The following is a 127,420-nucleotide window of genomic DNA, read 5'->3' on the forward strand; positions in this document are numbered from 1 at the left end:
TTTCCTCGAACTGTTTTAAACGCAAACACTTTAACACAACTACAGAAAAAAACATTTGGATGCAGTTTTTCTTGGTAAACCATCCATTTTTTTTTCTTCTGAGCGTTTAAACTTGAAAGAACGACTAGAAAAAAAAAGATAAACCCAGACCTGTGTAAAAGCAAGCTTTTCTAGAGACTCTTCCAAACAGCATAAATTCTAGCACACTCCGCTTGTTTGGTTGACAACAAGTGACCACGTGTGTTGCCCAACAAGCTACAGGATCCTCGAGTCCCCCCGATCTCCCCACATCGGGGAGGCGTAACGGAGTGGTTAAAGAGGAGGAGGCGACGTTGTCTGAGAAACAAGATAAAGACGTCATCTGCATCCGCTGTTACATCCTTGCCTTCGATAGGACCCCCCCCCCATCCATTCTTTTTCACTTGACTGAGGAGAACGCAGCGTTTATCATGTGAAATGGACTCAGAATCACCCTCCCACCTCCCCGCCATCCTCTTGTCTGCCCCCCCGTGCCAAACGGCGTGGTTCATTCCTCATGTTCACTGTGTGTGTGTGTAGTCAAGCCACAGTGAGCCACCAGCTCCCCCCCCCCCTGCTCCCCAGGCGACGAGAAGGATGCATGCAAACCACGCACGGAGCACCTTCTGCCGCACTACAACTTGACGCTGGATCGCTAACCGGGGTGAGTACCACCTTTCCGTATTTTTATTCATCCCCCTCCTCTCAGGCTTCTAACGAGTTAAATATGTTGTGTAACAAGTGTCTTGTGATGCCGGAGTGTTGAGGAATCCTTGCGGGACGTGGCGACAGGATTATTTACAAAGTTGTTGCATGACAAGTTTTTGCTTGATTTTTTTTTTCTTTAAAGAAAAAAAATAGAGGGAGGGGTGAAGGACATCACGACACAACTTCAGTGATAACTGCACAATATAACAAGCTGTAATGCACACAAAAAAATGCACAAATTGTTTGCAATAGTGCAGAAGTGAAAAGATTTGTTTTTTTCCTTTTGCACTTGCTTTCTCAAGTTATTAATTTCAGGGTCTCAGTTGGCAGTGATTTTCCTCCCATGCTCCAAAAACATGCATTCATTGTGTTAATTGAAAACCACAAAATTGTCCTTAGGTGTGATTGCAAGTGCTGCCTTGTCCGGTAATTGGCTGACGACCAGTACAGGGTGTACCCTGCTCACCAGTGACCCAAATGAGGACAAGTGCTATAAAAATTGCTGAACAGTTTGTGGTGCTGAAGAACTGCAGTGCACTCTGCTTTGGAACGTTTCGGTTCCCTCTAAGCTAAAAGAAAGGTCAAAATGCAGCAGTACTTAATTTTACATTTGAACACAAAGGGTACAGCAGCACATGTCGACAGACAATGACAATACTCCCAGCATCTATTCTTTATCTTCTGTAAAGACTGACTATTACTGCACATTCCTGACTTTTTTTTTTATTAAAAGTACTTGGGATATATTTCTTGACTCACACTTAAGCATCCTACCAGGATCTTAATCATATAATGCTCAGTAAAAGTAGCATAAACATGTTAGCCACGTTAGCCGCGGTAATTAGCCGCAGTACCTAACTGACAGTGTTACTGAAGCCCACAAACCAGGAAGTGAACGCGATTGGCTGCGGCAGCCAAAGAGTACGAGTCGCAGCGAGAGGAGCCTCCCGCTGCAGGTTGCAAATTGCCCATTAAGGACAAAAAATACTTACCGGTTTTGTCAGATTTGGAGTTTTAAATTACCGTGACTTTCAAAATTGCAACGTATTGCCATTACGCTTATCGGCCCATGCCTAATCACAAGTGGATCGAGGAGGAAAAGAATCGCTCTTTAACACGCTCGGGATAATCTTTCTGATGCATCTGAGAATCTTGCCTGACCCGAGTAATTGGACGTGGGAAATTTGCCATGTTTTGGTCCGATTAATGATACGAATGCACACTCGACAACCAAATTACATCCACACTCACGTTCACTACGGGGGTTTCTGTATTCAGGTCAATTCATACCTGACTATTGTTATTTTTTATGTAACAATCCTCATGTTCAAATGTCGGACACGTTTAAAATGTATCATTGTCAAACCAGGGAGTTTTCAGGACATCTGAGACATCCAATAATGGGACCTTTGATCACATGCTTATCGGTATGAGTCTAATTTATTATGGAAGATGAACATGAGAAACCTGAGCCACGTTCATGCTAATTCAGTCTGGCTGTCGTTTCGTTCATGAGACAACCACAAAGTCCACGGGTAGTCCAATTTGCTGTCATAATTTCTTATCGTATTGCGCAGTCCTTACATTTCCGATCCGAACACACCCCACCAACAGGATCATCACTCGGGATAATCTTTTAGAGTCATCTGAAAATCGGCCTTCCGCTGACTCTGTGATCGAAAGAAACGTTCAAATTTCATTCGGCGTCTCCAACCCAGAGCTGAGCCGACACTTTCCCCCCGTCGCGCGTTTGAAATTCTCATGACGTCGGTGGCCGAGGGGTCTCCTCGGTCCACATGCAAACAAGCTGACGTCAAGCGGACGCGATTATGAGATAGGGATTGCTTTTCGGTGGGTTTCGGCCCTCGCGACAGCTTTCCAATTTCATGGCTGTTAGGTGCGCTAATAGGAGCCGGAACGACGGTGGGCAGAGGGCCTTTGATTGGAGTGCGATGCCGAGAGACGCTGTCATATGTCACAGCCGGCTGCTATTGTTATTACCCGGTGGACCTTATGGATGAGGCCCGGTGAGTGATAGCTAACAGGATCAATACGGCAGCCGGCGTCTGGCGGCTTTGAAAGACGCATGAAGCCTCGCCTCAGGGAACGAGTGAGAGGGAGACGTTTGATATTTTTTCGGAGGGTATTTTTTTGTTGTTTTTCAACAACCTGCCAAGGAATATTCCGCTGATTTGGTATTCGGCAACGGAGCCAACAATTATACCGTAACAAGCAAAGCAATGAGAGCTTATTGATTCAAAGCTCCGAGTTAGATCAAAACCTGATGAGAATACCCGGTGGAGATAATCGTCAACAAAAGGGTTTGTCGTTTTACAGTTTTTTGCATTTCAAATGCTAATTCTGGGGATTCGGTTTCCGAGCAGCGATTCGCGAAATGATCAAACTTTAACGACGTGTTCAAAATGGCTGACTTCCTGCTTAATTCAAGTCCTGAAGGATTTTCGTGTGCCTTGTTAGACAAGGTCCCAGGATTTCATGTTGATGGTTGAAAATGCTGTTGGGGTAGCTATTTTTTTTCGAATGAGACTCCACCCTAAAACAAATAAACGCGATGCCCTGACTAAAATGGTCAACCATGAAGTGGACTTCATGAATTTGTTTTGTTTTTGTTTTTTGTTTGTAGTACATGTTCTTGCGACAACTGTATCTTTTCTTGTAATACTTATACATTTTTTATGCATAATAATCTTATTTATAGTGGGGGGGGGGCGCAAAAAATTTAGCTAGAAAACGTGATTTTTATCATGAGAATTTTGATAAAAATTTCTTACAAGTGTATTTTTGTAAATTGTATTCTTTCAAACTGACCATTTCCTTGTAAGATTACATCATTACAGTTTCATTTTTTTCAAATGGTATTATTTTAAGACGTTACCTCGACTTGCCAATGATGTTGCGGGCAGTGCCATTTTTTCTTCCATTTCCTAACTTATTCAATTACTTCAAAGAAGGCAAACAAGACTATCTGGGGGGAAAAAAAGAAAAGCTCGTCTGCCAACGCGCCCTTTGGCTGTGTCACAATGTAAAATGAATGACTGCATCAATATTACAGGCAAGCAGTTCCATTTAACGGGCCAGGTCAAGGTTACAAGAGGATATTTGAGGACGGATCGCTTATAGATAGCTGGATGCTTAGATGTATGGAAGCTGTCGGCTTGAATATAAAAAGCATCGGGAGTCATGTGACGCGAATTTATAGGCGTGAAGATATGACCTGTGGTGAAAGTGAATGTTAAATGAGGCGTGTCGGAGCACTTGGCGTGAAGTATGGAAATCCCTGCACATTAGCATCATGAAAGGGAAGATGCTCATTTGCTGGTTTAATATGCTAACGCAAGTTATCTAAAATGTTAGGTGGGGGAGGGGGGGGGTGATGCCGGTTGGGGGGACGGATGGCTTTTTTTGTCATGTCAAGTGTAATTGCAATAAAATAAGAGTTTCATCATCATTCATCCTTTTTTTTTCAGGCACTTGGTTGTTTTTTTCCTGTTTTAGACTAAGCTGGAACCCATATAAACACTGTAAAAAATTAACAGTTGTTGAAAGATGATTTATATTGCTTTGTTCTTTTGTTAATGTTAAAAGGATACAGGTTTATGTATATTTCCACAATTTTTATTTATAGTCAGTGTTTAAGTGGAAAGGGGAGGGGCACGAAAAGTTTTCTCTTTCCTAGGGGTGGCTTGGCAAAATATATTTGAGAAGCACTGGCTTAGAGGGAAAAAATAGAAAAGAACTGGCTTCAGCATTCCAATACTTTCATAGTAGCAAGGACATTGCCTTTTGTTCCACAAAACGTTTGAAACTGATTCATTCAAATTATTCAATGTTTCTGTTCAGTGTGGCCTTAATATGCCCCCCTCAAAAAAAACAAAAACAAAAAACTACTCATAGCGTAACAGAATATCGTCATTGATGCAAGTTGAAGGCAGGTGGCGGAACGGGGAGGGATAATAAATATGAATGTTTTTGTTCCCATGGCAAAAGAAGTCCCCAAGTAGTGCTGCAAGGCCTTTTAGCGGTATCTGAAACTGCACTTGAAAGGTTGTCGGCAGCCTGCCTGACATCTCTGGATGAGGCGCTCGAGTGGCTTTTTTGCCATCATGAGAAAAATCGCTAAACGGCCTCTTAAGTGAACGTGCGTACTCAAAAATAAAAAAAAAAATAAAAAAACTGACATTGTCGTCAGGCTCACTGTAAGTCATCAATTTTAGTATGGTGCAACTGGGGCAGGTCAATAATATGTACGGTTTGTGATGTGTTTTCACTAAACCAGACTTGAGATATTGATATATTCACATTCAACACTTCATTCCTTTTAACCCTTGCATTGCTATTTTTCCCCTAATTTTGTCAATGCTTTTAAAGGCCTAATAAAGTAATTTATGATTTTTTTCCCTTTAACCACTCAAATTGTTCAGTTGCATCAGTATGTAGGTTAAATTTATCAACACACACAAAAAAAAAAAAAATTGAAAAATGCTACGGTCTGTCTTTGTAGCCTATGAAGTGACGATGACGCTTTAACACATAGCCATTAATTGGTCTCTACCGCCATCTACCGTTTTGAGGTGAAACACAAGTCAACAAAGAATTTTCTGTTTGCTGACATAGTTTGACCGCCGCTCGAAGGATTGCTGCAAAAATTGCTAGAAAATCAATGCAATAAATCATATTAAAATGCATCTCAAAGTTGTAGTTATAATCGTTTGATATGATCCAAAATTTGAACAATGGTTATTTTTGCGCACAAAATTTCGCACGTCCAGCTGCAATCACTTAAAATGTCGGAATTGTTGCATTTTGAAATTTTACATTTTAATCACCTGTTCCCTAAATAATGTTTCCATTGATTCTTTCATGACATGAAAAAAAAAAAATCTTTCAAATGTCAATGGCAACCCTTACAAATAACTTAAATGTACTTTCACGGGTCAGTTTGACTGTTAGCTTCACTCAGCTTCACATGCTATGACGCACATGATATGATGAAACTACAATTTGACCTTTTTGTCTGCTGGGATATTAAAGTCGAGACCTTAAGGATGTACACTAGTTTATATAAATGTGCGAGAATATATCGTACTCGCATGATTTTTTATCAATATTGTGCGGCGCTACAGTAATAGGGGGTCGACCTTTTTCAATCCGATGCATTTGTCGTACTCCCATTCCTCTTCTTCCAGATGCAGAATGACTCGACATCCACTTTGGAATCGTCTAACATGACGTATCCCAACGGCAGCATAGCAAATGCCAGCGGATCCGCTTCGGAGGCTGAGGCGTACCGCCCGTTTTCGCTCTTCAGCGTGCTAACGCTGACGCTGCTGGCCATGCTGGCCGTGGCCACCTTTGTGTGGAACCTGTTGGTGCTGGTGACCATCCTGCGGGTACGCACATTCCACCGGGTGCCGCACAACCTGGTGGCGTCCATGGCCATCTCTGACGTGATGGTGGCGGCACTGGTGATGCCGTTGAGTCTGGTGCATGAGCTGAACGGACGGCTGTGGAAGCTTGGCCGAGTGCTGTGCCAGGTACGGATTACATTCAGCAAGCTTGCTTTATTTAAAGAAATACGGCAGTAAGTACCATTTACTTGAAAAAACTGGCGTATAATCATGACTTTTTCATAATACCATAATTCCCCAAATAAAACACACCTGTGTTCAAGATGCACCCTTAATTTTAGGGTCAAATTCTGGCATTTTCTGCATAGAGGACACACTAACAGTTTTGGCAACAATGTAAAAACTAAAGCATAACAGAAATTCTAAATTCTATTAAATTCTTTTTATTTTCTTGTTTCCATATCTCTAAGTTAATGTTGCGGGTCAAGTGTGGTTCAAATTTGTGTGTGGTCAGTGAACGCGGCGCCAGTGTGATGTTGAACGCACTCAAAGCACTTGTTTTTCCTTGAGTTCATTTTGGCATAAATACCTGAAGTTGGGCACCATGCATGTTCCATTAAGTTTATGATTGTGTGTATATGCCAAAAGACCACAATTAATAAAAGGAGTCAAATGGAATACCTTTCGGTGTTCACTAACCGGTGCACACATCTTACCTCTCAACTGGATCAGCTGAAGCCATGATGACGTTGACGTGATCCTCTCCGTTTAGTAATATTTCTGTGTGTGAAAAAGGATGATCAGACGTTGGTTCAGCCTGCTTGCTTCTTTCATTGAAAATAAGGCCGCAAGAGCCTCAGCTAACACGAGCTGCTGTTCGCTGCAACAGGCAATGGCTACATCCTCTAGTTACAGGAATTATTGAAAGTGAGATACAGCCGATATAAAAATGCTTATCTGTATATCAAAACCCGGTTTATGTGGCTGACGGATCAATATTCCTCCAATGGTGTCGCGTACGAAATTTTTTTTAATCTTTACCGTTTATAAGAGGCACCCACACTTTTGGCTTTTACTTTGGGAGGGGGGGGGGGGCGTATATTGCGGGGAATTATAATATATACTAATACTCTTTATGCCCATATGTTTTTTTTAATAACAAATTTGTGATTTTTTTTTTTTTTGTGCCATGCCAGGTATGGATCTCCTTTGACGTGCTGTGCTGCACGGCCAGCATCTGGAACGTGACGGCCATCGCCCTGGACCGCTATTGGTCCATCACGCGCCACCTGGAGTACACACTCAAGACCCGCAAGAAGATCTCCAATGTGATGATCGCCCTGACGTGGCTGCTGTCATCCATCATCTCGCTTTCACCGCTCTTCGGCTGGGGCGAGACATACACCGAGGGCATGAAGTGCCAGGTGAGCCAGGAGCTGTCTTACACCATCTTCTCTACCTTCGGCGCTTTCTACCTGCCGCTCTGCGTGGTGCTCTTCGTCTATTGGAAGATCTACAAGGCAGCCAAGTTCCGGATCGGCTCGCGCAAGAGCAACACCATCACGCCGATGGCAGAGGTGAATATTAGCAACACTTGAGCTAATAAAGTTACTATCAGTTAGCAAACTACACCTGAAAGAAAACACACTGTGTGCATGTTAAGGGGGTGTCAAGTTATTTTTTTACGGTAGAATTGACTTTTTTTTTTTCTTCTTCTTCAAATGCATTTCAATGGCCGTCTCCTGCATTTGAATTTTGGCTATTCACGAGTGGTTAACCGCATGATAAATACTATTTTAAACCCTAGAGGAAATTGTATCCCAACTCCAACTTTTTGATGTTTTTGATGTGTGATATTCAAGGAAACGCATACAAAAAAATAACACTAGGAGGCTAAAATATTGCATGGATGTCAAAACATGACAATTTTCAATATGCCACGCTGCTGTGCCTTCTAAATGCTTGCAAAGACGAGGTTGAGAGGTACACACGATAGGTGTTAAATATAGCCCATGTCGGGCTCATTTACTGCCATTCAAAATTGGAACTATAACTTAAATTATACTATGATGCTAATATTTTATTCATTTTGTGATTATTTCACCGCAGAAAATGATTTGAATATCACCCACAAAGGTGTTCGGTCCTTAATCAGGTTCATTTCCCACATGTTGTTTAGGTGTGTAGGCGGAATAGGGTATAAATATCAGCGACTCGGCCTTTGTGCACGTCGCTACTCGCTTATCAGCGCGCTCAAAAGGTTGGACGCTCATCTATCCGTCAAGCACCGGCAAAGCTGAAATGATGAAAATGAAGTCTTTTCACCAAAGGCATCCTAAGTATGTGACTCATCGTTTCTGGGGAAAAGCATATCCTGGAAAATCCAAATTACGATTGAGAAATTTCTATCAAATGATTGATATTGTTCAAGGCTAAATTAGAGGAGACTTTTAGCACTTCCAAGAGAAATTTGACAAATTCGTTTTTTCATAGTTATTCTTTTTTTTTGTCCTCTTGACAAACTGTCAACAAGTAAAAGACGACAAATTCTGAGAAAAAAAAATGATCTTGCTGGATTATAAATTTACACTTACGCGTAAATGTGGTGCAAAATTTACCGCTCATGTCCTCAGCTATCAGACAAAATCTGTGAGTTTGACACAGGGTTGGAAATTTTTAGGCATCCTTTATTTAACAAGTATTAAAAAGTATGTGAATGTAGCGCAATTTACGGCTAACAAACAAGTTAATCGAGAAGCAATAGCCGATCGTCCTCGGTGGCGAGACAAACTGCAGGACCGACACAAGCTCCATGTAATAGTTTTTTCTTTGCCTTACATAAAGCAGATTAAAGTGATATGGATGAATTTTATTTGCATATTTCAAAACTGATCCGCGGACTGGAGTAGCAGCTCAAATACCATATATATTATGTATAATATGTATGTATATTGCTGACTGGTCTAGCAGGGATTCAGCAGAACATCCAGATTACTCATTCGGGGCCCGGTTTGAACTAAGGTTATGTTTTTTTTTGAGAATGTTGTTGCTAAATTGAATTATTAATGAACTGGGACGTTCGTGACCAGAGGTTCGCTATATCAGTTTTCAAATACGGGATGTAAAAGAAAACGGTGTTCCGAAAAAAAATGAAAACATGCGCAAGCCTAAGAATATGCTTATTAATCCAGGTCATTTCATTCTTAGGGCACTGAACCAATTGTAATTGGACCGTTCCGCGTGTCTTAGAAGACTCTCATCCGAGCTGGCTCCATCAGTTCATGCACATCGGTTAGAGAGAAAACTCTAGTGTCAGTGTACTCAAGTAGAAACACTTCAAAAAAAAAGTTCATTTGTGAAGTGATAGAAGTTTAGTACGTGACACTAAACAGCACTAATATTCCCCACTTCTCTCATTCTGATTGGATCGATTTGATATCTTGATGTGGCCGCAGGTAAAAGAGGAGGCACGGCAGCCCCAGATGGTGTTCACGGTGCGCCATGCCACCGTCACGTTCCAGACAGATGGTGACACGTGGCGCGAGCAAAAGGAGAAGAAGGCGGCGCTCATGGTGGGCATCCTGATCGGAGTCTTCGTGCTCTGCTGGATCCCGTTCTTCATCACCGAGTTGATTGAGCCGCTGTGCTCGTGCGACATCCCGCCCATCTGGAAGAGCATCTTCCTCTGGCTCGGCTACTCCAACTCCTTCTTTAACCCGCTCATCTACACCGCCTTCAACAAGAACTACAACAACGCCCTGAGGAACCTCTTCTCCAGGCAGCGTTGACGCAGAGACTGCTTAGCAGACACTGTTCCCCTTGTGTCGATTTTGTGTAACTTCCCAGCCAGACTCCTCAAAAAATGACTAAACATCCTTGTTATAGGACAAAGTGCTTTGGAAACATGCTGGTAAACACTTCAATGCAGCCGGGAATCGGTTCAAAGGAGAGCCAGAAGACATGCAAACGGACAATTTGACTCCTTAGAAAGTCATCTGTGAATGACAAAGGCGCTCATTAGATGTACAAAATCAGTTTGACTGGAGCATACGAGGCAATTATCATGGCTGGGAGCTGACAAATGAAGGAAACCAGACGCGCTCAACTTAATGAAGCCACAGCTGGAGGTACACCTGCACTATCCAATAGCATCAGTATAACTATTTGAAGTCATGTTTCTCCATTAGTTTCACGCAACATGAAATTTGGCAAGTGTTTCTATCTCGAGTAGACTAGCAAATAGACGTAGAAAGAGACCGTATCAAAGGGAAACCAATAAATTAAGACACTAGGGAGCTGAAATTTCACCCAGATAGTGACAGCATGTCCAAGGTCAACATGGCCCATTATCACACTACCAGGAGTGTGCAATCCCTTGGCTAAAATACGAGAATAATGGAGAAGAAAATGAGCCAAAAAATGTCAAAATACTGCACAAGGGTCAAAGAGAGCCTGTTCCTTTTTCTAAAGTCATGTAAATTTGGATGGCATGCTCATGATTAGACCGTAGAACCGAAACCTGAGAAATGCACCAAAGAGATCATATTTGGCAATTTCCTGGAGTCCTTGCCAACAACTATTGTACAATGTTTACATAATTCTGATGACAAAAATGTTCATTTTCCATTTCAGCCAATATCATGGTGGGTTTTTTGTTTTTGTTTTTTTTTTTTACGGACTTTATGATGCTCCACATCCTTTGTACCAATCCTTCCTGCTTCCTTCACACTCTCGCCCTCCCACCATTAAAGCGGCAGTTGGGTGGTCGCCACGGTATAAATTAAAAATGTTAAAAATGATATCTCTTCCGGAGGGTTTGCATCTCTGATAACTGAGAAATTGTGCTCAAGGATGGTCCACTTTAAATGTAATGATTCTATTTGATTTGGTTAACTCCAAACCAAATTTCTAAGACAAATTGCTATGTCACGCTCCTCCTCATTGTCATATGGCTGAATTCAGTCTAAATGTTATCTTTGTAAAAGCAGACTCCTGATGCTGTGCAGGTGTACCTAATGTTGTGAAGTGGGACTGTTCCAAGTGAACACTTCCAAGGAAGGGACATTATTGGATTTGAGATCAAAGACATCTTTGCCATTAGCCAAGGTGTATTTAAATGGTGTCCCACATATTGTGTTTATCCACTTCACTTTGTTTCCCCGTCAGTATTCCCGAGACGCTTTCTCTCACACAACTCATTTGCAACTTCAATCGTTGCGGGAAGCGTCGCGGGAATTTCCATTTGTGCAAGATGGGGGGGAAAAATGACGTACTTCTTAGGTTGACGCGTATTAAAATAAACTTTTGCATGGTATTTCAAACGATTCCTCCTTGTTCTCGTTATTTTACCGCGCACGGCAATTGACCCTAAAGGATGCAGGATGTAATTTGTTTCCTGTCTGCTCGCCAGCTCTATAACTGCATAGATGGCAACCATAAAAAAAAATATTCAGAGTTGGTCTTCTAGTTCAATGCCACATAGCTTGAGGTAAGTAGAAATTAATAAGGGCTGCACGAAGATGCACACAAAATTGGGTTTGTAAAGATGGTATGTGTTATTTATGCCAAAAAAAAAAAGAATCCCTGTGGCAAAACTCAAAAATGATGTTTTTCCAATTATTTTGTCAATTAAATAAGCAAGGCTGAGAGTTACTATAGATGCTAGCATGTTAACGTGAGTTAAGTGGGGTTGAAAACTTTCTATGGGACTACAGAGGTAACTTCAAAATTAAAATGACCCTTGATGAAAATTTACAATTTGGCTCACAATGTCTCAAGTCAAATCAAGAAGTCAGTCGAAAATGATTTGGTGAGCATGAGTTGACACACAAAACAGAAAAAAAAAAAAAAAATCCCCAAAACCCAGAAAGTCTTTTTGATGTGATGCTGCCATTTTAGGGGTGTCACAGTCATTTGCAGATTAAAAAAATAAATAAAAAGTACAACCCACATGCTTTCCTATATCTGCCAAAATTTGAACCACATAAACGAGCGACACAAGGCGAAATTTGACAAATTTTGAAAATTAGTCCATTTCCAAAAGGTTCTTAAAATAATACATTGAACCACGCACAGTCGACAAGATTTTCCATAAGATGTTTCAATATTTCACCATCATTTTCATTTCAGACCAATGGGTGGACATCTCCAAAGTTTGAACAGCCTGAGTTTACTTTGGTTTCATCATAGAGTCATTAAATATTGACTCGTTTAACTATAACCTGATTTTGCAGCATAATAATTGTTAACTCCCCTCCAAATTTTAGTCCACTATAATTACAGGGCATTTTTACACAAATTCTACTAAATTCTCATGAGAACAGTCTGCCTGATGCTTTGCAGGAGAATTAAAATTATTAAGGAGAATCTTACCGTGTTCAGTAGCTCATGTTAAATATGAGAGAAACAAAACCGTGATGGTTTCATTGTGTGTGGACTCTAAAGTCAGATTTGCACATTTTTAAAATTCTGATTCTAACTCAACATGGAGTGTAAAGCTTTAGAAACAAGAGACTTTTTGATGGATACGTTCAAGACGAGAGGCCTCTTACTTCAGGTAGGAGTTCATCTAAATGCCCGGCGTTTTTCCATTACTACGGGGAGATTTAATAAAGCGCCACTAGCACGTGCTATCTCGCTGCTGCAGCCCTGCCAGTCGGCGTCCGCGTTTTTTGTACCAATGGAAATGTGGCACGACTAAACAGATTTAGAAGGAGGGTCGCCGGAGGGCGATGCGAGCTTAAACAGATGAATTTTCAACAGCGGTTTAACCACAGTGTCGGCGCAGTATACACGCAGGCCCCAAATGACCTTAGCGATCTTTGTTAGCTTGGTATTGCGCAAGTTAGCATTTTGGTTCATAAGGCAACAAAACAGCGTAGTGTTACTAACAACATCCATTCAAAGAGGGAGATTTTTTTTCCTGACCTCTCCGCAGTATCTGAAAATACGCAAAACAGTGGACCCCCGCCATACGAAATTAATCCATTCCGAGATTGGAATCGTAAGGCGAAATAGCCGTATGGGGGCAATAGAAACCTATGGTGATTAGCTAAAGCGTGTAAAACCACAGGTAAAAACATAGAAATTGTATATACATATTAAAAATTGGGAACAAAATAGTAAACTAAATGCTACTTATATATATCTAGACAGTTAAATATATAAATAAAAATAGTAAACTAAGTGCTACTTATATATAGCTAGACAGTTAAATAACATTGTAAATAAAAAAGATATAAAGGATTTATTTACCTTTCAGTGATGTGACAAGCTTGTCATGGCCATAGTTCATAATGAGGTTAGCCTATCCTAGCCTAGCCTTCTTCGTATTTCTTGATTATCTCCAGCTTGGTTTCCATACTAATCATCTTACTTCTCTCTTTAACAACATTAGCAATCTTGAGACCTATGGCTTATATAAATACGATATTGCTAGCACTCACATGAGAACAAATCTTTAGCATAACATGTTGCCATCTTGAAACAGTGACACTGAACAATAGCAGACCAGCATCTTAGGGAGTCGTGACGCCGACCAATAGCAGACCAGTATTGTAGTGACGTATGTGCGGGGAGCGACTCATGAGTCACGCAAGCACACTGACCGGCATTTTTGAGAAGAGAAGATGTTTTTGACATTGTAAGATGAAAAAAAAAGTCATAAAAGAGAGACAAAAAAAAAATGTCGTCGTCCATGTCGTGTGGTGAAAAAAAATGTAAGGCAGGGACGTCGTAAACCAGGGGTCCACTGCACTAATATCATATGGAGCACTCTTCATTTATCTTAACTAGAACTTCATCCTTTATGACAAAATGACATCATTATCTTCTGTCATTTTTGGACACTTTAATAATGTCTTTTCAAATCAAACCATGTAAAAGAAACGCCATCATCAAAATGTCAGTACCTCTCAGCGAAATCAGTCTTCTTTCACAATTTTCTTTTGGTTGTGTTTTTTTTTTATTTTGCGACTCGTGTCTCATCGAAGCCACTGTTTATTTGCATGCATATTGTCTCTCTCCTGACCTCTTTACAGCGCTCCAGCAGGTCATGAATACTTGATAAGATTCCAAGTGGGAAGTATGGCCAGTAGCTGAAGCAGATGTTCTTGTGCTGACTTAACATGATCAATGAGGATGCATTTAATTAGCCTATTAATAACTAATAAGATGAAAATGTATTTTAAAAAAAATAAAAGCAGTGTGCAGCAATTACAGCAGGTGATTATACAAACTTAAAAACCCTCATGTAATCTATTTTGAAATTAATGGAAAATGAATCAGACTACAGTACAGACATAAAATTGGTAATAATTGTGCTGTTGAATTCATCCTAGCAAACGCGCCTCCGTATATATGTGTACCTTATTTTGCTTCAAGTCAAAAATCACATCCCTCGTATTCAACCGAGCTAATTGTTGACCAGATAAAGGATTCACAATCGTAATTATTGAACCGAAAGACCTTTAAGAGTCCGACAAATGGCAATTGCGCGGGCAAACGGCAGCCCGATAAAGCTTTGTAACGTGGAGATTGGGGCGGATCACAAAGAGAGTTCATTTAAGGGGGGATTTAATAGTTAGAAAACAGCAGGGCCTCACGGCTTGTTTGTCAATGACATCTCCGACACAATAATAAGAGAAGGGAAGGCAACTCGCTGGAGGAAAGCCACGGCACAGGCAGGTGATTGAAGATGAGCTACGTTGCCATGGCGGCAGGGCAATAGAAGAACATTCTGTCACACAGTAGAGTAAATATACACACACACACACATGTATATGTATATATATATTATATATATATTATATATATATATATATATATATATATATATATATATATATATATATATGTCACGTCACCTATTTGACAAATTCGTCTGGGACGTAGAAATTTGTACTTTTATGTTCGCTTTTTTGGGATGAAATGTAAACCACATATGAGGAATGACATGATAAACCTGAAGATGAAAAGAGGATCACATGTTTCATTGCAAATCCACGCTCCTTGGGCATTAATGCAAAGCAGCATGTTTGGAGGGACTGCAATGTGTTACTGAGAACAAAAAAAATCTAAACAAAACTGAGATGAACCATTAAAATGTCATCAAAATGCATTTAAGGCATAATATCCAAGGCATGGCATGTTTTAATTGGCACAAAAATCTTTCCCATGGCAATAATTTCACATTAAAAGCCACACACACATAGCAACAATAAAACATGCAAAGTTTGGCAGATGATAGCACAGGAATTCATTGTAAGCCTAATGAAAAAGTTGAGGCCAAAGAACCGTTTTCGCCCAATATTAAACTTCCTCAGATTTTAAAGAGTTCAAAACTCAGATGTTTGAGCACAATTGCTTTTTCCAAAGATACTGGTTACTATGGCCACTTGTGCCAAATTTTTTAAACATGTTTTTCCTCAAAACTAGGGGTATTCAAGTGTTATATATCCTGTTAAAGAGAATTTTATGTTTGATTATATTATTCTATAATATCTCCATAGTGGCCGATATAAGCCTGGGTTTGTGAAAAGGCATCACATATCAGGCAAAACGTAAATCAATTTAAATCGTTGAATACATTTTCAAAATATAGTTTTATACGTACATATATGCATATGCAGTATACTGAACACACATTTCTCGCTCATAAGCATCGTCAAGCATTACATCGAGACTTAAAGTAATTGTCAAGTCTCCATCAGCTAAAGCTCTCCTGCCGAGACGTTCACAGACTGGCTCGTAAATCACAGCCTCATTTAGATGGTTAGTCAAGCCCCTCCTGTTGTGTAATGGTGGGTGTCCGGCCTCCGAAACAGGTGGCGCCATTTAGTTTGCCTAACCAAAAGCTCCCTGAACGGCTTGCGGAACTGAAAGTCGTTTTCCTATTTGGAACTTTGGTGGGCGTTTAGATAAACACTCAGGAGATGTTTTTCTGGGGAGAGTGGCTGGGGGGTTTTATTTAGAGAACTGCAGATTACTTGTATGTTATGGAACAATTCTAAGATAGCTGGAAGCCAGGTAAAAGTTTCTTTTTCTGTTGTTGCAGTCAAAACAAAGTAAATGCGGAAAGGCTAGCTAATTGTAAACATATTTCTGTACCTTCAAAATGCGAGTAGTTTTACTATATTTTAGGTTGTTTTTTTTCAAAACAACTCTTTGTGTGAGCGTGGAAGAAATTCATTTACATGTCATTTAAAATTTGCAACGAATTCAGAAACTGCGAGGCAGATGTGCTAACCACGAGTCCACCATTCTGCTAAGTATTAATCAGATAATCATTTGGCACACATATTCCTTTCTGTGGTCTTAATTACACAGATGCTCACCTGCATACTTTGATGCATTTGATGTTGCGCGTTTTTATCGTCCCTCTTAGCCAGTTCAATTCCCCTGAAGAAATACGACCGTGTGAATAACAACAAAAGTGTCATAATCCATCACGGGAGCAGAAAAAGCGGCGTCACAATTCACACGGAAATTTTTTTCCAATGACACAATAGATTTCAAAACAAAGTTTAGTGGCGTTTGCGGGTAACTGATGTGATTTAGTGGCGTTGGCGGTTAGCTGATGTGGTTTTATTCCCTGTCTCACGCACTGCAACCTTACGAGGGAAGAAGAGTGGCAGATTGTTGCTATGGTAGTATGTGGAAGGAACACAGCATGGGAGGCTTAACTGTATGTCTTTTTTTTTTTTCTAATTGAAGATATTTTTATCCATTTACTTTGGCAAGCAGCATCTCTGCAAGCCGTACCATCAGCAACATCTTTTTGGAATACCTGCAGTGATGAACTTGCATTAGCCAGCTGATTGCTTTCCACTTCTTTTTACAGCTCGGTGTGGGAATTATTGAATTAGCATAACGATAGTGGCTCCGCTTTAATGAAACCCACTAATGCGGATACTTGGGCAAAATACGGCATATGACGAGAGGGCGATAGGAAGTAAGCGTTTATAAAGGGGACTCTTATGTATTTGCATTTTACATGCGGATTTTGTTATTTTACACCAGCCAAGGGGCTTTTGTTTTCATTGACCTTATAAAAATAACTACAAACCATTTACATTAAGCTTTGTAATGTGGCCAAGTGCACAAACAGATAAAAGGTTTGCTGTTGTTGTCACTTTTTTTAAACTCATCTTTAATTTCTTAGTGAATGATGTCTAAATGTTTGCGGCCAACAGTCAAATCTAAAGATGTCTTTAATATACAAGTTATTGTCACGCACTGATTTAGAGAACAAATCTTCAAAAAGATGCTTCGATATGTTTAAACAAGAAAAACTCACCTGAGTATTTAAAAGAATCACAAAGTGTGCCTTCACCAAGTCGGTTTAGCTTAATGCTAAAAACAATTTTAAATGCCACAGACAGGCAAGCAAATAGTGTTGTGGCATTTTAATACTTTAAGCAAACGATAACTGAGGACTAATAGTGGAGCAACACATGTAGACAAGCAAAACTATGCACATACTCTATATTCTTTACACTTTGTCAACAATGACTAATATTACTGCAGCTTCAAGGAAAAAGCTAGCTGAGTGAGAGAACTGACAAGTTTTTGTCACGTTCCTGTTGACGCCTGTTCCTGCCATTGGGGCTCAAAGTATTAAAAATGCACTGCTGTGACGTAAAAGTCAATCTAGTTTTTAAAACATCATCCACATCATAAAGTGGACTTAAAAAAATACGGAGATGTGCAAAGTTGTCATCAGGGCAAAAGATGCCTTCTTTGAGGAATCTAAATAAAAAAAACATGTTTTTTTTTATTAACTGTTTAAACCAAAAAAAATTGCATCTATATTTTCCTTTAATGGCTTTAGTATTCTCCAATTCATTTTTTTAACTGAAACAAATCAATAACCTGGTACCACATAGTTCATATTATTATTATTGTTCATCAAAAATAAATTGTGAAAATATTGAATTCATTCACTAGCACTCGACTTTAAAAGGACTTTTGATTTAACTTGTTCACTGACAGTGCAGTCAAAAAAAATTATCTTTGAAGACTAAAACCGTCATTGGTAGACAATGAGTTTCTGTAAGAGTTCAAATGGGCTCAATTTGTCTACCAAAGCGTCTATGGAGGGAGATCTTTTTTTTCTCTCTCTTGGGGGCGAGGACAGAGCACAAAATCTCAAAGGCTAACTTTACTAGCTTCTCCATTATTGTATTAAAACAAGCAATGCGCCCGACTTCATGAAAAGGACCAATCAACGTAAAAAATAGGAAATCCACCCATTTCTCTCTGGGTTATTGATATTGTCATCTGAGCTGTGCTTAGCGTCCTCTGCCAGGCTAATTCACTTATTGATCATTGTGTTAGGCGGCGACGAGGAAGTGCTGAGTGGGCACACGCGGGAGGCCATTAACTCAAGTGAGCGCCGCGTGCGGGCGTTCGCGCTAGATAACTTTGTACATAATGTCATCGCAGGGCATAAAAATAAAATCAAGCTCGGCGAATGCGCTTGCGCTTGTTGAGTGACGCTGTCGGCCAACAAGGTGAAAGTCATCAAAATGTTCCTTTTTCATTAGGTTAAAACATGGCCGCCTCACTTTAATGGCTTCTGGGTTTTTGGCGGCGCTCCAGGAAGCTTTTGTTGCGTACTTTGCCACATTGGATAGAACGTTAGCTACGCCCGCGTCGGGAAAGTTGCGTTTCCTGCGAAACAGACTGGGTGAAATGAATTCAAAGCGTTCGTTACGATGTATAATTTATCCCGTTCGCACATCTGCTCGGAGCTGAATCCAAATGAAGTCATTAATGAAAACATGTGGCACTTGATATCAATAAATGGATGTTGGGGTGTGTGTTTGCCAGCATTCAAGCCTTTCCTTCAAACTCCCGCCGCGTACGCTCACTGCTGGGATTCACTTCCTACTGTCAGCTTTCATGATAATGACAAGAGGTCGTGTGGAGCGTGTTAGAACATCGGGAAGGAATTCCCAGAGATGTCTTCGCTGCTCGGCGAATTATAATCGTCGTGGGAGCCTTGAGAATGTCTTCGAACGTCACGTTAGCGATAAGAACCTGTCAAAAATTGTTTTGTTGACAAGCGCTTGAAGAGAGGGAAAATTGCTGGGATACAAGCGAGCACACCTCCGTTTTGGCCCGAATCTGAGTTTGGGGTGCTCTAGTTCTACCAATATTACTGATCATTCAATAGATAGATAGATGGGAGTATTCGCAAGGTGAAAACAATCGGCCCTTCGCTGACACCATTTGCCTAATGAGCAGTTCCATCTCACTTACGGCTGTTAACGGTCTGACATAATTGGTCCAGTGGTAATGTCAGGGCGCTCCATGTCCGGCCCAATGAATCCCACTTAGCTCCGGGAAGCCCTGTCCCATCTGATATAGTTTCCAGAATCTCGCCATTTAGTGTCAAAGGCACCGGCCTGTGTCCTTGGACCATGTTGGACAGAACAAAATTAGCATCCAATTTGAAAGCAACAAAAATGTGTTGCCAGGTTCTGTGACTAAAATAATCGGTGAAACTTTCAGCATTATAATCTAGTATGATCAGGGGTTGCCAAGTCCGGTCCTCCAGAGCGACAATCCAGCCTGTTTTCTGGGATTCCTTTCAACCAACACATCGGATTCAAGTTATTAGCTCATCGGCATGCTTTGTAGATTCCTGAGGACGACCCTGATCATTTGAATAAGGTGTCTTAGTTGAAGGGAAACATCAAAAACAGACCAGATTGTGGCTCTCGAGGACTGGGCTTGGCCAAACTTTTTGTAGGAAAAAAATAATTGAATCTCTTCAGGTCCAAATAATTGAATCTCTTCAGGTCCATTTTAATTAATCCGACGTGGGCAATATTCAACCGAGATAGTGCCACAACCAATTCATTTTATCCCTACTAGTTAGCATTTCAGACAAGGTTGATGTTATGACAGTCTGAAAAAAATATTTTAAAACAAACTTATGAAAAGATATGAAATAATAAAGTGTTTAAAAATATTCAGATTCAATTTAAGACATTTATTTTGACATGGGAACACATGTTTTCCTCGACTCTTCTCCAAGCTAGCTAGTGCTTTTGACAATAAATCTAAGGCAACGACAAATGCTGTAAAATGGTTCAATTAAAACCAAAAACAGAGAGAAAAAATAATTTTAGGTTAATTTTACGACAAAAAGAATCCAATAAAAACAATTAAAAGATAGAAATTCAACATTCAGCTTGTGATGCTAATGCTACAACAAACAGCTCAAACGCCAATCCAATAAAAGCACAACAGTTGGTAATTCATGCTAATGTTCCGTGTGTGTAAAAGGCCAGCTGTCTGCTCTGCTCTTTCATAATAATCAAATATTTTTAGTGTGTCCATGTTTGACAGGCGTGTTTCTTTTTTTTTTTTTTTTTTTTACCTGGGTGGGCTATTTGTCAAACATCTGTGACAAAAGATGCAATTTGCACAAAGATGCAACTCATGAGGCGCCTAAGACACAATAGCTTCTCATAGTGTTTGTTTTGCTCTCAGCTAGACAATATTGGTGTCGCCACTTAATAACTGCTTATGTCACATCCTATTGTATGTTTTTAGAGTAAGAAAAATAAACTAATGAAATAAAATAAGAAAAAAATGGGAATGTTATTACAATTAACTAAATACTTATATACACATATTTGAATGCACGAAAAATAACTGATAAAATATTCAAAGTAATAAGACAAAATAAAACAATGCCTATAAAGCAGAAAAATAAACATATTTTGAGCTGTTACTAAAATAAAAACCTCAATTCTGTAAAAATTTTAGGCATGTTAAAAAGATACAAACATAAACCGCAACATTGTAGCGTAAGTAACGTTAATTTAGCACACGCCATCCAATTGCCTTGAGTGTCTTCACACCTTTCAGGCTCAGTGCCGACATTTTACGAGTGCCAAAAGTGGGAAAGTGACCAAGACTGGTGCTGATGCTGCCAGATATGCAAAACAGACTGATATTGGGCCAGGCCATTTGCATAAATACCCGCCGGCCACAGCAGGTACACTCAGGTCCAAGACAATCTGTTCCATGACTTCTGAAGCTATTCATATGGAAAATACTGTCACATGAAGATGACGAATAAAATCAAAACAAGTAAAAAAAAATCCGAGGTATTTAGAGGTATTTAGTGATCCTCAAAGGGCTCCCTCTTGTGGTAAGCAAAAGAACCACTGCCGAAGGACAGTTCAGTTGTATTGAACTTTTAAGCTCAATTACATTTGCGTTACATAAATTTAGGTACAAGCGATTAACTGCAACGTCTTCGCTTGAACTGCAAATTTGAGTTTGCATCTTTCTTATGCAGATCACATCACCATTCCACTGCAAACGAATTTCTTGAGATGGCTGAAAGGCGATCTCCCACACAGATGACAGCCCCTCGTAATCAGACGTATTTGTTCGGGAGGTGCCCTCGAAAAAGACGGGCACAAATCATCGCATCGATCTTTGCCAGCCCCGCTGGATGAATTCCTGCAATGTCTCTCTTTGAATGGAAGAGTGTGAATGTAGTAGCTGTGAGCGTGATATGCTTTTGAATACGTGACGTAAATAAAAGGAGGTACGCCGGGTGATAGATGGCCACGAAAAGAGACGATAGGTCGGCGGCGAATGAATCAAAGGCGGGCGAGCTTGAGATCATCACAGGAAGGCACTCTGCATGGAGATCAAAAGTAGAACCTTTGTGCACCTGTTGCATCACGTGAGGCATGCTGGGAAACGTATCCTACGTCAAAGTGAGCGTGGAGCTCCACAAGGGAGTTTTTCTTCCCAAGGACCCCCCTCAGCGAACCCTTATATTTCAAAGAATTAAAAAACTAAATCTGATTTCAAGAAAGTCGGAATATTAAAAAGGTAGAGTGAGTCCACTTACCCAATGTAATATTTTCTCTATAATTATCTGATAACCAAATATTTTCTTCATGTACAATGAACTCATTCAATGCCAATGACGGCTATAGATGTCAAAGATCCATTTTTTTTACTGGGCTGACGGTTAATGACTTAATCGCTGCAAAAAATAATAATTCTGCTTGCTGTCAACTGCAACTTACATCACTTGGGTATGACCAATCACAGCTCACCTGTTGGTCATGTGACATTCACAAACTGATCTATGATTGGTTATTACCTGAGCTTTCAGCACGTGTCATTTTTAGGGGAGAGTATGTGGCAGAATGAGTTTTTATAAGTATTATTTGGACATAGAAATAGCTAAGTCACTTAGTCAAATTGATTAGAGAGAAAATAATTATTTATTGCTAAAGTATAGTATTAAAGTCAGTTTGAATTATGGCTGCAACTAAAGAGATTCTTTTAATACTCTGCCATTTTATCAGTCAATTAACAGGATTAAAAAAAAAAAAAGGATAGTTTCAAATTGCAACGTTTTATTTTGATTTAACACTAATTTAATAAGTCCACTTATATGGAGGTCTACAGAAGAAAAGTATTTCCTGGCAAGAACGTATGGCTTATTTTCAATTAAACTAGGTCTCACAATGATTAATTCACAAACACAAATGAGCATTGATTATTTTGACATTCAACTACGTGTCCACTAATCGATTAATCGCAGATTTGCTTTAGTCGAGTCGAATAAAAACGAAGGATTTTCAAAACATAATTTGGCTGGGCAATACAGCAGCCGTGTATCAACCAGCAAAATTTTGCACAAGCAACACAAATAATCCAAAGGACATAAATGTCAGCCCTCTCACTTGATCTTCTCACTTCCTTTTCAGCAAGCACAAATGTCAAATCCATGACACTGATTAGTTTTGAATGGGTAAATATTGTCAACATTGATTTGCTGTTCTCATTTCACAAGATTTTGTTTTTCTTTTATCCTGTTCGGGCAAAACACAAAGACATAACTGGGCCTTATAGGCAAGATTTCTGAAATGAGGGCACAAAACGGGTTGTAGATTTTTTTCAAGCCAAAGTAGATTGAGTAATAATTGTTGATTTGTGATTATTGTATGCTTATTTTTCCCCTTGCTGTGGGTGCGGACAAAAAGGATGGCCAGAAAGTGGTGGTATTTCATGATAAACTGTAAATTGATTGGCCTTTTATCACAAAAAAGTGCGCGTTTTAGCCAGAACTTGGATTATGAAAATATTTGCTCATAAAGGGATAAAATTTGGCATTGAACTCATTTACTGCACACTCAGCAAAAATGGATTTTTGACGTCAATCAATGGCAGTGAATGAGGTTGATGTTTTTCTGCGAAATGGCAGATGAAGTCAGTTTTTTGCTGCAAGCAATGCTTTATATATATATATATATATATATATATATATATATATATATGATGCCAATGATGTATAACAAGAAGAAGAATAAAGTCATCACTGCTAGCCCAGTAAAAATGGATATTTGATGCCGATAGCCGTCACTCACTTTGTAAGGAAATTGCCCAATGCCAAGACAAATGATGCTAAGACCAAATTAAAATCAGAATATTAAAAACACCAAAACAAGACATTTCCATAACCCGAGTTTATGACACAAGCTGGTTTAAATCGAATTTTGTCAGCGTTTCACTTTTTTGTAAGATCATTTATTTATTAACCTTGACACAAAGTAGCACAAGTAGTGTTGATAAAGTCATGTTGAACCAATAGTATAAACAGTCAATTTTCAGACTCTCTTGTTGTTTTTGTTTGGAGCATCAATGCTGAAATTTGACTTCATAAAAAGAGAGAGACCACAGCAATGTGCTGAGACGCTCAAGTGATAACTTGCCTCAAACGCCCGACCGGCAAGCTCGCCGAAGATGAAAACACGCTGCCAGTGAAGGCAATCCAAGAAAGACGTGTGCTCTTTTTTTTGTCCTTGCTTGAACTTTTGAATTAATTATATTCTATAGATTGTCTTATTGGGACTGCAAGGAGCACCTCATTATTAATACATGCAGAAGCTTCCATTCCTGAAAGACAATTTGAAATGTTCCAGTCGAAAGAAGGCAAGTTTGGGTGACGGACATGAACTTTAAACAGCCATGTGCGCTTCTACATTATTATTTCGTCCGAGCTGGTTTTTGAACGCAGCATTCGAAGGGATAACTAAAATGTGACAATTTGCGAAACACAAATAAATCACTAGGTGTCATTGACTTAGTAAGAAACATAAAATAAAAGAGGACTTGAGATGGTGCCCTGCGGTACAACAAATAAATTTAACAAACGAGAATGCAGATTTGTTATATGCAGTTTTTTTTTCTTTCTCCGTGAGAAACGGGATGCATGTAAGTGAGCGCCTAACTTTAACTTCGTTAGCTCGATTCAAATACCATTTATACCTTTTGGGATTTGATCCCATGAATATTTTGAGTGGGATGGTGTCACTTACTCGTGGTACCCCCCACCAACGGTAGAGATTGGTCCATAGCTTTGTGATAAAGCAAATGGAGCATCTAAATTAATTAGAGCGCTAAAGTTATTAGTTGCGCCTGCACCATTTCTCAAGCCGCTTCCCGGGTATGGACTAAATAATCCATTTTATTAAATATTTTAGTTTTTAAGTGAAAGGAAAATCTGACTGCAGATTAGCATTTGACCCTTTTCCTTGTATTTCGACTGCAAATTTCTTTTAATTTAAATAAATATGTGCCAACGCTTTGCTGAGAATTTCTCCAATTGACCTTGTTGGCTTTCATGAATACAATAGTGCCGTTTTTGCACCAACCCCCCCCCGGTCTTCATTTTCAATTATCCAAGTGTGCCACTGAATCTGTCTTATCCTGCCATTTGAATTATTTTAAAAGAGTCCCTGTTCATTTACGTCTATCTCAAGGACGGATCAGACAAGGGCTCCGATATGTAGCACTGCTGACATTTTTCTTCTATTTTATTTTTCAGCCTCCATCCTCACTCAAGGTTTGCTGACAATGATAAATTAAGTGCATCCTAGCGTTCAAAGAAAAAAAAATAAAAACATGCCCTTCCTTGTCGCTCGTGGCATTCAACAAAGCATCTAAACTACTGGAACGCTTCACCAATGAAATCAAAGCCACATTGCAGATCAGCAGAATTTCTTGGTACTTGCTACGACTTATTTTGTTGCTAGGCAGATTTGCTTCAGTCAATGGTAACCATTTTTTTACTATACAATTCATCAAAATTCACAAGTATAAGCTGTAATTCTAATCATATTTTAAGCGATAGACTTTTTTCTTCCGCAGAGCCGATACCAATAATGAGTGATCAAAATAACAGATTTTTGAAACCAATATTAATTATCACAAAAACTACAAATATTGGCATTAAAATGAAATAACAATAATAATAAAATACTGTAACACAAACTGCAGCTCTTAATTTAGTTGAAAGTTCATTTGCCAAATTTTCATATTTGCACATTTATTTTTCTTGTACAGCATTCACCACTGTTGGACAATTTTAACAAAATATTCAAATTGATCCTTAGGTCAACAAAAGGTCTTAGAAAAGTAAACTCAAAGTTTGAATAAATAGCTTCCCAAAATTAACGCAGTTTTATTTGACTTTAATATTGGCCATTAATTTTTTTTTTTTTAAAGACTGACATGAACATTCAACAAAATTCCAAATATTGCCGCCAATTAATTGGTCTATTCCTACTATTTTACAAAGTCAGCTGGAGGTACTTGAAGGCACTTAAGAGGATACGTCAGACTTCAATTGGATTTCTCCACCAGCAAACCCAATTTCATACCATAAAGGGCAACAGTACTTTTTTTTAATTAAGAGCAAATTAATTGGAACATGAAGCAACTTATTGCTTGTTTTTTTTTTTCCCAAAAATGCTGCCAAAAATGGTTAGGCAGCTGTGTGGCATGCTAAATGAGAATGTAGGCTTATTTACCAAACTCAGTTGAGAAAATGAACAGATGGAAACATATGACCACAAACATCTCATATGACTCAATCAAAAGTGTGGCAGTATAAGGATAAGTTCGTGTTTCAGTGGTACATAGTCATTAATAACGGTTGAAAGATTTATCACTCTTTCACTGGAGCTGAAATGTATATCTTGCTCAATATGGGCCAACTGTGTTTTTTATGTACATGTTTTAAAAAAAAAAAAAAAAAAAAAAGCTGAGCTTTTTGCTCTTGTTACTGGAGGATCTTCCCCACCTCCAATCAAGACCGCTGACGTCAGCAGCCGCACTTCACGCTGACATCCAGCATTTTGATATGTATATTACTGTCAATTATCATCCTGGTTTCACTCTCCCATTATCCGCAATTAGACCACAAGAGAACTATTGTAATAATTGCCGCCGCGCTGGGTAGATGAATTTGCATTTTCGCCTGTGGTCCCCCTGCAAAGCGGAAACTCTATTAGGCCGATAAGGGACAATTGGCTTTATAAGGATGCCGCTGATGACCAAGTGCTTGGACTATTGCTTTCAGCGTAGGTGGAAATACGGGTATAATTTGTCATGGCAATAACATAAACATAGCGCACTGTTGTCAAACCCAAGGCCCGGGGGCCAGATGTGGCCCGACACATTTTATATGAGCTAATTTGTCTTCAGGTTTTTCGGCTAAAATACCAAACTTGCAAGTTGTCTACAACATTTAAAAATTTTGAGTGGGGAACAACACCCATATTTTGTCTCCAATTTCTCTTTTGAACAGTTATAATGAGCCTCAGACATTAAAATTGCATAAGTGTGTGACGAAATTTAAAATGTTGTTTGACTTCACAGTCATTATGGCTCTCTGACAGAAATTACTGTCGTCGCAGACATAAGTTGAGTTACTTGACTTCTACGCCAACAAAACAACTTGCTCACATAGTTTTGCTCATGTTTAGCACTGGCTAACAAAAGCATGCTAAATTAGCTCATAGTAACTAAAATGCTTGTTGAAGGGAAAAAATTGTGCCGCCAATATCACTGTAAAGCTGCTGTGCTGCTATGGGTGGTAAGGTGTACCTAATGAAGCGCACCGCAAGCGTACATGCTGTACTGAGTATGTCGCATAAGCGTCGGTGGGTAATATAGTGTACACTCCAGCAGTCACCGATTGCACACACACACGCACCCTCTTCACTGACCTTTCCGGCATGTTATTGTCAACAACCACATGCTGAAATCTTTCCTGGTAGCAATCTACTTATAACGCACACACACGCACACAGAGAAAAATGAATATCTCTGTCAATTATACATAATGACTTAATGGATGTCAACATTTGTATGTGTGGAACACTTATAAGCTTCCTCCGTTCGATTTCATGGGCTATAACCTCCTGTGGTTGAGCCTATTCAATTATGTCCACTGTAGAGGACATCCTGGCCTCTCTAATGATGTTGCATGTGTTTGGGTGAGATGCAATTAACTTTGCTGTCTTGCTGAGACAAAATGGACACAACAGTGGACACATGAATAATCTGGGTCTCGCGGGATACAACACAAAGCTATTTGGATATTGTTTTCATTAGTTGTGTTTTTTTTGCTAGTATTTACTTTTTTAAAAAGTGCTTCTAAGTGATTGAACAAGTTAACCTACTTTTTTGCTTGATTTCATAATGTTATAGTTAGCCAAAACAGAGTACTGCACCATGCTTGTTTATTTATGGCCAGGTTTATTTAATGTTTTCAATAGGTTCGTGTCCTTATTATTTACTTAGCTTGCTGGTTATTTTATTTACTGTAATGTGTGTGCCATCTGCTGGTGGCTTGTATAAAGAAGGTCACTACATTATTGATTCACACTGCACTTTGTGAACTGACTCATGAACTGAAATTACCCATATAAGCTGCATGATTGCTAAACTCACCATGAAAAGCCCTTCTTCCATGTCAGCTACTTTTTTTTATGACATTGTTATTTGCGACACTACCTCGATACTCTCAGTAGATAACCCTAATCCTATAGCTTAATAAATATGCAGCTAGCTACATATAAGTGAAGGTAACAAGCTATAAATATAGATAGCTTGATAGCTAACTTGCTATCCACCTAGACAAATAATTTCCCAAAAACTAGTATAGGCACTCTTTTCACATTTTTTTTTCATGATGTTAAACATTAAACCAGACGACACCCATAGGTTACAGGTGATTATGATAAAGTGATTTATTAATAATTACCAGCGTTCCTGAAGCCTGAAAAAAAGAAATATGATCACTTTTTACTCCTTTAAAAAGCTATTATTGTACTGATTACTTAATCGTAAAATACAGTACATAACTATAACTCCTTAAAAACACAGCTTCTACCTTTAATTCATTTTAAAACTCATCATGTCCTAACGTTGTTTCAAATCATTATTCACGACATAGGAAGTAGCAGATGAAACTATAGAATATGAAATATGACAAAATGGCAGATTATTTGTCTTCAGTGTGATTGGTTGAGAAGGTAACCTGAGAGGTCAGCTGGTGATGAGCAAGAATGCTGATTGGCCATTTGGGAGGTGTTCCTCCCTAGTATTTGATATCTGGAGACTGGAATAGAATGGCGCTTTTGTGTACACAGGCTACATAAACACACAGGTTACTGATGATGTCATATCACCTGTGCTGATTCAGTGCATCTTATGCAAGAGTTCACTCACACTACAACTCATTTCAACTTTGAACGTGTAAGTTTTGCACTTTTAAAGTGAGTGAAGGGTGAAATTGAAAGGCATAAAAAGGTTGGTCTTCACAAAACTGCACCAGTTTTTCTTTTTTTTTTAATTAAGCATTCATAAAACTCTCTCAAGGTATCAGATGCTGTGCAATGAGCAGCTTGAATTTTCCCACTGAAATTTTGACGAGAACATTCGAGTTCACAGTGCACACGATAAGATAAACAGCTGCTGACGACAAACTTCACGCAGTATAAATACTGCAATTAATCGATATGCTCAACGCTTCCAAAATAATTCCAAATTATTTACGGTATTACAGGTTGCGGTCATCTGTATCTGTGAATTTACAACTTTTATTTTGATAAAAAATAACAAGCTAAAGAGGAATGAATTTAAAATGTGATTAAATAACTTGATACTTTGTCTAAAACAATTAATTTAACAAGCTAACTGCTAACTAGCATGAACACCAAGTACAAATAAGACTCCAGTGATACAATGACGCTTTTTTATTATTAGTTAATTATCTTGGTTGGAAAAAAAAAAAACAAGCTAACTGGCAAGCGAAATGATGGATCATCTTGACACCTGAGCTAACTAAGACGTTTGCACAAGTAATCCACTACGCTTCAAGACGGATTAGGATGTTTGCCTTCCCAGTTTACTCGCAGCAGCGAGGATGAGGAGAAAAATGACTTTGATAGATCAATTTAGCAAAGCTTCTCCAGCGGGCCTTCCTGTGTTAGCGACGTCTCAATCCCCCGCTAATCTTCTGGAGCCCCGACGCGCTGCTCATTTAAAGCGTGCCTGCTTCCTGCCTTTTCTTCTTTTACCCTTCTTTTCGACTTCTTGCTCATGACTAAAAACGTGTCATAGTTTCACGCTAATTACAAACGCTGTACTAACCAAATTATAGCTGAGGGTTACAGCCATCATCTTTTTAGAAGGGATACACTGTTTATATTTTAGGACGTTAATGCAGAAATAAAACTGCCAAGGTGACTTTGCAGGATGACCTCTGAGTGCGCCTTATTATCTGGGGCATTTTATTCAGCGAATGAACGGTGAGTTTTCATTTTTGGAGGGAAAAAAAATTACTTAATCGCAATGTAAATTCTCCATTTTTTACCCCTGCATTTCAGTTATAAATGTACTTTTTACAATTACAATTTTTATAACACCCTGAGATTTTGATATGCTATATATGCTCCAATTTTTAAGCAATTTAGATGGCAACAGGGCATAAAAAACATGTGTTTTTGTAAAAAGTAAATAAATAAATAAATCCAGAAAATGTTTTTAATTTAAACAACATATTTTAAGGTTTTTGGCTGCAATTTGATTTTTAAAAACTATTTTGAGATTTGATTGAATCATAATTAGATTATTTTATACTCTTGATGCATCTTGGCATTGATCTAAAGAGTCTTTTAATGTAATCAAAAGGTATGATTGTCCATTCTTCAGATAGTACTTTCCATAAATCATCTTTATTCTTCATTTCTGATTATTCATTAATGAAGTTTGACTGATTTATCTGCTTGTTTTGTTGACATTCCCTTTAGCGCAGTGCTATGTAGTGCATGCATAACGCAACCTCGGGCACTACTGTAGTTTCTATTCTATGCGCCTTATAATGCGGTGCACGTTATAAATGAAAAGTTTTAAAATATGCCATTCGTTGAAGGTGCGCCTTATAATCCAGTGTGCCTGATAGCGTGGAAAATATGTTACTTTTAAAATTAGATAAACAAAAATAGAGACACCTCAGACTTTAGACCTGTGGCTTTAGACAAGAGCAAAAAATCATTAACTCACTTTGGAGGAAAAACAACAAAAAAATGTTAGCATCACAAAGGTCAGGTGGTTTTCTAACATCAATTTTGATGTGGATTTTTGTTAAAATGTTTTCAAATGATATTCCACAAGAAGAAGTTGCATGAGTAAACCCTGTGGCAACTGACATTAGTTTAGAGTAAAATGGGAAATTCGCACAATAGTTTGGTTTTGAGGTCATAACAGTACATTGACATACTTCACACATACTATACATGCTCAAGCCAAGAATGAGAGCGAGAGAAACATATTCATTGGGGGAACACTTACCCTTTTTGTCCTGAGGCGGAAAAACATATTAAGGTTGGATTTCTGCCATGGTCGACTCTAGTAGTAGTAGTCATATGAAGCTTTTCTTTCGTTATGCTCCACTTTTTTTTCCCAACTTTTGTCAAGTGCAGAGGCTCGGTGAATTATCACACTGAGCACACAGACAACTGGAATGAGAAAATTATTAAATATTACTGAAATGGAAGACTTGCAAGAAAAGTGAATAGAGGACAGAGTGTTTGAGAAAAGGTCAGGAAAGAGTCCAAGTTTTTGGAGCTGGAAATAAACCTGTTTATTTGGTCAAAAGATGTGCTCAGGGTATTTCAACCATACAATTCTAAGAATGGAAGGCAAAATGTGACCTTGGCTATGCTTATCATGCATCACGAAACTGTGACATTTATATTCCACCTCTTTCTTACTTTTCTAAGAAAAGCCATTCCGCTTGGCCTGGAACAAATCTAAAGCGCAGGAATGAAATGACACTCTGAGCTCGTAGGGTATGCAGCGCAAACATCAAAAATCCCATTCGGGAAGCGCACCACGAGGAATAAAACGGCGGATTTATCGCTAAATTGGAGCGATGACACGGTTTACAACTCCAACTACAAAAGTCGGTGGAATGAAACAAGCTCTCTCGCTTGTGCAACAAAATCCTTTGAGACCAGATAAAGCGCTATCATCGAATCCTAATAGGCGAAAGGCTAAAAATACTCACACTCTTATGCTTACAGAAACATTTTGACTTTGGAATGGGAGTTCTATTAAATCTTACCTCATATTTACCAAGACGAAAAATGTTTGTCAGAGATAATGCAAAGAAAAACATCAGTTTACCAGCCTAACCCAGGCTGAGGGTTTGAGTTTCAAGAGATAAATTGAGGTTATAATGATCCCTGCAAAACACAAAATGTATTGACGTGATGTTCCGACCTGTCTGCATTGTTTGGGTTGAGAGAGATGGGCAGAGTGTCTCCTTATCGTATAGAAGTGGGCCATGTTTTTGCAAAAACATGTGTTCCTGTTATTGCTGAAAAAGGGCATGTCCTGGGCATTGAACTTGTGTCTTACGTGTATTTACACTATATGAGGACACTGGTGTGCAGCCTGACACGCACGCCACACCTCCCACGAAGTCAAGTTGAACAACACAAGCAGCTTGACATCACGTCGTACCACTGACCCTATTTACAAAAGGTGGTTAGACTATAAAAGGCATGTGTGTGCGTTTCTTTGTGTAGAACACTCGGTAGTTTGTCTGTGGAGGAATAGAGCCATTTTTACACTGGTATGTTCGCCGTTTATGTTTGCAATGCAGTTTTGTTTTTATCTATATCTGTATTTGTGGATTTTGGGGGGGAAATGTTAATTTTATATCTTTCGCAAATGTTAACAAAAGTAACCGGAAAAAAATTATAGTTTTGTATATTAGATCAGATCCGTCACTTATAAAGGATGTCTATCCCCGCAATAAAATACTATTCGTTACATTTTTTGATACAGAAGGTGCTATACGATTCAAAATTGGTTTCTTGTATTTGCATCGAACTATTTCATTCGAATTCCATTTTTTCCCACATAGACTGCTGGAACCGTCAGTCTCAACTTGTTATTTATGCCACAGAGACAGACCATAATGTGGAAACGCCGTAGAACATCAATGTAATTCAAGTTGGGGGAGCGTAATGTGTGGCAACGTAAGATGGCCGCCGGATACTTCGTTTCTCGCAGTGGCAGCCTAGATTACACGTCCGTGGTTTATGGAGATATGAGAATTCGTAAGAATCACTGTACTGCATTATTGCCATTCATAATCAAAACAACCAAAAAATATATTTTTTCGGACCGTGTTTGCGTTTTCGTTGAGTTGGAGGCGTGTCGCGACTTCCGCCCCATCTGTTGTTGTGGCGCTTGAGGAGGTGGGGTGAAGTGACGTCATATCACTCACTGTCCTGATTGGCTACAGAGTCTCACCAGACACAGCTCGATTGTGTTGTTTAACGAGACGAAAGCTGTTTTTCTGTTTAGCATCACGACGTGTATTAAGCTCCCGCTTCTCTCCGTGCTAGCGTGCTGACAACAATGTGAATTCTCTACCCCGCTGAGATTGGGAAAAAAGCCCAGGGAGAGGTTAAACCGACGGGCGAGTGAGATTGGAACGAGAGCTCAAGGTAAACCGCTCAAACAAGAGTGCGGGTCGTGACGTCACGACCGTTTCGAACCTTTTCTTGTTCTTGTGTAGTGCCAAATGTCCAGCTTGGAGGAGCACTATTGGAGCTGCTCCGGTGCACCGCAGTCGAAACGCGAACACTCGCCGTCGAGCTCGTCTTCGACCAACTGGTTGGCATCCAAAGGCGAGGAAATGATGTCCATCATCACATCGGTGCTGAGCAGCGCATACAGCTCCTTGCACCGTCACCGGACGTTCAACTTGATCCGCCGCGGTCTGGTGCTCTTCGCCGTTGGGGTGATCCTCGCCCTGGTGCTCAACTTGCTGCAAATTCAGCGCAACGTCACGCTTTTCCCCGAGGAAGTGATGAGCACATTATTCTCGTCCGCCTGGTGGATCCCGCCGTGCTGCGGTACCGGGGCAGGTGAGCTTGATTGGAAATCAACAACGTTCGAATCACCTGTGTTGGCTGCTTTAAATTTGTTGACGTTAAAGTGAAAGTAAGTCCGCCATTATTCAACATTCGTGGCTCTGACAACGCCTTTGAGGCGATAATAATCTTCGGGGTCACTTGAGGAGAATGCACGTTAATGAGTCACCCACTGGCAATGTTTTTTGCAAGCTGTTATATAACTTTCTCGCGGGCATTTTATTTTAATGGTGGGCTACTATCACGTTCATTCGGTGGACAAGCAATGGTTAAGGTTGCTGAGTTTCTGATTCTTTAGATATCCTCGCGCTTTCATTGGCTGCCGCGAGCAGGACACGAGTGCAGCCGCGCGCTCATTGGTTGGAGTCATAACGGGTGACTGGAGGGGCGGGGTTTTGGGGGGAAAGGCTTTGTTTGAAGATGTAGACGGGAAGTGAGACGGGACAAATCTGATAAGGCGTTTTCTTTTAATACGTGGAAAAATATAAATTAATTAATTTTTTTTTTTTTTAATCCGTTCAACTCCTCCGCACTTTGTGTATAAAAAAAAGACTAATTCCAAACGTATTATGCTTGCTTTTGCCAGAAAATGGGCAATTCTTGAACTAATGTTTCCTTGCATTTGCTTTAACAAATAATAGAACAGGGTGTTTTTGCTATGCAAATAATAATAAAATGAACTGCTCACCAATAGGTGAAGTGTCCCTTTTGTCTAAACATGTCTTTTACAATGTCAATTGAGCTACTCTACTTCATATTAGACGTCTAGTTATGGTCTGTGTACTTGTTCCGCTCTGTGTATGTGTATGCACAGCAAAAAAAACCATTCACAAAATTTGCATGCTAAGCAAAAAACACTTTCGTGATCGCAATATTTTTTGCTTATCTTATGAGTTGTTGTTCCTCTTTTGTTTATTTTTTTTCAAACCTGCAGCGGTAGTGGGCCTGCTGTACCCGTGCCTGGACAGCCATCTTGGCGAACCGCACAAGTTCAAACGGGAATGGGCGAGCGTCATGAGATGCATCGCCGTCTTCGTGGGCATCAACCACGCCAGCGTTGTATCCTTCCACCCATGAAAGTCCTAACGTAACCTTAAGAGAGCGTTTTTTAGGTTGTACAAATATTTGATGGTCAATTTGACCCTAACTTGGCACTAAAACAGAAACTGGACATTGATAACAGTGTGCAGCTGTCCCTCACCCTGGCCGCCCTGTCACTAGGCCTCTGGTGGACTTTTGACCGTTCACGTAGCGGTTTCGGCTTGGGCGTCACCACGGCCTTCCTCGCCACAGTTTTTACTCAGCTGCTGGTCTACAACGGCGTCTATCAGTAAGTAAACACACCGGGAAGTCAGCATTTATAAGGAGACAACGTGTGTGGTTTTCCCTGAAAACTGTCATTTGCATTCACAATTTAAAGAGGTTTGTAATTATGTGTTGCAGGTACACATCTCCCGACTTCTTGTACGTGCGCTCCTGGTTGCCGTGTATTTTCTTCTCAGGCGGCGTCACCGTGGGAAACATCGGACGCCAACTGGCCATGGTACGTCCGAGCATCTATTGTCCCACTTGTTTTAAAACTGAAGTTTATTGGGTCGTTTATTATTACTTTTTTGCGACATACAAGAGGTTGCTAAGGTAACCGCTACAGTGTAAAAAGCAGCTTGTTCACAGGTTATTGCATGAAGATAATTTTACTTGAACGTAAATGTCCTTTTGATGTGAACATTTGTCAATTTAAATGTATAATGTCACTAATATGAAATAAACACCTTTTTTTCTTGCTATTAATACGTACATGAAAACTGATTTTAATCATTGCAAAATTGTAGCCCAAACTAGTCATCAAAGCTAGGTGTGTCAAGCGAACATTTTTGCACAGCATTGGAACAGAATTTGTGTCCCAATTTGAATGTGCAGAACAAAAAGGACGATACAAATCTGATCTTGTTGTTTGACCTGTTTGTAGTGTCTTGTCCCAGATTCTAAATGACGAGAATTATCGGGAACGTCGGACCTGCCTGACAATTTAATTGTCATCATATTCGACTCGCTATCAAAGTTTGCCCATGGGTGTTAACACAATTTGACGTTTCCTCCCGCAGGCTGGTGTTGACAAGCCACACAGTGACTAAAGGCAGCATCACAAAAAAAAAAAAAAAAACAAGTGAGGACAATTGAAGAAAAAAAACACTTGTTTGGCACTAGGAGAAAAAAATCTTTTGGTCCAATGTGCCATGTGACCTCCTGGAGGCACCACCCACCACAGCTACAAAAGGACAGTGTTTGCTTTTTTTTTTTTTTTTTTTTTTTAACTTAGCTGGTTTGACATTGACTTGACAACATTGTTTTAAAGGGAAACTTTTCTGGATTTTTTTTTTTTTTTCTGGCATGCAATGCAATGAATTTTACACTTTTTTTGGAAGGTGGTAGTTTCTTCACTTTTTGCCTGCCTTTTCAGAGAAAAAAAGTGACTATTACACGCGTCACGAAGGAATGAGGAGCGACAGGAATTGTACACAGGAGTGCCAATTCAGCTAGTTAGTACAGTAACTAGCATCACGTCTGCAACATACTTGTTTATTTCCTTGTGTGCTTGAAGCTAATTAAGCGCCATGATGAGAGACAAATGTCGAGAAGAATCCCCGAGTTTACCTGGTTACAAACAGGATGGTTTAGAACGTGAGAGGAAATATTGGCCCTAAAATTTCCTGCTACATTCAGATTAAATTGGCTGATGTCGGAGAAATAATCAGTCAGTCAGTCAGACGCAAGCTCTTAGCCAGTATTAGAGGAATGGCCTCCAGAGTCTATTCAGTATCACCAAAAAGATGAGTCCGAAAAAAAAGCATAGACTTAAGCCCAGCAATTAGCCAGTCGAACATACCCGTTATAATTAATTAACAAGTATCTGGGAAATAAAACCCAGAAATGAGTCATTGTCCAAGGGCATGGAAGTTAAGATATATGCTAATTCGGGAGAAACATAAACCAAAAATTACCATCAATGGGCAATTAAAATTAGATAGTGGCTAATATAAGCAAAACAGCGTCCAGATATTAATCAAGTTGTGAGATTCTGGAGTAGCCGGTTTCAGGGACCAGAAATGAGCAGGTAAATATAACTTCAGTAAAACAATCCTAGAAGTAGCCGGTTTTTCAGGAACAATGGTTGGAAAACTACTGGTGACCGTAAAATAGAACACAGGAATTACACGGATGGTAACAAAACAAACAAAAAAAAAAACAGTTGCCTGTGTCGGGTTGTATGATTTGAATCACAGGAATAGGTTAAAAAGCTTATTAGTGAGACCAGCAATTGGCCACTTGTAAATGGGTTACTAAGTGCAGTGCAACCATCAAGAGAAGTCAGAAATGAGTTAGTTCTGGAGGAAAAGAATCCAAAAAATGAGTCCTGTTGGTGGGCCAGACTCCGGGAACTAGCCAGTATCCAAAGAATCAATTACTTGGGAAAAGATGGCGTTCGTCTCTCAAGTGTTTCGGGAAGATGCAGAAGATGAGTTTTGCAATCTGTGATTGCCCATGTATTATTCTAATATTGTATTAAGGACAGGGAGATGCTTATGTCACAATTAAGCGTTGTGTGTGTCGGGGGGAATATGGAATTAACCGCATAGCAAATGACAGCAGTCTTGTTAGCACACACACACACACACACTTTCAGGTGTTATTTTGACAGTATACTTACTTGGTGAGAGATGAAGTGCAATCGGATTACATGCACAGGCCAATTCGTTTTTATTTATTTTGATTTCTGACACGATAGAAGTCAGGATGATGAATTGATCCGGTGTCATCGTGAAATCAGTCACATTTCGGAAGGATGTTTTTGTTTGTTTCCTATGGAATGACATGAGTGAGGTGGTGGAAGAAGCTTTACTTTGGTTTGGAGGTAATGAAGCACCTCGTTCATACTTATGTCTTATTACCCTTTTTTTGTATGTTACCTCAAATAAAATACTTGTGGAAACAAGTGGTGTCTTTATTATGGGATGTAAAACGTGGAATTGGAGTGATGGTAAAGGCAGCTGCATGTCAGGATCGTCTTTGGTGAAGCTGAAAATGAATACAAGGGATTATTAAACCACGAACTAATTTGGGGCATTAATAATCACATGTTGCTCTGTCGTCTTACCACTAGATGACAGCATTTCTCCTAAACTCGATTTGGACGCTTATCACAGTCGTGGTTGACCCCTAGTGGAGAGAAGAAGAACAGCACGTACTGTAATGCATTAAAGTGATAATAGTACGTTCTGCAATACGTAAAAAATATAACGTGTATGACGTCACTCGATTGTAAAGACTTGACACTTGTTGTATAAAGTAAGAAAAAGTAGGGGGGTCATGCTTCAAAACCAATCTGAAAATTTTAGACATGGGGGGTAAAAGCGTTGACATTTGCCACTCCGGGAGGGGGGTCAACACTACCTTTATAAGTGTATGACGTCACGCATTGGGAAGCCCTTAAAGCCTTGTCACCTGTTGTCTTGACCTGTCGAATTAAAAAAAAGATTTTAATATTCAATTTGTGTTCATGACGTTCTTTAATACAGATAAAGCTGTTGAGTTCTTTTTAGCATGAGTAGCTAAAGCCCATCGTATGAATAAAACATTTACTTTTAGTTTAATCTAGTTACCTTTAGTGAATATGTAGCTACTTATTCGCCTATTTTCTGCTCCATAAATCCTTAGTTTATGTCCCCAATCACTTAATTTACTTCTCCCATATGCTGTACAGTACTTGATAATTTACATTTCAGTTAGTGAAAAAAAATAAAAAAAGATTGTGTCACATTTGATCGAGCTGAAAAACATTTATAAAAGCTATTCATCCCCGTCCATAAACCGCGTGTTTTTTTTTTCCCCATGACTTCGATACGCATGCGCGCTGAATCCAAAAGGGCAATATTGAACTCGTACCAGCACCATATGCGGCTGCTGGGTGTGGGGTCAAAAAATTCAGGTGCACCCAAGGTGAAAGGGGGCTCCGATCTCTATTTTTGCCTGGAACGAGCGATGCCACACAGGGAGAGAGCAGCTCGGGTGACCGCTTTAGTGGGCCCGACCTCCGGGAGAGGTTCGGGCGACTTTGCACACGCAGATGACATTACACGCATTGTTGGCATCCCTCACGCCAAATTCGCACAAGGTCACATCATTAGGGACACCGAGGACCGTCAACGCACCAATTTGAAAAAAAAGTGTGAACAAATTGCAGAATTGCATTCCGGACACTTTTTTTTGCACACGCGCAGTTATTTAAAACTTGGTCCAAATTGATAATGTTAAACACGTTTTTATTTTTATCAAAATGGCGTCTTTTGTCGACTAATTTCCAGCCACTTCATTGAGTAGGCCTTACACTTGCTTTTTTAGGCCGTCCAATTGGAGAAAACCAGAAAACTGTACAAAAATGCAGTCTAATTATTTTCGTATGTTATCTTTTAAAATATGGCCCAGGAGTAGCAACGAAAAATAAGCAAATGTCGAATTTTATTTTATTTCACTTTTGTTACGATTTATCCATTTTATGACATCTTTACATAGATATTTTCCGCGATAAACACTTGCGACACTCACTAGGCACTTTGTGGGGCACATTTTGTAAATGGAACTAAAACGAACTACAGGAGAAAAGTAAAAATACAAATCATCAAACTAAATTAAGATCCCCCTCCTGCGTGTAAAGTTTACGTGGAACAAGTGCTTATCCACCTGCCCTTTCCTCCGCCGAAAACGGGACGCAGGAAATGGGGGACAGGTGCACCAGGCATGTAAACCATCCCAAACCCGAAAAGCATGCCACCCTCACACACACACACACACACACACACACACACACACACACACACACACACACACACACACACCCCACAACCACCCACGGGCGAGGACCCTCAAGAGCGCTGCAGGTGAACTTTGACATAAAAATAGCTCATTTAAAAAGCCTCCATTTATTTTTCTCACAAATAAAATCAAAGTTAAATGCAAAGAAAATAATACCACTTTTTGAGAACGTTATGAATAAAATAATTTTAAACATTTTTGCATGGTCTTTAATTACACTTAATTGCACTCAAAAATGTTATCGAACATTGATTATTGTCAACAATTGTATAACTGTATTTAGTGAACGCTTCGTTGGTCACGTGGGGGTTTCAAACAAGGCTGGTCATATACGGTGTTTGCACACCCTAATACAATAAAAGTTTATAAAGGTTAATGTTAATTCAAAATGTATCTGGAAAGAGAGGGTCAAAAAATGTAATATAGAAATTTGAAGTATTTAATAAAAGCTGGAGTGTCCAAACACCCCACGAGGCAACGCAGGTTTAAAATGGCGTTTCCTTCATATGTAATTTTTCTTAGTTTTAAAGTTTATTTTAAAAAAGTAACAATTTTCCCCTTTATATGAAAAATGAATTCAATATGCTAACCACAAATTGTTTTTTAATTTGTCGGAATAGTAAAGGAATACAATAAACGTCAAATGTTTGCATAACTTTTTCGTATAATGTATTAATAAAAACACATTTATCTCAAGTTCGCAATACATAGAGGACCATTTATTATTTCTTATTTATCATTTATCATTTAGCACTAGGATTAATAAATACTTCGTGCGACGGTCCGTCTGTTCATTCTCTTCGCTGATTGGCCGAAAGCACTCATGTGATTCTATTGCTTTCTAATCTTGACCATTTAGCCTTCTTTGCACAACAAAGACTTAAAAAAACGCAGGGGTTTTTTTTCTTTGCCTAGCCGCAGCGACGTCGCGACGCAGTCTGATGTCTAAATAAGTGAGCGTGTTTATAGAAAAAGATGAAAGAAAAGAAATGACAATCCCTCTCGGCCCTTTGCAGCTCCTAATAACTTTTTAATCCGTTTGATCGCTGTGCCGTGCAGTCAGAATCTGCTTTCAATCCGGATTGTTCTTAAATCACTTAAGTGCATGAGCACAAACAACAAACGCCTGCACCACCCTGCGGAGCAATTAAGGCCTGAGGCATCATTGGATGAGGCCTCTAATTGAATGGCTCGCCTACAGCGTCACTAATGACAACCAAAACCACCATTAACATTTTTATTGTGATTTACTTTTTATAGTGAATTGTATATCCTGTCTCGTAATAATACATTTTGGTCAAAATTAGGTGATTTTTTTTCATTTATTTCTATTACATACAGTACATAGAGGTACACATATATATGTACAGTATACATATACACACACAAACATATATTTAGGTGTATGCACATTTACATATAAACCTACAAATACATAATACTGCATATACTTAGATATAAAACAAACATACTGTACACAATTACACTGTAATTATGTACATATACAGACATATACATACGCAATGACATATATATATATACATATATATATATATATATATATATATATATATATATATATATATATATATACACACAGTAGACAGAGAGATAGAGAGTACATATATACACACATGTATTCGTACGCAGCAGTTAAAGTATGTACCTTATTATCGCTCCCCAAATGGTTCAATACGGTGTCCAATATGTGGAGTGTGAAACGATATATGAACGAGGAACGATTTGATACAGTACAACTCAGTAAGATTTTATGATTGGATTGGATACAGCTGCATTCCAGAGGATATGATGCAATGACATTTTTTGTTGTTGTATATATATTGGATGAACTGTATTGTAAATGTGCCATTTTCTTCTGAGATATCTCATTAAAATCATATAATATTGATATATCATATTAATAGACAATTTAATTTCTACGCCTACACATGTCTACATTATTTAGTAACTGAACTTTAAAGTAATAACTCTTTATAATCCAAAATTAACGACACTTTGTAAACAATGCAAACGTATGTATAAATATCGATAAATTGCAAGCCTGTCTTTTATTTTTTACCGTTCCAAGAGACGATGTCTTTTTTTTCTTCTTCCAAATAATTGGACAATGATAGCGGGTCTGACCCCAGATGTCAGAACACTTCCGGTTCAGACAGGCACACAAAACCAAATCATAGACCAGGGTCATCCATAGAGGGGGCGAGGGGTGGGTGTGGTGGCGTCTTTCACATTGTGTGAAAGGCACAGGAAGCAGCAGGATTTGGGGAGGGGGGACCCTGCAATGGGGATATCTTACAGAACCCCCTCCTAATGCTTCAGCAAAGGGGTGGGGGGGGGGCCCTATGTGTGTGTGTGTGTGTGTGTGGGGGGGGGGGGGGTCACCCTGTGATCTGTGAGCTGGCACATGACGGCGTCCATTCACAAATCCTCCATGTGCGCGAGTCACCTTTTGTAGTGTATTACTACTCTACACACTTTCCCTCTCTCTCTCGCTCTCTCTCTCTCTCTCTCTCTCTCACACACACACACACACACACACAAGCACGTGCGCGCGCGCTCACACACACACACACACACACACACACGCACACGCACACACACCCCTGCTTCTGAAAGTGGGTTATGGGAGCTCAAGGACACCGCACATGCGCACAAGATGTGTATAGTATAGCAACGAGTGGGGCTGCATGCCAATTGGCTGCACCCAAAAATATTTGACTGGGCTCGCGGAGGAGCTAACACACACACACGCGCACGCATGCACACACAAAACAGAAATCATGTCACTTTGTATTATTTTTAACAATCAATTACAAACGCTGCAGATTTAACTAAAGCTCATAATAATTCAACCATGCGTGAAAAGCAGCAGTCTCAACACTCACAATGCTTCATTAAAGGCTACGTGCTTATTACCGAAAAAAAAAATCTTCGGTCACCAAGTTCCACAATAATGATCGATTTTAAATACAGTAACTAGTTGGCCAAAGTGCTAATCATAAAATGTAAACCGTGAGCCTAAAGAAACTACAGGAGATTAATGTGCTGCACATAAGAGAAATACAATTGTACCTAAATATTTCAAAACAAGCAGTCCTTAAAAATTACATGTCTATTGAACTGTCCTAAAAAGTTAAATACAACTGAAACAGAATGGATGCTAGCCAAAAGCTTTGTTATCATATTGTTAGCATAACAGCATAATTTCCTAAGTCACTTTAAAACGTTTTCGAATCAGAACCACAGTTAAGACGCTGTTAAGGAATTGTTCACTAAAAATGCCAAAATGGGATCGTAAATTCATAAAAATCTAAACCTGGTGTCCTGATGTTGAGACTACAGTATTATCATTAGATATGATGCAAAAATATGCTGTAAGTGTTACAGTATTGGTATGCAGGCTCCCTCTAGTGGTCCGTGAAAGAACCACATAATTAAACATCCGAACTGCATATTGTTACGCTGGCTTAACATTTGCTAAGGTAAGATTCAGTTGTATTTAACTTTTGAGTAAATACTTGCATTTTACCTTAGGGTTGTTTGCTTTTATTGACTTTTAATGCATGTGATTGTGTCATTAGTTAAGATTTTGTTTTCTTACATTTCATCATTATATTGACTTTTAAAATTGTGTCGTGTTACTTGCCGAGGCTTCATGCTCTCCTTTATTTTTACGCTGGTGGTACTTGGTGCAAAAATATTAGAAATTACAACAAGGTTTTGTTGTTTTCAAATGACTCGTTTTGACTTTTGGAAAATGCAACCATAAATATATCTGACAAAATATATGCACACATTGCCCTAATGAAAAAAATATACACAGAGTCTGGCTTTAGTCTTTGAGTGTAAAAATGACACACAAATCAATAAACATGTTTCTTTTATAACAAAGATTGATTTTACGCTTGTCTTTGACTATTAACCAAACTGGAAGCGCAGTTTTCTGTAATAAGAAACATTCACATTAAATTAAAAGTTGACTTTGTAATAATGCAGAGTAAAATAAGTAAATACAGTCTATTCTGGGATTTTCATTTTGAATATTTTTTAAATAAAAAATATGTTCCTTTCCTGACGAAAGTCCATTTTTAAATTATTGTTATTATTATTGTAAATTATATGTTCTAAGAGAGGTTTTTACTATTGACTGATGTTAAATTATGAACATATTTACCTATACAAACAAATATTCATTTTCAGAGCAGTTTTGATTCTTGATTTGATTACTGTTTGAGAAAATGACACTAAATTCCTAATAGTTTATTTTAAAGTCCACATTTCAGACTTGTTCCGAGCTATTCTTCTTCTTATTATTATTATAACTATTATTATTATTATACTTAATGAGTAAAACAGTTTCATATGTTCCTATCATTGACAACAAGAAATGTCATTGTTTTTTAGTTATTTTTTTGAGTGTTAAGGTTGACTTTTCTTTAGCAATGATTACATATTCCTTATATGATTAAAAATAATTAAATAAACAAGTCTAGCTCTTAATCTTCAGATTCGATTGCATCTGCATTGACAAAGATGCATGTCTGAGTCTAGTTTGGAGCCTTTATGCTACGTTATTCATTTGAAAATGACATATGATGAGATCCGAAAGAAAATCGGAATGGCAAGCATTTAAAATCAAAGCGTTTTTTTACGTGTCATTGCAGCAATGTGAACCCTGATGCAAAACAAGACTTACAACTGGACTATTTCTCATCTTGAGGCCATTTTGCCTTCACCTGGTGTCATTTTCAGAGAGCAAATTCAACCTCTGAGTCCAAATTAGACTTTTATACTATAGCAGTTTAGTTGTAGCAGTTTATTAGTTTGACTTTCGAGTGAAATCTGAATAAAAAAAATTAAAAAATAGCGTCTCAAGCTTGTGTGTACATATTGCAATGATCTTTTGAGTGGAAACAAGCCCGGCGTCTTGTGCCTCCATTGTGTGCTGCTCATTTAGCGCCTTCCTTCCACTCACAGCATGACAACGCTGTGTATGTGTGTGTGAGTGAGTTTGATGTGTGTGTGCAATGAGAATTTAAATGGAGCTTTAAGGAGTTCTGGCATGGCACTATTCCACCTCGTTTGGGCATTATCCACCTCCCCCCCCAAAAAATGCAACAATTTGTATGGCAAAAATCCACAGGTTCATTTTTTTTTATTAATAGCAATGACATGAAAAAGTACAAGAGTCCCACACTCACCCTTCCTTGGTTGAGCTCCCCTCGTGGGCTCGGACGCTCCAGCGTGCTCCGAGCAAGCATGTGTCATCCCGAGAGGAGGAGGACTACTACGCACAAGAAGTTGCTCGGCAAAAGTTAGCCCTAAAAGTTTTGTCTTTGGCGGGGGCCCCCTCCCTGTACGTCGGTGTGCATCAGTGGTTTCCTTATTCAAGGCGATATGGACCACAGGCCAGCGTGGGAACACTTGGGAGAAAAAAAAATACATCAAATAAGACTCATAGTACAAATATACCTGGTGATATTTCAAAATGCACAACATTGAGTTGATGAAGAATATTAACAGATGGAGTCAAGATTAATACTAATTTTGAACCAAACCCAATTTGGTTTGTTTAGTGAGCAAAAAAAAATTGGGCTTTGTGGAAAAATACCCAATTTTTGGTTTCAATATATCCCATCTTTATGGGTTAGCAACATAGAACCAAAAACCTTTAGGGTTAAACATAATGCCAAAAAGTCACTTTTTGCCCCAATTTGGGTTATTTTTGATGCAACTATTTTTGCTTTTGTTGGCTCCCAGTGAATGATGTCCTGAGATTTTTTTCATAAATTAAAAAAGAAAAAAAGTGGCCCTGAGTTTGCTTCCAATAAATTATTTCCATATTTTTTTTTCCCATATAAATAGTTGCATAATGAAGATTTGCACAGAAATATTGTTTCAAATGAGATAGGCAACCCATGACCCGCGGGCCATGAAAGGCCCTGCCAGAGCACATGATCCAACCTGACATGTGATTATAAAAGTGCATCAAAATATAAAATAAATATTTAAGATTAAAAGAGGTAGTTTTTTGTTAAATTCTTTTTCGTGTGCTATAGTGAAACATTTTTTACGATTGGGAAGGAGAAAGAAATCTACAAAACAATGCCACACGTTTAAGACAAAGATTTATCGTCATTAGAGATTTGGAAGTACAGATATCAAGTATTGGGCCAATACCTGGCCTCAATTTTAGGGTATCAATAATCACAATGGCAACTGATACTATCTGCCTCAATCATGCGGCGTATTGAAAGAAAAATTGCAAATATAACAATTGAAATTTGTTAATAATTTGAAGAGATTTGAGGGAAACACGATTGAAATAGTTAGGTCTTTTTTATGTCATTGTTATGGGGGTGCGGGGGGGGGGGGTGCGCATCAAACGTTCCAGTGGTATTGGTACCTGTATTGTATCAGTGACTACACTTTTTGTCCTGGTATTGTAATGGGGAAAAAAAGTGTTGAACATCCTAAATTATTATATACAAGTGGGATAAATATGTTGTTTAACTTATGACAGCTTTGTCCCTGAAGTGTAGTGCTAGGTAAAATTATGTTTTATAATATTGAATATACGTTTAACAACATACAAGAAAAAAAAAATCATTGTAATCAATTACCAGGGAGAGCCTGCAGTGGATTTAGGGGTCCGAAAAGGCGTAAAAGGGGGCGTGTGCTCAGAGCTTGAGAGCCATGTCACATGGCCTGGCTCCTGGCCTCCCATTGGTGGGAGGCACGTGTCTGGGAGGACAGTGGGGAAACGTCACTCAAGGGGGGCTCCTCGTATGGAAAATAAGAAGCAAACTCCAGAGTGAGAGTATTAAGAGCATCACTTTTTTTTCGCGAGCTTCTTTATTTAGTTTAGTTGAAGCCGTTGGCGGCGCACGCGGGCGTCTCCGTTAAATGTGCGCAAATGTCTCGGGCGCACTTATAACGGCTATTATGTCCAAAAAGTACGCTTTTCTCCGAGGACGCTACCGCAAGGATGTGCATGCCCCTCTCTAGCCATTGTTGAATTTCTTTTCTTTCTTTTTCTTTTTTGCGATTAAATCCTCCCCGAACTTGCGCATCCGAGGCGCGCCGGAGGACAGCGACAAAGGGGTTAAACGTAAAGAGAGCATAAAAAAAAAACGAGATGGAAGAGAACGAGCGCGGCAGCAGAGACGAGGCGGACCGACACGAGTCGGCGGAATCCAACCGAGCCATCCTGCCGCTTCTGCAGGTGCAAGGCAACGCGCAGAACCCGCACCGGGTCACCAACTTCTTTATCGACAACATCCTGAGGCCGGATTTCGGACGCAAAAAAGACACCGGAGCCCATCAGCAGCACCAGCACCGCCGCGGGGATAGCACTTTGTCCCCTCCGCCGCCGCCGCCGCCACCTCCGCCGGAGAGCCTCGGCAGCCCCGCTGCACCGCAGACCGAACCGGTGGGCAGCACGGTGCCCACGGAGGGCACGTCCACGCCGCACGCGGACACCGGCGCCAAAAAGCCTGCAGCCATACCCGCCGAGGAGCCCCTGAAATCCCGCGGGGAGAGCGGAGAACAGTGCCTAAGCTCGGATTCGGACAGTTCCCAAGCCAGCGCCAATAACGCAGCCCCGGCCCAGCAGCCCATGCTGTGGCCCGCCTGGGTGTACTGCACCCGCTACTCGGACCGGCCCTCTTCAGGTGGGTGGCCAAGTTGACCCGACGTGCGTCGAGTTGTGGTTAGGGCCTCATCCTTATTCTGTGTGTGCGCGCGCGAGTGTGTGTGTGTTTTTCTAAGACAATAAATAAATGCACGAGTCACATTGCTTAAAAAAATGAAAAATGCAAATTGTGTGGAGAAAAATGCAAATTGTGTGGAGAAAAACAGAAAAATTGCGTTCTCGTTCGTCTGCATGCACGCTCCTCTTTTTTTTGTTATTGTTTATATTTGTAGCGTCAAGTTGCGCAAAAGAAAGTTTACAAACGCCGGCTACAAAAAAAGAATAGTGTCGTGCGTGGCTCAAAACAAGCGGAGTACAACTTGTTCTCATGCATTATGTAGCTGGAGGAGGCGACTACTACGAGTTGTAGAGTTTGTGTGTGTACGTGAAGGAGACACACATACATCGCGATGCGTGTGTGTTAAATATATAGCATTATAAATAAAGCGCGGCGCCGAATTCGCTTACATCACGCAGCATATCATCCGTAGAATTGTTTAAAAATGCAAACAAAAATCAAAGCGATACCGATAACAGCAAAAAGCGGATATGCCAAATAAAAATCACGAATTAAAAAAAACCACATTAATTAAGCGTGTTTGGATAGAAGCTTGCTCGGTTTCATCTTCTTGCAAGCCACGCAAAATTGGCAAAAACACACATGAGTGTTTTTGTTCGACTACAGGTCCGAGATCCCGCAAACCAAAGAAGAAGACCACCAGCAAGGAGGACAAGCGACCGCGCACGGCCTTCACCGCCGAGCAGCTGCAGAGACTCAAAAGCGAGTTCCAGACTAACCGTTACCTGACCGAGCAGCGGCGCCAGAACCTGGCCCAGGAGCTGGGTCTGAACGAGTCCCAGATCAAGATCTGGTTCCAGAACAAACGCGCCAAGATCAAGAAGGCCAACGGGGGCAAGAACACGCTGGCCTTGCATTTGATGGCGCAGGGCCTGTACAACCACGCAACCATCACCAAGGACGACAAATCCGACAGCGACTGAACATCACCCTCTTCCAGGGTGTTTTCTTTTTCTTTCTTTTTTTTTTTAAAGTCTATCCTATCACACAGAAATATAAAACAAGCCTACAGAGTATAGTGAAGCCTGCAGTCCACATGATCCCACTATAGAAATATTAAGATGCAATAACAACAAGGGCCAGTTTAAGAGAGAATATACCAGCATAAGTCTGCAATATCACGTCTGTATAAAGTCGTCACTGTCTGTTTCCCCGCCCAAGAAGGAGATGCTAATTAATGAATTACTTATGAATGCCATCCAGTATACAGTATACATACAGTATATATGATATGATTGTCATTTCACATCTGGTACTTCTATGTGAAGGAAACAAGTCCAAAGAATGTTATTTTGTTGCTGTTTGTGCTTGTCGTTGTTATTGTTGTTGTCCTGCTGCATCAAGGCTACTGTGAATTTCAAATCAATGCTAACTAACATTTTGTTTTTAAATCATGTATAGATATTGAGAGAGAAAGAGAGGTCTATGGCATTATTTTCTAACATGTTGCTTATATATATATGTATGTGTGTTTTTTATATAGCAATATCAATCACTGCTGCACTGTAAAAAACAAAGTTGTGTTAACTGTAATTTTCAAAAGTTTGGAGAAAATTTTAATTCAGGCAATTCAATAAAATATTTTTAATTTTGCTAATTGGCTCTAATGTAAAAAAACACAACTCAGCAAATTTGCTTGCTTTGCTGTGCTAACTTCTTGCCATAATTGTCAATCTATTTCTATCTGAAAGTTGTTCTAACTTTAAGTTTAGCCCCCCAAAATACAAGTTGTGTGCGTGTGTTTTTTACCGTGTGTGTTAAATGAAAGACTGCTGCCTCTATAGTGACCGTGTAGCATCCAACCACAAGCACTCATGCAGCTTGTGTTCTTGTTCAAATTTTGACAGTATAAGAGGACTTATGGCAAAAGAAAGCATCCGTCTGTGACTGTATTAAAAAAAAAAGACTCCACATGTGTATTTATATAGATTCTATTGAAAAAAAAAATCTATCCAATGACCAGTGTTGCTTTAGAGTAGGTATCTGAAGTGTTTACACTGCTTGTTTATCTTGCAATAACTTTTTTTTTCCTTTTTTGTGAATGGAAAATGTGTCTTTGAGGCCTTTTGCATGTACGCTGCAATTTGTTGTACTTGGGGGCAAACAGCTGTTTATAAATGGGCAAAACAAGTGTGACTAGTTGGATTCGTGTATCGGGGGCGGGGGAAACTTTCACCAATCAGGGCCACGATTAAAAAAAAAATATATTATACAAGTTATTATACATTAGCATTTAGGGGGGCTTTTTATAAGATTATTTCCTTGTAGAATGGCTCTCGGGAGTCAGACACGGCCCACGGGCCGCGTGTTCGCCACCCCTGCCATACGCCAAATTTGTTTTTGTTTGCCTTTCAATGTTTTTTTTGTTGTGCATCTGCAAAAAAAGTGTGTGTGAATTAAAAACAAAAAAAAAATATGATGATGATCCACCAAACTGAAACACACTTTGCCTTAAAAGGTCCCCGCGTGGACTTTTTCCTGAAACATAACTGTGCCGAATCAGATGAGCAGTATTACTACAAAAAAAAAAATTAACAAATGCAGACTATTCTAGCTGAATGCCTTTTATGAACACTGCTGGTATACGACATCATGAATTTACTCATCAGCGTAGAGCTATCTATATATATATGAACAATGTTTAAATGAAATGACAGCACAGAGTTGTAGAATACAATGCTATTTTTTATTTTACGTTGGATGCTATCCTTTGGTACAGCAAAACAAACTCAAAAGTGTACATAGTTTGTATCATGTATTAATTGTGTAATTTACTGACTCCTGGAAATTGCAAAAGAGTAAATAAACCTTGAAGATTATCAACGACGAGAAAAATGGTATTTGTTTCGTTTGTATCAGCCGCAATGTTTCACAGTCATGTCCAACGTTGCAAAGAACATTGGAACAAAAAGGTTTACATTTTGAATGGCACAATAATCCTCCTTTGCCACGCAAACACCCACTCGCCAGGATCAAATTCGGATGAAAACATTGGCCAAACATTATGCAAGAGAAAGCCTCCAACAATCCCCAGCCATGTCCCCCACCGCCCGGGCGACAACAATGGCCTATCTGCATTTTCATACTTGGACCGCTAGTCTTTGTTTGTACGGCCGCTGTCCTGTCTTCGCCACGGTCGGTCTTCCTCGCACCCCGCTGGAAAAAGAAAGAAAAACTTCCATCCAGAAACAAGGCAGGGGAAAAAAAGAAGGGAGGTACAGAGACAGAAAGGGAGAGAAATGAAGGTCAAAGCCTGTCATGGCTGCAGGTGGCTGGTTTATACCCCCCCCCCCTTCCCCCCCACCCACCCCTCGCTAACCCATTCTCCACACAGAGTCTTCCCACCCAAACTCTCTTCCCCTTCTCTCACGCTCACACACATCTTACTATCACCCGCCTTTATTATTTTCCTTCTTGCCGGAGACACACACACACACACACGTACACTTCATTTATTTGTGCATGCGCTTACCCGCTCTCGTGCTGTGTGAAAATATTCACAAGGCGCTCCCAAAAAGTTCAGTCTGGGACACGGAATCATAAACAGTTGCGAAGGGAAAACGCGTACGGTTCAGAGTTTTGCCATATGATTATAATATAAATGTGATGTTGGTTAAATCGACCAGGTCATATTCTACTGGTACTTAGCATACCGTATTTTTCTTGTATCTACTGTAATGGACATCTGGTTTTAGTTTAGCTTTTTTGGCTCATTGGCGCTAGCCTACCAAGTCCTAGTGCGCTCACTAGAGGACATTGTGACCTTTGCAATGGTATCTGATATGATAGGGTGAGACGCAATAAAATTCGCAGTCTTGCTGAGACAAAATGGACACGACAGTGGACTCAAATGAATAAGCTGGGTCTCAGGAGGCTATCAGAAATCTTGTGTTTGTCTTTTTATGTTGACCACACTTAACGTGAGTGAGGTAGACCAAAATACAATCGCCACATAATATAATGTACTGTATTTTTTTTTTTTTTTAATTGAACCATAAAAGCATGTCGAGATTGTCAAGGCAGATTGCCATATTGTCATTTTAGAAATGACTCTCAATGCCTTGCATTCTAACCAAACGTACAGATCAATGGTGTCAAGTGGAATCCTCATATCAGGAGACCTTCAAAAGAGGCACGTTTTTTTTTCAACAATTAACAGTGTATTATAAAAATAAGCAAATCTTTTGCAGGAATTTATATTGATCACACGTTAGCTGAACGTCGAGTTGTCATTTACAATAAAGTGATACCCTAAAAACAGGGAAGTCATGCAATTTATTGCACACAGAAAAACGGTTAACTGCAGAGACCTCCCTTGCTAACCAAAACAGCATCAACTACCGGGGTATGCAGACAGTCTCTTAAGAAAAGATGAACTATCCCAAGTATCAAATTCATAGAAAGATGCTATATTAATGCAATGTTCTCCTCATTAGACCTCTTAATTGGGCAAAACAGCGACATCTATTAAGGTACACCAAACACCTATCATAAGTTACAATTAAGGAAGGAACTTAAAAACGGTAGCCTCTTTTACAATATTCACAACAAAAAGTTTCTCTCAAAATGTAGCTATTTTCAAGTGTTTCAACTCTGTTGTTAACCAAAACAATAGTACTCATCAAGCTAAATACACACTCTTTCAGATGACCGGAAGTCATGGAAACAAGGTCATCTTCCGAATAGAAAATCTTGTCAATGGTTTTACTGATCTTGGTTGTCTTTACCAACAATTCCAGTTGACGCTGGGTTCTGATTGTTCCGCCATGTTAAGTGCGCCCATGCAGTATTTAGGATCACAGGTGCACAGAGATTCCTCCTTAAAAAGTCGATTGAGGCTCAATTGAGCGATTTTTGATTGAGGTGGTCCACCAAAAGTGCCGGCGAATTGTCAAGGCTTTTTTCAAGAGCGCCCTCGAAGATTTACGTAGGTGGCATGAAACTAAACAACTGTCCAGGAATGGCTGCCAGGCAGCAATTGCGTGAAATATGGCTTATCTTCCAGGAGTGGTGCCAGCAATTGTAGACGGCTTTAAAAATGGAAGAAAATATAGTGGAAGCTAAAAGTCCAACACAAGTTGTTTTCATTTTAAAATATGATTTCTCATGGGAGGTTACAGTCAAATCATTCGGTACAGGAAACTATGAAGCGTTTTTTTTTGTTTTGTTTTTTTTTTTACTGCACGTTTTTGTTTAATTCAAAATTTTTTGAAAACAATTTTTTTTTTTTACATTTTTTATTCACCATTGAAATCCATAGGGAGGTTATTTAATTACTTACCATAACTTTTTAAGACATGCTGATGACCCTGGGTGCTCTCTCAATATTTTTGTTACAATTATCTAAGAGTTTTTTAAAAAAATTTTAATTAATGGGTTTGGCATTAAAATAAATAATAAATGAAGTACAATCTTTTCCCTTGACTGAATAAAAATGTACTGAAAAAAAACATGGTCTCCAGATTTCGTATTTATAAGTATTTATCAGTATTGGCCTTTTACTGAAAATAAATATCGTCTCCAAATATCATATTATTATTAATGAGTATTGGCATAAAAAATAAAACATATTTCAAACATATTCAGATATGTTTTATTTGGGACGCTCCATAGCACTTCCTTCCTTATGAGTACATGAGTACAATTAGTCAGTGATATCAATACCAAGTACCGATACCACTGGTATTGTTGATAGACAACCTCCACCCACCCAAAAAAAAAAAAAGACTTTTTTTTCTTTTTTTAAGAAAGACCTTCTACCTATTTCATTTGAGCAGTTTTTCTCAAACTTTTACGTCGGCAACTTTCTGTTCTTCACATTTGTCATTTCTAAATGGCGATTGTAAATCTGCTCCAAGAGCGGCTGATACAAATGTCACCTCCAGTTGTGAGAAGCCATATCTTGAAATAAGACCAGGTATGGGTCCGATATTTGGTTTTGATGATACTTTTTGATACAACGCAAGCCCCCCAAAAAACACTTGTTGAGTTGTTGTTTTGAGTTCCTGACTTTTGAGATAAATTGAAACTATCCTCTTCAGATGTTCCACTGTCCACCTGTTAAAAGCAACCTAAGCCCCCGCCCCCACAAAAAAAGGCCCCATCCAGGCATGACCTCCTTCCCCTCCTCCCCTACTGTGCCATTTACACACTTGCTTCCTCCGAGCCGGAGAGGAATCTGCACCGAGGTGCCCGGGCGTCGTGGCGGAAACATCATTAAAGTGGTGAAAGACGTAAAAAAGGTGAAGAATGGGGATGACATCAGGCCAATTTCACACTTGGCACTCGGACGGCGAGGTCCGAGCCAGGAGGACTCTGGCCTCGCAACGCAGATCAAAGCCCTCTGTGGCGAGGTGAAAGGACACCTAACTATGCTAATCCCCAGGACGAATATATTTTAATCTTGTTAGAATACAAGTTAATGCCGTTCTTCGGCGGCAAGAATGAGAAGCAGACGGGAAGGCTTGAGAGGAGGCCACTCAGTCTGGTGCCGGGTAAACAAAAAAGCTGGTCGAAAAAGCTACGTAGCGTACGGGCAGAACCACAGATCGACGACGGGGTTGTTTTCATTGACGGGAAATTGAAAAAAAAAAATACGTGAGTGACCCCGCTCGGGCAAGCTAACATGCAAAGGAAATGAGTATTTTGCGGGCCGCATTGAGGCCTGGGTCGGGCGAAGCACCTTGGTAACCCTTGATCTCTCATGTATGGAGGTCCGGGCGCTGGTGCCTGCAGAGGTTTGACTGGCCACACAATAGCCAGCGGATGCTTTGGGCAAAAGTCACACCCAGGCAACTCTCATTTCACACAAAGTCTTTGAGTGAGTGGGGATGGGATGGGATGGGATGGGGGGGGCAGAGAATTACTTTACATCCAACCGTGGATGGCTCCTCAAATGTTATGAATTTATTTATCAGATCTTGCTTTCATACTGCAACAGAACTGCTATTTTTTTTTCGATTAAAACTCCCCTGTCTAATTTAAACAAAAGTGTTGCATCCTCATTAAAGCCAATTGAAAAATTTCAAAATGATGTTCTGATAGGATTTTATCCGAATAATTTCACGGTGGCTTTTGTTTAAAACTTAATGGCTTTATGTTCTTCGCTTTGTGTTGAACAAATAAGTTTGGATTTTGTTTGAATGTAGTTGATGCTCCATGATAATTTCGCGGTGTGAAATTTATGATTAGGACTGTAATGATCTACAGATGAGGATTAGGCCCAGTGAAGATGAAAAAAGGTTTTAGCTCAGAAATCAGATTTTTCTCAGAAATCTGAGTTTAGAGTGAGAAGTCTGAATTCATTCTCAAAATTCTGACTGCTTATTTACAATTTAAGTGCAAAAATCTCTGAAGCTGAAAAACTGCCATGGAGACATGGTTTAAAAAGGAAAAACTGACTTTAATTCTAAAAATAAAATCTAAATTTTGAGCAATAATTCTGAGAAAAAAAGTCAAAATTGTCACTAATGTGAAAAAATCTGCAGAATTCCGACTGAGAATTCTGACTTTAATCCAAAAATTCTCACTTTATTCTGATTTTCTTGAATTTAAGGTGAGAATTCACAGAATAATGTGACAATTCCAATGACAAAATGCTTTCTTCTATATGAGAATTCAGAATGCTCAGAAATATGACGTGAGAATTCTGACTTTATTCTCAAAATGATCACTTCAGTCAGAATTCTGAATTGGTTCTAAATTAGAATGACAATTTTCAATTAGAATAACTGAGAAAATTCTCATTTTTGACTTTCTCAGAAAGCTGACTTTAAAGTGAGAACTCTGACTATATTCTCTGATTTCTCTTCTTTAAAGTTAGAATTTATGGCTTTCTGTCTATTTGCATTTAAAAAGGGACACCCCCCAATCAAGGGTAAAATATCTTCAGAAAAGCACTGTATTGCTTAATTTCTGGGAAAGTATTTTACGAGGGACAGAGAAAGCAGCAAAGAGCTTATGGTTAAACTGTCTCACATTTTGACAGTCTCCCAATTTTTTTTGTGTGTATGGCACTTGTGGCGACTTACTGCTTCTTGTTGACACCCAAGGAGTCAAGGTCAAAGGCTCACCTCGGTTTCCTAACAGCATGTCACTCACCTGATGGTTCTGCATCATGGCTGAGAGAGGCACAAATAAGGAGCTCGCTTCTGCAGCAAAAGTGGAAACATCATCACCGAAAAAAAAAAAGGCCCATCCTGTGCATGACATCTTCCTCCAAGCCCGCCACCAGCTTTCTGCACTGTGGAAAGAGAGAAAAAAAAAAATCATGTTCATGGCAGGGGCCAATGGCAAAATGTCAGTCAGCATGAGTAGGTAAGGCCTAAAAATAGATTGTTTGGGCATTTCCCCCCCTCACCAAGCATCCACCATGTTGCACAGTGTAATTGAGTTATTGTGAAGCGTCAGTCAGGCTGGCATGCTTTGACTCATTTCTAACTGAACTCATTTAGTCAGCGATTTGAAATGGGAGCCACATTGGCTTGATCCAGCCTGGTTGGTGGATGTTCGCCGAGAACAAAAGCGCTTCAATCATCGCTGATCAACCCGCTGTGCTCTGCCTTCATTAAAAGTGAACGTGCATGCAATCAAAGGGGGATAGCAGCGCACTTAAGCGGACCAATGATAGAGTAAAGTTGGACAACAATGAAGCTGAGAAACAAAGCATGTGGATTCTGTGCTGCGAAAGACAGGAATAACCGCAGGTTCCCATCATGCATTGCTTAACCTGACTTTCAAAATGGCAGCTTGCCAAAGATGTGGGTGCGGGGTTGAAAGGGGGTTAATGCTCGCCATAAAATTGCAATAAAGGCCATATTGAGTTACAAAATCGGAGCGTTGATGTTCTATTTGGCAGACTTTCAGCCGAGGTTTTGCACAGACCGAGAGGGTTTTTTTTTTTTCCACTTTCAGCAGCTAAATTGTGTTGCAATGTGCAAAACAGCTGTGTCCTAGAGAAGCGGTTCTGAAATCGGGGTACAGGAAGGCATTTCAGGGAGGCAAATTAATTGGAACATGAAGCAGGTTTTTGCTAAGTAGTGTTACATCGACTCCTTTTCTAAATGCATTTTGCTTTTGTTTGGCCTAGACATACCACTACCAATGTAGATCCAAAGTTTAATAAATCAGACACACAGAGCAGTGCACTCTGCTTTTAACTCTTTGTGCTCGTTAGGAGGTATTTGGCTGAAAAATATCCCAGGAGGACATAATTGAAAAAAGGTTAAGAACCCCTGACTACAACGTTGTGTGTTTTTAAGCTCCAAGTGGCACAATTCAGAGAAGTTAAAAAAGAAACACACACACACACACACACACACACGACTCAGGCCCTTTCATAAAGACAAAAACATCCGATACCACCACTTAAAAAATATTACAAAATGCAATTAGTCAAGCAGAGTAAACTAATTGTGTAAATGGGCAAAAAAAAAAAAAAATCATTGTCTATGTTTCAGGCAGACATAAAAGGCAAGCCCCAGCTCAGTCGAGCGTGCCCGAGCTCCTGCTCATGCTGCCATTTTAACCGCTGCTGAGTGGCGGGTGAGAAAGGGCGGGGTCGGCGGCCATGATGGCAGCACAATCACAACACCAGAGATCAGAGGGGCTCCCACACCAGAGCACGTACTCTGTCGCTCAGATGAACTATATTTTGGTAAGAGAAAAACCTACATGTAAAACTCATATATAAATGCATAGGAGTTTAAAATACTTGATTTATTATTCTTCATTTTGCTGCCTCTGAGTCATGAGAACAATGTTTTAAATATAACACAGACAATCGAAAAAGCAAATGGAGGCATACTTACGTTTACAGAAAAAAAGTCAAATAGTATAAAACCGCAAGTAAACCAGAATAAAGAGAACTCAGATTTTAAAAAATAAAAAGGATTCCCATGAGTTTTTCACCAGCCACAAAGCATAACTGCTTAAATCCGATTTGAATGTTTTTGAAAACAAGAAAAATATTTAGAACTTAGATTCATACGTTGTACTTTTTAATTTTGCTAGCTTGTCCCACATATCAAATCAAGTTTTTTTGTGATAAAAAAATAACTAAAAATTGCGTTTTACTGTTCCAAAATTATTGAAATATCACTTAACAAACACACTATGGTGCCAACATTTTATGATTTGAATAGTGGTCTTTCAAACTATTTTGAAAAAGAAAAAAAACTGATAAGGACGAACTACCTAACTTGATTATAGCAACAAAAAAATGTGGACATAAAATAACATAGTGTCCTTTGGGATACTAGAAAAGATCTCTTCAAAAATTAATCATTTTAAATAAAAGTTTCAGTTGATTGACACTTGATGCTAAGTGGCAAAATGACAATTTGGATCAAACCATTTTGACACGGGGTTCCTGAGTTTTTAGGATCCTGAAAGTGAATAACCCAATGAATACAAAATATATTTTTTCATGAAATTCTGACCATTTCAAAATATTTAAAACATTTCTGCATGGACTACTTCATAAGTATATTGTGAACTCGCAAGTAGGACCTGGAGTGACTTCACATACCCCTATATGATTTGAGAACTCACACAATGATGCTATGTGGCCGACAAGTTACAACATGCAACCTACAAATGCGATTAAAACAATAAAAAAGAGACTAATGTTCACAAGAACATTTGATTAGATAAATAAAAAAATAACTGAGACATAAACTGGTCAAACATGTCCCTCATTGTTCTATACTTAAATTGAAAAATATTTCAAAAACTCAGAAAATGCCGGTGCTATTGTCAGACTGAGACTAGGCAGACTAAGAAAATAGAATCTGTAAAATTAAAGTCCTTCTCATGACTTCATATTCAATCACACGTAAAAAGAAATAAAACTTCAAAAAGCAGGCAGAAAGCAATGTATTTTACATGTCTTTAAAAATCCAAAATTCAAATTTGAAACAATCCTACGACTTGTGTTTCTGCGCAGATTAAGTGGGTCAGCACCCATCCCACTTGCTCTCCCAGGCACCTCTGCCTTCTGAAAATTACAAACGAGAAAAGCGCACAGTGGCTCCTTTCCAACTATATTTGAGGTCAGAGTTCACAATGTCCTCTTGGCAACGCCAGGGCAACAGGCAAGGGTGTCTAGACAGGTCACGGTATCAAACCAGCTCCCCGTGGTTGCTTCCGCAAGGAGGGGTCAGCAGTAGCCAAGTGCAGGGTAAACAAGGGGTGGGATGGGGGGAGGGGGGGGTCTCGGCCTTTGGCCCCGCTGAGGTGGGATCAGCGCCTCCACCCTCCAGTGATCAAAGATGAGGATCTTCCCGGGAGAAGAAGAGGGGGCTGGCTCGGAAGATGAACTCGACGTTTGTGTAATCGAGACGTGTCCAAGGCGCCGATTGTCTCCTTTCACACTCTGAAATGGACCCTTCCGGTGCCACTGATTACATTAGGGAGGACAGACTCTTTTCACAAGGGTAGCCAGACAAAAGAGGCGCTTCCGTGGCCCTCACCATCTGGTTACCAAATAAGGAAGACAGAAGAATTAAAAAAAAAAAGGCCAAGCCAGCGAAAGAAAAGTTTGACTAGAAGGAACGCTGTTTGAATAGACTGGACGGCCGGACAGATAAGCAAACATACAGTAGCGCCTCCAAGAGCGCAAGCCAATCAACGTGCAAATAAAGCCATGTAGCAATGCGTTGACGTATGTAGGCTAAAACGGAATAGTGATTTGAATCAAGCGGGCCTTATTATCAGATCTACCGTGATGATTTGCAACATCAGAAATGATCAGAAAATAGGAACCGTTAGACTGATGGCAAATTTGAAGACAGTTTCAAACCCTAAAGACAAGAAGTGCAACGATTAATTGACAGCGTATCAATTACCAAATCAATCAATAACTATTTTTGGGAACCGATTAATCATTCAGATCGAAAATTGGACAAAACGCTAAGAATTTCAGAATCTTGAAATTTTCAAAAAAAATTTTTTTTTTTTAGCCCAACGAAAGCTGACTTTAGTTGACTAAAAATTTAAAAAACGGTCAACATTTTAGCCGATTCTTTGACGTGTTACAGACCAAACCAACAACCATGTCATAAAATGTGGTTTTATAATGTCAAAAAGGACAAAATGTCAAACCTTTAAATGAAAGAAGGGAAATTAAAATGTTTTTTTTTTAATCAAATTCATTGATTAAAACAAAAAAACAACAACATTGATGATTGAAACAGTCATTAGCTGCAGCGCTACTAAAGACTAACACGTGAAGTGCGATTTACATAAGTTCACTATATTACGAAATCATCAAGACAGTATAATTACATCGAAATTAATTTTGCCTAATTGACAAAGATATTTCTGAATGCTTTTTCGGGAAATACGAAAACACAACAATTTCAACAAATAAGAAATATGTGGTTCTCCGTTAATTCATCGCTGATTACTAATTAAATGGCTGAATATCAAAACAAAGTCCAAAGATTAACTACTTTTGTAACACTAAATCAAAGCTGGCTTGTACAATTGTTCTATTATGATATCAATATCAAGCGAAATGATGGATATTTGACTAAATGATCAATTAAGACATTCACTGCCATTGGCTGATTGATTGGCTGAGTCAAAAATCAATTTAAACTGAGCTACAAGTAAATTATTTAGACAATTATTTCATACAAAATGCATCTGATTGTAAAGGATTAAGATCTGAAATCAAAGATGAGTTTAATGTTCAATTAATCGATTATCGATTATTAACGTAATTGATAGAAGTCGATTGTGAGGGTTCTGTGAGCTTCATGAATAAAATCTGCTTATCTAATTTTAAATGTGACATTTTCCAGAGTATTCTCCGGTGAAGTCACTTTCTAGGTATGTTTCATGCTACTGTTGTTTGAAGAAGCTGATTAATTGTTCTGCAATGCGTGGTTTGGTTCCCTTTCCCTCCCGCAACACAAAGCCTACTAGAAAATCTGGTAAATAAACAGGCTCATTAGTGGCAAAGGTGACGGCGCCCTTGATAGTGAGCGCTATTGTCAGGAGATGTGTGTGGATGTCTGTGCGAGAAGGTTCCAAATTGACGAGTTGGATTGGTCCATGTGGGCTGTAATGAAATTACAACTTTGATTTGAAGTCCTGAAGGGCACAAACTGAGAATAAGCAAATAACGAGCAACCCTCACTTATTGTTAAATTAAAATAAAAAAATAACTGACAATACATTTTAGTCTTGTTTACCAAAAACGTTCAAATATGACTTGGTCAATAAGGCTACTTAACAACAAAACATTATAGACAGTATCAAGTCTACCCAACAATTTTTTTTAAATATGAAAATATGAATTAAGCAGCAAAAATCCGCCCTATCTCAGGAGGCAGCCATTTTGTCACTCATAAGCCAAGCCGTGATTGGTTGTCACCTGAGCAACTGTGATGTCATTTTCAATTATGGCAAGTGGCGAAATGGCTGCCCCAATGTGATGGATAAAAATAAAACACAAACACAATGTTAAATCTGAATGCTGTGTTGAGAAAAGTGTGGGCTCTTAAAGAATTATCTTAGATCATTTTTAGCATGACTTACCCTTTAAATTAGTCACAATATCCATAAAAAATACCATAGTGGGAAGATAGTCGCCCCCTCGTCATTGTTGTTTGTTTATTTAAAGGGACAGTGTGTGAGACTTTGACCGTTTCTCATTACAGACAGCAGGAGGAGCTGCAGGTGCTGCATTTACCATTGTCTATAGCTAAAACAAACATGGCCGCCTCCGGAGAAGCGCCACACCCATGTAATGTAATTTAATGATAACTAGACATACGATTATATTGAAAACATACTGTTGGTCTTTAAGAATGCATTCATTTGCAAGTTTTTGAAATTTACAGTCTTTTAATTGATTCCTTTTTCCGTGAAAAACGGTCTAAATCTTACACACAGTCCCTTTAAAGAAACCGTGTCTATATGAATACAGCACAGCACGGTTTCATTCACAATCATGCCAAGTCACTAGGCAGCAGTAGTGTCACCACATTCTGTCCAATCAGAAAGAACGTTTGCCTCTGACGTCACTAGTATCTGCGTCTTTGGCGGGAAAAAGAGTAGCGCGATGACGCAAATCTTCAGTTTAAGCTGGTTACACGCAACCATGAAACCGGAGGCTTGGATTTTGAAACACTCCGTTTTAATGGAAAAAAAAAGCCCGGCCACTTACAGCAAATAGGGCAAAACTGAGACATTTACTGCCAGTTTGCAAGAACCTCGGCTACAAGTAGACAAGGCCTTAGTCACCCTGGTAATTGTAATCAAAGGTTTTTTTTTTCCTTTAAAAAAAAAAAAAATACTTGATGGCCAAGCAAAGAAGAAGAAAAAAAAAACTATGCACGCTTCTGAATGGGAACTAGGACAGAGTACAGTGGGAAATGAATGAAAATGATGGTCCACTGGTAGGGATTTGACAACTCTATCCCAAAAGGGAGGAAATAAATGGATTTTTATCTTTCAAAGATTCACTTCACATGCCAGAAGAGCAACAACAACAAAACCAACGAGTGTCTGCAGTGATGCGCAAACATCACAGCGGCGTTTTACACCAACGTTTTCATCTGTCATCACTTAGCGAGAAGAAAGATGTTGTGACGTGTGATGTTCTGGCAATAAGGCTCATGTTGCAAAACAAGATAATATAGAGATGCACTGCTGACTTGGGCTGACATGTGGGTTTAACATGCTTGCCTTATTGTACACATCTGAGCCTGCTTAGCATTTTGTAGCCTCGGAGTAAGATGGAAACACATGCACACGCACGTTTGTTGAGCGTCCCGAGTAGTGCAATTATTGATTGAAACTTCCAGGGGAAAAAAGGATTTTCTATATCGGAGACTACAAAATTAGACAGCTTGAGTCGATGTGTTTAGGTTAGTAGTGGTGAATGAACTGCTGAGTCATGCGGAGTGTCACTGTTGTGTTAGGCTCTTCTTATTGCATTGCCGAGATATTGGATTGGTTTTCAATATTTTGAAAGAATCAATCAAATAGAAAAAGGCCGATGAAACGGGTGAAAAGAGGGCGAGGTATTGTGATAAGGTCATCCCTATTATTTGGATTTCATGTTTAACAGACATGTTGTTAGCCTAATATCACCGTCATCAGTCATTTTTAAGTTTGAGGTGCGACGATTAAATCGACAACAGATGAATGTAATTTAATCTAATTTTTTTACAATCGACAACTCATTTGGAGGCCTACAGTAAAAAGGCCGTAAAGAATGTCTGATGTATTTAGCGGTTGACAAAAGCCTTTGAGTTTGGGAGAAAAATATTATCAATATTTGACACTATTCTGATATTGCACAATTAATCGAATTTTAATTGCGATCAAGATATTGGCTACCCCGATAAATGAAGCTGATCCTTGGCGATTTTAACATTTAAAAACTCAAGCACTTTTTTTGATCGCAAGTCAAATCAAGCACATTGCCATCCTACCACTAGGGGGCATTGTTTCCCAATTGTCAATTGAGACCAGTTTTGAAAACTCCTTTTGGCAAAAAATTTGAATAAATTCAGTTTAAAATGACCGAAAATTACATTTTGACGGCAAATTGATTAAAATTTGCTTAAAAGTAAATAATGTATTTGGTTGTATTTAGGCTTATTTTTTTCCATTGGTTTGCACTCAGCAAGTAAGTTAGCTGTGTTGCCCTGTGTGCCAGGTTTTATTTACTTTATTTATTTCAGTTTATTCTTATCTGTAAGTATCAAGCCTTAAACCTTGTTTATATACTGCTTGTTTAAAAAAGGGCAATAAATAGACAAGTTGTTGAGTAACATGATGAATGATCGTGATAAATAATCGTGAATTAAATCTTGACCAAAATAATTGTGATTATTATTTTGGCCATAATCATGCAGCCCTGTCTGATATGTTACTGACTGGCAATTTAAGAAAATGTTCTGTTTTAGCATTAAAAAAAAAATTAAGGGTTGCAGTCCTGCTCAAATTTAACAACAAAATAAAGATGACTGATGATTTATAATGTTTAGGCTAATTATGATTACTTTAAAAAAAAAAAAACCTAACCCAAACTCATACACAAGTTCCAACTCGGTTACAACTAACCGACATCAATGCAAAGTCATAGATAAAATTACAATAGATATTTGCATGAAAAATGATTTTAATCATAAAAATGAAAATGTCCAATCTCAATGTGCTTCCCTTGTACCTGTAACCTCAAAACCGTATTTGCCGTTAGCGGAGAATACTCTGTATAAGGTTCTAAAAATTTAACACAAACGTAAAATTTGTGTAAGCCTTGGGAGGGGGTGTCTCAGCCCAGTGTGACAGTTGGGGGTGAGGCACACATAAAGTGGGACAGGTGGGGCCAGTCAAGTGGAGTACACCACTGCCGTACCAATCTGTAGTTCCCGCTGTAATTAGTTATTTTTCTTCACAGCAGTCTTGAGATGATGTCATCAGGCCCTTACAGAGAGCTCATTATACAGTGGCGCAAACAAGACGGGAAGAAAAATCCAATTCTATGGAGACGGGAGCGTCGCGTTCCGGGGAGGAACGGAATCGGCGTGTGAAACCAACGAGAACCAAGCAACACCTGGCATGGTGAAGTGGACTGTTGCACACGGTGTCTCAAAGCACTGCCGTGTTTACTCCCACATGACTGGATGAGATTTTAGCTAACTTGGGCTAGCTTCATGCTGACACACCATCACTATCGATATTGATGTGGTTACAGCGGAACAGAAAAAGAATTACCAATTTTATGGCAACTCACTGAGCCGTTTATTGAGGTGGGCAATAATAGCAAAATAAAGGTGTATTGCAAAATGAAGGGAGAATACACGTATCGCAATACAATGTTTGGTTTCCAATGTATTGTGTATTTATTTTGAGACCGCTTTTTTCGTGATAAACTCTTCTGTTTTTACTGTCGTTTTTTTTTTTTGTACCAACGACGTCTTACCAAGTGAAGGTCACAGGTCAAAGCCAAAATCAAGCTGGAATATCTGTTGCATCGGGTAAATTTGGTAGATCTAGCGTGATTCACTTATGTTTAGTAGTTAAATGGCTGACCAAGACAAAGTTGAATATGAAATCGTGAGTATGAAATAGAGGGGGAAAAAAAACATCCATTTGGAAAACAACAACACGGTGGATAAAGTTGCCGTGTGTTTTCATTGCCAACAAACTGTATGTGCAAGCAGTGAAGCGCCCAATGTGACATTTTAGAAATCTGATTCAACAAATTAATCGAATAAAACAAATGTTAGTTGTAGGCCTATATTGAATACAATCTAATGTGGCTGCAATACTGTAATTATTTGAATCGTAGATCAAACTGTAAATTATGTTCTTTAATATCAATCCATTAATCAAAAACAGGATATTATTTGAAAAGTAAAAATACAAAGTTAGTCTGTTTTAATAGAGGGCAACATAAATGTGAGAGTACTTACTTTGGAAAGGCTGAAATTCCACAGATTCCAAGGACAAGTTCTTTCTAAACGGTTAAACGATTCACTTTTTTTTTTGTTAATTTGTATGCACGAATTGAATCTAAAAGGTCTTCATGGCAAATCATGGGTCGAAATTACAAACACAATCTTATGCAGCAACGCCTTTCGTATTTTATTTTTTTCTTATTATCAGGCCAATTTAGGGAAGAGACTTTTCCCTTACTTAAAAACTTTCCAGTTTTGGCAAGAAACACAAATATGATCCCCCCCAAACTGGCTTATCTAGACACACCTCTTGGAATATTTTCACAAGTACACCCCCAACAGCAGGTTATACTGAAATTTAGTATGCAGCTTGATTGGGTAGACCCATAGAGATTCGTTTTGGTTCTAAGTGCCCATTCTCTGGTCATTTTGGTCATTTCCAAGTGTCCTTCAAAAACAAGCTTTGAATTGGGATTTTGCCCGATTGCTACAAAAATCAAATCGCATATACTTGACAGCTTTTTATTTAAGGATTTCAAAAATGTGTGGGCAGAGGATGGCAGCAGCGTTTGACGACTTGCCATAAAACCCAAAATGTAAATAACTTAGAGGAAGAAAGTTTGAATTCAACGAAATTGAAGTGAAGGCATTGGCTGCGGCACCTGCAGCCACTTCGGAGGCCTCGGCGTGTTCACACATTTGCGAGAGTGCCTTAAAAGTCAACACAAACATTCTAAAAGAGGCTAATTAGTTAGCGTCTAAAGAGGCAGTAATCGTCCAGCAATGAGGATGAAAAGGACCCAAAGGAAAACAGAGCGCTGATGGCTGAGAGTCAGATTTCGTCAGGGTCACGTGCAAAGAGCCTCAAAGCGCTCCTCGGCGTTTTGAATCACGGCCCGCATTTAAGCACACAAACGTGGAAAAATATCAATTTCACATTTGGCTAAACGCTTTCACACTTTTGTGTCAGCGACACCACGAGAGGGGGGCTGCCAAGACAAAACACGGCTCCTGGATAAGGATCATGTTAATGCCTATCAATTAGGTTCAAACAGGGATTAAGCGGCATGGTTGCGGCGGATGGACGGAGGCCAACGCTAAGTCACTGAATACCAGGGGTCACACCCCCCGACTTCATTAGGGATGACCTTTCCACGCCATTGTGTGACAGCAAAGTGAGTCCGCACTTAGGGTCAAATATGACCCAAGTAAATGTGAAATATTCTCTTTCACAGTCCAGGGAGAGCCAATAAGTAAGATCCACTTGGGCCAGGTGGTTATTAGCTGCCCACCCCCCCACTTTCAGCGCGAAAGAAAATCACTATTTCCCACCTCAGAGAGATATATGATTTACTAATTAGTCGTGGTGCGGTGCGGGGTCAAGCGGCTCCAATTCTGCCCGGCCATCTTAATTCACCGAAAGGTCAAATGGCAGAGAGGAAACAGGTACTCCAGGTGCCTCTGAATAAGCACCAATTAGGAGGAATGCATGGAAAATGGTAAGATTATTGACATTTTGCGAGGATTTGAAAAAAAAAATCTACATTTAATATTCATTTAGACAGAGCATGAAGATTTAAACATCCAATCATGGGCCATTGATCATTTAGTACAGTGGTTTTCAACCTTATTTCCATGATGTACCCCCTTTGAAATATTTTTTTTCAGCCAAATCCCCCAAACCAGTGCAAAGCATTTTTGGATGGATAAAATAATAACAATAATAATAAAACTTAAAAGAATACTGCGCCACTCCTGTGATTTATTAAACTCTGGAGCGACAGTTGCCACATTATATTCAGCAACTCCTGAAGACTGTGAAACATCTTCTGTTTCATTTGAAATTGGATCATTAATTATAATGCACACAAAATAATAACACATGACATTTTGCAAACGAGTCATTATTAAGCAATAAGTTGCTTTACGTTCCAATTAATAAGCTCTTAATTTGAAAAGAAAAAAATGGACTGCTCCTGTCATGGCATTAAATTAGATTTCTATACACCTGCAGAACCTATTAAAATCTCAACTACCCTCTGAAGTGCCTTCACGTAACCTCAATTGAGAATATCTGATATATCAGCAGGGCAACACAAAATTTTGATTTACATATATCCACAAATTTAGTTTATGGTGAAATGGTTTAGGGATGAAATGAGACCTAAAGTCAGTACAATGAATAATCAAATAAAAAAATAAAAAAAACCTCAAATATGCAGGTATATATACTTTTTATTTTCCCTCTAGTACATTGTTCATACTAAGCAGATTCTACCCCAACTTCTAAATAAACTTTGCTTGACAAAGAGTCCTTAAACATTAACGCCTTGGCCCGCTTTTCTTAAAAAGTTGTTTCCAGCAGCATGTGACGACTGTCTTAACTTGTCTTAGAGACCGAGATAATTACGGATGCTAATAAAAAAACTGATTACACTTCCTTACATAAGGTGACTGTTGCCAGCGTCATGTGGGCTATTTTTAAAGGGAATGTAATAGACGAAAATGTGTGCACATTTTTGCTGACAGTCTGGAACAGTTGTAGTGGAGAATGATAATGTCTTTTTAACAAACCAGGTTTACTCAAATATATAGTTTTAGAGGGCAAAATTTGCTTGATTGTTTCTGATATCACTTTTTCTAAAAGTCTGAAATCTTACTAAAATTGCAAAAGAGCAGAAAATACAGATTGCTACAATGCGCAGTTTAAATTTAAAGGGGAAGTCAAGTCTTTTTTTTTTTTTTACATTAAGACATAAATGCTGCCTCACTCATCAATAAACTTGTAATTTGATAATTTGATCGTCAAACCATATATTTTTTTTTAGCTCCAATGGATGGTCATCGGAGTAGAAGTTCAAGAAAATTCCCTCCATCCATTTTCTGAACCGCTTGAACTCACAAGAATCACAGACTCGCTGGTGCCCATCCCAGCTGCCTTTGGGGAATAGGCCGGGTACACCCTAAAATGATCGCTAGCCAATCGCAGGGCACACAATGACAAACGAGAAACAACTAGGAGCAATTTGAAGTGTCCAATAAACCTACCATGCATGTTTTGAGGTAACCCATACGGGCACAGGGAGAACATGCAAACTCCACGAAGGAAGGGCAGAAGCAAACCGGGGACCTCAGAACCACTGTTGGGTTGCAGACCACACTTTAAGAAACACTGATTTAGTAAGGTATAAAGATTCTAATTTAACACAATGACTGCTTCAATGCACAACCGCATTTCCTTGAAAATGCTAAGAAGGAGGTTGAGGAGGAGGGCTGCTGCTCTACTTTTTCCCTATCCAGAGGTGCAGGAATGTTAACACCTAAAGTTCCCGAAGTTCATCTGAGGCCAAAAGTTTGGGCGCGCAAAGTAAGCGGTGTTAAAACTGAGCGAGCGAGGAGTCAAACAGTGCTCAGTGGGGCCTACAGCCGTCTTTGTCGCGGCGTTGTCGATGAGCACACACCATTTGCAAAGAGTTTGGGGGATAAAGGGGGGTTGGAGGTTATTTGAAGATGAAAACAGGAAGTAATGCCGCGGCTGTCTGCGGTAGCGTGTGCCGTGCGCAGCGCCACGCAAGCAAACAAATATTCCACTGACTTGAACTGAAGCCAAAGATACATTATGTAAAAACAGTTCATTTACATTCAAATGTTGGCAATAATTACAAGAAGATGGAAAATTTTTGACACTCAAGGGATTCAGCTAAAATCAAATCCTAGCTTATTAGCTTTGTATGTATAATTTGACTTCATGTCACTTCAGTCTTTAAATCTTTAAATCTACAGGAAAAAAAAAAATATCTGCAAGTAAATTCTGTCGACGACAGCGCGGGACACTGTTCAGACACCTTCAACCCCGATAAGCACAAAAAGCCTATTCAATTAGCCTGAATTATGTGATGACGTAAAATTATGAAAAATATGTAAACGATACCTTAATTGCGACATGTATTATCATTCTTTCCACACATGCAAAACTGATTTCTTTTGTCTGTGTAATGATAGAGAATTTAAATGTCAAAAAGTCAAAGACATTTTTTTAATTGCTGCATTATGGGAAAACAGCAGATATGTAAATTAATCACTTTTTATTTGATAAATATAAGACTTCTAAATATTCATATAGACTTCTCTAAAAATATGTAATTGTGGAACAACAACGCAATGATATTCAGCATAAAAAAAACAACAACAACCAAATATATATGTACGACGATCAGAAGAATAGCAACATAATTTATCAGTAAAAATGAAAACATCATTTAGGAACATCGTGAAGAAATGTGGTATCATTTATCTATTTTCAAAACTATTAACAAAAATAATGAATATATACCGTACAAAAAAGTCGCATGAGAAAAATGGTATAAAGTGTCTCCCTGTAGTGCATATAAAATATGTAACAGAATTAAAACAGCTCAGTAATACAATTTTTAAAAATAGTGTATATTTTTAATAAGCCTTTTAAATTAGTGGAATTTAAGCAGTGTTATCTTGCATCTTCTTATTTGTTAATATGAAATCATATATTTGGAATATTCAGCCGAACGCATCTAATAAACAAACAACCGATAATAGCCATGTCAAAAAAAACTAAAATGACTACAAAAAGTAAAAATCTAAATGACTAAATTAACGCGATATTATCCCAAACTAATTTTAAAAAGCAGAATTCAGAATTAAAAGATGAAATACATTCAAAAAATAATAACGAACGCAATTGGAATTATGAGGTGTTTTGTTTTGTTTTTAAACAGTGTTGCATGTCTTTTGTTCCTCCAAACCTAAAATGGACGCTGCCAATTTTTTTTCGGCGCTATCGACAACCCTGCAGAGCCACAAGGTACAAAAAGGAGCAGCAACAAATAGATGCATGGACTGGCTACTTTCAAATAAAGGCCTTCATTTAAAATGAGCAAGACTGATAGATAAAAAAAAGGAGGTGACGGAGAACCCCGCCATTTACGACAGACAATGGCAGCTGCAGCCAAAAAAAAAAAAAAAAACGCTTTGAAATGTGCTCGAGATCACACACGAGCTGTAACTCAGCTGCTTTCATCGAGACGCCATCATGGCGTCACAACTCGAGACTGCACTATGGGCGGAAACTAAAAAGACTGTGGGAGGACTCAGCGTTTTCCAGTTGGGCCTCAAGTGCAATAGGGAAAACCCATGAAATGCTGTTAGAATTTCGCATGGACAGATCACCAATTGATAACACCATGGGAAAACATAGCTGTACACCAAGGCAAAAAAAAAAATACCCACTTTCTAAATAAGATCAACCTCAAGCTTGCCAATCAGCGTGTTGTGAAAGATCATCGGATGCTGGGCCTAATTTAATGATTTGAAAACTACTTTCAAATCTACTTTTGCAACTTATATGAATCGGCAAAAACAGCAGATGCACTCTTTGCGATTTATTTTGCTTATATATCGATACCACTTTTTTTCAGACTGATACCAGTACGAGGGCTCAATTCTTGAGTTAACCGATACTGATACCAATACGAATAGTACTTCAAACACCCCCCCCCCCAAAAAAAAATAAATAAATAAACAAAGGAAATTTGAAGGATAGACCTACAAATCTCAATGTCAATTTTCTCTTCTCCTAATTTCTACTTCCTGTTCGTAAAACGGCCAATACCAAACAGCAATTACAGCTATGGGATGTCATCGCAAGTATCATAACTTGAAATAAAGATGGTATCTGCACAGACATCGATACCTGGTATCGGTACTCGCCTATTTCTAGTTTTTACTCAGTATTGGTCAGGCAAACATTGTCGTGGTCCACTGATTCTAAAAGTGTGATTCAGGCGTCATCAGTGGTACACATGCTCCCTCTAGCGGTACCTGAAAGTATTACCCAAGTTCAGTTTAGCTGTATTTAACTTATAATTTAGTTAGATGTTTGTAAAAGATTCCTTTAGGTACAGGTATGTTTTATGGTCAATACATTTAAATTATTCATTGAGTACGGTTAAGTTTTTTTTAATCAAACATGGCGGCACAATGTAAATACCAGTAGTAACACTCAAGATTGATCGATCGCTATCAGCACATAAAATCTGAAAAAACTGCTGTTTTGTTTTTTCCTTGTGTTATAGATTAACACAAATAATGACAAGCAAAACCCACCCCTCACAAAAAGTTAACCATCAAAGTGTTGTTAAATGATCAAACGTTGTTCTTTATTGTTGTAAACAAGAAAAGAACCATAACATAAGTTATTCATTTCAATTTATGTGTGTTTTTAATCGGTCGCAGCTGAATAACAACAAATTATTTTTGAGAACAATTCAAGATACTGCTCTAATGTATTTAAATGTTATGGGGCTTAAGTATTTCTTGAGGTTGTACTTTGTTTAAAAGGTTTGAACACCTCTTCCTCAAAGGTCAGTCAAAGATAAACCAGGACAAAAAATGATGAACAAAGTAATGTTTGCTCTCCAACAACCGAAAAAAAAAAAACACAAGCTCCTTGGTGGAGGTAAGGTTTCCAAGACAAAGCTAGCACATTGCCTCGAAAAAAAAAAATCCAAATAAAGCCAAATACATGTGATCAAATGATCCAATGAGCCCTCCAGTTTTGCATAGTTACAGCAAATATCACAGCTAAACATAGCATCAATACAGAGTGTAAACACACCAAAAAAAAAAAAAACTGCTTACATAATATTACCCTGACAATCTGCAACCCAAAAACATTCTCATCACAGAAGGCATATTTTTTGCTTCCGACATGAAAGTTTGGGGAAACCCTGCAGTGGACCGACATCTCCCTCAGGCAATCCCGCTACAGTTCGCAGCATTCCTGGAATTGCTTCTCTCCACTTTAAACGTGCTTAAAACGCTCTTGAGAGAATGGGTCGGCAGAGCCCTTACCAGCTGGAGGGGCAGGTAGACGCCACATCTGACGTCTGTCCGTGCGAAGACACGCTTTTCCTGAGGATGTGTAGAAAGGGAAAAAAAAAGAAGAATCAAACAAACATTCAGGTTTTTTTTTGTTTTTTTATTGTTTATTTATAGCTTCAGTAGGATGTTAGCATTTTGCATAATACTAAAAGGGAACCATCAGGCACATAAGGAAACAAAGTACAAATCCAGGGCTGAGCCAAAACAGGATTTTTTGGCCAAGGCACTGTTTTGAGAACAATATTCTAATAAAATATTATAATATTTTCAGAGAATTTTGCAATCTTGACCTTGATACCAAGCCAAAAACAGCAAATTCTTACGATTATAAGATTTGTTCCTCACCATTGAGTTAGATAAACAACATACGAACAACATATCAACCGATATTTTTTTTTTCAAGGCCGATACGATTATTAGTAGTCAGGACGGCCAAATCTGGTATATTTGGAGCTGATATTCATTTTCAGTAAAAGGGAAAATATTGGTGTCAAAACGTGAAAAAAAAACAAAAACACAAATTTCAACTTCACTGTGTGATCATTGAACAGCTTCTCAAACTTGCACCATGCTTATTTTTTGATCGCTTTCAGAAATATTACATCTTTGCTGTAAAAAATCCAACAAAAAATTCAGGGAGATCCAAGACAGTATGTATTAAAAACGCAAGCAAATACCGAAACAAGTAAAATAACTCCGTATAGTTTTCTAAAGTTAATAAAGTTCTAAAATATTTCAAAATAATAGCAGTGTTGAAATTTCACTTATCTTTATTTAAGGTGTTCTGAGAGTGAGTAGAATCTTTTATCAAGTTAACTGAAAATTTAAAAACTTCCCTCAAGTTAGTGAACTATGTGTAATCAGATTTTTAAACATCAATGCCGATAATTGTTAAATGCCAAATATAGGCGCCGATATTTGGCCTGGCCAATAATTGGTCTATAACAATAATGATGAAGCATGATAAAAGTATTTGGTGCACCCCCTCTCAAAAAGCAACAACAAAAAAACTGTAAATACAGCAGGACAAAGTGATTAAGTGTGGTTTAAAAACATTTAATATAAAATATAAATATATTTCTCAATATCTAAATATGCAGTACACATTTTGTTAATTACCCACCTTGAAACATTCCCATGCAGTTGGCACACCCCCACCCCACAAAAAAGTTTAAATACAAACTAAAAAAAAATTGTGCCATTCAAACTAACTTATGACGCTCAGAAAGGTGCATTACATCGTTATAATTTTGATTATACAGGAACAAGACTCAATTGTATTTTGCACCAATAGTCTTTGGCACTTATGTCAAACGCAGTGATGATTTTTTTTTTTTTTTTTTAATGTTTAAGTCAAAAGAAGACAATTGAAAAAGTCAGGACCTCCTGCAACACAAATCAACCAAATTAACTTGAAATCACTACACATCTCTCACCTTCCCATAACTACAATTCCTCTCATTTTTTACCCTTTTCAAGCGCTCCCCTCAAAAACTATTGCGTAAGCAGTCAAAAGCTATTGAAAGAATATGACGACAAGTATGTGTACTTAAGTAGAGGGAAGAGATCTTGCCAGGACCGGTCACCGATACAGCAAACAGATAAACATCCCAGACCTAAAGTAACTTGTCATGTCAGAGGGACGCTCCCAGCGTATATCTTACAACTGATGAGTATGCAACAAGCTGGTTTAAACAAAAACAATGCACTTCTTACACAAGCAACGAGTCACCAATATGTTGCATCGGATTATAAAAAAATATTCATGCCTACAGGTTAAAACGATGAGAAAAAGTCAACTTCTTTTAATTACTAAATCTTATTAAAGCGTGGGGCTAATGACTATCAAACATAAAGCTAATGAAATAATAAACTAACTAAAATAACAATAAATGGCATTTTAATCTAAATATCTAAAAATCCAAACAATTTAGACCGAATTATCACACCACTTATGTAGGCCACCTGCCGTTTCTTACAAATCATATATTGTTAAAGCATAAAAACATTTACATGTTGTAAAACAACAAGCTGACACTAATTTATTGCCAAAAAAATAAAGCGCTTTGCCAAAAAATTGTCAATTTGACAATCGGTGAAATAGCTGTACAATTATTTCAGATTTAGCGGAATGTATAGCTAACTGCTCTTTTTTATTGCTTATTTTTTTATTTACCTAATAAATTTGTATAGTATAGTATAGTAGACAAAATGGTATCGTGTGACATTTATTGCTTCACATTATATTACCACAACGAAACATGTTTAAAAAAAAAAACACACGTTATTTTCTGGTAACCAAATCCTTCTTTTAACTAACAGTGAGGTGACTTTTCTCTTCAGAGATTATATTTATTTATTAAAGAAAAACAACTTCTGAGATCATTTGAAATGATCTTGAGTGGCACAGCTCAATTGCAGAAATTGTTGCAGCATTTTTATTGAAAACCTTAATAAATTTACACAATTAGCATGACATATTCACAACAATGTAGCAGTTGCAGAAAGTAAAAAGTGGATTTTTTTTGGCCAGATATTGAAATCGTATTTTGAAGAAAAATAGCAATCGGTAACATGACGTGAGTAGAAATCCGAGTTGAAGTGTCGCGGCTGAGACAAAATGGCTACTGACGTGACGTGACGGAGGCGCCGTGTTTTTACTCGTCACGTGGACGTTGTATGGGTCACGGGGTTGGGGGGGGGTTACAACAGCACAGTGGCCGCCATCTTGGCCCCCTGAAAAGCTACCGCTAAGGAGGGGCTGCAGTGACAGAGCACAAATGTCTAGACGGGCCTGAGGCGGCAAACAATCAGTGGGGGCGGACACGTTATACTCTTGGATCTTGTGGGCAAAAATATTGTTGGCGTTTGCAAACAGCGAAATGTTAAATAGATTATTCCTATGTGAGATATGAATCGTTTGAAAATTATTTTGCCCTATGGATGGGAATTTGGCATAAAAAAGGTGAAAGGCTAGAGAAAGCTCTTTAAATAAATACGGTGGTTAGCTAGCTAGCTAGCTAATGTTTTAACACACTAGCTAGAACAAACCAAATGTGAGGAAGAGTCTACATTCTTGTGGTTTATTAAATGGTATAATATGATATACATAAATGCAATTATGTGCGACATATACTATATGAAAAGTTTTTTTTTCATGACGAAAAGTAAATAGAAACAACGTTGGGTTGCACATACATAATCTTACATACATAATAGTACATATTCTATTATAACTGGGATGTGAAAGGGTTAAGAATTAACCAATCATATTAAATCTCATGTTAAATAAGAAGCAGCACACTCATATCACTATTTAAGGGCCTATGATGAACCTTAAGGGTTAGCCACTCAAGCTTGCCCCCCCCCCCCCCCATTTTTAAGGAGAACCTAAAATTAACATTGAGCATACGGAGAGTGTGTCTTTTTCACAGCTTAATGTATTTGTAAAATTAACACTTACAGTATAATGTGAACAGACCAATAGTAACACTTTTTTTAAACCTGAAAATTTTCTTTGTTACACAGAAGTAGCAATATGCACAACAAACTAATAACTACCTATGAAGCCAATAAAAGTTGTTTCTATTAATATTCAAATGGGGTTTGGTAAGAAAAGATACTTGCAATATCAACATTTTTAAAGACAATTTGCAATTTTGGTATTTTGGCAGGAAACTAGTGGATGTGCATAACTTGCTGGCTACATAAAGAGATCTGGCCCCCGGGCCTCGAGTTTCACACCTTTAGAGGCTCAATAACAACATGGCAGGCTAAATTTTTAACACGAAGACAATAATAATCCTGCATTGTGTCTGCGAGGCAGGAAGCAAAATAAGCTTTCAAAAATAGTGCATAAACCAACCTTTATTCAGATGTGCTGGTCTCTCCGTGAACCGTGAACGCAGCACGCGGACGCCCTGAGCATAAAAACAGGTGGAAGAAAGATATTAAAATTAAAACGTCAATCGGGGCTCAACAACGAACAACAAGCCGATAAGACGACTGTGTCACAAAGCGCGATTTAAATGATACGGAGTCGAAAATTTGGCTTGCGAGAGAAGAACAACGCAAGTTTGTTTTGACGTGCACTTGAACAGGTAAGCTAACGTGTAAACAAGCATGTACCTTGTGAGCTTAATTAGCCCCGTCTGCTCATTCAAAATCATCATTGTGTTCGTGCAGGGTACATTAGGTGTGTTTTAACTCGATTCTATCATTGAGTCAAAGAACATTTCAGGAAATGTAGCATTTTAGCGGCGCCGTGTTAATGCTTGCTCGCTAACTCACCTGTCTGCGCATTCGGTCAAATCTGCTGACGCACCAAAACTTTCACATCTCACCACCCCCCTCCCCCCTAAACATCAGCACCAAAAACACAATTTCTCTCCTCAAGACGGTCCGGTAGCGGTTAAATAAAATCCCATATTCTCCCAGGTGTCCTCGGTGGACAGAGTCGAGCGAGGAGAAGGGAGAATGATGCTAAAAAGTCCGTGTCCTATTTAGTCAATTTCAGACACACTCCAGACAGTCTCGAGCTGCTCCGTGCGCGTCCCCTCGCCGCGCATGCACGTGGAATGGCGCGGGAAACAACCACCGCCGTTTGAGTGATAGCGACGAGGGCCAGTGGCGGTGAGAGGCACGACGCGTCGACCAAACAGGGGGGGCGCCATGTTCAAGGGTATCCGCCCACCCAGCCTCCTCGCTCCTCAGTTGATACTCAAGATGAGCTTGAATAAAACAAGCAAGCGATGTGGGTCACAGACTGGTGCAAGTTCTCCCCGGGGACGGAAGATGAGCTGGAAACGGAGCTGTAAATGTACTGTTTGGAAATTGAAAAAATAATAATAAAATACAAATGACCCTCCAAAAATTCAGATGATAAAAGGTAGAATTCACTAGTGTTTTTTTTTATTAAAAAATACTGTAAATTGATATTGACCAAGAGGAGCTAATGGCCAAAGCAATTACTCTAATATATTTTAATTATTCCTTACACTGCACAAAGATAGCATTTGTGCAACATATTTTGCATATAAAAAGCATCTACTGCGGGGCACTACTAATTAAACGTGTTTGTTACTATTTTAAAAAAATATATCATAGTATATTTGGATATTAATATTTGTAAATAATGAGGAGATACTAGTTAAGCGTTTTCAAATGTCTTCATAGAATTATTTTTAGCACTGCAGGGTGATAATAGTTTGCGAAAAATATATATATTTTCGGTATTTTATTCTGTAAGGAGAGCACAGTAAGGACAACCTGCCTTATGTTTGTGATGCTTTTTCATAAAGTCAGGCTCATATCATGGATTAATTTTGAGCTTTTGACAAAGATGTGCATTTTAGGATTTATGTTAAAAACCACTTCCTGAAGATCTCAGCTTTCATTTTCCAGCAGCCAACATGTTCAAATTGCCTCACACGTGGGTGTGTTGCTGACTTTGACAATGCAATGCTAATAATGGTTGAACAAGTTTGCCATTTGGAGGATTTCCTGAAATGTGACGAATTGTGAAAATACAAGGATTGCGCCTGACTCTAGCATTTAAGAAATATTGTTTGCAGTACAGTATAAGCAGATCCGAACAGAGATGTTGCATTTTGCTAGCAACATCTTGAGTTGTTTGACATTTGTGGTTGCCTATGAAATATATTCAGCCGCAGAACAATAACGCTCAAACTACAGCAATGTGCAAAGTAGTGTACTTGAAGTGAAATTTAGCAGCTCTGTGAGTGTGCTTATTATAAACAGAAATAAAATAAATAAATAAATGAATGAATCCAGCAATGCTGCCAAAACAGTCTTTGGTCACAGTAAAGCTACCCGTATGTCAGACTTCTTGAAATAATGAGTAATTTTAATTTATTTAGGTGGTTAGCTTCTTTTATTGATTGCATCCTAATTTGTTATTTAGAGTCAGTGAATGTTCATAAATCAATTGACACAAGTAAAACACTGCTAGGTAGAAATGTTGTTACCTGCCTCAGGTGTCTTCAAAGGATGAGTATTTTTTTTCGTTCTTTGCTCTCTATATACAGTAATTGTTCATGCAATAAAAATTTTGCCATGGAAACACTTCTGAGTCTGGAATGAATCAATTCACTTTCTTATGGGAAAAAAACTACATATGTCTCCCCCCCTAAAACCACTTCAAAGACATTGGATTTTCGTCAAAGGCACGTTTTGCCATCCTTTGGGGGGAAAATAACAAGTCTTGTCCGCTTCAGCTTTGCACCCTTTTTTTAATTTGCATTGTTATGGAAAACTGCTGGATTTGGACAGGCCATAATAGAGTGTGACAGCTCCCTCTTTTCACCATTTATTTGGCAGAAAAATAAAAAATCATGGGAAAGTGAATCCAGAGGGGATGGCGATGAATATTTTGTATATCGCTTTCGGAAACAGCTGTATTGAGTGAGTATTTAATGAGACATGGCGTATGGTATTCATGCCCAAGCACAAAAACATATCAACAGAACAAGTGATTGTTTTTAATGCTGTTTTTTTTTCCATCTTCACTGGCAATTAATATGCACAGTCTTTCACAATCTGCTCTGCTGATCCCCTCCATCTTTGCAGATATTGACCTGGTTGGTGCCACAAAAAGGCTCCTTCCTCACAGTGGGAGCCCATAATGAGGCAATACAATGAGGTTTCACTTCACTGCTCACCTCCCTTTGGTTGTCTCTCGCCGTCTTTGTTGACCTTTTTTCAGCCCAGGAGGAGTTTCGAGGGGGGCAGGAATTCCACTGAAATGGACAGCTAACGAATCGTCTGATATAAATGATGAACGACGAGGAAGAGGGATGAATATACAGCATTTAGAATGTTTATAACTTGCATCTCAGAAATATCATTTGACTTCAGTGTTTCTATACATCCATGACCACTCTCTTGTGTCACTTGGAAAATGGCTGAATTATTTAACAAATAATAGAGGACACCATCCATCCATCTCTTTATTGTCTATTTATCCACTGAGATACTGTGGTTGCACAAGTCTGCGCAATTTCTTATTCATGAAAACATGTAATTATAATTAACCAGACACATTTAAATTCCAATACATGGGGGTCAGCACAGAAATTATTTTGTGCCTGTACCTTTCTCTTGATGGTGTGAAAGCTCTTACATGGGTTCTACTGTAAGAAACCTTGATGCAATTGTGGGAAAAGTTAAAATATATATAATCAAAAATATATACATAAAAATATAAATAAAGTTCAAATGTATTTTACAAATATTTATTCTCTATCATCAAAAATCTCGTTTTATGTTTGCCGTTGATGATTGTCTTCTGTTGTTTTTCTTCACCTCACCGAGCAAGGTCGCTGTTGTTAATGAATCACCGGAAGCGGAAGCACGCGGTTCTGCCATGTTTGTGCTCGGTTAGCTAGTTAGCAACTTAGCACATCAGGGGACCAAGTAGCCGCGCTTGGTGTTTCCCCTCGTTACGTCGCAAGTGTCACTAGTTCAAATCTCACATTTTGCCTCATCGAAATGTCTACTTTCTAAACAAATACCAAATGTTTTCTCCGGCTGTTTAGTCACATCTCACGAACGGAAAGCGCTCCCGCAACATGTCGGCCAATGACGAGGGTAAGCTGCTCTTTCTTTTTACGACTGCTATGCTAACTTATGTGAGCGGCTAACGTTAGCCACGAGCTGTTTTTGTTGACTACATACACCAACATGATCAAATTCGATAAAACGCGAGTCGCACATAAGGATGGAGAGTATTGGTTTTGGTTTTGCGCAGCACCCGCTGCGGCTGGATGAGATATAGTTTCGGGAAGCGAACTCCCATTTCTTCAATTAGCTGATAGCGTTGCTGAACATTACTGTAATTGCACGCAATGCCGATTAGCCTCATGCGGGCGCAATCAAATAGTTTATTGTCAACGTTTTATTTTTGACAGCTCAGACGTTGGTACTTTATTAAGACCCGTGCGATTTCTTACTCCGGTTTAAAACAAACGACGCAATTTGCACCGACTTGTATTTTGAATGTAATGTATACACTTTTACGACTGTATGAATTAATTATTTCAAATACATTATATGTGATGTAATCGAGAATTATGTTACATATTCATTAATCCCGGGCATTCATGACATTCATTTGCGGATGTTGTTTTCATTCGCGGTTTTTGTGCTTTTAAAGTTCCATTACATTCCAATGGAAGTAAGTTAGTAGCACAATACATGTCAAGGAAGTGCTGTAAACCTTTGACATAATGCATTAAAAAATGAAGCAAGTTAAGGCGATTTATTTAGACAAAAGTAGTCCTTCGCCACCATTTTAACGATTCACAATCACTCGACAGTATAATATAACAGCATGCAATAGCAATGTAATAGTATGCCATAGCACTATGTTGAAGTGGTGCTTGTTTTGGGGGGGGGGGGCAAGGTTTGTGTATTGTGATGACTGATTTCGCAAGATAATATATAAAATTGATGACAGTTTGGATTAAATTCGAAGGTTGTGGATAATTTGCATGGATTGTTGTGGATGTCTATAATCATTCAACCCCAATCCCAATAAATTTGTCGCATTGTGTAAAATGGAAATAGAGCAGAACAAGATGATTTCCAAATTATCTTCAATTTATATTCAACTAACTACAAAGGCAAGGCATTCAATATTTAATATGATAAGCTTTTGATTTTGTGCAAATATTTGCACATTTAAAAATTGAGGTACAATAAATTGACGTTTTGGAGCAACACATGCTGCCATCCAAGCAACATCTTTTCCAGCTACGTCATGCCACATTGTGCATATGTTCATAGTAAAAGAGTGCAGGTGCTAGACCGACTGTCTGCAGTCCAGACCTGCCTCCCATTGAGAATGTCGGGCACATTATGAAGCGCAAAGTCCGACAATGGAGACCCCGGACTGTAAAATAGCCGAAATTGTACATCAAGCAGGAATGGGAAAGAATTGCCTACAAAGCTTCAGCAAATGGTGTCCTCGGTTCCCAAACGCTTAGTGAGTTGTCAGAAGGAAAGGTGCTGTAACACAGTGATGAATGTGCCCCAGTCCTAAAGTCATCAGACATTTTTGCAGGATTCTAATTCTAATTCTAAACCGCAGTAAATTTAATCAGTTTAAAGATTAAATATCTTGTCTTTTTGTTTTAGCCAATTAAATATCGGTGGAAGAATATCATTGCAAATCATGTTTTTCTGTTTTTGTCTCCATTTTACACAATATCCTAACTTCTTTGGAATTGGGGTTTTGTAACAACTTTTTTTTGGGCGATGCAGAGTTTACCTTTGACGAATATGACAAGCCTGGAATTGAGCGTTCGCGGAGGAGGCGGGGCGAAGACGATGATTTAGAGAGGTAAGCCCCGCAGCAAAAAATATTTTTAAAATAAAAATCATAATTTTAAAAGGTCTTCGGTGGTTCATGATGTCCTGTCAATGTTCCAAAATTACAAACACTTTACAGTGAGTGAATTATGTATGCACAGGTTCATTGCAGTTTTATATTTTTGCCGTAGAAGTGTAGAAGAAATCTTATGCTAATTATGACTTTACTATTGTGGCGATAGACTATGGTACATTCTGACTGCATATAAAAGTTGCTGCTGTGAAAATGAATTTCCGTCGTAAATGACTTTGTATTTTTCCCTTAAAAGTGACTTGGAGGAGGATTTATTAGAAGAATTTTCGCCGTTGGGTAAAAAGGTAAGCTGTCAAAAAACAAAACAAATGGATGTTGACACATTTTCTTTCTATATTTGAGCTTTCTTCATCTTTTTGCCACCTGCAGAGTCTTTCTGAAGATGAAGATGAAGAGCTTAATGATGCTCTTCTACAAAGTGATGAAGAGGATGAACAGCTCAGGTAAGCCACAATTTGACTCTTGAAAGCAGTATATTAACCATGTAATGCCTGCTGTGAAACATCATCTTTGTATGTTTTCAGTGGTCAGCAAGTGAGCCTGAACACCACATACAGCTTCAACCTGCAAGGGAGTGCACAGGACTATTCAGAAGATGCTGTCAACCTGGGCGCGGACGACTTTGAGGATGTGGGCACGAATGACTTCGAGGATGTGAGAGGGGGCTACATGCAGGACCAGGGCGAGGAGGACTACACTGAGGACTTCACCACGGATGACTTGCCCGAACACCACGGGGATTACATAGCAGACGAAGTTCTCGACATCCAAATCAATGAGTCCATCGACGGAGAATTTCAAGTAATTTTAGACTGCATGAACAAATAGACCATTTCATTTTCTGATCAAGTTAGAAAAAAGAAGTATATTTGATAACCCTAAAATATGAACACTATTGTTTTGAATTATGTGACTAGTCCTTCCATTTCTGACCGTAAGGATTGGGAATCTGTTCAGGTAAAAGTAGATGCAGGTCTACGTCTGCGTTTTGGTTTCTTTGAGAGTGGCGGGGGGTTGTGTGTGTGTGGGAGGGGGATCTGCTATCTCCCATTATAGCCAGATAATTTCTCCATCACATTGACAAGGTTTACGCTGACGGCTTGTTTGGCGTAAGGCGATGATGCTCGCCAAGTGCCATTGTGACCTTGGGCCTCGCTATCTTTGGGCGAGTAAAGGAGACTCTTTGTGCTGCCAGTCGGTGAGGTTAATGTGTGCAAGTGGGTGGGTGGCTGTTTGATGGGGGCTTTTATCCGGATCTGATAACGCGTCATGCAGGTGAAAAGATTATTGACCTTCCCGAGGACAACCGCTATACACGTCCCTGGTGATTGATGGTGAGCTTCTCTTTATTTGCTCCCCTCCACACTAAGAGGATCAAAGATAAGCGTCGATCCGTGTGCCAATGTCCGCCACGCTCCGTTAAACCAACATGCCATGCTGTTTGGCACGTGACCGATGTGGGCAAAACTATTGGAACACCTGACTTTAAACACAGGGCAAAAATGGAAGGAAGAGATTTGGAGGTATGAGTGTTTTTCGTCGCACTAAAAGTAGATTGCCATGCATTTGCTGTATGTTTGACACCTTATGTTAGCTATTTGAGCCAATGATGCCAGTCCCGCGCCTTTTAAATGGCCCTCATTGTAGTTAAGTGGGTTGGGAATGCTCAGGACATCAAACTGGCACATTTTTAGATTCTTACCATCCATTTGTCATCTGCTAAAATGCTAAAAAACCTAATATAAATTTCAATCAGGTAAATAAATGTGTTCTATCAAATCTACTTTTTTTTTTTTTTAAATATATAATTGCAGGTCTAGTAATCGTTACTTATATTATCCGTTCCACGCAGAACAAGTGTCACAAGGTTGCAAAACGATCAGTTTGGGTGGGTTAGGATGACTAATTTTCATACTTATATGCAATTGAGTTTACCCAGCAAACACAAAACGCCACCAAAGACATTGCAATACAACAGTGATTTACCTTTGAAAGAATGGCCAAAAAGAGCAGCCGTAGCTTCCTTGAAACGAGGAATGCCTGCTGCATGCATTGTGTTGTTGCTTGTTGTTAATCCTTGTGTGCCTGGATCGCTGTCCTGCATTCTGCTTGACGGGTAAGAGATGTGTTTGGGTTTAGAAAAGTTTGTAAGTGTTGGATATTTGCCAATGGACTTTCCACCTATGGCTGTGGCCCCCTTGTATGTTCGCAGAAGCCCGGGGTAACTAACCGGTGTTGACATATTTGCCCAAGTTTTGTAGACTCCACGCTATTGTGCCCAGGAAAGCAATGGCAAATTTCATTTTGTACTCGCTCACTCTCTTGCTTCCTTGATGCATGCTTCCAAAGCATGGTCTCTCTAAGACACCTTAGTGCACAGGCTGCATTCATGTGACACCAGTAAACGACAATCCTTAATTCAACACAATACGCCTTTAGAAAAAAAAACATTTATACAGCTTTTACACAGCGATGTTTCAATTAGGTAATCAGATCATTTCATTTGAATTAAAAAAAAAATATATCATGGTACACCCCAAACTAAAAAATCTTAAAAAGGATATTATACTGAAATAATTACATCAACTAAATGTAGTTACACAGTGCGAAATCCATCCTTATTTTGATTACAAATACAAAAGCTATTATTTTGCTTTATGAAAGGCAACAGTTGGACATGCGGCTTAATCATAACTTCAGTCATATACAGGAAGAACATTTAATTTTTCTGGTCTCACTATATGTCATAGGAATGAACAAATGGCCAAAGAATTATGATATATAATTTTCAGACCAATTAAGTGATTTTTTTTTTTCTTGCTCCAGAAAATACATGTTAAGTAATTTATCATAGCTTTTGTCCTTGGCTCTTTCTTTTCTTTACTATTTTTGTATGCTCAACATGCTCCTTCATTAGTCAAGCATGTTAATATTTTGTGGATATTTATATTTCAGTATCTAAATGATTACTCAATCACAATTTTTTACACCAAATATTATCTATAGCACTTGTCCTCAATGGTCAACAGTAGCGTAATATTTATACAGTATTGCCAAAAATTGTATGATTAGTTCGTGTACAATTCTCACTGTCATATGCAAACTGCCATGAAGTGTTTTATTATTATTACTTATTGTATTTTTTTTAAGCGTTGCCCACATTCTCTATATCATGTCCATCATTTACATCTCATTGACTTTCAAATGCTGTCAGGAATAGTAATGAAGCCGTGCTCCCACTGTTATGCTAATTTGCTATCGGAAGAGGGGGCGGGTGGGGTTGTACACGGTGCCTCCCGAAAATCCTCTCTACATCATTTATTTTGCCTCTGCAATTAGCTGCATATTTTTTTTCATGCACAGACTTATGTAGGACAGAGACGTTTTTTTTTTCTTCCTCATTTTTCCACAGATTCACAACTGGCAATAGGCTACAGTCACCGTTCTCTTACTTTTGTCTACAGGACAATGAATATCAAACCTATGAGGGGGAAGACGGAGTTGAGCAGGAAGTGGCCCCCGAGGAGGACAATGAACAGCTGCAAGCAGAGGAAGTCTCTCAGGTCTTTGAAAGGCAAGAGGTATGTATGATAGAACACAACCACTAAGGCACTGTAACTGATAATATGCACCAATGATAAGTTGAATGTGGCAATCAAGGCCTATCTGTTGATTCAAACGAATAAGAAGCACTCATTTAATTGATTCCATTGACCCGTGGTCAATCCTTTGTCTGTAGGTTGAAAATGAAGCCATGCCTGAAGAAGTACCAAAGGAAGAATCTGATGACGATGAGGACGAAGATGGAGACTCTGGTCGCATCCGCTTCAAGTCGGAGAGAAAGGATGAAGTTGTTGTGCGCTTGGCTGACGCCGGCACTAAGCGGAGGAATATCCCGGAAACACTTGGTAGTAAAAGCATGTTTGGAATATTCACTCAGATGTCATAAAATCGTTAATTGGGTGCTTTTATGTCTTCAGAACTGTCTGAGAAGGCCAAAAGGGATCTTATTGAACTCGAGCAAAAAGAACGCCAAAAACGGCAGAGTCGATATGGTGGCCGAGGAGGGAGAGGAGGAGGCTATGCCGGATTTGGAATGCACAACATGCGAGGTGGACACCGCTCAAGGATGAACGACCACAGTTTCCACCAAAGGGGCAACATGGGAATGCGGGTAAAACTGAATGTCATACACAATATTATATCTAATATTATACAGGGGAATGATTTAAAAATCAAAACAAATTATGATTTGTAGTTTTGAAGACACGGCTGTCCCTTCTGTTGGTATTTTATTCCATGTATACACAGCATAACACCTTCAATCCTGCTTCACCATGTTTGCTTTGAACTTTATGCCCTGCTAATTCCAGAACTGAGAGCCCTACTACCTAATATTCAATTTCTTGAATTTCTTGCATTTCTTGAATGGATTCAATAACCAAACTATTCAGTGGTATCAAGACCAGTTGCAGAATTTTAAAACTGATAGTACAGTTGACTGTAAAGATCCATTTAATGTTTGGTAATAACATGGTTAATGGTATCTTTTCTCCCTCTCCCTTATCTTTCCAAACATCACCAGTCCCCACGAATGCCTCTCCTCCATCTTCCTCATCAGCAACAGCACCACCACCCTTTGTCCCGGCCGCGGGGGCCCCACCCCTTCCATGATCACGGGCGGCCACATGGACAGCAGCCCCTACAGCCCCTCATTACGCCCCACATGACCCACCGTTCGCCGCCGCCGCAGCCTCAAATGGAACCACCACCTCGACTGATTGGCTCGCCGCCGCCCAGTTTTGGCCATCACCACAACCAGCATCAGCATCACCACCATCAACAGCAACCACAACAGCCCCCACAACCCAAAAACATCCATATAAATCCACATTTCAGAGGCTCGGCACCGTCTACTGTGCCAGGTTGGTGAAGAAATACCTATATATTTATGCAGAGGTCAGGGAGTGCTGTAAAAATTATACGTGACCACATTTATACCACTTGAGCTCAAGCGAACCAATTCCTCCTTATTATATCTACTGGCTGCCTCAGGCTCTCTTTTGCATTGGAAATGGACCCACTGGATCAGCATCCCCCCCCATGTAATTTAAAACCTTGGTGCCAGTTTTCCCCTCCTCACTGTTAAGACAAGGTGTCTGGATTAGAATGTCATTTTGTAGTTGGTGTGAATGTGAAGTGAATAGCTCGCCCTTCCATAAATGGGTTTAGCATTACTTTTTTTTTTTGGAAGGGGTTGGGGGTGGGGGGGAGTCTTGTAACAACCACATTTCTTTCATTCCCTATGATAGGTTTATCTGGCTTGTCTGATTTCAGCCCATTTTTATCAGCATTTATGTTTCCTGTATTTCTTGAATGGATTGCACTTATTTGGCCATCAGTAATTTTTTTCATGCCATACAAGGTCCAAATTGACTTGCAAAATATGATTGGAACAAATATTTTGACTCATATCATGAGCGCACGATTTGTGTGAATTGACACAAGCTCTGTGCACGTTCAAACACTTGATTGAACAAACAGTAATAAGCATTTCATTGACATGCCCAACCATTTTACATCCAAACTTGCTAACCTATAGACATTCAATTTCCAGTTGCTAAACTGAGCTCAAGGCAGCCATTTCATTTTATAAGTCTCAGGTCACTCACCAGGCCAGCCATTTTTTTTAAAGCCACACATACTCAAAGTCAAAAGATTTTGTCGTTTGGAATGTGAGGACGTTAACCCTAAGTGGACAGCAATAATACCTGCACTTCACGTGCACTTTTGTAAAATTTATCATACCAATTCTAAAAATATTAAAGCCAATTGTACAACCCTTTGGAAGGACATTTTTCTTCTAAACCACTTAAATTGATTTAATTTCATATAATTCCAATTTAGTAGTTTTGATTTCTGAAGCTCTGCTTTCAGTTTATTTAATCTTGTTTTGTGTTGTGCTTGTTGTTGAAATTCCTTATAATGATCTCCCCCGTCTTCTCTCCTCCGACTGCCCCTCATTTTCATTTTTCCTCTCCCATCCCCCCTCTCCTACACCACCACACCTCCCTTTCAGTGCCCTTGATGCCTCCTGCTCCGAGCCAGCCGCGGCCTGCTGTGGGTCCTCAAAGGTTCCCTGTAAGTAGCAGCTGCTCCTCGCCCTCCCTTTTGCACCACTTTGGTCAGCCCCTCCATCTCCGCTACATGTTAGCAAGCTCGCTTGTGTGAAAGTATCATTACAGCAATTAGAGTGGTCAAAGCACGCTTCAAGCCAATTTGTAAACATTGATAGGAGCAACTGGAAAGGCGCGATAGGAGCTTGAGACGGGCAGAGGTGGGCGCTGCCGTGGTGGGATTTAGTTAACGGTTCGTCCAGGACTGGCTCGGGCTCAGAGCGGCCGTCTCAACGCATAATGGAAGTCAGGTTACAGTGCCAGTTCAAATTCCCTTTCCAGAAGCGTCCCAAAGGCATGGAGAGTGGTATTTGAGTTAATGAAACATGGTGGTATTTTCACGGGGCTCGAGGGGGTGGGTGGGCCTCCCGCCCTTTTGTACCATGCATTTATTCTTAAGTGGAATTTCACGTTGGCTATCTCGAGTCTTCCTGTTAGAAAAGGGGCTTTATTTTGCCCTCAAAGGATCTGACCAAGGGATGACAGAAATGCCTTTAAAGTCATTACGCTTAAGGGAGGGAACAGCTCGCCCACTTTCTCGACTGATTCTTGAGGAATCAAGTGGTCCAGTCAGTGTTGCCATCCTGTTTTCTACAGAAGCCACTCCTTATCAAAACATAAGTATGTTTTTATTTTCCTTGTGTCCAACCGCCCGTATCATTTATTTTGCATTTCAGCTCCCAATGAGCCCCATTTGCACGGTATTGATAGCGCAACAGCGGGGCGCTGTTTATTTCTCACGTCTCGAAATCTGCCAGCGGTGCTAGCAAGGGCTTACCAGGCTATGCAGAAAAGTGATTTGATGAAGAGCGCAGTGTCAATTCTCCAGCCGCCAGTCGAAGCGGTTGCCACGGACACCATTTGATATGCACGCGTCATATCAGCCGGGAACGTCCCGTTTACCAGTGGACGTGTGATTGCTCGTGATTATCATACATTATCATCCCATCAGAGCCAATTGCGGGAGGCAGAGTGGGGGTTTGGGCTCCAGAGTTATTGAACGGAATTTTCATTAGAGTGGTTTTGAAATTCCTTCTGGTTAATTATCTGATCCAAATTAGACATTTGGTTCCTTACCGACACCCAAACATCTCCAAACGCAGTACATAAAAGATAAAGAGTGCAACAGCCATGAATTTGTAATAGCAGTCAGACGTTGAGAATGTTTTCGCCTTTATTTATTTATTTATTTTAAACCATCACATCTGGGCACACATTTTGGACCATAAGTCTTAAGAATTGGAAGGCCGCAAAGCAATTCAAACTCACTTGGGAGATTCTTTGTTTCAATACACAAAAGGAATTATGAACAAAAACAAAGGGTTTGTCTTCCCAACACTTGGTAAATGTCTGGAATTTTGCAACACTCATTCGAACATGAAGAACAAAACTTTCATTAGTTTGTTAATAAAAACTGTTTCAAACACAAACAACAAGCAGTCTAATGTAGTTCAACAAACATCTAGTTTTGTAAACATGCTTATTAATTTTTATCATCAATTTGAATGAAAAGTTAAGTATGTTAAGATATGTTTTTCTCATGTCCATCAGTTTTAGTTTACAGGTCTCATTTCATGTATTCCGATATAATCTAGTTCAGAACCAACATTTTCTTGTAACTTAAACGTTCACCCTATTATAGCTGTGATGGCTGAATATGTTTGATTGACTACCCATACGTATGGACGACAGTAACAGACACAACACAATTCCTAAGTCCATGTTCACTGTTTGCATTCTTTGGGATTTTGACCTCTCAGTATGATTAGTCTTGGTTATCCCTTGACTGGCGAGAGCTCAGCATCACTCACGTATTGAACAGCCCCCTTAGCCAGTTTATGCCGGATTAGAAGTGAGAGGATGAGCCGCGCTATTATATGGACGCCTGAGTCCTCATTGTGAAAACCTGCCTGTCTTGACCTTTTCAAACACTTCGACGGCACTCCCGGAGTGATCCCCCCCCCCCCCCCCCCCCCCCCTTGTCTTTAAGCTCGTTTGATTAACTTTCTGTTAAGCAACTTTTGACGACTCACGGTGCCTTCCAGTTCTTTGACGCCTCCCCAAACACGGCCACGCGGCAGCGTAATGAAGATGGATTAAGCCTTGATACCATCTTAAGTAATTCACAATGAGCTCGGAGGAGGCAAGCATCCCATTTGTGGAAGTGTCACGTGTTGAATAGCAGGTTAATTTTTCAACAGAGATGAATGTTTGAAAGAACAATGCAGACGGTTATGAGAGGTAATTGAATTCCAATGAGGGATTAGATGCTTGTTATCAGCTTTGCCTTGGAAGATTGATGGAAAGAAAGTATGCAATGGGCTTGAAACAATGATGTGGGCACTCCATCCCCTTTTGAAATCCTCCTGCCTTGTTAGCCTCGACTTCCAAAAGCTTTATCAAGGCCCAAGTAGCATTAATGTCGATTATACTGCTTGGCAGTCATGTTCAATTACAAGGACCGCCTACTCAAAACTCCTCACACTGGTCTTGTGTGATTTCAGTACTTTGGCAAATAATGGCCCTGGGTGCATTTATTCTCTCAACTAGGTTGCATTTCTTTACGCAGCCTTTATTAGGCCAAGGCATATTACATAAAAAGAATTTCACCACATACCACCAAACAAAAATGTTTAAAAAAAATTCTATCGATTTGTGAAATGATTTTGTACGATTTTTAGCTAGTGGAAGAGCATTTAATTGTCCTGCCTGTCACTAAATCACTAACATGGATGGGTATTTTAAACACTTCCTGCCATACACCTGATGATCTTTAACAACTACGATTCGCAAAAATACGGCACTTGAGTTTGCACGATCCTCAATGCGTCGCTTTTGTTTTCCAAGGGACCGGGAGACTTCCATCAGCACATGCCGAATAATTTTGGTCAGCCCCAGCGGCCGCCTCATCACATGGAGCCCTTCAGGAACCAGCCCCACCAAGGCCCCCCGGACAGAGAGCCCCTCTTTATGGGAGGTGAGTCCCATGCCAAGCTCGCACAAAGGTTACAATGCTTCTCCTGGCAGAGTTAATATTATTCCACATCACCTCTGGCGCTTGTACCTACAGGGTGTGCCCCACGAGCAACGCTCATGTTAAATGCATGTTTGTCCATATGCTGTGCATTCATTTGAATGAGCTGTGGGAAAACTGCATTAAACACTTATATTATTTCACATGGCTGTTTTTCTACAGTAGTTGGGCTTTTTTTACCCTTTCACCTTGATATACTTTCAGCTTTCATTGCTGTTTGCACACAGTACCCCTGCAGAGGGATTTACTGAAGGTTAAAAATTCTGACATCTGTGTTGTTGTTTATTTTTTTCCTTGTCATGCAGGCCCAGAACGCACAGATCCGACAAGCTTTCCAGGGCAGCTCGTGTTTGATCACCAGGGCCCCAGCCCGCTCATGAACACTAACATGCATCAACAGCAGCAGCAGATTCCCGCTCAGGGCCACATGGGTTTTGGCCCACCAGGCCCAGTCTTTCGCCAGCCGAACCCACAGGGCCCACTTGGACTCTTCTCCAGAGAGCCGCCCAGACCCAGCCTCCCCCCTCCCCAAGGCCACCAGGGGCTGGTCGGTTTGAATCAACAAGGTCCCCTTCCCAACCAGTCCAGACCTTTCCTGAACCCTCGTCAGCCCTTCAGTCAGCAGGGGAACCTCTTCCCTCCGCCTCAACCCCAATTTGGCATGCAGGTACAAGTGAAAGAAACTTATTTTCATAATCCAACACCTTTTTTTTTGTTTTGTTTGTTTTTTAATATTTATTTTTTTGTCTTTTTGCTCTAATAAGATCTGCTCCATCCAAAGCAGTTCAACAATTCGGTCTGTGATTTTTATCGGCTTTGCACTTGATTATTGAAGTGATTGTTGTACCTGAGCGCTATTTACATGAATAAACAAGGTCTACAATGATATTCACTGCAAGTGAAGCGTAAAAGGGATAGACTTTGGTATTAATGCCAGAGCTGGTCCGTTATGAGACGTAGACAAGCGCGCCCTCTAGTGATTGAATGCCACAACCGTTTCCACAGTTATGTCACGGCACACAAATACGTACACGAATGTCACTAATAAGTATACAAACTGAAATAATAATGACAATGAGCTTGTCATAATGCTTACAAAACGTGTGCATCATGGTAATATTTAAAGATTATTTGCAGTCAATCATGCAGAAGCACCAGTTGCATTTAAAAATATGATTGTAAAAGACATGTATGTATGTACGTATGTATGTGTGTGTGTGAAGACAGACATCTGCTTCTGCTTTAAAAGCAGCTTTTTTTTTTCTTCCAGGGCTTGCTACACAGGCCTCCTCAGCCTCCAATTCAAGACCCTCTAGCCCCCCATCAGCCAATCCACCAACAACACCATAGGCCGGAGCTCCTTCATCATCAGCAGCAGCCACAGCAGCTCAACCTCAACGAGCTTCCCCACTTGCTGCATCACGGACAGAATCTTTTTCAACAACAGCCACCAGTGCACGCTAGTCCCAGACAGTCCAGCCCACGCCTCCAAAACATGCAACAGCGCAACATTGCCAATAGGCAAAGGATGGTGAGATTTTCTTTGATTGCCATCTGTTATGTTATGACGGCTCTCACTCACATGTTTTTTTTTTAAATAAGTACAGAGTAATTGGTTGTTTCAAAAAGTGTTCTGACCCCTGATACATAATAAAAACAAAATGTTTTTTATAAAATATACATTTTTACCCCCTTTTCCTCTTTGCAGAACACACCTGCTTCCAAGCAAATCCACCCTCAGCGCAACAGCAACCTACGGGAGCTCCCCGTAGCACCTGGCAACGCAAACATCGCCCCCCGGCCTGCCGGCCCCCTCGGTGCCAACGTCAGGCCTGTTGCCAAGGCAACACAGGGTGTGCGTCCCATGCAGCGTGCTCATGCGGTGCCTGGAGGCGGCAGAGGGAGAGGCCAGGTCGCTGCCAATGCTGCCACGCAGCCCCTGGCCGCGGGCCGGACGGTGGTTTGCAAAGAAGTCCCGAGCAGCACAGAACCAGAAGCGCAGGTCAGATTTGGAAACAAACGTTTCCATAATTACTCAAAAAAATTCCTATGCTATTGTTGGAACACAGGGACATCGCATTATTGCAGGTAGTAAAAGGAATTATTATTGATTCCCCCCCCCCCCCCAAATGTTAAGAAAAATATTTTATCCTCAATAATAGTCAGAACAGTACAGTTGATTTCCCCAAAACTATATTCCCCAAGCAGTTTGTCATTTCACACTCATTTTACAAAGTTCATCTTAAAAATACATCACTTACATATAATTTTATTTTTAAAACAGAAGCACACTTTTTATGCTAATGCAGGCTAAAGTTAGCTCCTCTGATATAAAAAGCTTGTCAATGTTGAGATGCATTGCATTGTCCTACTTTCCTGTAAGACAGTGCTATGGTATTTTGTTTGGTGGTCGCACAAAAAATATCTAAACATGTTTTTGAAATTAGGTCAGGGTGAGCAAAGAATTTGTGCACAAAGGCCACTTTATTTGTTAAAATTGATCAATGTGCAATGTCATTTGTAGATGAAATATGAGGTAAATATATTTTTGGCTTAATCAGGATATAGTTTTTTAGTTTAGGCATATTTTCCTGGACAATTGACTTGTTTCTGCAGTGTTCCTGTTTGTTCCAATTAATAATTGATTATGTGTAAGTAATGAGTCTCATTGGCTCTCTTTTCACTGCTTGCATCATTCAAGCATATTAGCGTGCTAGAAGGCGACTCCCTTTTATTCAAAACCTAATCATATGGTCGCTAATGGCACCAGCCTCTTTCCATTCGGAGGAATCGATCAATACCTTTGCTTTATCGTCTGGGGTTTGAGCTCTGATTGCATTTCAATGTCATGCCCTTGCCAGTCATCCATGGTAACGCTTTCACTTTTGTGGTTTTTGTTTCTACGCCACAAAACAGGACCCTGATGAGGATGAAGAGACCCGGCAGTACCGTCTGAAGATTGAGGAGCAGAAGCGCCTTCGAGAGGAGATCCTGAGGCGAAAGGAGCTGAGGCGGCAGATGCAGGCCGGCGTCAGGAAGAAAGAGCTATTGGAGAGGATCAACACCCCGGCTCCAAATCAAGGCAACGTGCCCTCACAACAACCCACGGCCCAGCAAAACCAGGCGGCGGCGCCCGCCCCGCAGCTCCTGCTGCCACCGGCGCCGCAGCAGCCTGCGGAACAACGTCAGCCTCCACAGCTGCAACAGCAGAGACAACGACCGCAGCAGCCGGTCAGTCAGTCGCCGGGAAATCCCAACGGAGCGGCTCAGGTGCAAACGCCTCGTCCCAACGTCAAGTCGCGCCTGCAGATAGGGAAGGGAAATAGCCAGCAGCCACAGACTCTCAGGCCCGGTCTGGACCAGCAGCGGAAGCAGCCCCCACAAAGCCCTCTGCTACAGCAGAGAAGGACAAGTGGGCCGCCGAATGTAAACAAAGCCGGCGCTCCCAACCAGTTTGCTCAGATCCCCCTCAAAAACATCCCTGTGACTCCCGCGCCGGGGCCTGGCCAGCCCCAGGCTCAAGGACTTCAACCTGGGGCTAAAAGAACGGTGATGCAGCGGGCCAAGCTCGCTGACTGCGAAGGCCAGCAGGTGCCACAAAAAGTCAGAGTGGTCAAACTTTCCGGCGTGGTGAGCAAAGCTTTTCACTTCATTTCCCAGTTTTACAAAGGTTTTTTTTTTCTTTTCTTATAACAAGTGCACAGACACATGCAGTTGTGTAGAACTGCTCTGTCCTTGCATACTGCACACCTCATGTTTCAAAATAAGGTCAACTAGCATACAGAAAACCCCTGCAATTCATGTGAGATAGAGAACGTGCCATGGCTTGAATTTTTCTGTGTTTTTAGGGGGGTGGAGGAAATTATTACCAGTTAATTGCATTTTCTTTCATTTCAAAACGAAAGGATGATTAGATATAAGTGTCCTCTGTAGATGTTTTTTTGTGAAATGCTGAGGTTGACATCTACAAAAAAAAAATACAAAAGTAATTTTATAAGCCATAATTGGGCAGGGGTTCACTGCATAAAAGCCCCTTTGTATAATTTGCAACAGTAGTTAATTTACTCGATTTTCTTAAACAGTGATTATCCCTCATGAAAAATAAACAGTTCTTTTTTCCCCGTAAGAAACACAAAATAAGTAGCAATGGCAGGTATCACACTCCTTTCAAATATGGACAATAAAGACTTCAATTTCTGTGCCCATATGAACCCCCAAAATAGACATTAACTCCATAAGATAAATATTAGCTACTCAAGCCCTGAGTCATTAGTCAGACATTCCCTGTTTTTGCAGATGCACACTTAAAAAAATGAAAACAGTACAACATCTGATTAAAAAAACTTAAGTTAACTCACTCACTGCCTCTAATAATTCAAATGACCATTTAAAATGGACTGACAGTGATGAGTTAATCCTTCCCCGCAAAAAAAAAGAAATTGACAAATTTTCAATGTACTGCCAATTTTTGGTTAATCAGCCGATTGTTAATCCATTATCTGCATTTTGTTCTGTACCCTTTTTCAACCTAAAAATATTCCATATTGTTTCCTCATAGCTACTATTTGTAATATCAAGCACCTTTCAAAATGTCCTTGTAAAGTCAGATCGTTTCAAACAATGTACAGGTATGCCCGTTACATTCAAGTGCCCTTAACTGCACTTTCTTCCTCTATTTTATCAACATCTAACCTTTTTGATAGATACGGTGCCACCTGTGTGTCATTTTGGCAAAATTGATCTCTTCGTCCTGTAAGGTTGGGGAACTGATATTTAGGACAGTGTCTTAATGAAGCCTCGCTCGAGCGAGTGATCAAAGAGAGTCGTGTGACATTTATCTGCAAATTTGGGGGACATCACATCACTGCTCTTAAAGGTTGACATCCTCTTATAAGGGCAACTTGTAAAGGGGGGGGGGGGGGGGTCTTGTAGAGTGACAGTAACCCTAATAAAGCCCACCAGTATTAGCCCTACCTGCCATTTTCTGCTCACTTGATAAGTCACTGTCGTGGCTTTAATTACCCAGCAATCTTTATTGAATAATCACAAAAGGCAAGCATGTTAAACACTCATGCTGATGTTTGGAATAAGCTCCCCAACCCCCCTTCCAGCCCGCTCCCATCCCGGAGGATCACACTGGCTGCAGATGAAGATAACCGGGTGTCAGCGCCTAAATGGAAACCTGCAACGCGGCTATCAGACGCACCACATCTTAGAAGGGGGGGTGGAAATAATGAGAGATGGAAACAGCGAAAAGATTCTCTCCCTTCCTCATTGTTCCGCTGTCATCAACCAGAGCTTGACAATGTTATCTGCCTTCTTTTCCTCCCTCCCGTCATCCCTCCGTCACTTCCCCCCGTCGAGCTGTCCCTCAGGTGCGAGGCGACAAAGGAACGCCAATCCAAGACCCTTGTAATTAATCTTTGCTGCTCGAAAAAGCAAGGCGTGCGGCGGCGGGGGGATAGCATTATACCTGTGTTGAGAAAGTTGCCACTTTTGAGGATTTGGATTTATGTGGCTTAGGCAAACTGATAAGAGAGGCAAAGTATATTTTCATCAAGGATGATACAAAGCATCGCAAGACACAAAGGCCGGGGAGGAGGAAGAGGAGGCGGCAGGGATGTGAAGGGGGATGGGGTACACATCCAGCTGCTGTCGTTCCAGTGTAATGCAGCTTAGTTTTGATGGCCCCGATCGGGAGCTGTGATTTCTATAGGGGGGATTAATCCATTTACTCTCAATAGGGGGCTTGGGGGAGGGGGGTGATATCGTCTCTTTTCTTGCCGTGTATTGATCTGTCACATCTCTGCCGAGTCTCACGCAGAAGACGACCTTCAATTCCTCCCCACGCGTCAAAGCTGTGACTTTATTTGATAATGAGACCATCACTTGGTCGAGTCGATCGTTAGCGCGGCCTATTTTACCAAGAGACAGCATGGCGTTGAAAGTCATCAACCTATGTGCTGCTCTTCATTCACATTTTTTTTCTGTGCAACTTATCGCTTGCTTTTTGATGAAAAATTTGCAGGTGTTCTCCATAACCCTGTCATAACAGGAGTTGGAGTAAGCTAGTGTGTTGAAATGATGATCTCGTCTCGATTGAGTGAAAATCTTTTGGGGAGGTGCCAACCTTATCCTGGATTGTTAGTGGAGATTGCTGTCTTTTTTTTTTTTTAAACCCACCCACCTATTTATTTTGAAGGGCTGTTTTAAGATTCAAAGTTCAAAAGTTCAAAGTTTGCTTTATTGTCAATTCTACCACATGTGCAAGGACAGGCAGAGAAGTTACAGTATCAGTCAGAACTTTGAAAGCACCGTTAAATTCAGTCATTGGAGTCTATAAAGCATCTTTTACATCATTAAGATATATGAGTACCAAAATATGCAGTATGTGTTTTCTTAGCAAAATTATAGAAGTCATTCTGCTTTGATTCCTTTTATTTTGATTTTCGAGTATCGGCTGTCTTGCGGCCATTTCACATTCATGAACTAAAAGGCATACGTGTCTGACAGATGCCAATTAAGATGCAATTTCGGTATGTATGTGCAGACATAGAAAAAGGTTCAGAGAAAATTGGCATTCATTTTGCATAAACTTGAAGAAAATGACTAATGGGATGTAGAGGTATTCCTTTAAATTATCTTGTCAATTTTTTAATAGGGGAATGTTTATGTATGTGTGTGTGTATATATATATATATATATATATATATATATATATATATATATATATATATATTTATATATATATATATATATATATTTATATATAATTTATATATTTATTTATTTATTTATTTTAATGTTATCAAGCATCCTGAGCATTAATCTACACTTTTAATCTACACTAATAATCATCAGTAGACATTGTGGTATATTTGCTGTTTAAACCGTTAAATTGTTCAATGCCAGCCCAATCAAAATCAATCTTTAATGTCTTTTGCTGTCAATTGCATTGAATGAGTATGTAGAGACAATTATGAAAAAGAAAAAAAAACAATGTCACTGTTTGTAGCAAGGCTCACTTTTCTCTTGGTTCTATGTTATGTTTTTTTCCCCTTTAATAATAATCATTGTGCCTTTCAGCCTGGAAAAGGCGCAGAAGCCTTGCCTGTCCCAGTACAACAGCAACCAGCTGCCTGGCCAGACAACCCTCTCAGGCAAAGCATCCAAAGAAAAATCACCATGGGGGGACAACAGCTTCCCGTTCCGGGTGGGATGCAGCAGCCGGGCCGAGGGGTCATCGGCAACCCACAGCAAAACAGGGTATGTCCTCGAGCCTTTACGGACGCTGTCAATATTTGTATTCACCTGATTGTTTTATAATCTTGACCTGGAAGTTCTTTAATAATTTGCATAGTTTAGTGATGGCCAGAGTCTTACTTGGTTACTAATAAAATGGATTTCAATATAAATGCCCCGATGTTTATAGTTGATTTTTTTTTTTTTTTCCAAAAATGGATTTTGAGGTTAATTTAACATTATGATTTTATTCCATCATTTGGAGAGGCTCTGATATTAACCAAATCCCGCCATCATAGCTACATTACGTCGTACGGTGGTAGTCATGAGAAGAGACAGCGTGCCAGGTGTATTGACAAGCAGAAAGCTGTGTTTCACGGGTGGGGGCTTCACCGGGTCCCCTGGCCTCTCTGCAAGCCTGTCACCGCCAGGCTGCCGTCACACTCACTGATGCTGACAGACTAAGGCAGCCACCATAACACCACGCACACAATACCCCCCGCCCCTCTTCTTCTTCGCATCTGATGGAATATACCTCTCACTCACGGGGCCTGTCGTATGAAGACGTGCCAAGGAGCGTGCAGCATGTGCTGACATTGATGTTCTCTGCAGAAATATGATAAGTCAATCACAGGAAAGCCAGCCGTGTCTGAGGTGTGCGCGAAGAAAGCGTCGACTATCTCCTTTAGGGATCGCCATGGCTCTTCTCCACACTGTCCTGTCAGATTGAAACGTCAGTGTGGCTCAGAGGGAAGAGTTTGACTCTCTTTAACCTCCATGCGTTTGTGGCAGGTCGTGGTGTCAGGCCGAGGAAGAGGGGGCGCTCACATGGGTCGAGGAGGTCCCATGGCCGCCCGACAAGGCCAACGGGTCGCAGAGAATCAACGGCGCACCGTCACCATTGAGGGCCTCTCGTCGTCCACCACCGATGTACAGCTGCAGAGCCTTTTAAGATCCATTGGTCCAATAGAGGTAAGCAGCAAGGTTTTTTTTTTTAGACATCATTTGAATAATAAGCCTAATCTAAATCCTGATTAAATGTTTCTTTTTGTAAGACTGAAACTCATAAAATGAAAAACCTATGGTACACCTCTTTCAGAATTGTTTTTTCCAGTGTGATCTTGTAGCGCCCCCTGTTGTTGAAACAACAGCTTTACATGCAACGATGATCACATCTCATTCCATTCAGAGCACTGTGTGCCCCTTTTGCTCGGGTGAAAAGTGTTTTTTCACTATCTCTAATTGTTTTTCACTTTATCGCAGATGTTCCGAATGATACCTCAGCAAAGGAAAGCAATTGCCACCTTTTCAAATCCCCAGCATGCCGCAAGTTTTCAAATGAGCTTCCACAGGTAATCAATTTTCTTTATTTCGAATTAGCACAGTGGAACCTCCAAAGTCACTGTTTTTTACCTTGTTTATACAAAGAGGAGGTCAAGGAGGGCATAAGTCAAAAAGCAGGAAGTAAGATTGTCAAAGTATGGTAAAATTAGTGTGATGTAAACAGACCAATTTAAATCAGTAGTCCAAGTCTTCCCATGAAAGTATCATAAAGAAGCGGCATGTAGTAAAGACATTGATTATGTTTCAGTTGGTTTGTATTTCCTGTTTGTTCGACTCCCGATGGCTTTTTTTTTTTTTTTGTAAGACATTGAATTAGATCTGAAAGTCCCTGTTTTGACTCATTCCTATTTATGAAGTTTGACTCAAATGAGCACAGAGTAGGCCTTGGTTGTATAGCTTTTGAAAAAGTGTTTTCCACCCCTCAATTATACTTTTATTTGGTCATTGTTCACTTTTTTATCGAAAAAGCAAATGACTCACTATAAAAGTGACGATAAATTTGTGTCGTCTGTATTTGACTTTGGGGTTCCACTATTGGTGCGCCACATGGCACAGCATCTTCCCGTTACACAGCCATGATTGTTTCATGGCTGTGTTGTTCCATGACTCCCCCAAAGTCCTTAAACATTAATCTTACGCTCACCACGCAGGCACATGATTGATTTGTCCCACATTGACGTGAAGCTGATTGACGGATAAAGGGAAGCGCCCTCAAACTCAAGGAGCCATCACTCTTCAACCCCCCCCAGCGCCCCCACTCCACTAAACTTTGTTGTGCGATGCCTCATTTTGGGGTCAGTCAGCCATCATGTTTGCATGCAGATTTCGATCTAGGAACTTGGAACAATCCAACAGTACGCAGCATGCTAGCTTACCAATGCCCATAGTAAAGAAATGATGTTGGAGACACAATGAAGTCAAGTTTGTGTTTGTACAGTGCACAGGGACTCTAAAACCGAGGATAATGGTTGCTCCCCTGCCCGTGAATATTTCTTGAAATTTGCATTTTATAATTGAAAATTTGGATTTATAAAATGAAATTTGCATTTTATAAATTGAAATTTGCATTTGTAAAATAAAATTGCATTCACACGTGAATAGTCGTCCTGGGACAGGTTGTAGTAGTCCATGCTCAGCCATAGGTGGCAGCATCACATCACTTTTTGGAAGCGAATGGGCCAATCAATGTCAGGGTTGAGTGTAAATGGTTGTTTCAGTCGTAATTGTCTCTTTGACCAGCACTTGGCGCTGTTAAGTTTCATTTCGTTGGGTTCTGATGACATAGTTTCTTTTAACTGACTTTTCTCACAAATACAACACTGTTTGCGGTGTATATTTTAGTTACAGGCAAAGGAACCATTGTGAATTGATACTTTTTAACCGGCTGCCATGGATTGTTGGCTTATGGCTTAAATTTTTTGTTTGTTTTTTTATGCTTTTTAAGACATTATAAACAAATGGGAGGTCTTTGTATCCATTGGCTTCCACCTCGTAGGTTTAAATGTAGATAAATTCAGACAGTTTGTTTATATAACAACACAATGACAAGTTGAGTAACCTCAACTTTTGGGTATATTGCGTGTCCGAATAAGTTCATAATCAACGCCATCAGGAAATCATCAACTTGATGCACTTTTTAACACTTTTCTGCCGCCATTTAATTTAGGCGGGCTGGCAAAGTAACAAACTACAAACCGCAGTTTTTAACCTGTAAAGGTAAGGTTTAGAATTATTTCAGAGATCTCTCAAATCCTGATTAGTTCTTGCATTCAACCTCAGTTTTGTTCCATGGCCTTTACACAATTGTCACATGGAAGTTGAGGGGGCAACCATTATCCATGTAGAAATATGATGTACATAGCCAGGACCTGGTCCCACACAAGCTTTTTGTTTGGGGTTGCTAACTTGTGTGCGGCGGCACGCTGAAGACATTTTCGTGTCATATGTCCGAGCGTAAACATGTTTTAATATCCGTTTGTGTCAGAACAACAAACGACCACATTTCTGTTCCTGAGTGAGAAAGAAAAAAAAAAAACAGATTGCTTGATGGGAAAATAAAAAGATGGCCAATATAACCGTGAACAAGCGGGTATGTGAAGCCGGTTGAACTTTAGCATGTGTGACGTCCATGTTTGTGCTGCGTTTTAGCAGGTAGATGTCATATATTTGTGTTCTCTCGCATGTTGTTTCCCATATTCCACATTTCTTCTTTTAACACGGCACATTTTGGTTAATCCTCAATTCAACGATGGCTGTTTGACCAATTGACAAGTACTACCTCACAAATTATCAGGGGAGTGCCACTGAATGTTGCAAATTGTAGCCAATGAAATACTAGCAAGTGAAGAACGATTGTATGGACAAATCTAGTAGAGGAGAAAGATGGCTACTTTCGACTTCTTTTGTACGTTACACACAAAAAGTGAGTTTTAAATCTTGTCCATGGACATTATATAGTTTTCCTTTGTGATTCTACAGTCAGAGCTAATAGTAAAGCATGATGAGAATGGTTTAGCGGAATATACACATACCGAAAATTGGGCCAAATTTGAACATTTTCCCTTTGTCCTGATTTTTAACTGGCTGGTGGCTCAGTGGTTTCATGTATCTCACCCCCCCTTCTCCCCTCTCACCATTTTAAGTAAATATGTTTGATATTTACAGTCACAAATCCATTTTTTGACAGAACCACATCTTTCATGATTGCGATCAGAATTTAGCTACAAGCTACATTAAAAAAAGAAGTTCATTTTCTCGCTTCTGGCTTTCAAGAGGCACTCTGCTGCCTCTCACAGGTCCATCTTGGTACTGCAGTGGATCTTTTGTGACAGCTTGATTAAATGGTTGTGTGTACTGGTGGTCAAGTCAAACACAACACACTATACAAACGTTAAATTTTTCACTTGCCAGCGCAGTAAAAATGTCTTTCTGACGTCTATCGTCGTCAATGGCAGCGAATGAGTTTTAAGATGCATGATTGTTTTTTTCCCCTTCCTTCTTCCTATGTGGAAATGTCAAAAATCGGTATGTGCGTATCCCGTTTTAAAGATTGTAAACTCATGGTTTGACACTTAACGTTGTGAATGTTGCTAGTTACCACACATAGCCAAGGAACAGTAAGCTTGTCACTTTTGCGCCACTCTGTGTGAACGTACATTTAGTCAAAGTTTTTGAAGAATCGATTGGCTTTTCTAATTTAGTGGTATTTCCCCTCAGTTACCAAAGCACACCAAAAAGCCTTAAAGCAAGTGTAGCATAGCTAAGGAGATGATGAACACAATTGTCTTGTGGATTGTGCATGTGAAACTTGTGTATTTTGTACATTTGTCATGAACTGAACCTTTTATTTTTTACGATTATCCTTTCTATTCCTTTTGTTTTCAGTTGAACAGACATTTCAAAGTTATTTCTTGCTTTGTTTTTCTGTTCAATGATTTGTGCTAAATCCAGTGGATTTTTCTTTTCATGGTCAAATACTGACGATGCCAGTCATAGAAATTTTGTAATGCTATATTAGATTCACGTTGAATCTTTTTGTATCCTGCTTGTTTGAGGTATTTTAAAACACGATGCACTTTTTTTGAACCTATTTACTCACTTGAGCAGAGAATTGCTACCTCGTAAGGTTTTTGAAACCAAATCATTCAAAGTTGCACTGTTTGTGCTGGCGTTGGGTCTAAAATGTTTCTCCGCTGTGCTTTAACTTCTTTTTTTTTTTACAGGCCATTTGATGACCCGGAAGCTGAATTTTTAATCATTTTTTATTCCTTTAGGTCACTGTTCCTTAGAGATCCGCAGCCTGTTGGTATTTGATATACCGTATTTCCTCAAAAGGTGGACTTGACTCTTAATTGATGGCTCCCTTTTTTGACTACAAATGAATAACTGTAACTACATCAATTGCTGTTGTTGCTATCCAAAACAGCAGCACTATTTAAAGCATGTCAATAGTCTTTTGGGTGAATTACTGGTATAAATCAAACTGCCCCACCCCAAGCCACTATATGAGGAATTACGGTAGTCTTTAAATGTGGTTTTCAAGTAAAAAATTAACATTTGTTTTACCAGTAACAAAATATTTTGCTATTTTAATGGACATTTTTACAATTAAAAATATTGCTGCATCAAAAAGATGCAGTTAACTTCAAACTATGTTAATATTTAATTTTTATTATTTATTTTTTTAAATATTTAATATTTGTCTGACTCATAAATTAACAAGAAATGGACAGCTCTAGTAAAAATGGTTAGAATTGTTCACACTGATGGTTTCGGTTATGAGTATACCACAAATCATGACGCCAAACCAATAAATATCTCTTAACTAATCCGAACATTAAGGATAAATAGCTTCCATTTGATTTTGGACAATATGCATGTGCGCTAAATTGAACTGAGTGCGGAACCGTTTATTGATTATTTTTTTAATTAATTGAATGTGCAGTGTTACATGCGCCGAGTGATGTGACTCTCCACTTAAACCCAGGCGAAACTTGGCTCTTAAACATTCATTAATTTTAGACAGGGTGCTGGTGCCATCTTGTGGCTCATTAGACTATTGTAGCTAGTGCACAAAAGAAGTGTTAATTTTTCAGCTAAAAACAGGATCCATTCCGAAAATACCTATAAATAAATTAACTTGCCAATAGCGAACCTTGATACTTATTTTACGTTAAATATGACTAAGAATACTCTATTATGTCAAAAGACAGCTTTAATATTGTCATTTAAAAAGAGACCTAACTTGAGTTGCAATGACCGCCTTTCGCCACAGGTGTCGCCGTTTTCACTCACTAATCTCACCTTTCTCTCAGCCCCTGGAAGTACTTTTTGCTGTTTTTTTTTTTTGTTTGTTTGTTTTTTTAACCATACCCCTCACTTTCCAGCGAAGCTCCTCGAAACCTGGTGTGAATCGACTGCGCGCTTTTTAATTGTTCACCGCTTCACGTTTCTTTTCCTCACACGTTCTTCGACGGCGGCTTTGTTCACTAAAGACTTGCGTATGGAGCAGGGGTGATCCCACCCCGGATCTCCACACTGGATATGGAACAGACTGGTTCACTCTTAAAGCCACTGTACACTTCTCATAAGATCTTTTGACGCACTTTTTGACATTTGGCGTTGCGATGGTTGGATTTTTTTCCTCTCTTTTTGTGAAACAAGACACTGCACTTGTTATCTGGTGTATGTGACTCAATTCGTGGAAAATCCAACATGTTGAGTTTTGGAGAAAACTGTTGCCAAATCAGCTTGCCATGTGTGTTCTATCTGATGTTTTGACATGAAAAGCACCAAAATCAATGTGTATTTTTTTTTGTTGGATGTACTGAAAGATGTCTATTTTTTTAGCTCTTTAAAGACATGGAATTGTCCAGTTTAAGTTCATAAAGTGGAAAGAACCAAAAGAATTAAAACTCTTTGACACATGAAAGTTCTTGTATTTTTTGGGGGGGGGGGGTTGGCATGTATTTTTTTTTATTTTTTAAAGGGCAATAAATAGACATGCTTGATGAAATATGATGAATAATCGTGAATTCAATATTGACCAAAATAATTGTGATTATTTTGGCCATAATCGGGCTGCTCTAATACATATATATATATATATATATATATATATATATATATATATATATATATATATATATATATATATATATATATATATATATATATATATATATATATATATATATATATATAATGTATGTGTGTGTATGTATATCAACTTGCCCATTTTGACAACGGTCATTCCCAAGTCGACTTTATGGTTGTACGTTTTGCGTCGTATCTAAGGAATTTGAAGCATGCTCTTTATCATTGCTGATTTGCTTTATGAGCATTATCACTCAAAAGTGGCTGTCGCAACGCGAGATAAAACACACTTTTTTTTCTTGTCTAAGAAATGCCGTGTGTATCCGTATTTTTCATCACAATCGCTTCACAAAAAAAAAAGCCTCCAAAACCAGTTTCGCTTACAGACCTAAACTTTATTGGAGCCAGTCGGAAATGGATACCCTAGACTGATAGTTGACAGGCCAGAATGGATTCCGTTAATCACAGCAAATCTTCAAGGTCCTGTAGATGCAAAGCAGCCCCAAGAACCACCACACAGGCAAAATCTTGTTTGACTGACTCTCAGACACTATAATTAGCTTGAAGATCCAAAACATTAGTAAGACGGAACCTGAAAGAAATCAGGAAAGGGGGAATTACTTTTGTTCAGTCACCGTATGAACAAAAGAGGCATCCGTCTTGAGGAACGACGACCAGCATGTCAGCGAAGGAGCAAACGTTGCCAGGAGGAGAAAAAGCAGAGGAGCTGTTTTGTGTCACTTGCTCTTGGAAACAGAGAGTTTTGTTTTTGTCGAATGCCAGACAGTCCGCGTTTGCAGAAAGTCAACATTTGTAAAGGCCCTCTCTCTCTCTTTCTCGCTCGCTCTCGTTGATCTGCGAGGCAGACTCCAGGGCCCCTGGAGGGATTAGAGGAGAGGCTCTGTTTACCTGCACCCAGGAATGCCGCCTCTCATGCGCGCACGCTTTTGTATCCACATGCAGGGACCCCGGGGTCACAATCCGCGGCTGAGACGGACCACCTCGCCCCCACCTACCAACCCACTCACTCACCCGAAAAAAAGTTTCCACCTCACAATATCAACAAGTACACACAATGTGGGCGACCTGAGAGCAGGACGTGGAATTCCTGCTCGTGTTGCAACACTTCATCTTAGCAATGGCCTGGTTTACCTTGTTTGAAGGCTTGGCTTTAATCATTTTAGGAATGCTCCTTACATTACTATTAAACGGTACTTGAAGCTGGCATGTAATAACCAAAACATTAGTCCAACTATCACAAAGTACAGATCTCAGATTTCGACAAAAATACAAGCGCGTTCATTATTATTTTTCTGTCTGTCCAATGACCCTTTTCTAGTCATAGAATCTTAAATATGTTCTTTAATTTGCCGTCATCTTGCCGTATTTTAAGTATATATATATATATATATATATATATATATATATATATATATATATATATATATATATTGTTTGTCTTTTTAATGGATCACAAAAATGTCCTGTGCAATTTTGCACTACCGGTATTTTCCGCATGGTGACGCGTTTGTCCAACTTTTGCCTCCAGACGCTTCTAAGTGTTGCGCTTCATGCTGGGCGAATGAATCCTTCCAAAATCCACTTTACACCCTCGAAATCGCCAGAATTTGCGATTTCTGACGCCAGGGGACGTCACGGCGGTTTTAATACGCTTGTAAAGCGTTCAAAGAGTTCTAACAAACACGCTTTGTGTGTGCCAAGATGGAGGTTATTTGCAGAGGGCAAAGCTCGTCACATTTGACGAGAGCGCTCCACATTTCACAAGCTCGCGAAAGGTTTCACAAAGTGCTAAATGTCCATTTTTGGACGCCACACCTTGGAGATTTATTTATTTTTGCTATTCTCTTCGAAACTTCTTGAAATTTTAACCGTTCTTTTTTTAAACAAATGCCATTCAAACAGAGACACGACATATAACAACTCCCAAGTTTGAACACATTTTCTTTATAATTTTCGTAATAAACATATAAATAATAAACTCTAAACATTTGCTGTCGACACATATTGCCCTGCTATGAAAGTTAATTGATATATGATCTGTCCTAATATATATATATATATATATATATATATATATATATATATATATATATATATATATATATATATATATATATATATATATATATATATATATATATATATATATATATATACACACACTATCCGAACTGTGCATTCGCCGCATTTCTATAAAACTATTTTCCTATTATTATTCAAATATGGAAAGAAAAATACATTTTAGTACATTTACATGAGTTACTTGTTTTATTCAACGAAACAGTACGACTTATCGCTGTTACCGAATTGTCAAAATCTGCATTTTTTTTATGTTTTTTTCTCAGAGGAAAACGAACACAATAAAATAAAAAGCATAATAGCAACAAAAAAAATAAAGAATGCAGACATGAGGCAGAATATCTGTCCCTCTACGACAATTCCCCCCAAAAGTACTTAAAAAAAATTAACACTTTTTTTCCCCCAATACTACTGTATTTAAATTAAAATATATTCTCATAACTTTACACTATTTCAAATTCGGTAGCGATCAGTCAAAATCTAATTTACAATTCTGTGTATAAAAATATAATTTATGGAACCCCGCCAAGTTTGTTCTTCCCCCAAAATATAACAGTCAGTTGCACACTTACACACATACGCACACACAGACACACGCATATATATATATATATATATATATATATATATATATATATATATATATATATATATATATATATATATATATATATATATATATATATATATATATATATGCACATTATGAACATTACAACCTGTCAAGAGTTAGCTTCGTCTTCTTTCTCTGCCATTATCGACTTTTTTTCTGTCTTTTCTTGTTCGTAGATCTTGCATTGGACACATATACAAAAATAGATTATGCACACTTTTCACCGCAGCCATCAGTTCATGTGAGAATAAATTATTCAAACTTTTTTTTTCCTCTCTCTCTTTTAAGGCTCCATTCATTCTTTGAAAGGGGGATGCGTCGTCACCATCTTATAGAAAAGTCACAGAAATAATAATAAATATCCCATCATCAAACTCCAACTGCATGGGGCCTTTGTCGAGTTTTTTTTTCTCTTTTAATTATTATTATTTCATCTACTGAAGAGTCCTACATTTATTTTTATTTGTATTTATTTTTTTGTACGTGTGGGAAAAGTCTGGTCCTCAAGTCTGCTTTCAGCTGGACACGCCGAGTGGATGCAAGGCGTGGGGGTCCAAGAGCCACGTTCCTAAGTGATAGAGCACCTTGGAGTACCAGTGCACGCCGTCCTCGTGCGTAGAGTTACGGGCTTGCCCGCCGGAAAGCACCGATGACACCCTATAGGCGAACCGGAGCGGCGCGAGAGCCCAATGCGCCAGTTCGTGGCTGCTCACCACGGCGTAGCAGGACGCGAGCACCCGGTCCACCACCAGCGTGCCCTGCGCGGTCACCGGCGCGTAGGAACCGACGTGTACCTCCGTGGAAATCCGCGCCACGGTCACCGGCCGCAGACGCGCGCCGTCCGGCACCAGCACCTCCTGGCCCGGTTGCACCTGGCTGGCGAACACCGCCGAAGCTCCGCGGACGCCCCCGGCGCTGTTGCTGTTGTTGTTGGCCACGAAGAGGAGGTGGGCGGCGGTCAGCGCGATCCGGTGGCCCGCCTCCGTCTCCACCACGTGGAAGAGCCGTCGGGTGCGCGAGTCCCGGTCGATGAAGGTGAGGAAGTCCGTGAAGATGAGATTGCCGTCTGGATCCGCAGCCAGGACCCTGTCCCCGCTCTGGAGGTCCCTCACGGGCTTGGTGGAGCCGTCCTGGAGGGTCACTGTGGAGGATGCCGGGAAGCAGCCTCCGGATTTTGCAGCCACGGAGTTTTCTGTCGACAGAGACGCAACCCGATTTAGTTTTGCTGTCCTGCATGACATGATGCCATATTTCCTGGTTTCACTCAAATACCGACAGAGGAGGCTTTTTTTTTTTAAAGAACATTACTTAATTACTTTAATTCATCTCAAATAAATGAATGAATGAATTTTAAAAATCATTTACTATTAGTTAAATTCCACATTCGTGTCTCCGTTAGGTGCTGCTGTTTTGGTTAGTAACAAAACTAGACCCCTGTGGTTTCTGTCAACATATCGAACAATATCCAATACCCAATATCCAACAGAGATAATATTGTGCCCACGATAATTACACTTTTTTTCGTTTTATCTTATTTTCTGCACCCTAAAAATCAATTGGTTAAAAAATACATAGTTCGTTTTGCATTCCGTTTTGGATAAAAATGACGCCTGTGCCACGTAAACAATGGCAGTGGAGACTGTCCTCCCCCAAATCCAAACGCTAACCTCAATCGTATGTTTTAAACAATCTTCAATCGCAATTTATCTCATCCACGCCAATACAAAATATGTGCGGTTCCAGTTATCACCAATGGGGGTCGCTGTCACGGGATACTCTGATTATCAATCATTTTTCCGGGCACATGACCTGTGGTGGTCGTTCGCGACAAAGTAGCGTCTCCCAATTTTGTGGTTGGAAAAAAATCTGTGAAATTGAGTGCAGGTGTCGCTGTTACTCTGTGACTGATAGTAAACTCTATGTAGCATTGTTGTCGACAGTTTAGCGTGTGCGCAACAAATCATTTGTGCGTATTCTGGTTTCCTTCTATGTTCGAACAACGTACACAACGTAGAGGTAAGTTAATCACTCTTAATTGTCCAAAGTGTGTAAAGCAATTCACAGGTGCGCTGTGATTGGCGTTTTTTCCAGGTGGAAGCAAATTCGTTACTATCTTAATATCAAAAATTATATCAATTGGCTTCATCACGATGTAGTTTAAAATATTACCAATTTAGACTTTTTGGTTTAACCAAAGAATGAATCATGTAGATGGCGACCAACCAGACCAAACTATTTTCGTTTGTAAATTTGACCTTTTCGTTTTTAGAGTGCAGGTGCCGCATTTTTTAAATTAGCAACAGAATGGCTCTACAGTTAAATATTTGGCTTTATATTATTCCCATTCATCTTTTTTTTCTGCATTGAAATTTAGTCAAATGTTTTTACAGGGGCGGAGCTACATGGTGGCTAAGGGGCAAATTTGGATGTGTGATTTTTCTGCCTTTTTCACACGCATAAATCATTCTTATGCCCGTGATTCTCTGCCACAAATTATTCATATTTAACTTTATATAACACAGAAAAAAAGACAGTGAAAAAAAAAATCACCAAAAGTCCCAGGAACCTTTAGTTCTTAGTACTTTTTCAGTGTTACAAACTCCGCCCCCAAAAGGTACTAAGACCCCCTGAAAGTACTACGAACTCCTCACAGAGTTCCATTTTGGCTCCACTCAATTAAACTTCAATTCAGACATTTGTCCGCTTGTTCCGGATACACAACGTTTCTCTGCAAGTTTCTGAATAAAGCAAAAAAGAGCATTCCTCGCCCTCTTTGCCCCTCCGTGCCGGATGCGTATTGGCTCGCTCCACACAGTCTGAGCTCCCCCCCAAAAGAAAAAGCCCGGCTCATCTATTCTTAATTAAAAAACCCAATAAAGAGCGGCCATTGTCATTCAAAACCAGCTTGTGGACAGCTAAAGAACACTTTTTTTTTCCTAACGTCCCCTCCCTTCAAGCTTCAACCCCCCCTTCTATATTTGCTCAGGTGCAAGGGACCTCTATGTGACAATTCACACAAACGGGCAACTCACCACTGACTATTTACCCTGCGAGGCTCTCCACTTGTAGATTTGAATTTAAATGAGGGCCCCCGGACTCCTTAAATGCTCGCGCCCATGTCCCCCTGCCCGCCGGGCTGCTTTGTGACTCGTCTTGATGACAATAATTTTGGCCTTGGTGGGAGCTCTTCACATACCAGTCTCTGGGATCACACTTTCCGGAGGGGGCGGGGGGGGGGGGGGCTTTTAATCTTCTTTTAAGATTCCCGGGCATGAAATAAGGTGACAACCCGCAAACCAGATTTGGCCCGAGCGATTGGACATTGTTGGCAGGCAAATCCTTTTGGTAAAGTCGCCTGACCCCCAAATGACACGTCGGGGGCCCGGCCCACGCTGTGATCTCACGGAGTGTGCGTTGAATGATTAATGGGGGATTTGATCAGGTCAGCTAAAGATGTATGACTAATGATCAATCACTGGAAAGTTTCCTGATGAAAAACATTTTTTATCATAAAAAAAAATCACATTCAATGCCAGGGACGTATTTTCACGTTTTTTTCTTCGGAGTCCAGAAATTCAATCCCAGATACTGAAGATCTAATACTTATGTGTCTGGAAATTAATGTCAGGGATGTATTTTCACATTTTTAAGCCCGGACATGAAATCATTAAATTAGTACTTAAATACATTAAGGACTAAGGATTAATTTCCAGATACTTAAGTATTAAATTGATACTTAAGTATCTGGGATTGAATATCTGGACTCCTTAAAAAAAAAAGTGAAAAAACATCCCTGGCATTGAATGAGTTAATGGACTTAAGTTTTGATTTAACACTTAAGTATGTCGGATTAGTTGTCCAAACTCTTAAACGTGAAAATACGTCCCTGGCATTGAATGAGTTAATATGTCTTTGGATATTATATGACCACATTTAATGTAAAAATTCACAGACTGAACAAAAAACTGTAAATATAAATCTGAAAAAAAAAAACATGCTACCTTAAGCCCCCCAGGCAACGCCATTGAAAAAAACAAAAACAAAACTGATTAATTTGTGTCCACTGTAGTGGGCATTTGTTTTTGGTCTATATCTCTCTCGACTCATTCAAGCTTCCCTACTAAGTCCGAGAGTCCTCAGTAGAGGACATCCTGGCCTTTCCAATGATGTCTTGTGTGTGTGTGGGATGTAAATAAATCTTCTCTCTTTCTGAGACAAAATGGACGCAACAATGGATGCAAATAAACAGGCTTGGTCTCAGAAGGACAATGCTGATGATCCCATTAATTCTTAGCTATTTTCCAATTGACTGAAATGCCATAAAAATGGTGTCTTACTCAAAAATGTTCAACTTTGTGTTTCATTTTTAGTTATTTTTTAGACTTTTTCATTGTCTTCCTATGCTGAATGATAAGTGAAGTTTGTATCTGGGGCCACAGTGGTCAAATCTGGAACTGTTTAAATAAGTCAATTTTTGGTGGGATTCAAGTGCAAAAATTTGTCCTTTTGAGTAAGTTCAACCCTTCAGAATCCGATTTTTTTTTTTTCTTAATCAGGATGATAAAGGTTTTGTATGGTTTCATCATTCCATTCCATTGTAATTCATAGCAAGAACACCGTTCGTGTTGGTATGAGACAAATTTTTCGTAACTCTCCCGAGTGGACTACTCGATCAATTTTATGGAGATTTTTAACAGTGCCATTTAAAATAGATACATTTTTGGTTTGATTATAAACTCTCCGCCGGAATCCTACAGCGTACCTGCTTTCACCGAGCAATGGATGTGGGCTTTGGATTCGTAGTAGACCCAGTCGAATCCGGCCTCCACCGCCAACCTGGACAGGGTGCCGTACTTGGACTTGTCGCGGTCCGACGTGGTGATGTCCACCGCCCTTCCCTCGTAGTGGAGGGACTCCTCGAAATGGTGGCCGTCCTCGTCCCAGCCCTCGGTGACCCGCAGCTTGACGCCGGGCCACTGGTTCATCACGGAGATGGCCAACGAGTTCAACTTGTCTTTGCAGCGCTACGGACGAGAACAAAGATGGGTGAGTTTTGCCTATGGTACGCGCAACACTTCCGACGCGACTGAATCTAAAATTTTGAAGGATGCATCCAGTTTTAGTTCTCTTCTCATACCTTATTGATCATGGATAACTCAATTTTCCGATTATTTAGTTTGGTGCATAAAGGTATCAGGACCTTATACTGCATCATATGACCTCAACTGCAGTACCCCAATTTCTGACGGTATGGGATGCTATTCTGCTTTAGTACCCTTGGTACAAGACTCCAACAGATTGGAAATATACTTTGTACCCTGTTTGCCCCAAGAAAATAACCCTTTAATACCCAGAGTGCACTAGAACGTGACTCCAGATGAGACTTTTTTTAATCGTAGAAAAAATGAGCTGTACTCTTATTTTTGATAGGGTTGGGGTTTTAGCAAGAGGGACCTGTGCCCCGTTTGCCTCCGGGAAATAGTCTTTCAACTTTCTTTTAGATGAGGATCTTAACCTGCAGCTTTTTGAGTCTTCAAAAAGATTGATTACATTTTAACAACCGGATTGCCCCTCGGATTTCTTTTGGTTTTGCACCATTGACATTCTTACAGTCCAGGAACATACTAGAAAAATGTTCATGATCTTTAACTTGATTCCAGGTTAGGATCTGAAATATTTTGACCCTGCAAACAAGCACTGACCTGTGGGACTCAACTAGGCACCTAACTATACCCCTATTTCTTACAAGGGGAGGTTTGTTGTCCATACTCCCTGTCCCGGAAAATGCATAGCCTAAAATTTGCAGCAGTTCTTGAACTTTGAAGAACTCACTTTCTATGGTACCTGACATATTGTACTTTGTAAATCTATTTAATCAATCAACACTTGACTGTTACAGACACTGATACATTTCAAACCCCCTTTGGGGTCACATCGTTCTATGAAGAACCCTGAGAGACTAAAAATATCACTTACCGCACCCATATTTATTGTGACCAAAACTACTTTTGTACCCCTCTATCTTGGAAAAGTACTTCCTACACCTTTTGCCTTCATTAAAGGGTCTTAACCTTCACACTTCAGTACATCAGTACCAGACATTTGAGCTCTGGATGTTTTTGACATCGCAAGTTGCACAAAGTGTTTTCCTAGCTATAGTCCAGAAATTTTAGCCTAGCTTAGCTTGTCCTTTTGATGAGAAGCTGATCATGAGCAGCAGCAGTGCTTGTATTTCTGACAGGAATTTTACCCTTGAAACTTGACTATTGCTTGAGATCACACTTGTCTCTCCTAATAAGCCATCCAATAATTTTATCTGTTATGAAATAGGTTATGAAATAGTCTTTGAGAGACAGAATTGACTCTACTGTTTCTTTTTTTTTTTTCATTTATTTTCAAATAAAGTTGGGTTAAAAGGAATCCAATAATGCATCAAAAAGGAATATTTAGGTCAATTTTGCCCAAATGTCTGTATTGTCTTGCTCAGAAAATGTATCATTCTGTACAGCACAATCAATAATAAAATCAAACAATAAAATAATTGTGTTTTTGCATAAAACAACACAGAAAATTTGCTTATATTGAACTAAATATTGGGTCACTTTTCGACCAATATTTGGGTTATTTTTGACCCAATCGTTTAGAGATTGCTTTCTTTGAGTTTTATCATTTTGGGGACCACAACCTGTCGAATCGGGTACCAAAAAGTAAATAGTAGGTTGGATGCCCACTTTGGGGACCTGTGAGCACTTAAATTGTATTTGATTCAATACCAAGACATCTTCCTCTTGCTGACTTGTTCAGTTTCTTTTGATTTTTTTTCCTCACGTAAGGCACATACCACGGTGCATTTATCTCATTTTGAAGCTTGTTAAGGCTATCCATAAGTTGTTCCTCTGTTTCTCTGTCTGCTGAGGGCTGGTGTGATGTTCTGATGTGAGCTTGCAGTTTTATTTCTGAGCGCCAAGCAGCAGCGTCAGAGGGCACATCTTGGATAAAGGGGGGGGGGGGGGGAGCCCACGATGAAATATTGATAAGAGCCCACATTCGCTTGACTGCTCTATAACATATGGGTCTTCATGAGAAGGTGCGAGCACCCCCCAAAGCTCTATTTATGTTTGTCTTGGCTCATAGAATCGTTTGGAATACATGTACAATTTGCCCAATAAAAAAAAAAAAGCCCTCTGCTCAGTGAGGATGCTTTGGCTTCTCCGTGACAACTCTTCTCCGCATTTGAGTGATTTGTCAAATAAAAACATCACAAAGAGGCTTTCAGGGAACACTTTCATTCTTCTTGTCCAGCAAAGTCTTACAGGTTTGGGTGGGGGGGGGGGGGCTCCTTAAGTCGTCTGCTGACTGACGGACTTGTGAAACGTCCACAAGGTCTCTTTTTCTGTTTCAGCCCTCACATGTAACAACGGCTGCAGTTTTATCATCATATCACACTTGTAGAATGCGCCGCATTAAACATAGAAAGGGGGGAAAAAAAGACACATTCTAAGTGAGCAGTAAAGGGCCCCTATTTATTAATTCATTAGGTCGTGTGCCGCAAATCAAGCCCAATTCTGCTCAGCCACCGTAAAGCCCCCACCGCACACACTCCCTCCCCCCTCGGACTTTGTGCTTCGGCAAGCAGGGGGTTAAAGTTGTCCAACAGCCAACCTCTTAATCTGTTCCACAAATGATTTGGTTTGAGGAAACACTTCTCAGCTACCTGTCAGCGCAAACAGCCGTTTTGACAACCGGGGGCGGGAGATGATTTCACGCTTAATTAGCCCCTGTCAATTAAGCTTGACTTCCTAATAAAACATGAAACGAAACCCCGTCCGTAAAACGACTAATCGACCGTTCGCTCGGAGTTAAACATGCCTGGAACGAAACGACTCGTGACTTTATTTAGAGCTTTCTAATTGGGAAGCTCGCGCCGAACGTTCGGCTCGCGTCCGCGAGCACAAAACGTTTTTTTTTTCTTTTCTCCCGTGTGATCCCCCCTCTACATCCATGCGTAAAACCCCGTGCGTAAAAGTCCCACGTCGTGCGTAAAGCCGCGCAACACCGGCACTGTAGCCTTATTAATCCCCATGTGACCTCGCTTATGCGCACAAAATTCCTTTTGGGTTTTCACTAATGATTTAGGAGGAAAGATGCCGATCGTTTTAGCGATATAAAATGGGCGAGTGAATGGAATATTATCTGCTACCTTTAAAACATAAATGATAACTTTGTAGTTATTGTATGTTGTATACTTGGAGCACATCGTCCCTGAGATGCGTGCGTGGCTCCCGGTAAGGCGATGCGATAATTGGGGGGAGGATCGGCGGGAGCGACCGAGCGCACGCACGGTGAATATTTCATCGTCTGGCCCTCATCAGGACCACCAACATCCACATCAGGACCACCACGAGCCAAATCAACCTTGTGAATAATTCACCAACAGGAGAGGGAAAAAAATGTCCCCCAAAACGTCTTTTTCTATCAATTTCGCCTCTGGATAGTAACCGGTCACCGAAATTTCATTTCTTATGAATGATGCAGAAAAGCCACAAAAAGACAAGTTTTGTTTTGAATTCTCGCAAATTTCAAGCCGGCGTGCTTCCGAATTTTATCCACTTCGCTTTTTTATATTAAAGCGAGCAGCTGGAGGAGGATACAAATATAGATACGAGGAACAAGGCTTGCGCATGAATATTTTAAATCCACTGTCACCAAGCATGGAGGCCGAGCGTCCCTGACTGTCCGCATACGCGCTGCCGCGTCGATACATTTTTTTTATACATATACAGTGGAAAAAAATGAGATATGATATAAATAAATAAATAAGTGCAATGTCGGTTTCGGCTGCGAGGAGCCGTGGATAATGCGCCGAGTTCACCATGGGGCTAAAAAGACTTCACTTCGGAGGTGCGCAATCGGGCTGACAAGGGATGGTGCGTTCACGGAGTGGGGGGAAAAATGCTGTTCCTGGCGCGCGTGCCACCTCACCTGAGTCATGAGCCGGTCGGCGCCGGTGTTCTCCTCATCCTTGAAGATGATGTCCGTGTTGTAGTTGGGCGTGAGCTCTTTAAATCGCTCCGAGTTGCGCGTGATTTTGCCCTCGTAGCGGCCGCTGGCCCCCAGGGTCTTCTCGGCCACGTTGGGGATGAACTGCTTGTAGGCGAGAGGGGTCAGCTTCTTGGGGTGCCTCCTGCGGCCGTAGCCCCGGCCCGGTCCGCATCCCATACCGGGGGACACCGCCAAGGACGAGCAGACGACGGCGACCAGGACTATTCTGGTCCACAGCAGCATGTTGATGGAAGGGGAGGGGGGGAGGGAGGAGGAGGGAGAGGGGGGTGTGTGTCCTTCAGGAGGTGGCCGCCTCTCGGTGCGCCTTTGCCGGCTCGCTCTCGGTGCCCTTGTCGCTCGCCCCCCCCTCCGGTTCTCTACCACCGGCAGGTGCGGAAATGAACGTCTCAGGAGGGGAAGAACATCCAAGGAGGCTTCTTTTACCTTCTTTCCCCTTCTTTTTGCGCGTGCCTTATAAAGGAGGTAAAAATCAAATGAAATAATAAGAAAGAAAAAAAAAAAGAAACCCGTCGGATCTTCAAGTCGAGCTGCAGGCGCTTGTGTGAGGCGACCCGCTTTTTACTGCTTATAGCAGCGATCTATAGCAGGGGAGGGACTTGATTGGCTCGCCCTCTTCATGCAAGCCCACACCAACACGCACACAAAAAGCAAAGATTCCTTCCACCTGCATGTGTTGCGTCGCTGGGAGGGGCACCTCCATGGGAAAACATCAATTATGGAAAAAAAAAAAATGCGCCCCTAGTCGAGCATTTTGCCATGCTCTGCACCCCCGTGAACTTTCACGCACGGGTCTTTTGTGAAGCCAAAAATATGCCTAAATGCAACTGATAAATGTCCCATAAAACCCGCGCGCGCCCTCCTAGCGCACGTTAGCTGTAATAGAATAAATAAATAAAAAAACAGAAAGAAAAAAAGTTGCGTGAACTCGAAATCCAAAGGTGCACATTTCAACAAGATTATTTAAGCATTAACGTTGTGATTTTTAGCCAAGAAAAATAGTAATTAAAAACTAATTGTCCATTTCCATATGAGCTATAGGGGAAAAAAGTGAAGCAAACTGTAGACCAGTAGTTCTTAACCTTTAATTCAGTGCTGTACAGCCTGTGAAATATCATTTCAGCCAAGTACCCCCCCCCCAAAAAAAAAAAAAAAAACCTAACAAGCCATCAGTATTTGATTTATTAAACTTTAGACCCTTTCAAACTTCATTTGTATTTGTACAGAAAAATAATCAACCTAAAGTGTCTGTTTTGGATCATAGAAGTATTCTGTTATCAAAAATAAATAAATTAATGATTAATACATATTTTTCCACAAAAAAATCATCAATATAAAGTGTCAGAACTGTTCTGAAAATGTAATAATTATAAATAAATGTTTGGTCACAGGAAAATGTTCAACTTCAAGTGTCCTCTTTTGGGATCATTGTAGCGATGTGTTCAACAAACTAAATTATTAACTTGACAGGTAACGAGAGGTGACACATGACAAGTTGGGTCCAACCATTATAGTGTGGGGGGAATCTGCCTTTTTACAAAAATTAAATTGAATAACCTACTGAACATAAAATTAGTTTTTATGAACCTCTAATTTTCCTGAAACAATTACTGTAATTCAGTAATTATTTTTAAAGAAGTTTTCCATGTTTGTGACTAAAGTAATGACATTTCCAATAGTTAAATACAACTGAACTGAACAGAAAATATTCACTAAAATGGTGGGTTGAGTATGCCTGAAAAGTTTTTTATTGTATATTTTATTCAACATATGAACACATTTCAAATTTTAAGAACAAAAAACAAAAAAGAAAAAAAAAGAGCAAGTCAAATAAATTTAGTGGCATATATAAACAGGCAGTGAAACCATGTGATTTCTCTCACCCAATCATAAAATCCAAATAAAAAAATTGAATTAAAATACATTATATAAAAGAAGAATCTTGATTGATAAATAATCATACCCTGGAACTTGCAAAGTTCATCAGGCGGAAGCAGAAATTGAGTTACATTGGCAAAATAGTGGAACCATGTGATTTCTCCCAACCAATAAGAAAGCAAATGCAAATTAAGATCTCGAGGAATATTCCATTGAAATATATATATTTTTTAAATCAAGTAAAGAATACTGACCATGTGTAAATGATTCATTTGGCAAAACATTTTTTGTTTCCTCCAGCACTCCACCGATCGTGTCTTGTCCAGGTGTACCTCATTGTCTCATTTGCCACTTTACCACACACAGGAAGTCAAAGAACTAAGATAACATCTAAAATAAGATGGTAAAGAGCATCGTAATTAGTTCCAGTAATTACCAGCTTTTGATAAGTAGGATTCATAGCATCAAATACAAGGCATGAAATAATTAACCCATTCAATGCCAGGGATGTATTTTCACGTTTTTTTTAATCTCAGATACTTAAGTATCGGCGTAATACTTAAGTATTTGGAAATTAATGTCCTTAATATACTTCAATATTGATTTAATACTTAAGTAGCTGGTATTTAATATAAAGACTCTTCAAAAAAATGTGAAAATACGTTCCTGGCACTGAATGAGTTAAGGTAGTTGTGAAGTATTGTGTGCATCATTTGGATACCACTCATGGCCCCGCGAATGAATCGCAAAAGTGGTGCGCAGCCTTTCGCTGCACTTTGCGTCTCATTAAAGCTCATCCTGGCTGACCTCCACGTTGGCTCGCCGACCAACCTGCCACTCGCCCACGTTGTCCGCCTCGGCCAAAAGATGGCGTGTACACTTGGCAAGCGGTGGTCCATTGTTTCCCTTCTTCCCGTAATGATGCGGCAGTGATGTAGCCCTGAGGGACGCCGTGGACAATTTAGTAGTGTTTTGGACAAAGAGGAAACAATATTTAAAAGTGTCAAGAAATTCATTCCAATGCTACTTCTTAAAGTATTTTTATATGCCACCTACTGCCACCTAAAGGGCTGGGGTGGAACTGTATTTAATGTTATGTGCGATTAATGATGAGCAAGAACACATCAAAGTGAGTAGGCTAGCATTAGCGTAGTGTAAATTTAGCATAGTGTGCTCTTTTTTTTCCCAAATTACCTAAATTTATAACACAGGGGAAAATTTACTGCCTATCGTTGCCACCATCAGGACTGGGGTGGAACATTATTCGTTACAGCTTCAGCCTTTTACTTTTATTGTGCCTGTTTTATAGAGTGTGTGTGTGTGATTTCGGAGGGGAAGGGGGACCTTCTAAATCATGGGTGTCAAACTCATTTTTATTGTGGACCACATTGTAGTTATAGTTTCTGTCAGAGGGCCAGTATGACTGATTTTAAGTGTGTTTAGCTTTGAAATCAGAAGTTTCAAAAGAGAGAATGAGAATGAAAAAAAAATTGAGTTTGACACCTATGATTTAAACATTTTGAAATCGGAGGCAGCTAAATAGTATTTAAAAACAAAAGTATTTATAACAAAAAAAAATGTGCAAGTTGAAGACAACTTGAAGATTTGGTAATTTAGCCAGAAACTTAGTCATAATTAACATTTCACAGGCCACATGAAATGATGTGATGTACCAGATCTGGCCCCAGGGCCTTAAGTTTCACACCTGTGTTCTAAATGAACTGAACAACACTTTTTTCTGATGGTTTAGTTTGTATGATGCTAGCTGCTAATCTAAGCTCAAGAATGCTAGCACAGTGTAGAAAAGTTTGTTCTTAAATCGGTGCAAACTCACAATTTTGCGTCGAATTTTGATTGATTAAAAAATATTACAAAACCTTCTCGAGCTGATTCGAACTAGAATATTTTATTTGTTAGTAGCTGAACTACTGTACCTACAAGTCTTGATTAGGTTTTTTAAATTATGAATTGAGCTGTGATGCTAAGTGCTAGCACTCTAGCATAGCATAGCCAAGTTTGCTTTCAAATCAGTGCAAACTGCATTTTTTTTTCATAAGAATGTATCAAATTTTAATGGATTTTAAAAAACACTATAAAGTTTCTTGAGCTTTTCGTAAGGATTTGGATTTTGCTAGCTGCTAAGCTACTTCAATTAGAGGTGGTTTTGGTAAAATATTCACTTTTACTAATGATTTTTTTTTACACATTTACACATTTTTTTTTTGAGTGGAAATCTTAAATAAAGAGAATTTGGTGGTAAATGTCTTCCCGATTTTATTAAGTTATGATTTGAAATGCTTAAACAAAATGCTAGCGCACTAGCACAGGGAAGCTAAGTTTGTTTTCGAATCAGTGCAAAATGCATTTTTATTTCTTCAAGACTGTGCAAAATTTTCTGTCAATTAAGATAAATCGTACAAAAGTTGTACATAAACTGTTTTGTGAACATATTGTTTGTTGCTAGCTGCTAAGCTACTGTACCTGCAGGTCTGAATTGGGTAAAATGTTCAGTTCCAGTTACACGATTTTGTTAGTGACACATTTTCTCTAACTTTTTATTGTTTGGAGGTGAGTGGGCATGTTAAAAAAAAAGAATTTAGCGGGTCTCTTTTGTTCTCCCAATTCCAAGAGGTTATGAGCCTAACCGCTTAGCTAGCTGGCCACAAGGAGTACAAAGAGGGTAGTTAGTCAAATTACAGAATTACAAGTGAAATGATAAAAATTTTAATACTGAATTCGAATTTGTACATAATCTTATTCTTATTCTTGCTTAGCTTTGTTAGATTAATTCTCCTTCCCACTTTTTTTTGGCTAATGGCGGTGACGCAGCAAAAATTAGGCTGCTTTTAGTCAAACACTTTTCGAGGGATTGAGGTCTTTACTCTCACAAAGGTCGCATGTGACTGCTAATCCGTTTTCTCTTCTTTTTTGACAATAACAATCACAAAGATATAGAATAAAATCAAGCACTGGACATTAATAGGAGGACATCGTGTGGAAAACATATTTTTATTGCTTAAATGTATGCAAATACTCTTTGGAGTTCCTGTTCAGATTGAAACTAAACAACCATGTGAATATGGCAGTACCTGTTAAGATCTAGAGGAAAAAAAATGTCTGAGTGAACCTATTAGCATTTCTAAATTATATCTCCCTCACACAGTTTCTCTGCCTGTGATCAGCTGGGCTGGGTGAAGATCCAGAGCCACTTTCAAGCACAATGTCGAAAATTCTGTCATGCAGTAGCACCCCCCACCTCCGCTGGTGCGACAACCCAGTTATCACATCAAAGCCAAAAGGTAAGAAGAGCTGCAATGAGATGCTAGATGCATCGATTAGCGTTGGCTAACAGTGTTAGCTTCTGATATGAGGTGACACAAAGATACAAAAATGAATTCTTTTGGGATTCTTTTGGACATTGAAGGCAGCGCCGACTGGTTGCCTCCACCTCCTCTTCCACCTCCTCAAGCTCCCAATTAGCACGTTAAAGCCTCGTCATGTCGGAATGTTTTGTAACATTGTTAGACGGATTAGGAGCGCGGGAATAATGGCGCACAAACATGTAAGTAGTATCAGGCTTTCTGGGTTGTTTGTCTTGGCGGCAAATAGGATTTCCTGTTCGCCACATGCAGCAGCAGCAATGTGTTGTGAGAAGTAGCCAAGTACAAATACTTTGTAGCTAGCTGTAGCTTTCTTTGTTAGCATTTGCTAATTTAGCAGTTAGCAAAGCTATGGAAAGACATTTTTTTTCTTTGAATGTGATTTTGAATGTTGTTCCTTTTGTACTCTTGTAATGTTGCTCCTACGTAACTACAGAGTGACCACTTTTGCTTTCCACCTTGCCCGAACATTCTTTTCCTCTGAACAGTTGAATCGGAAAAGTGGTGTGCGCGCGACTCACAATGGGAATGTCACAATACAGTAAATGTTGGAATCACAGTTCTCCGGAGTGTGTAAAGTCTTTTTTATTTGCTCTCTTCAGGGCCGCTCCCAATACTTAAACATTAAACGCCAAGGCTAGACAGCCACAGCCACTTTGAACTGAGGTGAAAGAGGGCCAGGGGGTTGGGCTATAACATTGTGTGTGTGTATGCGTGCCTCCGTATGTGAGTCAGTCTATGACTGACACCTGTTACATTTTCTTAAAAAAAATTGGCTTTGTAGGAATATCACATAGTATTCAAATTTCCAACAAATTTTCAATTTGCATGTGGGCGAAATTATCATGTGTCATTTCCAAGCTAGCCACAGTTAACCGTTTAGCTAAGATTTTCCAGCTACGTATAATCAAAATGCTTCTTGAGGGAAATTTAAAGCTTTCTGCGTCACCATCTTTTGAAGAGAAATATTCCTCTGAACTGTTTACCTTCACAAGCATCTTACAGTACCAAGCAAATGCTAATCTAGGTTCACCACTAGTTAGCAACCCTTATCTGTTTATTAGCGCAATTACGTGACTAATCATTCCGAAGAATCAGTTTTGAATTACTCATAAGGAACTTTGTGGGGTTTCATTTTTGTTTGAAAACATTTTAAGAGGAAGAACATTTAAGAAAGCTTCGCTAGCTTGCTGTGGTTAGGGGTTCGTCAGATTATACAACATTAAGGAACTCAGAACACTTTATAGATTCTGTAGATGTACAGTGTAACGTTATCGTGAGAATTTTCAAAAGTAAACGCTAGGCTAGACTCACTAGCTACCCACCATGAGCAATTTATTAGGGCTAATTTCAGAAACGTGTGTTTGTAGACAAAGTCCGCATTTTTTAAAAACAAAGTACTGTGCTAACAGCTAACTAGGATGAAATTGTATATATTTTTGGATAAAGTTTAAAAAAAAAAAAAGAGTAAAAACTAAGCCAAGTGATGCTAGCCAACAATCTCCCTCACAACATCCAACCTCGTTTTATTTACATATGCCTGCTAAAGACCCCGTGAAAAAGTTCAAATGGATCGTGAAGGGGGCCCAAATCGCTTTATGGTAGATGTTTTTATGAAGCGGCATGACAAATCAGTCACTTGGGACCACTTTTTACGATTTGTTTAGCCAGCGTTTGATCATCTTGTCGTCCGGGAGCTTCCGTGCTAGATCACATATACATGTTTGTTCAGTTGAACAGAATGTCTCACATGTTTAATGCTAGGCTAGTTCAAAAGCTAGCAACAGTTTGATTGCTACCTGTGTTTTTTTTTTTTTAAATGATTAAAGAATGTTTTAGAAGGCAAATGGTAGGCTAGCCCACTAGCTAGCTACAGTTAGCTACACTATTATGAGGTTCATCAAACAAAACGTTTTGGCGGGAATCACAGCAAACCAAGAGCAACTTTTGTAACCTTCCAGTTTGTACTGCTTGCTAACAAAACAATGATTTACGCGGCTTTCAATAGCGGCGCGTCGAACTCCGCCATCAAAAGGACGTTGACTCTAAATTAGTTGCAACATGCCATCTCGCGAGTGTTTTTTCTACAGCGTTGTGCTCTGTAAAGCGGCACTAATCCCAAAGCGGCTTTCCTCCAAAACAACACACAAACCTGAAGTTCGTACAATTCAAACAAGAAATTGCGGCCACGGCAGGCGTTTTAGACGGGGAGGGCACGTCGGGACAAGTCACCATATTTGTTAGCGTCATCCACGGGAGGTCAGATCCAGGAAAATGGGAGGCAGACAAGGGCCACTTCGTCTTGTGTTGAAAGCGATTCAAGGTCAACATATGCCAAGCAGTCCAACGTGCTGAAACTTAAGTCATGTGATCACATGAGTTGATTATTTTCATGTTGTGCGATAGCTTGTAAAGTCCAACTTTTGTTGTTTTTATTTTATGTTTAAAAAAAAGTGGGGGAAAAAATATTAAGTGTATCTTATTAGTCAGTATTTCTTTATTTGTTTTGAAGTTTGCGCTCGTAGCAAGCGTTGGTCTGTTTCGGACCTTAGGAGTCTGAGTGTAGCTCCGCCCCCCTTGTCTGCAGGTGGGAAACTCCTCACATCCTTTATCTTTTTTGCCTCGGAGCAAAAGAAAGATAGAAGAAGAAAAAAGCTGGAAAGTTTTTCCCACTGCAGGGCGGAGAAGTTTATAAAAGGCCAACGACATCAGAGGCAAGAGGATCATAGGCGGCCGTGCGCTCGCAGGTGTTTCACGTCGTTTTTAGTGGCCTAGACGTCGTAATGGGATCAAAACGTCACTTTTATTTCACAGGCGCTACATTTTGCCTGTTATTTCATGGATATACTTAAAATCGGTTTTGCTGTATTCCATTTTTTTTCAGAATTCTGACTTTCTTTGCACAACAAAAATAGTAAAATAATAATATTTGTATAAATGTCACTTAATATTATTTTAAAATATAATGATAGCAGCAATAATATAATATATAATATAGTATTATTTGGCTCTGATAATATAAGGATGTGTAATATAAATACAAAGTATAACATAAATACATATAATGTAATATATATTGATCTATTTCATTTCTTAAAGATTTTTATTCCTCATTATTTATAACATATAATACACCTCGTACAAATAATATATATAAATTACTTATAATATATAAATATATATATATAACATATTATATGTAATTTTATATTTACATATTTAAATTAATAGTATTAAAATGTGAATCACTCTCGTGATTGCAGTTTTTTTTTTTAAAGACTGCTGATTTTATTCCTGTAAACATGTTATTCTTAATTTTATGACATCAGATTTTATTCTCAAATACAAACTTTTTTCACAAAACTTTATGGGCTCATGCCAATAATTTCACATTCTTATTCAAACTTTCTTAAATTCTAACAATTTGATTCCCATGGTTCTTTCTTCACAATTTATTTTCTCAGAATATTATGAATATTGTTTCTGTATTTGCAGCTTTATTTTTCCTTACCATTTTTTAAACTACGTAAAAATGTTCTCACATTTCGTCATTTTTCTGGAAAAAAATACAACCTTGTTCTCGCTGGTGGCGATTATTTTTTTAACAAACCAATACCACATTCAAATTCTTAATTATTCTCGTAACTCTGTGATTATTTGTACTTTTTGTGATTTTTCAAGTTTGCTATAAACTTCCACGTTAGTGATTGGCTGACCTGGCCTCATGCTTGCTGCCTATAGCGCCGCCCTGCTGCCTTGGCATGCATCACATGTGTCAGCATGCTTTTTTTATTCAGTTAATTTTGTTTTTTTACCCTCAGAGCTGAACTGGGGCACCCCATTAAATCCTAAAACCTCCCGTTCAGCATTTACCGACTCAGTCTTCTCACCCAACTACCAAAGACCGCCTTCCCGATCTGAACTTTTAGGGAAAACTTTGTCCTGCTGTGAGTGTTTGGCCACATCCTCCCACTTGCGCAGCTCCCCGAAAAGTGACACGGGGGTGCGCAAAAGCGCACCCACTTGCTAGACTGGAAGCTGCGCACACAAAAACGTGTTGAATGTTCCGACTTTGGTACTTTTCGAGAAGTGGCAGGGGGATGAATGCCACCGTCTCGCTGACGGTGAACGCGCATTGGCAATCGTTATTTGGTACGCAAGCGGTATGTTGAATCATATCATCTTGACTTTGCGCTTGAATTGGACTTCCCGCTTGTGTTTTCCCTCTTATCTGCTCGTACTCTGACCCCGCCGCGGATCTACCTATAAAAAACCATTAAGGCCATAGTCACACAAAAGGCTATTGCGCATTATTAAAGTCAATTCTTGTTTCATCCTGGAATGTTTTTTTCATTAGATTAAGCGCTATCATTTTATTACCGATGTCTGACTAATCAGTAAAACCATAACTATTATAATAAAACATACAAATATTAATTAATTATTAAGTATTTCAGGAAAATATAAATTCATCAAACACATTTTATGTTCAGAAGGTTTTTCAATTTTATTATTTTAAAAATCTCCCCCATACTTGAATAGTTTGACCTAACTTGTCATGTGCCACCTCTCGTTACCTGTCAAGTAGATTTATTTATGTGAATACATCTCAACTATGATCCCAAAAGAGGACACTTTAAGTTAAAAAAAAATTCTGTGGACAAATATTTTTTTATATACAGTATTTTTTATTAGGTCTGACACTTTATACTGATTGTTTTTTGTGGACACATTTTTAATAATAATAAAGTTATTTCTTTTTGATAACAGATCTCTTCTATGATCCAAAATAGGACACTTCATGTTATTTTTTATTTTTTATTTATTATTTTTTTTTGGGGGGGGGTCTATACATATGAAGTTTTAAAGGTTCTAAAATATTTTAAGATGCTTTTTTTTCCTACTATTTACTTTACTTAAATTGCTCTGGTTAAGGGGTACTTGGCTGAAAGCCTATTTCACAGGGGGTACATCACTGATAAAAGGTTGAAAACCACTGATTAAAACCATATAAACAAATTAGAACCTTTAATCAGGATGTTTAGGGAACTTTTTTTCCTAAAGGCTTATTTCCAAGTTTTCCCACTTTTCTACATGTAAAAACAAATATTCAAATGGAATAAAACATCAAAAATGTATTCCGCATCTTTCCACATCTCACCGCCAAACTATTGATCGCATCCTGGGCATTATGTTTCAGTCTTAATCGGTAAATACAGAATATGTTGTTATATTTATTAATATTCTCTGTATTTCCAATATACAACCCCCCTCCCCCACCCTCCTCAAAAAAAAAAAAAAAATCGAGTTATCGTCTATGCTGCTCACGGCCACTAGGGGACATAGTTATGTAGGGTGGTTTGGTGCTTGTTGTGATGAATATGAGTGTCCCTTAGCAATTTTTTTCCCCCCATTTTGCTTCAAAATAACAGTGCTATTTCCTAGCGGTGTGAAAGGGGGCAAGGGGTTCGTGAGATTTTTTTTTTTGCGTAATCAGCGCGAACACTAATAACATGCGGCTCAGAGCGGTGCACTCAACTATGTTAAGAGCATTACTCTGCGGTGGAAGTAGAGGTAATTGCAGCGTTTGATAATATTCGCATATTTCTTGTTGTAGCTTGAGGTGCATCAGTCGGTATAAAAAGTCTGCACCCCCCTCCCGTTCAAACGGCAGATTTTAGTGATAGAAAATAAAACAATCATGTGTTATAACCTGCACCACTTAATTCAAAAATAAACCTGCAATTGAGATGTTGCAAAAGTGTGCACACCCTCTCACAATTGCGATGTGAAATGGGAGTCATGGCACCTCTGCAAACATTTAAGTGCCTCTGGTTAAGCCTAATTAAAGTTTGGATGTTCTCATAGGCCTTTTCTAACTTTTTTTTTTGTCACATATTACAACTAAAGCAAACAATATGGAAATATACCATGGAATCCAACAAGGACTCTAATGGTCAAGAGGAGAAAATATAGTGATATGACTAACAACTGGATGAAACTGGTCATGGAGTTCTGTCAGGATGCTGAGAGCACTACTGAAGGAGCTGCGGAAATTTGCTATTTTTTTAACTATAAGCCGCAACTTTTTTCACATGATTTGAGGCCTGCGGCTTTGAGTCCAGTGCTGCTTATCTGGAGGGTATTTTATTTTTTTTATTTATTTCTTTGTTGGCCACGA

At 39.5% G+C, this 127,420-nt stretch overlaps 6 protein-coding genes across 9 annotated transcripts; 4 read left to right on the forward strand and 2 right to left on the reverse strand.

Annotated features, from left to right (window-relative positions):
- The first annotated feature begins 497 nt into the window (after positions 1-497).
- htr5ab (5-hydroxytryptamine (serotonin) receptor 5A, genome duplicate b) lies at positions 498-11,395 on the forward strand. The gene is made up of 4 exons (XM_088402076.1): positions 498-682; positions 5,934-6,281; positions 7,292-7,672; positions 9,551-11,395. Exons 1-4 carry the CDS (start codon positions 536-538, stop codon positions 9,881-9,883), a joined length of 1,209 nt encoding a protein of 402 aa, XP_088258202.1. The 5' UTR covers positions 498-535; the 3' UTR covers positions 9,884-11,395.
- Positions 11,396-31,924: 20,529 nt separating this feature from the next.
- Positions 31,925-37,382, forward strand: insig1 (insulin induced gene 1). Its single transcript, XM_088401618.1, has 7 exons — positions 31,925-32,076; positions 32,858-32,959; positions 33,031-33,382; positions 34,323-34,447; positions 34,552-34,718; positions 34,832-34,931; positions 35,494-37,382. Exons 3-7 carry the CDS (start codon positions 33,037-33,039, stop codon positions 35,521-35,523), a joined length of 768 nt encoding a protein of 255 aa, XP_088257744.1. The 5' UTR covers positions 31,925-32,076; positions 32,858-32,959; positions 33,031-33,036; the 3' UTR covers positions 35,524-37,382.
- Positions 35,674-75,952, reverse strand: LOC148407847 (uncharacterized). 4 transcript variants are annotated; one of them, XM_088401620.1, is made up of 8 exons: positions 75,684-75,952; positions 75,259-75,313; positions 71,364-71,423; positions 55,153-55,289; positions 44,482-44,703; positions 37,841-37,904; positions 37,545-37,606; positions 35,674-37,465 (listed from the first exon to the last, which is right to left on the reverse strand). In XM_088401620.1, exons 1-5 carry the CDS (start codon positions 75,693-75,695, stop codon positions 44,668-44,670), a joined length of 300 nt encoding a protein of 99 aa, XP_088257746.1. In that variant the 5' UTR covers positions 75,696-75,952; the 3' UTR covers positions 35,674-37,465; positions 37,545-37,606; positions 37,841-37,904; positions 44,482-44,667. The 4 variants fall into 4 exon arrangements, with proteins under 4 accessions (XP_088257746.1, XP_088257748.1, XP_088257745.1 ...); XM_088401622.1 differs by having other exon boundaries at positions 55,153-55,294; XM_088401619.1 differs by lacking the exons at positions 35,674-37,465; positions 37,545-37,606; positions 37,841-37,904; positions 44,482-44,703 and adding an exon at positions 49,717-50,227.
- Positions 46,105-49,870, forward strand: en2a (engrailed homeobox 2a). Its single transcript, XM_088401617.1, has 2 exons — positions 46,105-46,953; positions 47,659-49,870. Exons 1-2 carry the CDS (start codon positions 46,419-46,421, stop codon positions 47,973-47,975), a joined length of 852 nt encoding a protein of 283 aa, XP_088257743.1. The 5' UTR covers positions 46,105-46,418; the 3' UTR covers positions 47,976-49,870.
- Positions 75,953-78,789: 2,837 nt separating the features above from the next.
- On the forward strand, positions 78,790-104,044 carry rbm33a (RNA binding motif protein 33a). Its single transcript, XM_088402036.1, has 19 exons — positions 78,790-79,001; positions 80,676-80,754; positions 81,053-81,101; positions 81,187-81,260; positions 81,342-81,618; positions 84,282-84,398; positions 84,557-84,725; positions 84,798-84,991; positions 85,403-85,742; positions 86,897-86,958; positions 89,841-89,970; positions 90,333-90,694; positions 91,298-91,558; positions 91,736-92,029; positions 92,944-93,657; positions 97,114-97,293; positions 98,062-98,241; positions 98,533-98,621; positions 99,264-104,044. Exons 1-19 carry the CDS (start codon positions 78,983-78,985, stop codon positions 99,310-99,312), a joined length of 3,639 nt encoding a protein of 1,212 aa, XP_088258162.1. The 5' UTR covers positions 78,790-78,982; the 3' UTR covers positions 99,313-104,044.
- A 2,940-nt stretch (positions 104,045-106,984) lies between these two features.
- shha (sonic hedgehog signaling molecule a) lies at positions 106,985-116,609 on the reverse strand. Its single transcript, XM_088402405.1, has 3 exons — positions 115,904-116,609; positions 111,684-111,945; positions 106,985-108,113 (listed from the first exon to the last, which is right to left on the reverse strand). The coding sequence occupies exons 1-3, from the start codon at positions 116,204-116,206 to the stop codon at positions 107,437-107,439; spliced, it is 1,242 nt and encodes a 413-aa protein (XP_088258531.1). The 5' UTR covers positions 116,207-116,609; the 3' UTR covers positions 106,985-107,436.
- Positions 116,610-127,420: the final 10,811 nt, after the last annotated feature.

This window comes from Hippichthys cyanospilos, chromosome 19 (assembly GCF_059441005.1).
Source record: "Hippichthys cyanospilos isolate Australia breed blue-spotted pipefish chromosome 19, RoL_Hcya_1.0, whole genome shotgun sequence".
NCBI classification, from domain to species: domain Eukaryota; kingdom Metazoa; phylum Chordata; class Actinopteri; order Syngnathiformes; family Syngnathidae; genus Hippichthys; species Hippichthys cyanospilos.

Excerpts from the sequence above, each read along its gene's own strand:
- rbm33a (XM_088402036.1), top strand. Across the intron at positions 84,726-84,797 it reads GAATATCCCGGAAACACTTG|AACTGTCTGAGAAGGCCAAA; the intron begins GTAGTAAAAGCA and ends TTATGTCTTCAG. Across the intron at positions 97,294-98,061 it reads GCAACCCACAGCAAAACAGG|GTCGTGGTGTCAGGCCGAGG; the intron begins GTATGTCCTCGA and ends CGTTTGTGGCAG.
- en2a (XM_088401617.1), top strand. The coding sequence starts at position 46,419 with ATGGAAGAGAACGAGCGCGGCAGCAGAGACGAGGCGGACCGACACGAG. Across the intron at positions 46,954-47,658 it reads CTCGGACCGGCCCTCTTCAG|GTCCGAGATCCCGCAAACCA; the intron begins GTGGGTGGCCAA and ends GTTCGACTACAG.
- insig1 (XM_088401618.1), top strand. The coding sequence starts at position 33,037 with ATGTCCAGCTTGGAGGAGCACTATTGGAGCTGCTCCGGTGCACCGCAG. Across the intron at positions 34,448-34,551 it reads GCATCAACCACGCCAGCGTT|AAACTGGACATTGATAACAG; the intron begins GTATCCTTCCAC and ends GCACTAAAACAG. Across the intron at positions 34,932-35,493 it reads TCGGACGCCAACTGGCCATG|GCTGGTGTTGACAAGCCACA; the intron begins GTACGTCCGAGC and ends TTCCTCCCGCAG.
- shha (XM_088402405.1), bottom strand. The coding sequence starts at position 116,206 with ATGCTGCTGTGGACCAGAATAGTCCTGGTCGCCGTCGTCTGCTCGTCC. Across the intron at positions 111,946-115,903 it reads CCGACCGGCTCATGACTCAG|CGCTGCAAAGACAAGTTGAA; the intron begins GTGAGGTGGCAC and ends TCTCGTCCGTAG. Across the intron at positions 108,114-111,683 it reads CCATTGCTCGGTGAAAGCAG|AAAACTCCGTGGCTGCAAAA; the intron begins GTACGCTGTAGG and ends CTCTGTCGACAG.
- LOC148407847 (XM_088401619.1), bottom strand. Across the intron at positions 55,290-71,363 it reads TCTACCTGCCCCTCCAGCTG|AAAGCTGGTGGCGGGCTTGG; the intron begins GTAAGGGCTCTG and ends TCCACAGTGCAG. Across the intron at positions 50,228-55,152 it reads CCATGATGCAGAACCATCAG|TTTTTCTTTCTTTTTCCAGC; the intron begins GTGAGTGACATG and ends TCTGGATGGAAG.
- htr5ab (XM_088402076.1), top strand. The coding sequence starts at position 536 with ATGTTCACTGTGTGTGTGTGTAGTCAAGCCACAGTGAGCCACCAGCTC. Across the intron at positions 6,282-7,291 it reads TTGGCCGAGTGCTGTGCCAG|GTATGGATCTCCTTTGACGT; the intron begins GTACGGATTACA and ends GTGCCATGCCAG. Across the intron at positions 7,673-9,550 it reads CCATCACGCCGATGGCAGAG|GTAAAAGAGGAGGCACGGCA; the intron begins GTGAATATTAGC and ends ATGTGGCCGCAG.